The sequence below is a fragment of the Lampris incognitus genome, chromosome 11 (assembly GCF_029633865.1).
Source record: "Lampris incognitus isolate fLamInc1 chromosome 11, fLamInc1.hap2, whole genome shotgun sequence".
NCBI classification, from domain to species: domain Eukaryota; kingdom Metazoa; phylum Chordata; class Actinopteri; order Lampriformes; family Lampridae; genus Lampris; species Lampris incognitus.
Genome location: NC_079221.1, coordinates 31,463,586 through 31,607,764, shown reverse-complemented (window position 1 = coordinate 31,607,764; position 144,179 = coordinate 31,463,586). Strand labels below are relative to the sequence as shown.

Here is a 144,179-nt window from a genome sequence, read left to right as displayed (position 1 = left end):
GCGGGTCAGTTTCTGTCTCTATGAATTTACCAAGCACTGTTCTGCTGACGAGATTATAGCGTATAGATGATGGGTGCCCAAACTTTTTCCCTCGGAGGGCCCAAGCTGAAACTTAATAGTGGGCCATGGGCCAAAAGCAAACACCTATTGGATTGTACCATTAACATGCATGCTAAGATCCAAGTTCCCTTAATTTAATATTCTTTTAGCTTTTACATAAATTAGATTACAAAAATTATTTTTGTAAGGTGCTTTCATTATATCACAGTTAATTTTTTAATTACATTTTAATTTAATTCAAGTGCAGGTAACTCAATTTCAACAATCAGAACCAGAAGTAAACATAACATAATTTGGTGCTTAACTTCAGTCATCCAGTGCATGACCAATTGCAATATCAGAGAGCACATGAGATACATACAGCTGATCCTTGCCTTTTACAAGTCAGTCAATGTTAGGCTGTAGCTGACTCACTGACAGGGTGAGGACAGTCTGCAAGTGAGTGTCTGTAAGTGAACTTCTGAGCCTAGTCTTGTTCAGGTTCATGAGACTGAAAGTGTTGACAGATTAGGTGCTACCAAAAAGGGAGAGCATCACCTGGGCATGATTCCTTATCTTTGGATACCTGTCTGCTGGGACACATTTGTAGAAGTCCTGCAGATGGAGAGACTTGAACTTCTTTTTTAGCTCTGAATCACACTGAAACTCAATCAGTTCCATCTGAAGTTCATCACTGACTGAGTCCACAATGATGCTGAAGAGCTGGGAAAACAACTCCAAGTCAGCTGCACTGCCCCTGAAGTCCTCAAAGCGTCTGTCAGACTCCTGGGCTAGGTTGCTGAGAAGTTTAGCATACTCAGACAGACTCTCTTCCACCATGTCAACGTCTCTGAGGCTGGGAAAGTGTGCCAAATTCCCTGAGAGAGAAAGAGAGAGAAAGAGAGAGAGAGAGAGAGAGAGAGAGAGAGAGGGAGAGAGAGAGAGAGAGAGAGAGAGAGAGAGAGAGAGAGAGAGAGAGAGAGAGAGAGAGAGAGAGAGAGAGAGAGAGAGAGATGTAGGTAGGTAGAGAGATAGATGTAGGTAGGTAAACAGATAGGTAGGTAGGTAGGTAGGTAGGTAGGTAGGTAGGTAGGTAGGTAGGTAGGTAGGTAGGTAGATAGGTAAAAAGAGGGGTAGGTAGAGAGAGGTAGGTAGGTAAAGAAAGGTAGGTAGAGAGAATAGGTAGGTAAAGAGAGAGAGAGGTAGGTAGGTAAAGAGAGAGGTAAGTAGGTAAGTAGGTAGGTAGGTAGGTAGAGAGAGAGAGAGAGAGAGAGTAGTAGGTAGGTAAAGAGGGGGGCATAAAGAGGAAAGTTATGTTAAAAGGAGCGGACAATTTAATTAAATTAATGCATTGAAATAAGACATTTTCAAATAAATGTATCTCTGATGTATTGTGAATTAAAAATGGCCAGAACCAATATAACTGAATATAATAAAACAAATATATTATTAGGTGCATTATATTATTATAATCATGATATGTACGAGGTTAAACTGCAAGCATCGGGTCATTAGCGACTAAATCAGAACCCCCACCTCAACCCTTGGGTTGTTGTGAGGAGGGTGTGTGGACACCCAGAAGGACTAAAAACAAAACCTGTCGAAGGGCGGATGAGTTCCTCTGTGAACCAACGGCCATCCATACCTGGAGAGGAGATAGGGACCACCAGGTACTCCCCCTACTGAAACACAATGATGACCCGTTGGGGCATCAGCTGTGCTCCTACGACCTCCATAGGTTACGGAACTGATGATGAGGTACAAGCTATGTTTATTTACCTGCTGTCAGATGTCCACAGAGTAGCTGAAGTTTCAGCTTGAAGGCTTTGACGTGGTCAAACAGCTGTGTGATGACTTGCTCCCTTCCCTGAAGCTGAACATCCAGCACATTGAGCAGGTCTGTGATGTCCACCAGAAAAGCCAGGTCAGCGAGCCATTTCTCATCTCCGATTGCATGATGCAGATCAAAAAATCTCTTCAGGACTTTTCCGCGGCTCAGCCACCTAACCTCCTGGTGGTACAGCAAATCACCATACTGTGCATCCACCTCCTCTAACAGAGCCTTGAACTGGTGGTGTGAAAGGGCATTTGAGCATATGTGGTTGACTATTTTAACAACGTCGCGCATTACATCTCTCAACCCAATGGATTTGGCACACAACTGTTCTTGGTGTAGGATGCAGTGGTATTTTGCCACCTTACCTCCACATACACTGACCTTTTGGGATACAAGTGTGTTGAGGCCAAAATTTCTCCCAACCATGGCAGGGGCTCCATCCATTGTAATCCCAGCCATTCTTTCCCAGGCTAAACTCCTCTTCCCCAGCACTCTCTCAACAGCCACAAAGAAATCCTCCGGTTTCATGGTACTGCTCAGTGTCTCTAGGTTAGCCAGTTCTTGTGTTACGTGAGAAGTTTTCACTCACTCCCTGCAAAAACACCAAAAGCTGCGCTGAATCTGAAATATCAGTGCTCTCATCACACGCAAATGAAAAAGCAGCAAATTCAGCAGCTTTTGCCTTCATTTGCTCGCTGATGTCATGAGACATGTCTTCAATGCGGCATGTTATTGTATTCTGTGACGAGCCGATTTGGGAGATCAACCTTGACTGAGAGGGACACATTCAGCAGCCGAAGACAGGCATTGTTTGACAAATTCCCCAGTGGCAAATGATCTTCCGCTTTTAGCAATCAGTGCTGCAATTTCATAGCTGGCCTATGTCGCGCTCTCCTCAACTGCGAAGGGCCGGATGAGAGCGCCTTGCTGTGAGCGAAGTTTAGCTAGCAGCTTGCTGGTCTTTAGCTTTTGTGCATCGCCGCCGTACTTTGAAAAAGCTGCTGCATGTTTAGTATCGTAGTGTTGGTGGACATTGTACTCTTTCAGTACAGCAACAGATTGCTTGCAATATAAGACAGACTGCCTTGGAATTCACGTCTGTAAAAAAGGTAGTCTTGCCAGCTTTGTTTGAAATGCCTTTTATCGGTGTGCCACAGTCTCTGTACCCCCATTTTTCTGTTACTCTCATCTCAACTGCGCCAAACTGACTTCCCGCACAAAGTGTCACTGCCCACTGTGCTCAGATTATGAAAAATAATTATTAATAATTAGGGATCCAACATATCAAACATATATTTACCTATTTACCTCACAAAAATAAAATGGCAAAAATTGTGATTTCTATTCTAATCTTTGACAAATTTATTTTTTTTAAATTTTTTTTACTAGAAACTTTGGCCTGCGGGCCTCACTTTGGGCAGCCCAGTTAAAGATTATTGACTATTACAAACTGTTCTCTTCTCTCACATGTATTTTCTCTCTCGCTGAATGATGTCTTCTCTTTTCTCTTCTTTGTATGTGAATGGTGTGATGTGAGTCTCCCCTGTGTGCACGTGTAGTCTGTCCTCCTCCCAGGTCTCCATGGTGATGGTGGTTGCCACCTGGACACTGTTTGGCATCCTTCTCATCATATTCTTCATATATCTTATAATTTCATTATAATTCTGTTAACATCTTACAATGTTGTATTTTTCTGTATTTTAAATTGTGTAAACACAACATCCATTGCACATCTGTCCATCTTGGGAGAGAGAGCCCTCCTCTGTTGCTCTCCCTGAGGTTTCTTCCTATTTTTTCTCCGTGTTAAAGGTTTTTTTTTTTTTTAGGGAGTTGTTCCTTAGTCGATGCAAGGGTCTAAGGACAGGAAGTTGTATTGCTGTAAAACCCCCTGAGGCAACTTTGTAATTTGTGATAATGGGCTATAGAAATAAAATTGACTTAACAGACACAACACGACACACAACAAAAACAAAACATGCACCAATAGTCATCTAAATTAAAAGATTTTTAAGGCAGGTGAATGGAGAATGCATTATTGAGAGTGCTACAGCACACTGGTAAATTTAATTGCGCATGCGCACACACGCACACACGCACGCACGCACACACACACACACACACACCATCAGTGGGTTATATAAGACAGCTTTGACGGCTTCATGCATCTACTGCCATGCCGGCATTACCTTCTGAAACATTCTACTAGATACAGCTCCAAACAGAATAGAATATACATTCATATAGTAACTTGTTGTGCAATCACCTGTACTTCAGCACATCTTTCTGCTCCTATTCAATCACACACAGGACTAGACAGTGGCTAAGACACTACTATAAATGAGTGTCAACTTTCACTCTGTGCAAGAGTGCGTTTAGATCTCTGTGTCTCTGACCAATGCTAAATCTTTGGCCTGCATACCACTACCAAGACGTCAAATGGTTCAAATCAAATGGAGCATAACACTGCACAAAATGGCGCTGTTGGCCAGTTACTTTATTATGTCCAGACCTCTTAAGAGATAATTTAGTCATATTATCCCACTGCACTGGGATATACATTACTACCACATTACTACATCGCTTTTGCCTTGTTCTCAGGGTCATTGTCATGGCCAAATATGAATCTCACAGGTTATGTTTGCATCAGGTTCTCCTCAGGATTTGATGGCATTTGGTTTAATCCAGTTTACCCTGCTGAAATGCAAATTCATAGCATGACGCCACCGCCATGATCATGCTTGATGGTGGGGATGGTGTTTGATTTGCACCAAACATAGTGCTTTGTGTTTAGGCCAAAGAACTCAACAGACCACAAAATCTTCTTCCACATCTCAGATTTGGACATATTACTTCCAGCAAACTCCGGGCATGATTTCCATCCATCCATCCATCCATCCATCCATCCATCCATCCATCATGTCTGTGAATGTTCTCATTCATCCAGGTCATGGTTATCCGAAGGAGTTGAATCACGTGCAACTGGACTTATACCAAGTCCAGTTGCACTTGATTCAACTCCTTTGGACATCCATCCATCCATTATCCAGACCGCTTATCCTACTCAGGGTCGCGGTGATACTGGCTCTATCCCAGCAGCCATTGGGTGGCAGGTGGGGAGACAACCTGGACAGGCCACCAGTCCATCACAGGGCCCCAGGCATGATTTAATGTAGGCCATTTTCAGAAGTGGCTCCCTTCAAGTCACCCTCTCAAAGAAACCAAATTTATGAAATGCTTAAAACAGCTTAGTCAATGAGCTCTGCTACTGTGTGAGTGTCATAAGTAGTTTAATGGTCACTTCTCTGACAAATGCTCCTTTTCCCTAGTTTTTCTGTTTGCTTCTAGGAAGGATCAAAGATTTGCCAGTCTTTTTACAAACTTTTCCAGCTTCTTGTTTCCAAACAATTTCATCTTGAATTTTCCCTGGCAGTTCCTTGGTCTACATGAGAGCAGGACTGATCTGATCTGTTTTTCACATGCCTGAGTTGATGACATTTATTGTGCAATCATGCAGCTGAACACAAATGGATTCGAAATCAACATAAGTAGACCATGTTAGCATATTTATTAAGATCCATTAAGAGCACTGAAAACACCTGGCTCGAAACAAGTTTTTAACACAATGGAGGTGATTCCTTCAAAACATTTTCAGTTTTTTTTCCGGTTTCAGGATATAATTTGCAAGTGCTTATTTTTAATTTATTCAATTTAATTTATTTTTATTTTATTATATATATTTATTTAGGTGACATGGTGGCGCAGCGGTTAGCGCGGTCACCTCACAGCAAGAAGGTTCTGGGTTCAAGCCCTGGGGTAGTCCAACCGTGGGGGTCGTCCCGGGTCGTCCTCTGTGTGGTGTTTGCATGTTCTCAACATGTCTGCGTGGGTTTCCTCCGGGTGCTCCAGTTTCCTCCCACAGTCCAAAGAGATGGAGGTCAGGTGAATCAGCCATACTAACTTGTCCCTAGGTGTGAATGTGCGTGTGGCCCCTGTGATGGACTGGTGGCCTGTCCAGGGTGTCTCCCTGCCTGCCACCCAGTGACTGCTGGGATAGGCTACAGCATCCCCGTGGCACCTGAGAGCAGGCTAAGCTGTTTGGATAATGGATGGATGGATATATTTATTTTTAATTTATTTAATTTTAATTTAATTACAGAGACATCTGAATAGATGGTATATATTATATTTCATATAACAAAACAAGAAATATTTAACTGAGTTAAATACTTTGTAAAGCCACTATATGCAAGAGGGAAAAAATATCTCTTGAAATGGTCTATGGGCTGTGTATACGTAACTCACAGCTATGTATCAAAGCCTCCCCTAATCTGGCATGCTAACCTTTCAGCTTCTGTGTGTGTGTGTGTGTGTGTGTGTGTGTGTGTGTGTGTGTGTGTGTGTGTGTGTGTGTGTGTGTGTGTGTGTGTGTGTGTGTGTGTGAGTGTGTGTGTGAGTGTGTGTGTGTGTGTACCATACCACACCATGGAGCCATTCCCATGGCTCCTGTCCCTCCTGGTTCCCACACCTCTTTGAATGAACAGCTATGTCATGAACAGAAAAAAACCACAAATAAGGTCTAAACCTGATTAAAGTTAGTGTTTCATTTTGCCTTGCGACTCCTAAAGTCTGTTTACTACTCCAAAAAACTGTTCATTAAAAAGTGCATTAATGAACCGTTGCTATGTAATGTTTTCAGCACGTTGTAATGGTCTTTTTTTTAAGTGTGTTATGTCTGATTCATACTAAACTGGTCATTCTCCAGGTTGCTGGCATGTCGTAATCTCCTGTAATGATATCCTCCTCGTCCTCCTTTGCTCCAAAGGGGGAATCTGACTTCCCTTCCAGTTGTTTTTGCTGGTTTCCAGCCTTCCCACTCTGAATTATAGAGTTAAGCGGATTTGTAAACCCCTAATCGGATTTTATTTCCGAATTGATTCTGAAAGGTGACTAAAATGATTTTGTTTTCTTTTCTTTTTCTTTTTTTTGGAAGAAAAACAAATTCAAATCAAACAAGACTTTAATTATGATGCATCCTTGTGGCTTGTTCTGAAGTGGCGTGAGTCATTGTTTTGCCCTTCCTACTGCTGGATAAACAACTTAGCAGTCTCCCTAGAGAAAGAGAGGGTAGGGGCGTCCGGGTGGCATGGCGGCCTATTCCGTGACCTACCAACATGGGGATCGCCGGTTCGAATTCCCGTGTTACCTCCGGCTTGGTCAGGCGTCCCTAAAGACAATTGGCCGTGTCTGGGGGTAAGAAGGGCTTCGGATATGGGTATGTGTCCCGGTCGCTGCACTAGCGCCTCCTCTGGTCGGTCGGAGCACCTGTTCGTGGGGGAGGGGAACTGGGGGGTATAGCGTGATCCTCCCATGCGCTACGTCCCCCTGGCGAAACTCCTCACTGTCAGGTGAAAAGAAGCGGCTGGTGACCCCACATGTATCAGAGGAGGCATGTGGTAGTCTGGCGTCCTCCCAGATCGAAAAAAGGGGGAGAAAAAGAGGGTAACTGAGGCTGTTGTTTGTACAGTCAGTTTCATGTTTTTTTTTCTTACTTTGTTTTTTCAGATCCTATTTCTAGCGCTCTGTACACAAACATGCTCAGACATGAGGTGTTATTACTCTGTTGCTACTCCCTTATTTTCTAAAGGAGTGGGGGATGGCCCAGTGGTCGCTGAAGTTGGTAGCCCCGCTAGCCAAAATCTTATGAGATCAGCTCAGTTCGCTATGAGATATTAGTCTGGAAAGGGGCATTAGTCCAGAAAGGCTCTACTGAAAACCGATCGTGCCTGGCAACTGAAAGCAGGACCAATCAGAAATCTATATCGGGGGCGGTTTAGATTATGATAACGAAAAACGACAACACTGGCTGTGCTAGGAGAGGTTAGCATCGATGCTGCTGCAGAATCAGCTTTATCAAAGACACCTAAAGAGACGGCAAGGATCATGTGCAGACGTGATAACTAGCAACATAGACTGATATGCTAGCAATAGTGGTGTTTACTACCAGCAGACTAGCATGTTTGGAAATGTGGCCCTCTGGTTCGTCGTCATGAGGTTTGTACCTCTGACTGATTAAAGTAATGTTGGTCCCCGCCAAATGACATCTTTCACACAATTGAATGACTATTGAGCCTTGAGGTTTTGCAAGGCTACCTAACTCGAAGGTCTAGATTTGATTCGAGTACCATACCACAACAGCTTTCAAAGTAGTTTTGAGTAAGATAGGTAAAGCTGCAATTCTGAAGGTTGGTAAGTTTTGAGACACAGGTAATTTCAGGCACATTCCCCAGTGCAAGACAAAAAAAAAACTTGGTGGGACTTGAGTTTTAGCTATTGATGATGGAGTGTTCTTATTCTGTTATATATTTGTTGGCCACAACTTCACTTCTTCAAACTCAACATTACCTACCTTATTCTTGCACATTTGGCTTCCATAGTAAAGGCACAAAAAAAAACACTTTGTGGCATGTCATTTTGGCCAAGAAAGTCCTGCCCAACAGCAACCATGGGGAACTTTAAAAAAATTCAGGATTTGGACAATTCGGGATTAGCTAATGTCTTAAATAAAATATATACTAATTGTTTAAATGCATTCTATCCCTGCGATAGAAAACATTAAAATGGACGTTTGTTAGCATGCAAATCAGGACTGGCTTAAACCCTTCATACTGTACTTGTTGCCAGCCCAAAAGACGATCCCAGCCCTTAAAGGATTAATGAAGAATATCAAATTATTTAAAGATGTAAAGTTTACAAACAGGAAACTAAGCTAAGTCATGAGTCCATGACATCACGGTTTATTGGTTTGTCCATGTCTATGGGAGTAATCTCTTGAAGACACATTCTGGGTGGGTGAGTGGGGATTTGTTTGGAATCTGTCTGTCTCATTAGAGTGGTCGAGACTCTAAATGTTATTTCAAATAATAAAGTAGTAAATTCACAACTGCTGGGGAAAGTACGCTTGTGCTTTCATTATGTGCACGCACACACACACACACACACACACACACACACACACATACATACACACTCTCTCTCTCTCTCTCTCTCTCTCTCTCTCTCTCTCTGACACATGCATGCATGCACGCACACACGCGCGCGCGCTCTCTCGCTCATAAAGAAACAAAGTTGACTATTCCCTTCTATGGTAGGGTTTCTGTTTCTGATTTTCCAGAATTTGTGGTGAATGTGAAAGGGTGAATCATTGTTTTTTTGGAGGGGTTTTTTTTGGGGGGGGGGTTCTTTCTCCCTTATTCTCTCATATTTTAAACACCAGCCTGTTATTTTCAGTTCATCCACTTTATCTGAAGCAAAATGTGAAATACATTACAACCAGTATAACCAAATATAAAACTCAATACAGAGCAGTTTACAGAAAACAGAGAGAGAGCGAGAGAGAGAGAGAGAGAGAGAGACAGAGAGAGAGAGAGAGAGAGAGAGAGAGAGAGAGAGAGAGAGAGGAGAGAGAGAGAGAGAGAGAGAGAGAGAGAGAGAGAGAGAATTATTTTCTTCTGAACTCCTTCGTTCAATAACCTAACAACAAAAGACAAGCAAATTTAAAAGGATGGATACTGGGTACCCAGCATTTAACCAACATCTTTGATTCTCAAAAGCCATCTGCAGATACTAACACGGACCTTCAAACAACAAAAAAGACACTCGCTCGCTCGTTCGGGCTCCAGCGTATTTGAGTGCAGAAGTAAGCAGGGGTGTGTGTGTGTGTGTGTGTGTGTGTGTGTGTGTGTGTGTAAAGCGGAGTTGTTCACTTATTTTCAATCACTACTCTGCTGATATTTTCTACTCATATGCTTCACAAAAGCAAAAATATTACACCTTTCCCTTTCCAAGGAATGGAAAGAGAGCAGTCCACTATACAATGCCCATAAAGCCATTATCTAATCTTCTCTGCCCGCTGCTTTATCTCTCTTTCCATCCCCTCTTTCATGCAAAGGGAATGTCCTCATTGCAGTTAATACTCTGCTGCTTTATCTTTTTTCCTTTTTCTTTTTTGGGATGATGAGGTCGCAATTGAGGCCAGAGTGTAAGTGTGGTTGACCTGCTCACCATCCCCACAGGTAAAATGTGAGCATAGAAAGAAGCAGAAGGAAACAGGGAGCATATGAAAGAGAGAGAGGACAGAGCTCTGTCATCATCGTCATCATCAATCACAGCTATGCGTGTAATTAGTTGTGAGTCATCTTTAATACCATAGAGAGAACTTTACTCAGTAGAGAAACCTTGGCCTTGTCTTTACTTTGCGGTTGAAATGAAGACTGATTTTAGCATTCAGGTTAGAAGACTCATTACATTTCCTTTTTTTGTGTCCTGCAGTGCAGAGAGCATAGTCTTTGATAAGTCAAGCAGTAAAGAAACAGGTTTTGGAATCCTTGATACGGACCTAGATACTAACCATACCTGGAGACACTGATGAATGGTTTTTAGGTTATTCAAAAACAACTAAGTTAATTAGACATATACAAATTGTTTAAGATGATGGCTTTTAAATGGTAGGGTCATTTCTTTTGAACCCAGATCTCATTAAAACATTGTCAAGCCTCATTTACTTTCGTATGGGAAAAAACTTCACTGATGACTTCAGTATTGAGAGACTACTTGGCTGAATCGTCCCACTAACCATATTTCCCTTGTTTTCTTTTAGTAATCATGTGTTCATCTGAATATGAAGTAAACTTTAAGTAAAACTTTGAAAAGCTGAAATTCTGCAAAGCATGTGCTATCACCTGGTTTTAAGTGAAACAAATATCGAGATGCTTTGCTACAACCAAAAAGTGCAGGAACGACTTCAGATATGGTGTTACATGTTACACATCTTGATGGTATTCCTTGGTGGCAGGGTGGTTACAGAGTTCGCATTGCTTGGAACCCTTCTGCATCTTCTGCAGATCTCTCGGGGTCAACAGTGTTTCACCCCTTAGCCTGTACACCTTGCCTGAGTGGAGCAGCGAAGACCAAATTAGCCTTCACCTGCAGAAGGGTTCAAACTGTTGGCTCTCGTCAACCACAACCATCTTGAGCTGGTCTTAGCTGCCATGGCTATCTCCCCTGTGGCTTTCTTCAGTTGTTTGGGTTCCAAACCCACCTTCTGTAGGAAATAGCACACTGATTTTGCTGAGAAACTGCAGCAGCTGACTTCAATGTGAAATAAGGTTGCATGCTGTCCTTTGACAAGAGCCTCATCGATCAAATCTTGGTACTTGGCTTTATTCTGTTGGTGAGAGATTGGTAGCCTGTCCTGTCAGGACACTGTGAGTTTGGCTACTAAGATAGTTTTTGTGCTCCTGGATAGAAGAACCATGTCTGGTCCGAGTGAGTTTACTGCCACCTCTTCTGGAAAGACAAGTCTCTTCTTCAGGTCCATTTGCATCTCCCAGTCGGAAGCTCAATGCAAAATGAAGGGCGGGTTCTTGGCAGCTGTTCATGCTCAAGAAGCTTTATGTTCTTCCTTTTGGAAAATTATGACTTTGGATGTTAATGCGTGGTGTTTATTGGGTTTGACCCTCTGTGGGTCTGTCCATTTAGCAATTTCTGAAAGGACCTTGTTGTGCCTCCACATGTATCGTCCTTCTCACAATGCTTTGGGACATCCAGTCAAGATGTGATTCAGGGTGCAAAGGGTTGCTCCACATTTCTTGCAGGATGGGTCGTCTTCTTTGCCCCAGATCTTTAGATTGTTTGGAGTTGGCAAGAGGTCAGCCACAGCATGCAGGAGGAAGGCCAACTTGCCTTGGTTAGTACCCCAGCGTTCCTTCTAGGACAACAATTGCTCAAGTGCCTGGTCCTACTTCATCCACTGTCCCTGGCAGGTGATCCCTACCACTTTTATGTGGTGGTCTTCTTCTGTTACCTCTTGGACCCTCTGCACCATGAGTCCTCTCTTGCCTTTGGCATTTGCTTTGCTCCATCTCTTGGCATTGTAGTTTCCAATCCTAGCCATCCTTGACAGACCACCCCAACCTGATGTTTCCAATGCACTTCTACTTCCCTCACTGCTTCCTGAGGGTTCCACTTCCTGCCACACTTGATGGTGTTGTTAACATGTCTGACATTCTCACCCTCAGACAGTAGCAGTGTACTGACTGCTCTTGCCTTGGTGATTTTGACTTCTTCCATGACTGATGAGACTGGTAAGTGGAGCTTGGAGGTCTTGCTGTACAGGCTGACCAAGCTGAAAGTTGGGGGAACACTCAGCCCTCTTTTCAAGAATTTGCTGCACAGTCTCTCTATTGCTTCCACTTGAGTCATGGGGAAGTCATTTAGCAGGAATGGCCATTGCATTTTGGGTATGATGCCATACTGGAAACACCACACCTTAAACCTTCCAAACAGCTGGTTTTTGTCAATTACCTTGAGCCAGATGTTTAGTTGAGCCATGGTGTCTTTACGGTTGCCGCTGTCCTTAAGGGTACTGTCATAATTCTTTCCAAGGCATCGGATTCTGTGTTCTTGAATCAGAATCAATCTTTGGAATCTCAGCCCCTTGAATATTGAAGATACTTTTTGTCAGCTTTCCTTTTAGGATACTTAGGCTCCTAGATTTTCCTGGGTTGAATTGCATTCAGGACCATGGAGCCATCTTCTCCAGTGAGCTTAGGATCCACCATGTTCCTTGGATCAATGGAGTCATCAAATGAAACAGCCTCCCTGCATGAAGGATGACAGTATGTCATCAAAAAAACATTCAAGAGAAAAATGGAGGGTTGGCAAGAATTACTTGCTATTGGAGAAATTCAAAGTCTGTTTCAGTTGCTCTTCAACACAGTCTTTTAATGGACAGTCAACTTATCCACCTCAAGCATGTGCAAGAACTCTTTTAGATTTCCTATCTCAAATTACACATAAAGATAGTCTGATGGAAATATAACTGGTGTCATGTTCAATCTTTTCCTCTCTAAATCGGTCTTATTTCTAAATACCTAGATCTACATTTTACCCTTTGTTTTTCTACAACCCTATTTGCTAGGTCTAATGTTGTCACAGTGGCTCTTAACTACTACTATTTATCAATGAGGCATATTCACAATCAAATCATCTATCCTGAAGCGTGCCCCTGCCCCATTCTCCTGTCTCTCCTCTCCATATTCTGTCATGAACATTCATGAAGGGGTTTAGGAGGGTCAGCAGCTTACAATACTTAAGACAGTGGTCCTTATGTTCTGATCCAAGAGCAGATATAAAGGGGCAGGTCACTGCACAACATCAAAAAAGCTGACCTGATTTACCTAGTACCGGTTCACTGGGCAGGTAGCAAAGAACCAGAGACTCTAATAAAGTAGCCCTGGTAAAAACATGAAAGGACCTAATACAGCCGCTTGATCTATTGTAGTCACACACACACACACACACACACAGATTTACACACAGACATGCTCTAAGTGAGGCTGTGTGTTATGCAAAAATGTGCATTACGTACAAATGAGTATGTGGACACATATTTCAGAGCAGACACACATACATACATATTTCTTCAGGTTTGGTGATGTAACGCAGCTGGTGCACTGAGTTCAAATCACGTTCATTATCAAAACCTAAGCACCCATTTGGGAATTCACATGACTGGTATGTTTATATAAAAACAATCTGCTTTATGCTTTAAAACAGATTAAAAGGGAGGCAAGTTGTTGGGTACCTTCCTTTTTCCTAGAATTTATTTGTCCATTTTTAAATTCTATAATCAGCGCAATGTTTTCTTACCCTCCCTCTGTCCTCCATCTTTCCTCTCTCCTTACCTTATCTTTGTCCCTCCCTCATTTCATCCTCCTTTCATCACTTCCCTCTCTCTGCTCTTCCCCTTTTCTCAGCTCTTCCCCTTTTCTTTGCCTTCATTCCTTCCTACAAATATATTTAACGTAATGAAATAACCATTTATGGCATATCCAGATGTGTGCTAAGTGCATTATAATACTGAAGACTGGACAGCAATGTGGAGGGTAAGTCTGATGACCTGTCTGTGTATGCACACAAACTCCAAGCTAATAGAAAGTCAAGTCATTTTTATTTGTATAGCCCAATATCACAAATTACAAATTTGCCTCAGTGGGCTTTACAGCAACACAACATCCTGTCCTTAGACTCTTGCATCGGATAAGGAACAACTCCCTAAAAAATAAAAATAAAAAATGAACAGGGAGAAAAAACAAGAAGAAACCCCAGGGAGAGCGACAGAGGAGACATCTCTCTCCCAAGATCTACAATGTGCAATGGATGTTGTGTTTACATATATGAAGAATATGATGAGAAGGATGCCAAGCAGTGTTCAGATGCCACCGGAACAGCCAAGGACCCAAGCCACGCGACCACCATCGCCATGTAAAAAAAAACAAAAAAATTAGTCACACATCTTAGTGAGAGAAGGATATAACATTAAAATAAGGACAACAAAATTATATGGCTTTATAAGATATAAATATGGATTTATAAGATATATATATATATATATATATATATATATATATATATATATATATATATAAACGTGATGAGGGAGATGCCAAGCATTGTCCAGGTGGTGACCACCATCACCATGGAGACCTGGGAGGACAGACTGCAGATGCACACAAGGGAAACTCACATCACACCATTCATACACACAAAAAGAGAAAGGAGAAAACACCATTCAGAGAGAGAGAAAAGACATATGAGAGGAGAATAGTTTATTATCTATACGCTATAATCTCGTCGGCAGAACAGTGCTTGGTAAATACATTGACAGAAACTGACCCGCCATGCAGTACATGTTGTGGAGCACTCAACTTAAAGGCAAGTAATTGTAGGCTAAGGCAAAAAGATTAGTTTTAAGTCTGGAATTAAAGGACTCAAAACAGACTGATTGTCTGATGGCAGCAGGCAGGTTATTCCACAAGAAAGGGGCCTGATAGGAAAAGGCCCTGCCACCAGCTGACTTCTTTTTAACTTTGGGTACACACAGGAGCCCTGTATTTTGAGAGTGAGGAGCTCGAGATGGAATGTATGGTTTAAAGAAATCAGGCACGTAAGATGGGGTAAGCCCATTTAGGATTTTATAAGTCAGCAGAAGCACCTTGTATTCTGATCTAACATGGATAGGAAGCCAATGAAGGGAGGCAAGAATTGGTGTAATATGGTCAGATTGTCTAGTTTTAGTTAGGATTCTAGCTGCAGCATTCTGAACCATCTGCAGACTTTTAGTACTCACATGTGGCAGACCTGAAAACAGAACATTACAGTAATCAAGTCTGGATAAAACAAATGTCTGTATTAGAGTTTGCATCCGCCATGGACAGGAAAGACAGATTTTTAGCTATGTTACATAAGTGACAAAAGGCAGTCTTGGTGATGTCTTTAATATGCTTATCAAAGGAAAGGCTTGGGATCAAACGTAACACCAAGATTTTTGGCTGCCACACTTTATGAAATCACAGAATTGTCGATTGTTATCATTACTTGATAAAATTGGTGTCTGTGTCTAGCAGAGCCAATGACCAGCATCTCGGTTTTTTCTGAATTTAAAAGCAGAAAGTTAAGTGACATTCAATTTTTCACAGCAGCCAAGCAGGCCTCTAAATTAGTCATTTGAGTAGGATCATCAGCCCTTATAGGCACATACAGCTGAGTATCATCTGCATAGCAATGGAAATTTATTCCATAACTGCGTACAATTTGGCCAAGGGGTGAAATATAAAGAGAGAAAAGTAGAGGGCCAAGAACTGAGCCCTGAGGTATACCATATTTAACGTCAGAGAATTTTGATTTAATATTAATATTACAGACACAATTTGTTCTTCCGGATAAGTATGACTTAAGCAAAGAGATAGCTAAGCCAGAGACACCACTATTACAATTTAATCTGTCTAATAGTATACAGTGATCATTGGAGTCAAAGGCTGCACTGAGGTCCAGTAGCAGAAGCACAGAAGTGGAATCAGAGTCCATAGCTAGTAAAAGATCATTCACCGCTCTGGTCAGAGCAGTTTCAGTGGAGTGACAGACCCTGAAAGCCAACTGAAAACGTTTATGTAGATGTTTTTTTTCTATATGGGTCGAAAGTTGTTGATACACAACTCTCTCTAGTATTTTAGAAAAGAATGGAAGATTAGAGACTGGTTGATAGTTATTAAGAGACCCTGGATGGAGGTGCGTTTTTTTAAGTAGAGGTTTGACCACAGCTGCCTTAAAACTGCTGGGAACAGTGCCAATAGTAAGTGGTAAATTAACAATGTCTAGCATTGTAGGTCCCAAGACAGGCCAGAGGTCTTTAAAACGTTTTGCTGGTAAGGGATCAAGTAGACAAGGAGTTGGTTTAGAAGCTGTCACAAGTTTAGTGAAAGTATCAAAAGAGATAGTCTCAAAAGCTGTAATAACAGGGACTATCAGTGACTCATATAGATAAGAATTTGGTAAGACAGGATCTGCAGGAGTAGCCGGCATTGAAGAACTAATTTTGTTTATGATCTCATCAACCTTATTGCAGAAAAAGTCTAGAAACTCATGGGCCGTGAATGGTGAGCAGCTAAGAGAATGGCTGCTTTTTAGTAAGTTTAGATACAGTGTCAAAGATAAATCTGGGTTATGTTTATTAATATTGATTAAGTGAGAGTGATACGCTGCTTTTGCAGCAGATAAAGCAAGCTTGTATTTCAATAAACACTCATGCCAAGATAGGTAAAAAACTTCCAATTTTTATTTTCGCCATTTACATTCCAGTCTCCTGCAAGCTCGCTTAAGAGCATGGGTCTCATCATTAAACCAGGGTGTAGGCCTCTTTAGTCGCCTAGCTCTGGTAGTGAGAGGTGCAGCTGAACCGAGGAGACTAGTAAGGGCCACATTTCAGTCACTAGTGAAATTTTCAACAGAGTCAGTCACTACAGTGAAAGAAGCCAAGCCTTCAGGCAGCTGCTGGCCAAATGCAGCTACAGTGGAGGGACCAATCTGGCGAGTGGCAATTACTTCTGTGCCGACATTAACTGGACAGGCCAATAATGCTTCAAATTTGATGAGAAAATGATCTGACACAGCTGATATGGTTGGTAAGACATTGACATCAGAAACAGCTATCTAAAACCAAATCAACATTGATACCACTGCAATAAGTCAACTCTCGGACAAACTGAGCAAACCCAAAAGTATCAACAAGCACCAGAAAGGCTTTACTTAGAGGATCAGCAGCCTTATTCAGATGAATATTGAAATCACCAAGAATTAGAATCTCATCAGAGTGAGTAACAAGACCTGAGACAAATTCTCCAAATTATTCAAGAAATAACTAGTAACAGCCAGGAGGTCGATAGAGTATCACAATTTGGACTGAGCCGAGTCTACTCATGGCTGAGGGAGATGGACCAAGAACAAGAGACTCAAAGGACTGGAATTTAGATTCAAGTCTAGAAGTCAGACTGAAAACAGATTTCGATATTAAGGCAACACCCTCACCTTGTTTATTTGCCCGAACTACACGGGCATAAGTATAGTGGGGTGGGGAAGCTTCATTTAAGGGAAGGAAAACATGTGGTTTCAGCCATGTTTCACATAACCCAGTCATATTGAAACTATGTTCAAGAATCAGATTAACTATTAGTAAGGCTTTGGTAGACAGTGATCTGATATTTATGAAACCAAATTTAAGCATCTTGTGGAAGTGATCAGTAGTAGGCAGAACTTTAGAGCTACCAATAGGTAAAATATTAAGTGGAATTAGACACCTTGTTGACAATTTTGATGACCAATGCTTTGGATGATATGTGGTCACACTTTTGATGACATTAGATGTTTGGTTCTGGGTGCCTGTGTAGCGTAGCGGTCTATATTGTTGCTTCCCAACATGGGGATCGCCGGTTCGACTCCCTGTGTTACCGCCCGCTTGGTCGGGCATGCCTACAGACACAATTGGCTATGTCTGCGGGTGGGAAGCTGAATGTGGGTATGTGTCCCGGTCGCTGCACTAGCGCCTCCTCTGGTCAGCCGGGGCGCCTGTTCTGGGGGTGACTGGGGGAACTGGGGGGAATAGTGTGCATATTTCACTACCACCAGTGGTACAAATGATTATTAGTCTATTGCGAGTCACACATTTAGGAGAGGAGAGCTTGGGGGCAATACAGCAGGGTAGCAAGATGGTCTCAATGTTATAGACCAAGCTGTCAGTGTGATAATCTACGTTATGAGAAATTTCCTGACTAAACATATCAATTAAACTAGTAGACTCCACATCCGCACCAGATTTAAACCTAGCAGGCTCTCTAATCACCTGCAACCTGCTGAATGAGTCCCTAGTGTCAAACTAAACGTATACAGCTATCTATATTGCTAGACAAAAGAGTGGCATCGTCCCCAGTAGGGTGAATGCCATCCACTTCCAGCAGGTAAGGGCGACCCCAGAAAGAAGGCCAGTTATCAACAAAGCTGGATCCCTGCTCATTACAGTAATGAACCAGCCAGCGGTTCATTGAGGTGAGCCTACTGTACACTCATCATTACCCCTCACAGGTAAGGGACCAGAGACAATTAATCGATGCCAACACATCTTTCTGGCAAACTCAAGCGTTCTGACTAGGTTGGCTTTTGTGATCTCTGATTGCTTCATCCTAGCATTATTGGTGCCGACATGAATAACAATGTCGTTGAAAGTAGTGGTGCTGTATGCCTGGGTTCCCCGATTCTCTCTCCGTGATGCCAGCACCCTAAGATCATCTCTTATGTCAGAGACTCTGGCCCCGGGTAAACAGTGAACCAAGTGCTGGCGAAACTAATCTAATATTGCAGGTAATGGAGTCTCCTATCAGGTGCAGAAACACACAGAAATAGACACATGTCGAACGTACATATGGACACCTGCACATTCACAAACTCAAAAATACATGCAGTACATGCTATGTATTTAGACACCAGCCAAGTCCCACCCAGCCACACACAAACACACACCTTCACACTCTACTTCTCTGTGTCTGTGTCTGTCTCTTTATAGCTCCTTGGTGCCCCTGTCATAACAGCCAAGCTGATGCCTTTCCAAGGCTACTGGAATGGCGGGTGCTGAGCTGCAAACCCATCTGGACATGTGTGTGTGTGTATGTGTATGTGTGCGTGTGAACGTGTATGTGTGTGTGTGTGTGTGTGTGTGTGTGTGTGTGTGTGTGTGTGTGTGTGTGTGTGTGTGTGTGTGTGTGTGTGTGTCTGTGTGTCTGTGTGTATGTGTCTGTGTGCACATATGTGTGTGCCTCCCAGTCTGTTTCCACTTATTGGTTTCCACTCAACCCAGACTGACTCACTCAGTCTATGATGTAACACAGGAATAGGGAGAGAGCGAGAGAGAGAGGGAGGCGTAGAGAGGGAAGGATGAATACTTTAATGGCTACCTGCAGTGGACACTATTCATGTTATTCTGAACTAACACTGGACGTAACTTTAGAGATTAGCTGAGGCCAATGGCATTATCTAAAGCATGGCATGGGTTCAGTGTTGATAGTGTGGCGAAAGTTTAAACTGACTGTTAAAGTCCTTAAGATTCGAATGTAGGCCCCATTGTTGTGTCTTGATTCAGTTTGAATCTTACTAGAGATTAGCGATCAGTTGGGCCATCCAGTAGGGTAAGATTAAAAAGTCATTCAATCAGATTTTGCCTCTTAATTTTTTTGGCAGTTAATCTAATCATCCTGTGACCCTTTCTCTTGAGGTCATAATTGCATTATCAGGAGATGAAGGACTCACTGATATGAAGGGGTGCTCCAGGGCCACGCAACATTTATCACACAAACCAAACTCTTTATCCAATAGTTCTGCAGTCAGCATTTGCTACTTCCAGGAGCAGTCCAGTCCTTGAACGATCACCTCGCAGCATCTGGACAACAACAGATCAGCTCTTTCTGCCGTCTCACTAACATCGGTCCAGTGCCAATATGGGAAGTCCAGTCTCTTGAGGCTTCCCAACCTGTTTGCTTAGACACACACATACATACCTGTATATAAATATGTAGGGAGAAGTTAATTGCAAACCAGTGTCCCCCATTGCTCAGAAGAGATGTTCCTGATTCTCCAGCAATCAAAACCATGGCTGAACTGCAGGAAATCACAAATGTTTTATTTCAGATAGATGGATCTAAATCCATCACTTCATAAAGTAAAGCTATTATGTTCTGATAGTTCTGTTCACCGTTACTCTCATATGACTGAGACTTTTACATCATGGCAAGTGCTATGCTGTGATATCTGTCTGTAACCACTCTCTGATGCTGAATACATCAAAAATGAAAGCAATACCCTCTCTACGCATGCTAATGATATGATCAAGTACCAATAAAGGCATTATTCAGACTTTGGGAAAAGTCATGTAAATGCCTTTATCGGATTATCTTTATGGAGTTGAGGTCAAAGTCAAAAGTAAATCAAAACAAATAAGGGAACTAGATTTCAACTGTTAAAGGTCTTACTCAGGTTTATTTTGGCTTTTTAAAACTGGGCATGTGAAAGGTCACCAAGCACAGCAAACCGGATGTTTATCATCTCCGCCAGGCGGACAGCCTGGAGGGGATTATGTGTTTGGTCACACACACAGTGTGTGGGGGGGGGGGCATGTGTATGTGCGTATAATCTTGCATACTACTGGGCCTGTCAGCCTAGACGTTTTTGTGCAGTTATGACTGTATGATCAAGAACCTCTCATGGTTGTGGTGATTCAAAACCTTTGAAAAACCTTTGTTCTCGCTATCTTCACTCCCTCTCTTCACTCACTGTCTACCTTGCTCGACCAATGCTGCTGTCTGTTGCTGCCCGATCTAAGTCAACCACGCAAATGCGCGACTCACATCAACGGTTGACTCAGATCAGGCAGCAACATGATTGAAAGTAAGAATTTTGATCATCCAAAAATTGGGAAAGTTATAAAGGAACAACTTCCTCTAGGTTGCAGTCAAAACAGGAAGTGTTATATATTCTTGTCTCTGCTCGAGCTGAGTCAACCACTGATGTGAGCCGCGGCACATGTGCCGTAATCGGTTTACCCAGTTTTATTATATTATAAAAATAAAGGCAGGGTTAGGGTTAGACCAAAATGGTCACATAGCAGACCTTTTCTTTTAGTAAAGTGCAAGTTCATATCAGACTTGGTTGCAATCATGCGAGGGTCCACTAGGAGGCTGCACAAACCGATGGGCAAAACAATTTTATTAGGTGTATTTTTTTTTGGTGTAAGCACTCCCTATTCTTCCATATTGCCAGTTCAGTCGACTTAGGTGCTGCGCAAGTCTTATAATAACATAATAATAGGAAAAACACGGATTTTTCTGTGTGTGTGTGTGTGTGTGTGTGTGTGTGTGTGTTTGTATGTATGTATATATATATATATATATATATATATATATATATATATATATATATGTCCGCTGCTAATCTCGCATACTACTGGGCCTGTCAGCCCAAAAACTTTTGTGCACAGTTATGACTGTATGATCAAGGTCCTCACGGGGTTGCGGTGATTCAAAACCTTTGCAAAACCTGTTTTAAACTGCAATTGAGAGCGAACTCCTCAGCTGGTTTTTCAACTAAGTCCAAGCACCAGAGAAAGGGCAATACGCAGGCAGTCCCTCCGTATTTCCCCTTCGTCCGGAGAAGGGGAGATACGCCTGGTGGAGATCTGCACTCTACTGGGCAGCATGGTGGCCCAGTGGTTAGGCACTGTTGCCTCACAGCAAGAAGGTCCTGGGTTTGAACCCCAGGCGGTCTCAGGTCCTTTCTGTGTGGAGTTTGCATGTTCCCCCTGTGTCTGCGTGGGTTTCCTCTGGGTGCCCCAGTTTCCTCCCACCATCAAAAAGATATGCATGTTAGGGTTGATACTCCTGTCTGTGCCCCTGAGCAAGGCAATGGAAAGAAAAACTGGAGTTGGTCCCCGGGTGCTGCAGCTGCTCCTATACAATAGGATGGGTTAAATGCAGAGAACAAATTCATTGTAAGCATACAAATCGTCATAAGAATACACTTACAATATATAGTGGCTTTCTTTCTTTCTCTTACTGAGTGCACTCTTCTAGTTGCACAATATAAAGACGTTACACCACAGTGTAGCACACACAAACAATGAAGAACAATCCAACAAGAAGATGTTTCACTCCCATGTGGATTATGACCAGTTAAGTTATGTCATTGCGAGGCTGCTTTGGTGACTGTTTTAGCTCTGGTTTCCCTTGCGGCCGAGAGATGGAAAATCCTTGTGTGAGAAAGGAAGATATTCCTCAACTTCTGGTCCCAGACCACAGAGCAGTGCAGTCATACAGCTTAGCTATACCAAGAGTATTAAAACATCAACAACACACAACCATGAAAAAAAGACACTCTCGCTTCCTTATACTCTATACAACATCAATCACTGTCTTTTTAAAAAAAATTTAAATTGTTTACATTTCAAAGAATGTTAAAGGGATAGGCTGGATGTTTTGAAGCGGGGTTGCATGAAGTGCTTATTCATGGTCAGCGTATGACCTACAGTGGATGGCAGTCAGTGCGCCTGCAGTTTGGAGAAGCAGGCGGGAGTATAGGTAGGGCTAGCAAGCAATGTACTGCTGTGGAAAGGGTATATATATATAAAAAAAAATTAAAATAAATATATATATACATTTCATAAATAAAATGCTTCACATAATAATATTATGTAAAGCATTTTACGTATGAATTAACCTTTATGTTGTGTTCGGGTCTGCCGTGACCCATTTCAAGTTAATAAAGTATGTGTTACTTATTTTATATTGTATTTTAAGCTTGTGCAGCACTTTGGTTCAACTGTGGTTGTTTTAAATGTGCTATATAAATAAACTTGACTTGACTTGATAAAATGATAAAAGAGCCAATAGTAGAATGGAAGTAAGAAAAAGATTAATACTTGTTGACGCACAGTTTAGTTGGGAAAAGGAATAAAAGGGCACAAGACAATAAAATAGATTTGTAAGAAAGCTGGTCAAATCTTTAGAAAGGTGATAGACGATTGGTTATAGCACATTTTTTTGCACAAACTCCATGTAAAGTGCTTTATGTGAGAGCAGTTTGAAAGCATTTATCTATCCATTGTGTGTGTGTGTGTGTGTGTGTGTGTGTGTGTGTGTGTGTGTGTGTGTGTGTGTGTGTGTGTGTCAGATATGAGCCCAAATTAGGGTAGGGAAGAGGGAGATGGATTTGGGAAACCTGGTTGCACCCCAATCCCCCATCACACTCACACACACACACACACACACACACACACACACACACACACACGTACTGCAGCTGTAGTTATATACCTCTCATTAGAACCTGGCTCTGACTCAAAGCTTTGAGGGAGACAACCGGCTACTTATGTTTTCCATGCATGCACGGTCCGTGCTTGGTAACTGCTTGTCTATGATGTCACAGTGACTCCACACAACTGCCCACAGGTCTGTGGTTGATGATGAGGATTATGATGACAATGACATTCCCCCATTCATACTCACTCTCGCTTCCCTGTCCGTCCCTTCTCGCCCTCTTCCTCATCCTCCCAGTCCGTTTCCTCCTTGCGCTCTCTCCTCTGTCTTCGTGCAAATCTCTGCTCCGCGATCCAGTTAGAACTTTGGAATTCCTGACACGTGTTGTGGAGTAACCATGGCAATCACAACCCCTCCCCCCCAACACCCACCAACCCACCCCTGCCCCACTCCTGGAGGAATCAGGTTGTGATTGCTGACCCCTGCACAGACCCTCCTTTTGAAAAGCCACGTTTACGTCGTTATTATGAAATGAAATGATCTGAAAAATGAAATGATCTGGACGGGCTTCCCGCCTTCTAGACTGCATGAAGGACTCACACATACACAGTTCATACACAGTTCATACACAGTACACCCTCCGCTTAGTCCCAGAGGCCTTGACAGAAAACAAAGTGGAAACATGTCTGCAGGAGGTGTTTACAGCGGAGACACAGCGGATGGTAAAACAGAGAGGGCATGGCATGTGGCACACTGTGAGCCCACACGTGAACCTGCACCATCGTCAGTGGCCGCCTGCTGATGTTTTGAGTCAGCGCTCCCACTTTAAGGCATCCATCCAGTTCGTTTTAAAAGAGGAAGGTGGGTTACTTCATTACCCCCTTGAAAGGAAAATTCATTACTTTTGACATATTTTGTGGCCTTAGACACACACAAAAGCTCCCACCCATACAGACGGTTCCTGTTTTTATCATTTAGCCATTGCCGTGGTTATAAGAAGAAAAAAATCACCACCAGGTTTTGTTAAGGATCAGTTAGTGTTTTTTCGGGATTAGCCTGGATCGAACCATCAAATTTAAATGATGCTGGGGAAGAACATCCATTTATTTTCTTCCTGGGATTTTTTTTGTTTGCCTGCAAAGTCCCAGACATGTTTGTTATCACGGAAGGCTCCCAATTTATCCAGCCAATGTAAATGGAAACAAGGAGATAAGAAGGATTATGGCTGCTCAGTTTGGTCATCTGTGTAAAAATAGTTTTGTTTTCTTTTTAACAATTTTTTTTCATGTATGTAAATAAGCAAGAATAAAACACATTTCTACTTGCAAAATGATCCTTGCAGCGTTCATTGGTGTCATGGTTCATTGGTAGCAGCATCACCGGCATCCCTGTGACCTTTACGCAAATGAGGGTGAGAAACGTTTTCAGGTCACGGGACAGCGAGGACACATGGGTCATTGTCGGGATTCATGTCCTTTTTGAGTGAGGACAGCAAACTCGACCTCTCGAACCCTCGACCACCAGTGAAAAGTGACATTCATCAATCCGCTATTGATTGCAAGGTTCGTTTCTTCTTTCCCCACGTCGGAATGGGGGCGAGTAAAGTATGTCGTATGGTCCAGGAAAATGTGTATCTTAAAGTTCGCCATTTATTCTTTTGATTCCTGTTTTATTATTGATTTAATTGCATCCGAGGTGGCAAATGGCACATTACAGTCAGCTCAATGGAAAGGCATTTTAAAGTATCAAGTTGTTGACAAGGTCAACAATTAACCACTTGTTTTGTAGTCCTTCATATTGCACTTGTTAGATTCAGCATTACACTTTGTCTGCTTTTATACAGCAGGGCCTGGTGAGGTTAGCTTGACTGTTGCATCCCCTCTGCTGCTGTAGGTTAGGATGGTGTTGTTCCACAGTCTGCGTCTGCTCGCTCTGAAAGTTTTAAAATGAGACCCTGGGGGCGTCCGGGTAGCGTAGCGGTCTATTCCGTTCCCCACCAACACGGGGATCACCGGTTCGAATCCCCGTGTTACCTACCTCCGGCTTGGTCGGGCGTCCCTACAGACACGAGTAGGAGGCCGGATGTGGGGATGTGTCCTGGTTGCTGCACTAACGCCTCCTCTGGTCAGTTGGGGCGCCTGTTCGGGGGGGAGTTGGGGGGGAATAGCGTGATCCTCCCATGCGCCACATTCCCCTGGCGACACTCCTCACTGTCAGGTGAACAGAAGCGGCTGGTGACTCCACATGTATCGCAGGAGGCATGTGGTAGGCTGCAGCCCCCCCGGATCTACAGAGGCGGTGGAGCAGCGAGAAAAAGGGGGAACCCTACCCCCCCCCAAAAAAAAAGAAATTCGTGGCAGAAAGTTTAAAATGAGACCTTAAAGATTTTCAAAAGGAAATACACACAACAAGTAGACACAAATTCTGATGGTGTTTTTTGTGTGTCCCTGCAACACAAATTAAAATGTTTAACTTAGAAACCAAACCACGTTTTGATTTAAAACAGAAAATGCAACTTGATTGATAGAGAAGAAAACGCATTAACCTAGCATAGGCCAACCAAATAAATGCAAACAGTTCACATTTTAACAGTACAAAGAAGGTCTTATAGTAGAATAATGAGAAATAGTACTAATGGAAATGGTCCTGCGCTGGTAACAGTTCTAGACGTATAATTCCATATGGCGCAATCTTCCCCATACTTCAGTACATAACCAGAATTATTTATACAGTATATCTGATCATGAATTCTGCAAACTCAAGATGCTGCAGATTAAGAAATTGCACCCCAAGCGACAATATCGCCAAAATCTGTAGCCATATGTCCCTGTTTCAACATGAGCAATTTTATGAAGTACTTTGGCATCACTCCTAGCAGCATGCTTTTATCCACTCACTTCTGGTCCTCTGGGGAGGTAGGGGTATTACGTTTATACACCTTGTTAAACTGGTGTTGCAGTAAAGCTGCTCTCGTGCTCGCCTCCTTCTGTGTAATGATCGTAGGAGAACTGTGCTGTGCTGACATTGCTGCCCGACACACAAAAAACAGCAGAAACGCAAATATTGAACATGACACGCAACATTTGTTTTGGAGATAGGCTTCCTTATATCAGACATGTGTATTTTGTACTCTCACATGTGAAGATATTTTGCGCACGTCAAAAAAAAAAAGAAGAAAAAAAGTGAGTTCTTGTCACACGTTTGAGGCATGTAAATGCACACCTTCACCGGATGACTTTATTCAACTTCAGTGTAAACGGTTCATGTGGAAACTTCAGTCAGAATACGTGTATTCAGAATCTTGAAGTGCTGAGCATCTAAATGTGGCTACTGAGTCTGATAGATGAGTATTATCTTCCATCCTGTACAATGGTCACAGTTAACTGTCAGCGTCTACGGAAACATGCAGGAGGTCTGCTGAGAAATCCCTTGGGCTGAGCTCCAATGCATTCTCAGTTCCTTTAACCGGACACTCAGTCCCACAACCCAACAGCCTGTGATACATCTGTGGGATCTTTTGTTTATAGCACACACACACACACACACACACACACACACACACACACACACACACACACACACACACACACACACACACACACACACACACACACACACACACACACACACAGCACCGCCGCCACAATGCTCTCAAATTCTCCGCCTCCCCGTTTGGGTTCCCTGTGGGGTCGACAGCCCAGTGCATTATGGTCTGTCACCAGGAGATAAACCAAATGCTGTGGCGTTGACATCATCCGTCTGTTTATTTACTGAAGAGTGAGGGGAAGATAGAGGGATGGGATGAAAGACAGGACAGGAATGGAGAGGAGAAGGACGGTGGTGGTTGTGGGGGCTGTGGATTGTGAAGAAATGGTGGTCTGACAAGGAAAAAAGAGAGACAGAGAGACAGAGAGAGAGAGGCCGACCGGGGGGTAATACATGGAGAGACCTGATGTGTACGAGACACAGCAAAGAGGCAAAAGAAGTTAATTAAAGGAGTGAAGCCATTTATAAAGTTCTGAAAGAAGTTAGCGGATGGAGAAGATGAATCTCAAGATGTAGTGAAATAGTGTGGATTGGAAGAGGACCCTTTTGTATACTCTGGATGAACAATGGATGCCCTCTGTCCTCTGAACGTAGTCTTGTTTAGCCACCGTATATGCTCATGAGATGTCTGCTTTTTTAGCCAGGCTGCTCATTTAATTACAATAAGAATAACTTCTATCTCTGTCTTTATTATTTTCCCTCAACAAACATTTCAACGATGGCCATTGTATTTGTCACTTGCTGTTGGTGTTTAGCATAACTTTTTGTCTCCAAAAAGTGTTTCGGGGACTAGAAAAGACAGATTTGTCCCTGAGAGTTTCTGACATTTTACAAATTTGGCCATTAACGATTTGACTCCGGTTAAAGGTCAACAGTAATTTTCTGCATGTCAAAGTTAATGACGACATGCCTTCAAATTTGGAAGATAGATATTTAAGACACTCTAAGGTAGGCAAAATAAATCTGAGCTATTCATAGAGCATTATGTAGTCGTATCATTAAGAAAATAAATGGCATCTGGGTAGCGTAGTGGTCTATTCCATTGCCTACCAACACGGGGATCGTTGGTTCGAATCCCCATATTACCTCCAGCTTGGTCAGGTGTCCCTACAGACACAATTGGCTGTGTCTGTGAGTGGGAAGCCGGATGTGGGTATGTGTCCTGGTTGCTGCACTAGCGCCTCCTCTGGTCGGTGGGGGTGCCTGGTCGGGGGGGAGAGGGAACTGGGGGGGGGAATAGCGTGATCCTCCCACGCGCTATGTCCCCTTGACGAAACTCCTCACTGTCAGGTGAAAAGAAGCGGCTGGTGACTTCACATGTATCAGAGGTGGCATGTGGTAGTCTGCAGCCCTCCCCGGATCAGCAGAGGGGGTGAAGCAGTGACTGGGATGGCTCGGAAGAGTAGGGCAATTGACTGGGTACAATTGGGTGAAAAAGGGGGGAAACCCCCCCCTAAAAAAAGGGAGAAAAACTAAAGTAACAATTTCTATTACGGGCATGGTATGAGCTGCTTCTACATGTCAGTTAGTATTATTTTTAAACTTAACAGCCACGGTGTTCACTGGGAAAGTTATGCATAGAGAATACAAATATGTTGGTAAATGCCCATGTGGTTTATAAAGAAATAGCTGCAGTACAGTCTGCAGGGTTTGCGCATGTCCTCAGTTGTCTTTCTCAGAACTCGATGTTCATTGGTCCTATCAAACATGACACAGAAAGACAAGAAAGAAGACAATTTACCAAACAATGTAAGCAATGCAAGACGTAGACACTGGCTAAACTCTGTTTCGGTTTGATAAATAATGAAAATGTTCCCATTGTAAAGGCAACGCATGTTTCTGAGAGCCGTGCTCTTGGGCTTCATTGTACGAAGCAGAGGAGGGTTGTTTGAAAGTGTTTGACCAAGATAAATTAACGAACAATCACTATTACGATACAAGGAACAAAAATGTGGGAGGAAAATGCTGTTGGTCATTTTTTCTCAATAAAATGTCATCATTATAGGGGCGGCACAGTGGCTTACTGGTTAGCACTGTTGCCTCACAGCAAGAAGGTCCTGGGGTTCGAAGCCCAGGCGGTCTCAGGTCCTTTCTGTGTGGAGTTTGCATGTTCTCCCCGTGTCTGCGTGGGTTTCCTCTGGATGCTCTGGTTTCCTCCCACCATCAAAAAGACATGCATGTCAGGGTTAATACTCCTGTCTGTGCCCCTGAGCAAGGCAATGGAAAGAAGAACTGGAGTTGGTCCCCGGCCACTGCAGCGGCCCACTGCTCCTATACAATAGGATGGGTTAAATGCAGAGAACACATGCATTATAACCTACAATTTCATTGTAACCTAAAATGACAAAATAAAGTGGCTTTCTTTGATAAAGTGGATTTCTATTGTCCATGTATCATGGCTGACAAGTTGGAGGATGTAATGGCGAAAGTCTTTTTAAGGCTTACTCTTAGTACATGTGTGTTGTTATGAAATAACCCTCTCCACTTTTTTTCTATTTGTACAGAAAAGAATGGACTTTTTTTCTTTCTTTTTCTTCCCCTCAGTAAATCTCTCTGGAGACATTCAGCAGAGGGAAGGGTTCCCGGGCCAGGACTCTCAATGATGTTACGAAATACAGTTACAATCTCTAGGATGCCGGGGGATGGGGTGGGGGGGTGGCAAAGAGAGGGGCATTATAAAGACTATGCAGAGAGGGAAATGGGGGGGAGGCCGGGGGGGAAGGGGGAGACGGAGAGAGGTGTGGAAATCCCTTCTGCAGTTTTCAGCCTGATGTGGAAAAGATGGAGGTAAAGTTACAGAGTGCAGGCTGAGTAATCACAAGAGAGATGGAGGTAGGGGAGAGAGGGAGAGAGAGAGAGAGAGAGAAAAGACAGAGTGGGAGAGAGAAACCTTCCAGAACAATTCCAGTTGTATTGTGATGCTTTGGCAACAATACATGTTAGCAAAACAGGCTGAAAGAGAGAGAGGAAGAGGGCCTGGACGAATAAGAGAAACTGAGAGCGAGCAGCAATTTGGAAAGAGCGGGCGAGGTTCTACGCTGACGTGTGGAAGCGATACAGTTTAAGGGGGCAGGAGTTCACATTACACAATACAGTGAGAATAATTATCACGAGAGAGAGGAAGAAAAAAAAAAGGAGAAGTAAAGAGGTCACAGCTGCAAGTCTCCATACAGCTGCTGTAAGTTCTCAGCAAGCTCCCTCTCTCTCCCTCTACCTCTCTCAGTCTTTAGCCCTCTTTTTAACCCAAATCCCATCATTATTTCAACTTAAAGTGCAGGTTTAGTGACAGCGAAGTCGGTTTGCACATACTAGGTGTCCGTCTTGGTGGCGTGCTTAACATCAAGACACAAATATGAACTCAGCATCTGAAAGTGGACAACGACAAACATCGGTGCCATATGTGGACAGGTATCCGCATGATTAGGATGAGTGAAGTATCTAAACGCATTATTTGCAAAGAAGTAAGGCTCTAGGGAGTGATAGGTAGCTTTCTGTGCACACTCCTCAGCACAAGTGTCCTCTGGTTTTCTGTTCTGAGATCATGGAAGAGTCTTTGCTGGTTAACTAAAACATGGCCACTCCTCACGTATAAATCTCCCCCGGGGTGGTCGCTCCTGGCCTGCTTCTCTCCTCTCTCTTTGTCCAGGGTCCCTTCAACCAGCTGTCAGTGTTTCCGTTTCTGAAATCTCTCATTCCTCCCTCTCCCCCTCTCTCCCTCTCTCTCTCTCTCTCTCTCTCTCTCTCTCTCTCTCTCTCTCTCTCTCTCTCTCTCTCTCTCTCTCTCTCTCTCTCTCTCTCTCTCTCTCTCACTGTTCTTCTGTGTCAAAATCACTCTATGCTTTATCATCCTCCTCGTGTTCCTTTCCTTCCTTACACCCCCATTCTCTGCTTTTTGCCCCTCTAACTCCCATCGTACTTTAGCTCGTAAAAAAAAATCCATGGTCAAAAAACTGAAGCTGGGATTTCCCTGCTGACATTAATAGCTCCAAAATTTGATGATGTAGGTTTGAAGCTAAACCATGGCTGCGAGACTTGGGCAAAATGTGGCGGATTTATTGTGACAAAACACAAATGAACAAAAGTGGAAGATGCAAGGTTTCTCCAAGACGCTGATATTATTCCTTTTTACCCCTGCTCTGCCTTTTCTCTTTTCCTCCCCCAAAGCTTGCCTCTTTTTTCTTTTTTGTCCTCCTACTTCCATCATTTTCTCTTCCCTGGGGAGATGAGGTCATGGTCTGAGGAAAGATGGAATGATTAGGAGTTTAGACGCCATACTTTTCCAGGGGAGGGATAAGCTTGGCTGTCATTGAAAAAGTACCAGTACTGATCTTGGTATTTAGTTAAAAATTGGTGTTTACCTGCATCATGATCTGTTTAAATTGCTAAGTAGGTTTCCACACACAGAATTTAACTTGATGGCTGCTTACTGGGACACTGAGACACAACACAACATTTTAGACTTAATGTTGAAAATTAACTGAATGTTTTTAAGTCACATTACTTATTATTACACATCATTGCGTGTAATCATACAAGACAACAAACACTACAAAATCACTGACTGTGGATAGGGGTGGGAATCTTTCGGAATCTCACGATTCGATTCAAAATCGATTTTCAGTTCAAAAGGTTTCCCGATTCAAAATCGATTCTAGATTTGGTATATCCATCCATCCATTATCCAAACCACTTTACCTGCTCTCAGGGTCGGGGGGACGCTGGAGCCTATCCCAGCAGTCATTGGACGGCAGGCGGGGAGACACCCTGGACAGGCCGCCAGGCCATCACAGGGCGCGCGCGCGCGCACACACACACACACACATATATATATATATACACACACTACCGTTCAAAAGTTTGGGATCACATTGAAATGTCCATATTTTTGAAGGAAAAGCACTGTACTGTTCAATGAAGATAACTTTAAACTAGTCTTAACTTTAAAGAAATACACTCTATACATTGCTAATGTGGTAAATGACTATTCTAGCTGCAAATGTCTGGTTTTTGGTGCAATATCTACATAGGTGTATAGAGGCCCATTTCAAGCAACTATCACTCCAGTGTTCTAATGGTACAATGTGTTTGCTCATTGGCTCAGAAGGCTAATTGATGATTAGAAAACCCTTGTGCAATCATGTTCACACATCTGAAAACAGTTTAGCTCGTTACAGAAGCTACAAAACTGACCTTCCTTTGAGCAGATTGAGTTTCTGGAGCATCACATTTGTGGGGTCAATTAAACGCTCAAAATGGCCAGAAAAAGAGAACTTTCATCTGAAACTCGACAGTCTATTCTTGTTCTTAGAAATGAAGGCTATTCCATGCGAGAAATTGCTAAGAAATTGAAGATTTCCTACACCGGTGTGTACTACTCCCTTCAGAGGACAGCACAAACAGGCTCTAACCAGAGTAGAAAAAGAAGTGGGAGGCCGCGTTGCACAACTGAGCAAGAAGATAAGTACATTAGAGTCTCTAGTTTGAGAAACGGACGCCTCACAGGTCCCCAACTGGCATCTTCATTAAATAGTACCCGCAAAACACCAGTGTCAACATCTACAGTGAAGAGGCGGCTGCGGGATTCTGGGCTTCAGGGCAGAGTGGCAAAGAAAAAGCCATATCTGAGACTGACCAATAAAAGAAAAAGATTAAGATGGGCAAAAGAACACAGACATTGGACAGAGGAAGACAGGAAAAAAGTGTTGTGGACGGATGAATCCAAGTTTGAGGTGTTTGGATCACAAAGAAGAACGTTTGTGAGACGCAGAACAAATGAAAAGATGCTGGAAGAATGCCTGACGCCATCTGTTAAGCATGGTGGAGGTAATGTGATGGTCTGGGGTTACTTTGGTGCTGGTAAGGTGGGAGATTTGTACAGGGTAAAAGGGATTCTGAATAAGGAAGGCTATCACTCCATTTTGCAACGCCATGCCATACCCAGTGGACAGCGCTTGATTGGAGCCAATTTCATCCTACAACAGGACAATGACCCTAAACACACCTCCAAATTGTGCAAGAACTATTTAGAGCAGAAGCAGGCAGCTGGTATTCTATCGGTAATGGAGTGGCCAGCGCAGTCACCAGATCTGAACCCCATTGAGCTGTTGTGGGAGCAGCTTGACCGTATGGTACGCAAGAAGTGCCCATCCAACCAATCCAACTTGTGGGAGCTGCTTCTGGAAGCGTGGGGTGCAATTTCTCCAGATTACCTCAACAAATTAACAGCTAGAATGCCAAAGGTCTGCAATGCTGTAATTGCTGCAAATGGAGGATTCTTTGACGAAAGCAAAGTTTGATGTAAAAAAAATCTTATTTCAAATACAAATCATTATTTCTAACCTTGTCAATGTCTTGACTCTATTTTCTATTCATTTCACAACATATGGTGGTGAATAAGTGTGACTTTTCATGGAAAACACAAAATTGTTTGGGTGATCCCAAACTTTTGAACGGTAGTGTATATATATATATATATATACTACTTTCGGCTGCTCCCGTTAGGGGTTGCCACAGCGGATCATCCCATATATATATATATATATATATATATATATATATATATATATATATATATATATATACACTACCGTTCAAAAGTTTGGGATCACCCAAACAATTTCGTGTTTTCCATGAAAAGTCACACTTATTCACCACCATATGTTGTGAAATGAATAGAAAATAGAGTCAAGACATTGACAAGGTTAGAAATAATGATTTGTATTTGAAATAAGATTTTTTTTACATCAAACTTTGCTTTCGTCAGAGAATCCTCCATTTGCAGCAATTACAGCATTGCAGACCTTTGGCATTCTAGCTGTTAATTTGTTGAGGTAATCTGGAGAAATTGCACCCCACGCTTCCAGAAGCAGCTCCCACAAGTTGGATTGGTTGGATGGGCACTTCTTTGAGCAGATTGAGTTTCTGGAGCATCACATTTGTGGGGTCAATTAAACGCTCAAAATGGCCAGAAAAAGAGAACTTTCATCTGAAACTCGACAGTCTATTCTTGTTCTTAGAAATGAAGGCTATTCCATGCGAGAAATTGCTAAGGAATTGAAGATTTCCTACACCGGTGTGTACTACTCCCTTCAGAGGACAGCACAAACAGGCTTTAACAGGTACTATTTAATGAAGATGCCAGTTGGGGACCTGTGAGGCGTCTGTTTCTCAAACTAGAGACTCTAATGTACTTATCTTCTTGCTCAGTTGTGCAACGCGGCCTCCCACTTCTTTTTCTACTCTGGTTAGAGCCTGTTTGTGCTGTCCTCTGAAGGGAGTAGTACACACCGGTGTAGGAAATCTTCAATTTCTTAGCAATTTCTCGCATGGAATAGCCTTCATTTCTAAGAACAAGAATAGACTGTCGAGTTTCAGATGAAAGTTCTCTTTTTCTGGCCATTTTGAGCGTTTAATTGACCCCACAAATGTGATGCTCCAGAAACTCAATCTGCTCAAAGAAGTGCCCATCCAACCAATCCAACTTGTGGGAGCTGCTTCTGGAAGCGTGGGGTGCAATTTCTCCAGATTACCTCAACAAATTAACAGCTAGAATGCCAAAGGTCTGCAATGCTGTAATTGCTGCAAATGGAGGATTCTTTGACGAAAGCAAAGTTTGATGTAAAAAAAATCTTATTTCAAATACAAATCATTATTTCTAACCTTGTCAATGTCTTGACTCTATTTTCTATTCATTTCACAACATATGGTGGTGAATAAGTGTGACTTTTCATGGAAAACACAAAATTGTTTGGGTGATCCCAAACTTTTGAACGGTAGTGTATATATACAGTGGTGTGAAAAAGTGTTTGCCCCCTTCCTGATTTCTTATTTTTTTTGCATGTTTGTCACACTTAAATGTTTCAGATCATCAAACAAATTTAAATATTAGACAAAGATAACACAAGTAAACACAAAATGCAGTTTTTAAATGAAGGTTTTTATTATTAAGGGAAAAAAAATCCAAAGCTACATGGCCCTGTGTGAAAAAGTGATTGCCCCCTAAACCCAATAACTGGTTGGGCCACCCTTAGCAGCAACAACTGCAATCAAGCGTTTGCGATAACTGGCAATGAGTCTTTTACAGCGCTGTGGAGGAATTTTGGCCCACTCATCTTTGCAGAATTGTTGTAATTCAGCCACATTGGAGGGTTTTCGAGCATGAACCATCTTTTTAAGTTCATGCCACAGCATCTCAATCGGATTCAGGTCAGGACTTTGACTAGGCCACTCCAAAGTCTCCATTTTGTTTCTCTTAAGCCATTCAGAGGTGGACTTGCTGGTGTGTTTTGGATCATTGTCCTGCTGCAGAACCCAAGTGCGCTTCAGCTTGAGGTCACGAACAGATGGCCAGACATTCTCCTTCAGGATTTTTTGGTAGACAGCAGAATTCATGGTTCCATTTACCACAGCAAGTCTTCCAGGTCCTGAAGCAGCAAAACAGCCCCAGACCATCACACTACCACCACCATATTTTACTGTTGGTATGATGTTCCTTTTCTGAAATGTTGTGTTACTTTTACGCCAGATGTAATGGGACACACACCTTCCAAAAAGTTCAACTTTTGTCTCGTCAGTCCAGAGAGTATTTTCCCAAAAGTCTTGGGGATCATCAAGATGTTTTCTGGCAAAACTGAAATGAGCCTTTATGTTCTTTTTGCTCAGCAGTGGTTTTCGTCTTGGAACTCTGCCATGCAGGCCATTTTTGCCCAGTCTCTTTCTTATGGTGGAGTCATGAACACTGACCTTAACTAAGGCAAGTGAGGCCTGCAGGTCTTTGGATGTTGTTGTGGGGTCTTTTGTGACCTCTTGGATGAGTTGTCACTGCGCTCTTGGGGTAATTTTGGTCGGCCGGCCACTCCTGGGAAGGTTCACCACTGTTCCATGTTTTCGCCATTTGTGGATAATGGCTCTCACTATGGTTCGCTGGAGTCCCAAAGCTTTAGAAATAGGTTTATAACATTTTCCAGACTGATAGATTTCAATTACTTGTTTCTCATTTGTTCCTGAATTTCTTTGGATCGCAGCATGATATCTAGCTTTGGAGGATCTTTTGGTCTACTTCACTTTGTCAGGCAGGTCTTATTTAAGTGATTTCTTGATTGAGAAGAGGTGTGGCAGTAATCAGGCCTGGGTATGGCTAGAGAAATTCAACTCAGCTTTCCAAAGATGTGATAAACCACACTTAATTTATGTTTTAACAGGGGGGGGGCAATCACTTTTTCACACAGGGCCATATAGGTTTGGATTTTTCTTTTCCCTTAATAATAAAAACCTTCATTAAAAAACTGCATTTTGTGATTACTTGTGTTATCTTTGTCTAATATTTAAATTTGTTTGATGATCTGAAACATTTAAGTGTGACAAACATGCAAAAAAATAAGAAATCAGGAAGGGGGCAAACACTTTTTCACACCACTGTATATATATATATATATATATACGATGGTCCTCCGGGGGGGAAACAAAGCAATCAGACCCAAAACAAACCCCACCAGCAAGCACACGACCATGGGCCAATCGCAACCCTCGGGTCCTCAAATGCGGACCAGTACACGGCTGTGTACAAAGTCTCCGCGAAACGGGCACTCAAACGGGACCGCAGAGAGAGATAAAAAAATGGGACCTCTCTCCTTGGAGTCCTGCTGAATCTGGAAGCTCCTTCCTTTTCGCGAGGAGATCGACCGTTGCGACCTCGCGGTTTCGCGGGCAGAACACTCCTCATCCTATCATTGGCCGATAACAAAAATTCAAAGACAAATACATCCCATTGGTCCACATGTTTGGAAACCACACCCACACAGGAAATGTTTTAAGACACAAGCATGCTGGTAAATGAAGTACCAAAGATTTTTAGATTTTAAAAGGTCCTTACATATATATAACTTTGTTAAAAGAAACACTCAACGGTAGGGAAAGTGCTCAACAAATAAAGAACAAAATAATCCAGTGAGTCAAGTAAATTCTTTATGAGACAGTACAAGCCTGTTTCATACCATAAGCAATCATCAGCTGTCAATAAAGCTGCTAATAACGCGGTGTGGCAAATTATGGCATGAAAGTAGACTAAAGTGTGTATACGATCATGTAGTTTTTATATTTGAAAAAAGTTATATCAATTGATTGCAATAATGTGAACACACAACTTAACTTAACCTTTCTCAGTAAAAAAAACAACATGATGGCAAGTCGTACTTTGGCTTAGTTGTCTGGATCATAAATCTAAAGCCTTCGTTGTCGACTACGCTGTAGGGGCACTGGTCTTTTGAAATGAAACAGGCGATGGCTCCAGTTATTTATTTATTGCTTTGGTTGTTTGTTAATGTTGCAGGGTAATCAAATTGACAGATTTGCTTCAAAATACTTTATAAATGTGGGAGATGTATTGCTGTTGACATGTCAAAATGTGTTGAATCGTGTATAGAACTGATTTGCGGCGTTAGACCGTTTTGCTTTCTTGATTTTTTGGCCGGCTTCCTTGGTGACGTCGCCGTCTTCCTTTCGGTGCCACGCCCCCAGAGTCTGAAACCAGTGGACGCTGCAGATTTTTACGTTTTTGAAGCTTTGTTTTATATACTTCCCAACATTTTTAATCATACAGAATTGGCTGGGTGGTTACTGATATGTTTTCCTGGGGTATATCCCAAAACACAGATTTGAGCTCAGTTACCCGCCACTTTAATGTTGCAGTTGGTCGTAGTTCCACTTCTTTCAACTCTGGGTGATGGCGTATGATGTGAGACCTAATATTTGTAGTGTTCCCGAAATACTTAACTTTCGTTTTGCAGATCTTGCATATTGAATGAGTCAAGTCAAGCTCCCTTTTCACCAGGAGATTGTAAAATCCCGAAATGCGCCCAAACGCTTGCCTTCAACGATGATGGGACAGGCCGCTCCGTTTTTAGAAAGGCTACCAAAAGCTAACGTTAGCAGCGACTGACTAGCCACTGTTGTTTTCCGGAAGCTGGAAATAGTGCGCGGCAAGTCAACATTGCCAGCAGGGACACACACACACACACCTTCGCCAGAAACGAGTAAAACACAATTTAATACAAAGATAGTATAATCTATGATTCACTATCCATATTCAAATGTGAGCGCACCCTAGATGACGAAACTATTTGGTGCTCTGTAGTGTCCCCTTGGCAAGATTTTCTGTTGTTCGCTGGCACAGTAGCTGAGACGGCCGCAGAAGAATCCCGTTGCTTTTTGCCAGAATTGCTGCCGAGTTGACAAACAGAGCTGCCGGTTGCCGGAACCGCTGCCGAGTTGACTAAACGGAGCCGCCATGGTTTACCCTTTCCGGGTACTGACAGCTGGGTAGACTGTGCCCGGGGATTTGGATTGAGTTACCTTCTCGTAGCCTTTGCCTAAAGAGGCATCAACCCACAAGGCAGCAGGTGGATTTGAAATTAGAGTTCCCTTCTCCTATCCCAACGTGTTGGCTGGACTGGGCACCATGGGGAGTACCATACAGGCATGCAGGAGGACTGGATCTATCAGTAGGGACGTCGTCAGCCAAAGGGCCCTTGCTGAGGTAAGGTGCTACCCCTCTACAGCCTGCGGTTGCAGTTTAGCGTCTTACCCAGGACTGTGAACAAGGCCGTTGGTTGACTAATAGAATCAGGTATTAGCATCCTACCTATGACTGAAAAAACGTTTTTAAAAATCGATTTTTGAAAATTTTCTATCTATTCAGAATCGTAGAAGATAAGCATCGCGATTCTTACTTGAATTGATTCCCCCCACCCCTAGTGGATGATTCTCTGTCCATCTGACCATCCATCTGTCAAGAAATAACTTCCCTTGCAGCTAGACTCACACCAAGTTTCAAGAAACTTGATCTGTGTATGCATCTCTTGAAGATGAACACTTTGGGTACCCCCAAACAAACAGGTTGAGAACTTGGGGTAATGATGCATTTTGCCTTAGGAAAAAAAAATAACTGGAAAAATGGACAAATAACTTCTGCTTTAAATGTCACGGATTGAGCCAGAGAGAGTGGGGTGATTGGCCAGGTACAACTGGGGATAAAAAGGGGAGAAACATATTATTATTATTATTTGTAGGGGACAACATGTTAATTGCTGATTCATAACATCTTCTGATGACTATGCAGATTCTGCCAGGTACACTGATTTACACTAATGATGTAGTTTGGCTGTTTTGTTTGAATTGTTCAAGAGGACCCCTTAGGGGTGTTAAATGGTAACGCATTGGTAGTGGTTGAGGTGAGTTCCCCCCCCCCCTTCACCATGAAGTGCTTTGGGTATGAAGATAAAGTGCTATATAAATGTAATACATTATGGGTGCTTCCCTAAAATGTTGAAATGTTTTAAAATCCATCACCCGTTGTTGATTTCAATCATCGCTTTGTTCCGCTGAGACTCACAAGTTACTCTGAGAATGACACAAGCCCAAGAGAGCGTGAGAACAACATGGCCCCCGCATCCATCACAACACTGAATCACATACTGGGTAGAAAATGGTAAAATTACCAAGACGATGGATGCCACAGAACCTAATTTTATTATGTTGGAAATGAACACCGGCTTAAGTGCAAGCAGTAGAAGACACAGTATGTTTGAATATTGACCACAACTGCCACTGAATAGTTAAGAAAATGGTTTGGTCAAGTTACCTTAACTTGTCCCATCTGTCCTGGTCTTCTGTACTGTACATACAGTCTAAAGGAGTGGAATCTCTAAAGTAATGTTAGATAAAACTGTTTTGGATAAGGGGGACAATTTCTATATATTTTTTGTCCATGATCATGGCGCTTTGCCTGTTTTGAGGTTTTATTGTTCTACTAACATTACCATGAGCATTTCAACCAAGCTAGTACTGGAAATGACTGTGTTATTCTTCACAGTGACCACATGGCATGATGACTCACTTTTAATGGCAAAATGTCAATTAAAGTCAGTAGCCACAAAAATGACCCTCGGTGTTTTTGCACATCACAGTGGGAGGTTTGCTTTAGCAAATTACCACATAACAACTTAAAATTGGGATTTCCCACCAGTATTGTTGCAGAAGAAGGGATTTGGACACTACAAACACAGAAAAACATTCTGAGAGTGGGGGAAAGAGCCTCGATGTAAAGACAAATGTAATTTAATTACCGTCATCTAGTATGCTGGATTAATTTTGTAATTTGACAGGGGCGTCCGGGTAGCATAGCAGTCTCTTCCATTGTATACCAACACGGGGATCGCCGGTTCGAATCCCCACATTACCTCCTGCTTGGTCAGGCGTCCCTACAGACAGAATTAGCTGTGTCCGCGGATGGGAAGCCGGATGTGGGTATGCGTCTTAGTCACTGTACTAGCGACTTCTCTGGTCAGTCGGGGCACCTGTTCAGGGGGGAGGGGGAACTCGGGGGAATAGCGTGATCCTCCCACATGCTCCATCCCCCTAGTGAAACTCCTAACTGTCAGGTGAAAAGAAGCAGCTGGAGACTCCACATGTATCGAAGGAAGCATGTAGTAGTCTGCAGCCCTCCCCAGATAGGCGGGGGGGCAGCAGCCACAATTGGCCGGATACAATTGGGGACAAAAAGGCAGGAAAAAAAGTGTGTAATCTGACACACTCAGGATGTCCGATGCATGAAATCTGTCATTGGATGATGAGAACACAGGCAAGATCAGTGGAGTCACACAGCACCCAAAGACGCTGACACGGGGGTGTGAGGAGAGAAATGTATGACTAGTAGGCTCAATATTCTTGAAGAAATAATTCCCCTTTTGGTGTAACATCCATCCATCCATCCATTATCCAAACCGCTTATCCTGCTCTCAGGGTTGCTGGGATGCTGGAGCCTATCCCAGCAGTCATTGGGCAGCAGGCGGGGGAGACACCCTGGACAGGCCGCCAGGGCCTGACAGCCCAAGATGGATGCTGCTTTGATTACTTCATTGTTGCAGAATGATGAGATGACGTATGCTGGTTTTTGCCTCAGCTGCTCCATAGCTCAAAGTTTATTGTCGTTGTGTAACACAGTCTTTGGAATGCCTGTTGTCACAAACTATAAGTTCAAGCACACAAGCAGAAAGATATATGGACGAAAGAACCATGGGCAAACAAGGGCTGCATCTGCCATGTAAGATCAAAGTTGGCATACATCAGTTAACCTTTTGGTCTTTTCACCCTATTTGACATCACCATCTGAAAACATGCCCATATATAGGTAGGTGTGTTGGAGGGATATGGGTTGCCCTGAATATGAGTGTGGGTGTATGTGAGTGAGTGACTGAGTGAGTGAATGAGAGTGAGAGAAGGGTACATGGAAGGGGACCAATCAAGCCCAGGATCTTCTTGTTTTGAGGGAGGTAATGGTGATAACCACTGTACAGCCTCCATCTCACATAGGGTAAAACCTTTAAGGGTCCCAGGAAATCAGAATATATGTATTTTCTGCCTAAATTTTACCTGTAGTTGGGGAGGTAGCAGTGGGGGTAGTGAAACTTCAAGGCATGTTAATCATGCTTTTTCATGGCAAGTGATACATCCTGGTGAGTGAACTATGAGTAATAGTAGAGGAATAATTTTCCCAGTGGACTGTCTGGTTTCCTTTTCTTTGTGGGAGTGTGGTGGGTAGAGCTGGACAGGTCATCAGAACCAAATGCCTGCTCTTGGAACTCCGTGTGGAGATGTGGCCATGCAATAGTGTATGAGGGTTTCTACTCTGGTGACTGAAACTGGAAGCACGCAAAAGAATAATTAGTCAATTTGTCCCTCAATAAAAGAGTCCTGGGGATCAAAGAAATCCTGATCTGAACCTTAGACGGAACTGACAGCTGGCAGAGATTATCTGGTAGGTTGAGCGGTTGACAGATTCGGTGTTAACCTACCTGATCAACTTGCTGGCAAATCTGCAGTGCGAGTAATGTTTTTTCAAAATGAGTTAGGATTTTTAAAATGTTGCTGATGTGTACTCAGTGTATGGGTAACCTTCTATGTTCCTCTTATTGAGGAGTAGTAGACTAAAGGTGATGGAAAGGGTGGGGGTGGGGGGTGATTGTTAATTTTTCTCCAAACCTAACAACACCTCAACTCTCGTATCCACACATGCATTACTGATGGCTCAGCCTTTCAAACCCCATCTATTTAATCCCTTTTTTTTTATTGGTTTGCTATTGAAGTGATTTGGGTACCTTTTGTGAATTCAAAATCTCTGTCTGGTGTTTCACTTGGCATTTTGGGCGAGTTGGTGAGGCTCATTTCGGAGCTTCTGATCTAAGGCACTTACTATGATAGCAATGAATTTCTATTAAAAGTGGGGCCCTCACACTTATATAATGAATACATCTTGGTTTAGAACCAGCTGCAGAACAAAACAAGAGTGTTTCTGAGGGAAGATGGACTTGTTTGGAAAACAAGCTGAAAATGTCATCTCCCCTCTGTTCTCATTATCAGATTAAATCCAGATGATCTGTATTATGACACATCTTTAAACCAGCTAGAGGAGCCGCCACCAGTTTCCCCAGATCCACACATAAAAGATTAATATCTTAGCCCTGATACTTCTCCGGGAATTACTCCAAATATTCAAAATGACTTCCCCATTAAAGATAATTACGTATGAGAGTATAGAGAATGCAACAGTTATGTACTGCTGTTATATAGCTTTGAATCCTGCCCCAACAAACCCATCGACAACACGCATGCACAGGCATACATGGGTGCACTTGGCCATTACCCTTAAATGGTTTGTATCTGCATTTTAATGTACGAGATGTTTGAGTGATGGAATTATTTTTTTCCTTTTTTTTTTGCCCGACCCCCACTTTTTTTCCCTCCAATTGTATCCGGCCAATTACCCCACTCTTCCAAACTGTCCCGGTCTCTGCTCCACCCCCTCTACCGACCCGGGGAGGGCTGCAGACTATCTCACATGCTTCCTCTGATACATGTGGAGTCACCAGCCGCTTCTTTTCCCCTGACAGTGAGGAGTTTCACCAGGGGGACGTAGCACATGGGAGGATCATGCTATTCCCCCAGTCACCCCCCGAACAGGCGTCCCAGCCGACCAGAGGAGGCGCTAGTGCAGCGACCAGGACACACACCCACATCTGGCTTCCCACCCGCAGACACGGCCAATTGTGTCTGTAGGGACGCCCATCCAAGCCGGAAGTAACACAGGGATTCGAACCGGCGATCCCCATGTTGGCAGACAACAGAATAGACTGCTACGCTACCCAGATGCCCCCGAATTATTGATTAATTGATGGTATAAAGAGAGAATTCTTTGGTTAGCCCTTTAATGTTACTCACAATCAACCAATAACCCACAGATGGATACCCGGGCCAAGTAATGTTTGCAAGGGCCGACAAGACATTTTTCTGACATGTAAAATATATATATATACACTACCGTTCAAAAGTTTGGGATCACATTGAAATGTCCATATTTTTGAAGGAAAAGCACTGTACTGTTCAATGAAGATAACTTTAAACTAGTCTTAACTTTAAAGAAATACACTCTATACATTGCTAATGTGGTAAATGACTATTGTAGCTGCAAATGTCTGGTTTTTGGTGCAATATCTACATAGGTGTATAGAGGCCCATTTCAAGCAACTATCACTCCAGTGTACTAATGGTACAATGTGTTTGCTCATTGGCTCAGAAGGCTAATTGATGATTAGAAAACCCTTGTGCAATCATGTTCACACATCTGAAAACAGTTTAGCTCGTTACAGAAGCTACAAAACTGACCTTCCTTTGAGCAGATTGAGTTTCTGGAGCATCACATTTGTGGGGTCAATTAAACGCTCAAAATGGCCAGAAAAAGAGAACTTTCATCTGAAACTCGACAGTCTATTCTTGTTCTTAGAAATGAAGGCTATTCCATGCGAGAAATTGCTAAGAAATTGAAGATTTCCTACACCGGTGTGTACCAATAAAAGAAAAAGATTAAGATGGGCAAAAGAACACAGACATTGGACAGAGGAAGACTGGAAAAAAGTGTTGTGGACGGATGAATCCAAGTTTGAGGTGTTTGGATCACAAAGAAGAACGTTTGTGAGATGCAGAACAAATGAAAAGATGCTGGAAGAATGCCTGACGCCATCTGTTAAGCATGGTGGAGGTAATGTGATGGTCTGGGGTTGCTTTGGTGCTGGTAAGGTGGGAGATTTGTACAGGGTAAAAGGGATTCTGAATAAGGAAGGCTATCACTCCATTTTGCAACGCCATGCCATACCCAGTGGACAGCGCTTGATTGGAGCCAAGTTCATCCTACAACAGGACAATGACCCTAAACACACCTCCAAATTGTGCAAGAACTATTTAGAGCAGAAGCAGGCAGCTGGTATTCTATCGGTAATGGAGTGGCCAGCGCAGTCACCAGATCTGAACCCCATTGAGCTGTTGTGGGAGCAGCTTGACCGTATGGTACGCAAGAAGTGCCCATCCAACCAATCCAACTTGTGGGAGCTGCTTCTGGAAGCGTGGGGTGCAATTTCTCCAGATTACCTCAACAAATTAACAGCTAGAATGCCAAAGGTCTGCAATGCTGTAATTGCTGCAAATGGAGGATTCTTTGACGAAAGCAAAGTTTGATGTAAAAAAAATCTTATTTCAAATACAAATCATTATTTCTAACCTTGTCAATGTCTTGACTCTATTTTCTATTCATTTCACAACATATGGTGGTGAATAAGTGTGACTTTTCATGGAAAACACAAAATTGTTTGGGTGATCCCAAACTTTTGAACGGTAGTGTATGCTAACTCAACTTCTTGTCACCAAAAATATGACGCATATATCCTTGGACGCCATTGTGTGTTTTTACCACACAGCTCGATTAACTTGATTTATCCGCTGACTTACGAAATAATGTTTCACTGCTGGGACAGCTGGGCTCACGACAAAACAGAGGAAATAATGACACCATCATTATGCTATTTATCATTTTTGTCAGTTCTACATTGATGCATGCAATGAGCAAATTACTTGAGAATGTGAGCAACACATATAACTTACTTGTCAATCAAAGCCCACTTGCTCTTTTACCACCTAAAGGAATTTGTTGGCATGCTTGACGGTTTTGTTCGTCACTGCTTCTGAATGAACTTGAACGTTTGTTCGATACATGGTGTGTGCTATGTATGAAATGAATTCAAAGTGACGTTTGACCCTTTGCTGCCCATTAGCTGTACAAGCAAGACCAACCTTAGGAATTGATTACGTTGATCTTACATTGAACTTGGTCACACAAATCACTGGCCTGTAATGCAAGACAGTGGATAAACCTACGAGATTGGGCTCTCGAGGCTAGCTGGTCATAGCATTATGTTTAATTTAAAACTACCATATTAATATCAGGCGTCCGGGTAGCGTTGCGATCTATTCCGTTGCCTACCAACATGGGGATCGGCAGTTCGAATCCCCATGTTAACCTCCGGCTTGGTCGGGCGTCCCTACAGACACAGTTGACTCGTGTCTGCGGGTGGGAACCCGAATGTGGGTATGTGTCCTGGTCGCTGCACTAGCGCCTCCTCTGGTTGGTCGGGTTGCCTGGTCGGGGTGCCTGTTCGGGGGGGGAATAGCATGATCCTCTCACGTGCTACGTCCCCCCCTGAAACTCCTCACTGTCAGGTGAAAAGAAGCGGCTGGCGACTCCACATGTATCGGAGGAGGCATGTGGTAGTCTGCAGCCCTCCCCGGATCGGCAGAGGGGATGGAGCAGCGACTTGGACGGTTCGGAAGAGTGGGGCAATTCATCATCATCATCATCAGTTCCGTATCCTATGAAGGTCGTAGAAGCACAGCTGATGCCTCAAGTTGAGTCATTATTGTGTTTCAGTAGGCGGAGTATGTGGTGGTCCCTATCTCCTCTCCAGATAATTGGCCAAGCACAAAAAAAAAAAAAAACAATAACAACACATGAGTCAAAATTAGGCTGTGTACTCACTGGAGGAGAATGGGTCTGATTTCAAGATTCACGATCTTTTATTGTTACATCTGTAAGTAGAAGAGAGTAAAGTGTTTTTTGTGTTTGTGATTTGCGATGTATGATTTGCCCCTCATGCCAAATTCAGATTACATGACATTTTTTACTTTTCTTTTTTACCCCCCCCCCCCTTTTTCTCCCCAATTGTATCCGGCCAATTATCCCTCTCTTCCGAGCCGTCCCGGTCACTGCTCCACCCCTTCTGCTGATCGGGGGAGGGGGGGAGGGCTGCAGCCTACCACATGCCTCCTCCGATACATGTGGAATCGGCAGTCGCTTCTTTTCACCTGACAGTTAGGAGTTTCACCAGGGGGACGCAGTGCGTGGGAGGATCACGCTATTCCCCCCCAGTTCCCCCTCTTCCCTGAACAGGCGCCCTGACCGGCCAGAGCAGGCGCTAGTGCAGGGACCAAGACACATACTCATATCCGGCTTCCCACCCGCAGACACGGCCAATTGTGTCTGTAGGGATGCCCGTCCAAGCCGGAGGTAACACGGGGATTCGAATCGGCGATCCCCGTGTTGATAGGCAATGGAATAGACCGCCACGCCAACTGGATGTCCCTGCATTTTTTACTTTTCTGATGGCCATTATGTCAGATTACATGATCAGTCATCGAAGGGTTAAAAAATAATAAAGAAAAAAAGTTGTTGATGGCTATGGCGTTTTATTAAAGTGGCATCTTCAAGTACTACAACACAAAGTCCTGCAATTTAAAATGGTCTGCATCATTCATGGATACTCTTAATTCCCATGTTATCAAGATGGAATAAGTTTAAAAGTAAAAATCCTCATTTTTGTTTCATCTGAATTCAAAACTAGTGGTGAAATTAAAACTAAAGTATGCGTGTTTTATATAAACACAAATATTTACCGGATTGGTTACAAAACCTCATCTGATACCAACATGAACATCAGAGAGCTCACAATATAATTCATTTGCAAGTCCAGGCAAATGCAGCTTCTCGTGTCTCATGAGACAAACAAGGTGAACCCGCCGACAAGTGTGGTCCCTCCTATTCAGAGCAGATGTTACGGTTGTTGATGTATCTTTTCCTTAGGAGGCTTTCTGCAGTGCTGTGCTGACGCAGTTTTAGATTTTGACCCACTAATACATTGACTGCACAATAGAGAAATGGTTTCATCATCTACATTGGGGAAATCTTAGATGGCTGCCAAAAAAAAAAAAGAAAAGAAAAAGAAGGAGAGACCATTGGAACCTGCATTCTATCACAACAGAATTGTTGCAATCACAGCTTGAACTGATTAACACAATACACTTCAATATCAACTATGGAAAGGAGAGCTAAGAATCCACCATGCAGAGCTTGGCTTCTAATGTGAGGGAATCAGAATCGCGACAATATTATCCTTGGACATTAAACACTTTCCAGACATTGAAACATTAGCCTACTGGAGACTTTCCAGACGCTGACGCTATGTGACCCAATTCCTGCAGATCTCTGCAGTACTATGTAAACCTATAGGCCAATATCCTGCTCAGCATTGATGTTGGGCAGAAGTGCTCAATTTGAAAAGAAAAAAAGGAAAGAAAAAAAACTTCAATTTAAGCAAACTAATGGCATTGTCAGCTGTTGTCTAAATCAGAGTCTAACAAGTATTTCACCTACACAGACTATGATAGATACATCTGGCCACGTACAGTCCCCCATCTGATCAGATATTATCAGGAAAACTTAAAGGTTTGTTGTTGAATATGTGCTAACAGGGTCTCACAACACCAACTTAGGAATTACTATTTTAGGTACCCGTATGAAAGTAAGGGCACATGCACAACTAAGCCGGTTTGTTTAGAAAGGTCCATACACAAAACATACATATATACTCTCACCTCTACACTCTCACCCTTCCTTTTCGCCCGCTGCCTCTGGACATGCCTTCTCCCTCTCCTTCTCCTTTGACCAACAATAGCATAGTTTCCACCAGCACCCTGCTGGCCAACACTACCGGTGATGGTCGTTGGTAACCTGGGCCTTGACCGATCCAGTATGGAAATCTGATTTATGATCTGCATATTTGATTTTGCCCTGTGATGGCCTGGCAGCCTGTCCAGGATACCCCCCCGCCTGCCACCCAATGATTGCTGGGTTAAGCTCCAGCATCCATGCGACCCTGAGAGCAGGATAAACGGTTTGGATAATGGATGGATGGATGTCTAATGTTAAATATTGTAAACAACTGTTTCAACAGGCCCCTGATGATGGACTTTTCAACTCCTCATTTGGAAAGTTTTATAATTTTGTTCCACTGCCGTCCCCTTGCTTCCTCGTGCTTTTCTCCATTTTATGCATTGAATGGGTTCGAGGGAGAAAGTAACAAATTGCAAACCAGCCTCGATCTATTTATTACAATGCCCACAGCAAATAAGTATAATGGTAATTGAGTTAGCATTAGTTACAGGACGGTAGTCAGTCTACTGAAAGGGGTGGTTCTTTTTTTTCCCCCATAAAGTGGACCTTTTCATTCTGAGCACAGTATACCTTAAGCAAGCCAGCCTTTGGCCTACTGTGGCTATGTACACTACACTAAAACTTTTAATTTGGTGGAAGGATTGCCAAATAATGGAAATTTCAGGCTTAGAAATATAATATGGAAGTGAGTATGAGCTTATTTTGTTCCCAAGGCAACTGCTGCTTGGTTTCATTGCATCCATTTTAGATTAATTTATTAAACCTTCCAGGATTGTTTTTTTTTGTGTTTGTTTTATTGGGGGGTAGTGGGGGGTAGGGCAATAGACCCCCCCGCCCCAACTACCCCTGTGCTACGCCACTGCGTGTCTTCGTGAAAATTGCTGCAAATTGCATAGAAGCCGTTTCTTTCTGAAAAAAAAATCCACTTCTGTGACGTTGAACCACGGGGTCGTAGTGCGAGACTTACCTCTCTTTTTCGGTGGACCTCCCTCCTCCTCCTTCCCCTCCTCCCTCCTACTGCAAGCTAAGCCATGCCCAGATGAATCACTCCCACCACTACTAACCTGCCCGGAGACGCACGGCGGACACTCCGAGGTCGGCGGCGGAAGGCAGATAGGGGGAGCGGACCGGGGCAAGGTTTCATGCGGGGCGATAAATCATAACCGACCACTCTCAAAAATAAAATAAAACAATAATTAAAACCCAACAAACAAACTTACGTATTTTCGCAGCAAGGGAGCACCTGAAAACACCGTCCCTCCAGAGGTGAAAGATGTCCTGTCGCCCTGCGGCCGCGGTGCTGCTGGTGCTGTGCGTCGGCGGCGCGGTCAACTGTCTGCCCCGGGTGGCGAGGAGCCGGCGGCAGGCTCCGCAGCACCGCCCGTCATCTGTCTCCCAAGGTAAAGTTTACAGCCAGGTTAGCTCATTCTCCCGTCACACCTCCTCGTTCCGGCGGTGGTGATTTTGTTTGGCGCAGCTAAATCGTAATTATGACAGAAAACCCGCTACCGCTGGGTCATTTGGTATGAATGAACCTCATTTGACGACCTGCTTTTTTGTTTGTTTTTTTTTGGGGGGGGGGGGGGTTTATTCAGTGGTTCGGTCGATCAAAAATTAATCCGCCCTGCATGCGAACACAGACGCATATAACAATTCATTTTTTTTCCGCATCACTTTTTTAAATCGCTTTTTTTTTCAAATTCACAGTTGAAATACTTGTCAGATTCCCCAAATATTGATTTGGCACTACATAATCTGCTCGGGTTTAAAATGTGGAAACGTCGGTGATGAGTTGAAAAGAGTCATGACTCAGTCTTTTGAGTGCTTTCTGAAGTCAGTTGGCAGATGGAGCGTCGTTTTTTCCAGTTAAGCTGAAGTGTTTCCAACAGTTTTTCCCCTGATTGAGATCTCAATTGTATGTTGTTTTTTTAACATTAAGTGCCTTTTACTCATTAAACTGACCTGTTGCCTGCTTGTATTATTGTGATGCATTAGTCAAATTGTGGCTATAAAAAAGTGGTGGCAGACAACTAAATTGTTCATTTCGCAAATTTCCCCCAAATGTTCTGCATGTGTGTGTGTGTGTGTGTGTGTGTGTGTGTGTGTGTGTGTGTGTGTGTGAGAGTACTTGTACTTCTATTTTTGTGAGGACCAATTTGAGTTTTTAACCATCACAGTGAGGACGTCTTCGCAAAGTGGGGCCATTTTGGCAGGTCCTCGCTTCTTTCAGGGTCTGTGTTAGGGTGAGGACATGGGTTAGGGTTAGCATTAGGTTAGGGGCTAGGGAAAGAATGGAGTCAATGAGGGGTCCTCACAAAAACAGAAGTACCATCGTGTGCTCATGTGTGCTCATGTGTGCTCGTGTGTGTGTGTGTGTGTGTGTGTGTGTGTGTGTGTGTGTGTGTGTGTGTGTGTGTGTGTGTGTGTGTGTGTGTGTGTGCGTGCGTGTGTGCGCGTGTGTGTGTGTGTGTGTGCGCGCGTGCGCGTGCGCGTGTGTGTGTGTGTGTGTGTGTGTGTGTTTTGAGGCGGAGCTGTGTAATAATCCACTTGGGTGGGCGAGACACCCCTTCACAGTCTAAAATCTCATCTTGTCCCACTCTTTTTCCCCTGTCACTTTAACTGAGTCCTTAGTTTTACTGTGATAAATCACCTAGTTCATCACAGCCGAGACGATCATTTAATGTAGCCAAATAACACATTTTCCCAGATTACATTTGAAATTCAAGACGGCACGATGAATATATGGTTCATAGACGAATATGTGGTTCATAGACAGAGATGGCAAGATAGGTTTCACAAGGGGTTTGAGATTTAAAATTTGACCCCCACTTGAGAGTATTCCTCCATTCGCCTGATCAGAGCATTTACTTCACTTTAACCATGCCCATTTGCTCTTTTATTTAGACGGTTGTATAGAGAATGGCCAGTTCTATGGTGTTGATGACCAATGGGAGCGGACATATCTGGGAAGTACTCTAGTCTGTACCTGTCATGGAGTTGCTGGGATCAAATGTAAAAGCAAACCTGAAGGTTAGTTTGCATCTACAGATAAATCATTTTGTTTTGTCTGTGTGCAGCTGCCCCCTGTGTGTGTATGTGTTTGTTTGTGTGTTGTATGTGTATACACGTGTGTGTGTGTCCACGTCTTTTTTTTCTTCAATTTGTAGTGTGTATTTTGATATTCTTTACATGTTTATTCTTTGCAAAAATCCTCCCTGAATCAATCCTCAGTGAAGCTGTTCTTCCTTTCATTCCATTTCAGCCCTAACCCCTTTCTAAAGCACTCCTACCACCCCCAGTCTCTCTCTCCATTCTCCTTCCCCCTGGTCTCCCCCCTCTGTTGAGCTGCTTATTCAGCTTTTGTTAGAGCATCCTCCCTCTTATCTCCCCTCATGTTGTCACGTGTTGTCTCCCTGTAGCAGAGGAGACATGTTATGATAAGATCAACCAACGCTCCTACACCGTGGGGGAAACCTATGAGAGGCCCAAAGACGGCATGATCTGGGACTGCACTTGTATCGGCTCAGGGAGGGGCAAGATTAGCTGCACCATTGCCAGTAAGTCGTGTGTGTGTGTGTGTGTGTGTGTGTGTGTGTGTGTGTGTGTGTGTGTGTGTGTGTGTTTTAGTTCCTCTGCCAATTTTGCCTACTAGCCACAACATCCTCACTTCTTCTGTATGCAGTCTGCTGCCGGGCTTCTCCTACATTTACCTGCGCTGAAGACGTTAAACGCATTTCAGTGTCCTTTGTCATTTTTTTCCAGGAATGTCTTGCCCTACTGTAGCCAATAAGATGACTATAAAATATTCATGATTTGGATTTTTGTGGATCAGCTATTGTCTTATATACGTCAGGGATAGAACAAGTCAAGTTCCATGTAATTTCTATGTGATATGCACTGGTTGCAGAAAGGAAAATTCCTTTCTTTGGACAATAATTTCACCATGTTTATTTATGCATGTGTGAGTGTGCTTGTTGTTTTGTATTTGTGTGTGTGGCTCTGAGTGCATTCTTGTGTATATGTCTCATTGAGTGCTTGCATTCCACTGGTAGGGTTGCTCCATCGCAAGTAAGTAGTCACATAAACTGAACTAGCTTGATAAGACCAACTGAAAATGTGTATGTTTTGTATGTCGTTTGTGTCTCCATCTTGCTGTGTGTGTCAGAACGATGCCAGTTTGTGGGTTAGACCAGACTGGTTCAATCGAATGTTCTCCTTTGGTGTTATGCAGCTGGTTGGGTGGGGACTATAGATAATGGAAGAAATGTGTGTGTGTGTGTGTGTGTGTGTGTGTGTGTGTGTGTGTGTGTGTGTGTGTGAGAGTTGTGTGTTTTGCTTTGCCCTTCCTCTGTCTGCTCAAAATCACAACACATGCTCACATACAAACACATTTATTCTCCTCTTTCGCTCTGTCAAACACACCCTTCCTCCCCATGTTTTCCTACCCCACCTCATGTCTCCTGTTATTTCCACATTTACTCTCTCAATTTGTAATTTTTCTGCCTCTTCTCTGCCCCCAGATCGGTGTCATGAGGGAGGGGCCTCCTATAAGATAGGAGACACCTGGCAAAGACCCCATGAAACAGGGGGCTACATGCTGGAGTGTGTCTGTCTGGGAAATGGAAAAGGGGAGTGGACCTGCAAACCTATCGGTGAGCATAGGGTCACTCAGTCACTGACTGCCATATTTTTGGAGTAATAAATGAGTGTGTCCATTTTGTTCATCCCCTGTCTGGAAATTGCATTACATACTATCAGCAGTAAATGTTGTTTGCTGTCAAAGACAGTCAGAGTCAAAAAATGAAAAACAAATGCACTACTAAAATCAGCAAGGGGACAAAAAAAATATAAATAACATGCATACATAGTAAGGAATATGTATTATATATGATAGACAGTATTTTTAGGTAATACACAGGATCTGATGTTAAATCCCTTGTGCTGAAAATTAGGGGGATACACATGGAAGCCCAATTCATCCAAATGCCCTCACGGGCTTGTCCCTACATCTATGGGGAGGACATCAGGCACTTCCATCACGAATCTCTTTAAACGCGGTTCCAAGTGGCTGAAGCAGCTACCAAAAACTGAGTGCCTACTAGCATCCCTTGGCTGCCAGTTTGCAATAACCAATGAGAGCGACAACATGAGTATTTCATTGAGGTTATTGAGTGGGCACCTTCCATTCCAGATGTTTTGTTGAATTAGGCCAGGACACCTCCAGAAGGCTCAACAGTAAGTTCTGGCATCGAAGAACCACTCCTCTCCAAACCCACCCAACACCTGCTATCTACCATTTATCCTACAAGTTAATTTGAACAACCGCCACCAGCACCATATGGGTCTACCCAGTGACTTACCCCACCAGCACCTTTAATGTATGCACAGTGCCACCGGCTCAGTACGGCCTCCTAAACAGCTGCCATCCATTTCTAACTACCGCCCTAAACTTATAGGAGTGTAAAGTATCTCTATCACGGCGTGCCTTATGCGTTTTGTAGACTTGGGGCTGATTGGTCAATGAAACATTCATTGTATGAGTGTATTTAATTACATTTGACTACTGTAAAGAGGAAGTAGTTGATTAACAAATCTATGGTTACAGCTGAACGTTGCTATGACAACTCTGCGGGAACATCGTACGTTGTTGGGGAGACTTGGGAGAAACCCTACCAGGGGTGGATGGTGGTGGACTGTACCTGTCTGGGAGAGGGGAGTGGTCGCATCACCTGCACCTCCAGGAGTAAGACATTCTTCTTTGTTCCCCCTCCCTCTCTATTTCTTCCTCAGTCACCCCTCAGTCTCATCCTTTCTCCTGTTCTGCTTCTCCTTCCTGTTGTTTTTAACCTGTACTCAAGAGTTGCACTATCGCACTATCCACTGTCTCAAAGTAACAGTATGTTTTTTTTTCTTTTTGTAGTTTTTGGCAGTTCAGTTTTGTAGGCCTTTATTAGATAGGAAAGTGGAAATTGAAATATAGAAAAATGGTCGTGTAACAAAGATCCAGGGCCAGTGTCTAACCCAGTGTATTACACATGGGCCAGAGGTGGATATTTCACAAAGCAGGATTTACAAGTTAACTAGATAGCTATATAAGGTTATTTCAAATATTTTATCAAATGTTACTTATTAGCAATCGCCAACATGCATGACTGAATCATATTTCTAAACCTAATGTTCAAGTTTTGTTCCCTGGTTCAAACCAGTATAACCAGGCCGTAGCATAACTTTTTTTTTCAGTTTTCTGGCTAACTCTTAAATCCTCCTTTGTGAACCCCCTGAGCTATCATGCTATCGGTAACTTCCAATTTTTTTTTCTTTTCATTTGTCTCCCCCTGGATACCTTTTTTTTTAGACTTCCAATCATCTTGATATTTTACCATCACCCATCCTCCCATCTTTTTCACCTTTTACCTCTTTTGAGGTCCACACGTATTTCCATGTGGTTGGTATTTGGCTGTTATCGCTTCAGACTGTAAGGAAGACAGTTCTGAGAATCTGTCAGTGTCTTTTCTGTCTGATCTTTCATTCAGGTTTTTACTTTTTCAACATTTCTTGAATGTGTGGCTCATCACAAGGCTTTTTTCCGCGATCACTGCATGGTAGTTTGTGCTAGTTTGCAGCTACTTGTCCAAAGTACAGTAGGAGTACACTGAGAGAAGCAAAAGCAGAGAATTTGACATTTCTTGGCCACTGCGGTCTGTTGTGCCCATATGAGATATTTGTGTCTACACACTCACCACCTGGATCCCATTCTATAAACCCTCCAAAGACTGCCATGGTAGTCTTTGAGACACACACACACACACACACACACACACACACACACACACACACACACACACACACACACACACACACACACACACACACACACTCTTCAGCCCTCCTGGCAGGACTAAGGGAAAACTGTAGTGTGAGTTTTGTTGAAGGATTTTAACAGGCTGTGGTGGAAATATCTACCAGTTTACAGTTATAGTCATTACTTTCTTCCATAATGATACTGACTCATGTGAAAAAAGAGGATAAAAAAGTTATTCCTTTCTGAATTGATGTCACACAGAAGACTTCAGGGTGGCCCAAGCCCCTGGGAATTGCTCTGGGCTTCGGGGCACTTTGAATGTAAATATCCATGTATGCATCCAAACGTTGAAGGTTTTTATTAGCAAACATCTGAAAAGAAAAGAAGTAAGTGAGGTGCTTTTCCACCAGCTGTTTTTTTAGTGACCAAATGAAAAAAATAAGGGGTTGATGAGTATTTTTTGCCATTGGAGAAACTGAAAGATTCTGTTTCCATTGCTGTTCATTGCATAATACTCTATCTACATGTTTTAGTGTCATCAGTCCACTTTTCTCATTCTTTTTTGAAAATGTACAAAAAAATAGCTTTATGGAAATGCAGTTATTGGAAAACATCAGTTATCAGCACACATTTATTGATGGTCCGTGCACGTGCAAAAGAAATACATGTATCACATTTCTTCTTCTTCCTCCAGCTGGTCCCATTAGGGGGTCACCATAGCGCAACATCCGTTTCCATCTCTTCCTGTCCTCGGCACCTTCCACATGTATGACAATTAATCCTGCTGAAATCGGGGCTCATGTACATAAAACATTTAATATTCAGCCTTTCCTCTGAAATTGTCTTATCAGCCAGGATGACAACATCTCTCTCAAACTCGCTCATTCATTCTTTCTCTTTCCCTCGGTCTTACTCTCTTTCTCAAAAATTCGTCGCATTCTCCCTTTATAGATCATTTCCCCGACAACGATACTTTGTTACCCTATGCATTCTCTCTGTCACGCCCTGTCTCTTTTTAATAATCCGTCTTTTTATCTCCTCCCCTAGACCGTTGCAATGATCAGGAGACTTTGTCGTCCTACCGTATCGGAGACACCTGGACGAAGTCGGACGCCCGCGGTAACTTGCTTCAGTGTCTGTGTACAGGGAATGGACGAGGGGAGTGGAAGTGTGAGAGACACGCCTCTCTGCACACCACTGGTCTGGGTGAGAACGGTTTTATTTTGCCTTTTTCGGGACTATAATACATCATGTTTATCCAGTAAAATCAGGAATCAGGAACAATTTATTGTCATTTAAATCATGTACTTGCGAACACAAAAGAAATGAAATTTCATTTCTCCCAGTACACAGCAGTGCAACACAAAAGATAAAAAACACATATCCAAAATATCCCAAAACGACACCACCAAAAACATACAAAAACAGAGAGAACAAAGCAAAAAAAAAACCACAAACAGTTAACAACACAGTCCATTCAGTGCAACACAGTCCAAAAATTCCACTGTCCAGAGAACGAATGCCAGCCAGGATGACTGTCGGAACTTCCAGTCTGCATGAGCTAGCAGTTAGCTTAGCCTGCCCCGCTTCCACATGCTGTCAGACCGCCCTCAGTGTTTCCTCATCAGCGCAGCTCCAGGCAGGGTTGTGGTCCTTGGGCCCACTGGATGCGGCAGACCAGGTTCCCCTAGCCGATCCAATGCCAGCTCTACCAAGTCAGACACCTTCGGCACATCTCCCCCATACTCCACATGACAACACCAAAAATGCAGACACAGACAAAAACACTGCACAGTCGACGCTAGGCGAGGCCACTGCCCGACTCCCTCGGTGTTTCCTCTCGGGTGCAGCTCCGGGCAGGGCCGTGGTTCCATTACAGAAAGTGTCTGTAATGTAAATAACACATAATCCTTGCTAACCAGGTGAAGGCACCTTGTTGCATAAATCAAATGCAAGCATTCCTTTGTTGTGTTTGTTGTATAATTCCTCTTTTTGTGATTCATGATTGGCTCTTGACAAAGGTTTGTTGTTTCAGGCTGCACATAATAACATCTTAGGGCATTATGTTGGTTCGTGTTTCCCTGATACTGAATGTTGTTTGAGTTGCAGGCTTGAATCAGATATCTGTCTTTTATGTTATTGTATGCAGGTGTTACTGATTCTGCATTCTTCTTTTATTTGACTCGATGTCATAGTTTCCATCTGCGGCTAATTTGTATTAGATAGCCTCCATCTCTCTTCAGTTGAAAGTGATCCATTGTATTGTTTTAGCTATTGGAAAAATTAAAAAGTGTTATAGTGGAAAGTGACAAGGATGCAAGGAGTGGAGGTAATGAAGGCATATGAGTTTAAATACTTGGGGTCAACTGTCCAAAGTAACGGGGAGTGCAGGAGAGAGGTGAAGAAGAGAGTGCAGGCAGGGTGGAGTGGGTGGAAAAGAGTGTCAGGAGTGATTTGCGACAGAAGGGTACCAGCGAGAGTTAAAGGGAAGGTTTACAAGATGGTTGTGAGACCAGCTATGTTATATGGTTTGGAGACAGCGGCACTGACAAAAAGACAGGAGGTGGAGTTGGAGGTAGCAGAGCTGAAGATGCTAAGACTTTCACTGGGAGTGACGAAGAAGGACAGGATTAGGAATGATTATATTAGAGGGACCACTCAAGTTGGGCGGTTTGGAGACAAAGCAAGAGAGGCAAGATTGAGATGGCTTGGACATGTGTGGAGGAGAGATGCTGGGTATATTGGGAGAAGGATGCTGAATATGGAGCTGCCAGGGAAGAGGAAAAGAGGAAGGCCAAAGAGGTGGTTTATGGATGTGATGAGGGAAGACATGCAGGTGGCTGGTGTGACAGAGGAAGATGCAGAAAACAGGCAGGAATGGAAACAGATGATCCGCTGTGGCGATCCCTAATGGGAGCAGCCAAAAGTAGTAGTAGTAGTAGTAGCTTATAGTGGAAAGTGACAGACTTCATGAAAAGCAGTGCTTTACATCAAGCACAAGGTTTTGTGTGATTCCGCACATACAAGGGGTAAGTATGGTCGGGGTATTGCAGCGAGATGTGAAAAAAGTTTGGCGAGACAGTAATCCAGAAAGAACACTACAGATTGTGAGAGAAAATTAATATACTTATGAAGAATCTTCTTACCTTGTGTCTCCGAGACAGGCTTTCATCTGTTCAACATTTCTCGTTTCACCAACCTGTCATAGAAACTAGCTCATTCTGACATGGGTCTCATGTTACTTTTCAGGTACCGGCTCACGTGTAATCACTAATATCCAGCCAGCGGTGTATCAGCCGGTTGCTGGGTCTGAGCAGCCCCAGGAGGGGTCTTGCCGGACAGACACAGGAATGAGCTACTTCAATGGCCAGCGCTGGATCAGGACCCAGGGCACCAAGCAGATGCTCTGCACCTGTCTGGGCAATGGAATCAGCTGTGAAGAATGGGGTGAGAGGACATCAGTAATTAGATGAGAGAAACTGATATTTATCACTATAGAGAAACTACAGCAGACAAACTCTGCAAATAACAACCAAAATAGAAATGCAAAACAAAATACAAAAATGATAAAGTAAGTTGACTGTCTGTGAAAATTTGCAAATATATGTAAACAACAAATGCAGTGCTAAATAGTGTACTTTTATGTTCACTGTAGGGAAAAAAACTTTTCACTAGAACATCCTCAAGTGAGAGGGTAAAGTACAGGATAGCAACCTGGGAGTTGTTAGTGATTCAAGATATAACTGCTGACATAGGTTGCTTGAATCTTGGTCCACATACATTTACCCACCCTGCTTCCACCAAGTTCACACCAGGAAGCTGCTGACCAAAGCCAGTGGTCTTTTTTCTACCACTGTACACCTTGAACAACTGACTTTGTATGTTCTCTGAGTCTCTGTGAGTTTGCTCTTGGGACTCTGGTTTTCTCCCACAATCCAAACATGTGCATGTTAGGTGAATTGGAGACTAAAGTGTCCCATAGGTATGAACTGGCATGTGACTTACTGTGTTTGTGACAGCCCTGTAATGAACTGGTGATCCATAATTCAATGAAGCATGAGTGAAAGAAGACAATGTTAACGGAGGATAGGGCACTTGTGGTTCACTTTTCCTTTCCCATTTGCCATACAGGTTTAATGTAACAATGTTCTAGTCAAAAGATTATTAATATTTCTTTCCCTCTCTCTCCTGGTCCACTTCTCTTGGCCAGATGGACCACCACCGGTGTATGGTGGTAACTCTGGAGGGCAGCCCTGCGTGTTCCCCTTCGTGTATAAGGGGAAGACCTACCACTCCTGCATCTCAGATGGACGCAGTGACGGACAACTCTGGTGCTCTACCTCTTCTGACTTTGAGGCCGAACAGAAATATTCTTTCTGTACAGAGAAGAATGGTAAGTGTTGCTGGTGAAGATGATTATCTCAAAGTGAAGCGTATAGGAATTGTACAGTAGTATATCATTGATGATAGTCCTCCTCAAGAGAATTAGAAATCCTTCAGTATAGAGAAAAAAGGTAGGTAGTGATAATAATGCTTAGGATGATGCCAATGATAACTGTTGGAATGAATGCTGTAGAGATTTTGGCTTGGATTTGGTGGTTGATTGGTGATGAGGAAAGCAATGGTAAAGATGATAACCTGAATGAATTTGATTTACTCCCAAGGGCAAACTTGTTTTCAGTCTATATTGGCAGTACAGGGTCAGGTAGCTAGTGTGGGGTTCATTAGATCCAGTGATAGGGAGGATAATTACACAGAGAGCCAGATCAAACTCACTGTTTGACCACATTGATCTTTTGTGAGATTGTTTCTGACCTACCTGTCTTTGAGAGTACATTCAAAGTTGTCTTGGGGGTGGGGGGCTTGTCTAAAAAGAGAACGGTCCAATCACAGGTTTGTAGACTTGGTCAAGGGTGCGACATAGTTGAGACACAACACAGCAAATTGGTGAATAACAGTGACAGCAGTAGGGAATTATAGAGATAGTTTGTCTTGAAGGCCATATAATAAAAACGAGTCACATGACACAGACACAGTTTGCAACATGCAAGCATGTGTCCTGTTTTCATGGAAATCACACCAGTATGTAAAATCAATGACTTTGTGCCTCCATCATTGTGAAAAATACCCAGTCTAAGAATATTAAGGGTTGTGACGAGCAATTTTACAGCAGATATTTATAACTTTTTGCTTTCGATGGGCATTTCTCTTTCAGTGATGGTGACGACACGAGGTGGTAACTCTAATGGTGCACTGTGCCAGTTCCCCTTCCTCTACAACGGCAAGAACTACACTGACTGCACAGCTGATGGCAGGAGAGATGGCATGAAGTGGTGCAGCACCACGACCAACTATGATGCTGAGCAACACTTTGGGTTCTGCCCTATGGCTGGTAAGTGAGTGTGTGTGTGTTTGTCTAAAGGCCCCCCACACACTGCAATTTTGGCTATGTAAGGGCTGTCTCAGACAAGTTCTTCAAGTCGTTTTTCGCCTCGAATAAAAAATGCTGTCATTTATGTACTACATGTTATTTACACAAGTCCAGTTTGAATGTCCCTAGGCACAGTTGGCTGGCCATCAGCCAACATAAGTAACCTTGCTGTTCAGCCAATCGTGCAATTGACAAGGGGGGGGTATCAAGATTTTTCCTTTTTCCTGTTGTGCAGTGTGGCATATAATAAACATGCAAGACTTCCAAAATCATAGTGTGTGGGAGCCCTACAAAAATTTTGATTGGGGGGGTGGGGGTGGGTTTGAGACGGTGTTTGAAGCAGTTTTGTGTTAAGATCAATTACTAGTATATGTTTGTGTGCATTTGCGCTGGTGTGTGAGATATTGGGCTGAGATGGCGCGTAATTGGGGGTTGTTGCCTGAGTGTTTTATTTGGGTGTTTAATTTCTCCCGCCTTATCTCACCACACTGTCCTATTGATTAACGGCTGACACCACCCTGTTAGCTGCGGGGATGACTCAAATCATTTGCATAGCTAATTGCCTTGCTCCTCTTGGTTCTCACACCCCAAAGTAAAACCTTATCTCAACGCCATCTGAATCAAGGCATTCCCATGAACCATCGTACAAATTCATTATCTGTATAGGGATTGAAAGATTTAAAAGGGCTATCATGTGGAAGTCATGTAACACAAATAAGTCATTTTGTTAGCTCAAGTTTTGAAAGACAACGGAGGGTAATGACTGAGACAAACAATGTTTACCACGCCTAGACTATTGTTAATAGTGTAGCCACATTCACTTTTAATTTGCTGTAGGGCTGTGTGTTATTCTGTTGTTAAAGTGCCGTTGTGCTTGGGTGACAAAAGACGCCACGGACAGTAAAGCACTGGGGGGTCTTTGATGGAGGGACAGTAAAGTGTTAATTACACCAAACAGGTTAGAAAACACTAGGAGCCATAACTTTTCTTTTTTTTAACCTGAAGATATCAAAGATTTAATATAGTTCAATGCCTCTGAGTAAGATTTTTTTCTTTTTAACATTAGGAAGAAAGCAAATTAGAAAAAATATTTAGCTGCCAACTATGCATGTTGGGGTTTATTATAGGTGCTTAAGCTAGAACAGAACCACCCAAACAAACACAAACAACTGTGTGTGTGTGTGTGGGGGAGGGTCTTTGATATTGACATCAGTGTCTTCAAAGAGGAGTCTGAGCTAGCAGAGACCTTTAGATGGTAATGCAGTTAAGCTAGCATGATAGAGATGATTTTCAGTCATGACTAGTGAGAATGGATTTCACTGACCAGTTCACCTGATTTTGAATGACATGCTAAGAATATCAATGCAAAGGGGCATCCGGTAGCGTAGTGGTCTATTCCGTTGCCTACCAACATGGGGATCACCGGTTCGAATCTCTGTGTTACCTCCGGCTTGGTCGGGCGTCCCTACAGACACAATTGGCTCTGTGCATAACTGTAGTCCACTGACTTCTGGTTGCTACTGCAGTGGTCATAGCAGTTTCCTGTTTGTTGGCGTGTGCTATTGACAATGGCATATTTTTTGCGATGCCTGCAAGATTTGACATGGATAAATGTCAACAACATGCACAGAATTGTCGAAAAACTTTCACCTGCACCTACCAGCAAACGGGTGAAAAGTTTCAAGTTGTGCATATCAAGTTATGTCTATAATTCTGTCTGTCCGTCCATCTGTCCATCTGCTCAGCCTCATAATTGTGGATGTAACTTAATATGTACAACTTGAAACTTTTCACCTGTTTGCTGGTAGGCGCAGGTGAAAGTTTGTCAACAATTCTGTGCATGTCGTTGACATTTATCCATGTTAAATCTTGAAGGCATCGCGAGAAATATGCCATTGTCAATAGCACTCACCAACAAACAGGAAATTGGTATGACCGCTGCAGTACAAACCGGAAGTCAGTGGACTACAGTTATGCACAGAGCCAATTGGCCATGTTTGCAGGTGGGAAGCCGGATGTGGGTATGTGTCCTGGTCGCTGCACTAGCACCTCCTCTGGTTGGTCGGGACACCTGTCCGGGGGGGAGGGGGAACTGGGGGGAATAGCTTGATCCTCGCATGTGCTATATCTCCCTGGTGAAACGCCTCACTGTCAGGTGAAAAGAAGTAGCTGGTGACTCCACATGTATCGGAGGAGGCATGTGGTAGTTTGCAGCCCCACCCCCCCACCCCCCCCGGTTGGCAGACGGGGTGGAACAGAGACCGGGATGGCTCAGAAGAGTGGAGTAATTGGACGGGTACAATTGGGGAGAAAAAGGCGGAAAAATAAATAAATAAATAATATTAACGCAAAAAGCAGGTGTTTGCGATGTAAATGTTTCCTCTTCATGATCAAGTGCCAAAAATAACATGTTTGGGAAAGGTGTGTGCATGCGTGCACACACGCTTAAGGGCTTTGTACGTATTGAGTGAGGTGTCAGCAATATCCACAGCTTACCTGGAAGAAAAGGAAAAATATATATAGTCTGGATGACAGAAAAAAAAAAGGAAAATGAGCCATCAGGCTGAAAGATGTGAAAGAATGTGGAGATGTTTAGAGAAAGAGGGCGTGCCATGTCTTGATGGCACCCTGGACAAAAAAAGTAGCTCAATCCTGGAGGGAAAAAATTTTACAGGAGCCTATGATTTATTTTAACTCACAACTAATATGTCTAGTTGAGGAGGTATTTAAGCATCTGGCAAGATAAATCAACCACCCATAAGTTAAAATATGTGGGGGGAAAACCCAAGTCAGTCCTGGTCTCATGCAAAGACATCCTAATGTCTCTAGTCAGGAGTATTGAAGCAATAAAGACAGAAAAGCTGTAAAATGTTCTTTATTTCATTCTCTCCTAAGAATCGGAAGTATCAAACAAACCACTGGCATTACAAGACTTGTTTTACAACCCATAAGAAAAGTTTTCAGGACCAAACTTTTAACAGGCAATATTCTGTATTTATACGCTGCAGGAGATATGGGGGTTGCTTCTATGAAATAGGATAGTTATTTTTGAAATAATATTGATTTCAGTAAAACCTAAAGGCCTATTTCATTTTTTTAAATTTTTTTGTTTTTGTGACCAACTTTGGGCCCCCAGCTGGTCGTTGAAAGCTCCTACCGCAGAAACACAATCAAGATAAAAGAGCAGAAACAAAAGAAACATTCATGTGTTTTAACCGACAACAGAACATTTTGTTGGCCATGGCTGGATTCACCAACCACAGAATCCCCAGAGCAAGCAGTTAGTGGGCTCATCCCCAATCCACCCACCGAAAACCCCACCAATCGAGCGGCTAGCTTTAGCTAGATTGCAAGCTAGTAAACAGTTTGTTCAGTTTCTCTCCTTGAATGATGGGACAAGTTGTTCAGTAGAGCTTCTGGTTTTCTGTGTCTCACAATGAAGCTTGGGTCTCCCTCTGCATAGGCTGCAGCATGGCTGGTAGCCTGAGACCATCTGTTGATCATTACTGTAGCAGGAGCCCTTAGTAATAAATATTGTATGCGTTGGCCCCTGGATGAAATAAGACTATAAGTAGTGCGCCAGTAAAGTCTTTATTTTTAGCCAGTTCAACATGAACAGCAATAACTCCAGAGATTGTGAAGGTGAACTGTTATCAATAGGCTACCTAAGAGTCAAGTCTAGACCTTTTTGGTAACACTTTAGTATGGGGTACGTAGTCACCATTAATTAGGTGCTTATTAGCATGCAAATTAGCAACATATTGGCTCTTAATTGGTCATTATTACGTACTCATTAATGCCTTATTCTGCATGGCCTTATTATACAACCAGTAAGCCATTAACTATGAGTTTTCCCTCTATAACCTCAGAATTATTGCTTATTAGTAGTACCATCTCAATATGCTTTGCTTAGTATGGACTTTATAAGGTGGTAGTACCACAAGAAGAGTTATTCTCCCTTACTAACACTTAATGAATATGGTCTGTTCTTACATAACAAAACACAAAACTAAAAGTGTTAATAGTGTTAAATTACTGTAAATTAAGTTTTTGTTACTTAGAATATGTTCCCCATACTAAAGTGACATCTTGATCATTACTAATTCACTAGTAATGAAGTTTTTTTATGTTCCCCATACTAAAGTGTTACCACCTTTTTTACTTTTACTGGAATTTTATCTTTGCAAACATGGTAACCCCATCTATGTGAAGAGAAAATGACCATCCCTGAACCGAGGGGAGGCGGGGGGTGGGGCCTAAGTACAAATGTCACCATCTTACAATGCTGTGATTCAAAGAAGGTTGAATTAGTTCATCTGGATACAACATTTATTGACAGATACGTTTCATCACTCAACTAAGTGACGTCTTCATTAACTAGCGTTTCAATGGCCATGTGTACTATTCACAGAGTATTGGGGAACAGTTGCAGTCACAGCATGGTAAGATGGCAACAGATGTACTCTTACACTCCCTCCCTTGGTTCAGGGATGGTCGTTCCCTCTTAACGTAGTTGGCCTCTTTGAGTTCTCCAAATGATGGTTTGAATGGGGAGTCAAAGAGGCCATCTATGTTAAGAGGGAATGACCATCCCTTAACCGGGGGGGTGAAGAATACATCTGTCGCCATCTTACCATGCTGTGATTGCAACTATTCCCCAATCCTCTGTGAATAGTACACATGGCCATTGTTACTCTAGTTAATGGTCACGCCTATTTGCATATGAAGTTTATCGTTGTTTTCGGTCGTTATAACACTGTACTGTTAATAAGGGTGGGGATACCTGCAGTCAGTTTAGACTGACGAAATCACTTAGATGAGTGATGAAGCATTCAATCAATCAACGTTTCCCTCTGTAAATGCTGTGTCCAGATGAACTGATTCAACTTTCTGTGATGGTAACCCAGTTTTTCTGGCCCCATAGTGGCCCTGGGTCCCCATGTATTTGCCCCTTTTGCCTGGCCAGTAATCCAGACATGTTGTTGGTAGACTCCGTTTTGTGGTCCAAGACCACAGGGGCTCTTTGTTATTTACAGTGGTGACATCAGAAATTCACAACAAACACGGTTCTTGAAATGGTAATGTTACCGCTACCAATTGTGTTACTGTAGCCCTTACTACTCCACCTGTATGTGTTTTGTGTTTTTTCTTGTGTTGATATTAAAATTTGGCAAGGGAGTTGGCATGTGTTGGATCACAAAATTGTTTATTCTATTCAGCATATGGATCATTTGCATAGTTATTCATTTGTTGGTGAAATTTGTGGCTTTGGTTTGTGTTGCTCAATAAGTTGCCTCTCCAATATGTTGTTACACCAGCAGCAAAGTAAGTATTCACAAGAAAGAAGAGAAGGAAGGCTATAGCCAGAGTAGTAGAGCTAAGAGGTATTCACAGAATTGCAGACTAAATAAAATAGGATAATAAGATAAGACAAATTGTGTTAATCCCGGTAGAAAAAGTGAACTGACACAATGGGCTGAGTTACTTCTGTAAAGCTTTTACATTGACGATCCTGCTTTGAGCCCACTAACTTCCCCCTCTGTCTTATGTAACAAGTAGGATTCTGGGATTTCCTTACCCGTATCAACTAAGATCTTTAGTCCTTACTTGCCATTAGTAGCAATAAATGTGTTTGGCCTGGTGAGAGACGTTGCAGCTCCCACAGCAGACGATTACACTGACCAACCAGTCTGCTAGGAAAATCTGAGTAACTGCTTTTGCAGTCATTAAGTCAACAGATAGATTACCCTGTGAACGGAAGGAGATGATTGGCTATAAAAAGGGAAAATTGAATGTATAATGGGTTTCTCACAGTAGGAATGGGTTAGGGCTAAACACATGTGCATGTAGATCTGAGATAACCCTAGATGGCTGGATAAGGCTGGACCAAGTCAAATAATGCTTTTCATTTTAAGTTGACTGAAGCATTTTTAACGTCAAGCGGACACTCTAGGCATAAACAACTACCAACTTGACTGGAAGGAATGAAAGCAAAACCAGAATATACAGTGGCTTAAAGATCTACACAACACCAAAACAACTTATTTTCACTCAATACTGATGTACTTGGACACATTCAAGTCAGAGACATCGAGGGCATCCGGGTAGCGTGGGGGTCTATTCCGTTGCCTACCAATATGGGGATCGCTGGTTTGATCCCTGTGTTACCTCCAGCTTGGTCAGGCATCCCTACAGACACAATTGGCTGTGTCTACGGGTGGGAAGCCGGATGTGGGTATGTGTCCTGGTTGCTGCACTAGCGCCTCCTCTGGTTGGTCGGGGTGTCTGTTCTGGGGAGAGGGGGAACTGGGGGGAATAGCGTGCTCTTCGCATATGTTACGTCCCCCTGGCAAAACTCCTCACTGTCAGGTGAAAAGGTCAGAAACATCGACCGTGGTGCTTATCTGGACATTTTAGCACAATCTATACAATCTATATGGAAAGAGGGAATTTCAGCAGAGTGCTGCTTCTGTGGTTATAACTGTGTTATTATACCGATGGATCATCATAGACTTGGCGATGTGATGCAGTACGAGTCACAATGGCCCGATTATGCCCTTCCGCCTTCTGCTATAAATTAAAAAAATCAAATTCTTCAATTGAGGAGTATTTGAACAAGAGATGTATTGAGAGAGAGAGGGCAGATACATTTACGGAGGGACAGACCAACGTTTTTTTTTTACAGTTTTTGTTTGATTTTCTAAAATTTTTATGTATAGTTATATATATATATATATATATATATATATATATATATATATATATATATATTATAACTAGTTTATAGAATTAGTGCTCCATGGTTCCTGTTGAGTGGAGTGTCGTCCAGGGTAGACTGAGCTTTTCCCAAAGGTAAAAAACAAAAACAAAATAAATAAAATAAAATAAAATCTGAATACAAATAAATATATGTATATTTATTTATATACACTACCGTTCAAAAGTTTGGGATCACCCAAACAATTTCGTGTTTTCCATGAAAAGTCACACTTATTCACCACCATATGTTGTGAAATGAATAGAAAATAGAGTCAAGACATTGACAAGGTTAGAAATAATGATTTGTATTTGAAATAAGATTTTTTTTACATCAAACTTTGCTTTCGTCAAAGAATCCTCCATTTGCAGCAATTACAGCATTGCAGACCTTTGGCATTCTAGCTGTTAATTTGTTGAGGTAATCTGGAGAAATTGCACCCCACGCTTCCAGAAGCAGCTCCCACAAGTTGGATTGGTTGGATGGGCACTTCTTTGAGCAGATTGAGTTTCTGGAGCATCACATTTGTGGGGTCAATTAAACGCTCAAAATGGCCAGAAAAAGAGAACTTTCATCTGAAACTCGACAGTCTATTCTTGTTCTTAGAAATGAAGGCTATTCCATGCGAGAAATTGCTAAGAAATTGAAGATTTCCTACACCGGTGTGTACTACTCCCTTCAGAGGACAGCACAAACAGGCTCTAACAGGTACTATTTAATGAAGATGCCAGTTGGGGACCTGTGAGGCGTCTGTTTCTCAAACTAGAGACTCTAATGTACTTATCTTCTTGCTCAGTTGTGCAACGCGGCCTCCCACTTCTTTTTCTACTCTGGTTAGAGCCTGTTTGTCTGCAATGCTGTAATTGCTGCAAATGGAGGATTCTTTGACGAAAGCAAAGTTTGATGTAAAAAAAATCTTATTTCAAATACAAATCATTATTTCTAACCTTGTCAATGTCTTGACTCTATTTTCTATTCATTTCACAACATATGGTGGTGAATAAGTGTGACTTTTCATGGAAAACACAAAATTGTTTGGGTGATCCCAAACTTTTGAACGGTAGTGTATATTTAGATATAAATAAAATCTTAACAAAAGAACTAAAAAACTAGTCAACACACCCACCAATGACCAGCGGGGCTTCGCCATGAGGAGATACTATCTGCAGTGGAAAACGAAATCCGAAAAAGTAAAGCGAGTAGTCGAATAAGTAGAGTTGAGTTGAGCCGGTACCATGCAGTGAAAAAGGGACATTAGATGAGTGATGAAACGTTTCTCTCAATAAACGTTGAGTCCAGATGAACTGATTCAGCTTTCTTTCTATAATTGCAGTTGAACACCAAAGCTTCAGTCTCAAGTCTTGTGATTCAGCCTTGGCAGAATCAATATGCTTTACATGAGAACAAATTGATCATTAGGGAATGCAGTTACCTCTACATAACTGAAGAGGATGGGAATCCTGGTTAGGATTAAGGGCCAAGTGCATGTGTGAATTGGCTGCCGGGCAGTGTTGGGGCACGATAACATGATATGAACCCAGGTTAAGCAAGGGAAGGAGGGTTTGGGGTCGACTCAGGTTGAGTGCGAACCGTGGGTCAGGGAAGGTTGGAATAAAGTCTGAGTGGATTGTAACTGGGAATGTCATTGGTTAATGGTGGGGTTTGGGTAGAGAGCCAATGCATGTAAAGAGCGGGGGGGGGGGGGATTACTTGTTCTTGTTCCTTCCACAGCCATAGTCTTATCCTTAAGCTTGATGCCCCTGTCCCAGCAACCAAATAGGCTGGCTTTGGTCCAGATTCTCCCTGGCAGAGACAAGCCCTGGCTGGGCTCCAGGACAGCTGGCCCTGCTCTCTATCTACTCCTACATGCCCTTCTTATATCTGGAAAGTCCTACCCCGGGTTCATATATGGACAGGCATGCATGTTTGCACATACAGCAGACAAATCGCTTTTTTATGCTCCCCTACCTCCTTGATGGCAATATCTCTGTTCACACTGACAGACATAGATAGATGCATATGCATGGAAAAGACACTCTCTCTCTCTTTCTCTCTCTCTCTCTCTCTCTCTCTCCCTCCCTCATTGGGTAATAGTGTACATTCACATTAACATCCTTTTCAATGTGTGTTGTGTGTCTGTGTGTGAGAAATGTGCTCCCACTCACAGGGGATAAAATTCACCCTCACACTCACAGTAGATGCTTGTCTACAGAGGCTAGATACAAGCACATTCACACATATACACACAATTCTCTTTCACGCACATCTCCCTCTAATTAGCGGAGAGCATATGGAAGACATGCACTCACATGCACACACACACTCACACACAGAAACTGACATCTGTTTCTGGCATTTGTTGGAGGGAATTTCTCTCTCTTAATGGACACAGGTGTTCACTGGTGGTTTTGGTATCTTCTGAAAGACTGGAGAAATAATTGTAGGGTGGATTTGATGATTTCCTAGTGAGGAAATAGTTTGTTGTTTTGGGTTTTTTATCCCTTTTAATGAACTAATAGTGTGTGTGTGTGTGTGTGTGTGTGTGTGTGTGTGTGTGTGTGTGTGTGTGTGTGTGTGTGTGTGTGTGTGTGTGTGTGTGTGTGTGTGTTGAATAGATTGACATTGTGTTTGGTTGTGCAGTTGTTTGTTTTATGTACAAGTTATACAGTTATTTTGACTTGTTTGTATGTTGATGTCTTTGTGTACAGGCACTCTTTCACTGAGGCTGATTATTAGGACATCCGTTAGGGAAATGTTTGTGTGCAAATTGGACTGAAAAGTTTGTGGAGTGCCTGTGTGTGTGTGTGTGTGTGTGTGTGTGTGTGTGTGTGTGTGTGTGTGTGTGTGTGTGTGTGTGTGTGTGTGTGTGTGTGTGTGTGTGTGTGTGTGTGTATTCAGGACAGCAGCCTCTCTGGTTAGGCTGACACTGCCCAGTTGTTCGGTTGGGTGCACGTGCACAGGTAGTTTACTTCCCCTGTCTGTGTCTTAGCACATGAGGAGGTTTGCACAACCAGCGAGGGGTTGATGTACCGTGTTGGAGACCAGTGGGACAAACGCCATGATGTCTTGGGCCACATGATGCGATGTACCTGTGTTGGCAATGGACGAGGAGAGTGGAGCTGCATGGCATACTCTCAGCTTAAAGGTAAGCGTGAGTTTTTGTTGGTGTGGATGGATGGTCAGTTGATAGGTGTTTGTGTAAATGGGGCTTTGTGTTGTTTGGGGTAGAAAGGAATTTGGTGTTGTGTTTTAATGTACATACTTGAATGGATGAGTGCCTGTATATGTCCACCTCTGTAAATGAGAAAGGAGTTTTTGGGGAAAAAATGAGTTCGATGTGGTGTTTTTTTTGTATGTGTGTGTGCGTGCATATGGCCCTAATAATCAGAAAAAGTAATATCCTACTCTGTTAAGAGGTGAAAGGTCACACCTGCCGTGGTACCTCATCTTTAAGGTCAAAGGTTAGCTTGCACACCTGCCTTTTACGGGCTTTGATTTGCACCTGCTTTGGGTAAATGTGCAGCAAGACTGCACATCCTAATAAAGTAATGTATTTAGATTCCTGTACAGAATATTGTTTTGTATATGAACAGAGTATCATTGATATAGGACAAATTATTTGTGAAAAAGAATTCCCTCAATGAATCACCACAAAACAAGACAAAAGCAGAAAGGAAATTAATACATGAAGGAAGTATAAACACAAGATAAAACGTTAGTTTAACGGTTCTTCTGAGTGAAATCTGTCCCAAATTGGGTCACAAGGAGTAACTGGTTGAAGTTCGGATTTAATGAGTGTGTATTCCATTCTGTGTCCATTCCATACTCTGTGAGTATATTCCAACATATATATTCATTAGTTTTATCCATGACAACATTTATGGCATTTAGGGTGGCACAGTGGTTAGCGCGGTCACCTCACAGCAAGACGGTCCTGGGTTCGAGCCCCAGGGTAGTCCAACCTCGGGGGTTGTCCCGGGTTATCCTTTGTGGAGTTTGCATGTTCTCTTTGTGTCGGTGTAAATTTCCTATGGGTGCTCCGGTTTCCTCCCACAGTCCAAAGACGTGTAGGTCAGGTGAATTGGCCGTACTAAATTGTCCCTAGGTGTGTGTGTGTGTGTGTGTGTGTGTGTGTGTGGGATTGTGTGTGTGTGTGCACGCGCGTGTCTCCTCACCTGCCACCCAATGACTGCTGGGATAGGCTCCAGCAGGATAAGCGGTTTGGATAATGGATGAATGGATGGATTTGCACCTGCACAACCGTATTACCCTTCAGAGTAGCACACAGGAGACAAAGTACCAAAAGACTGTTAAGAGCTTGAAAATTACATGAAATCTAAGAAAGTGTTCTTCTGTTCGATGCAATACTTGGAAATGTGTTTTCTTTTTTGCCTTTTATATCAATATGTGTTACTGTGCATGTGTGTTTGTGTGTGCTTATATACACGTTCCTATGAATTGTTTCCCTTGTAGATCAGTGTATTGTGGATGGTCTGACCTACGAGGTGAACCAGACCTTCACCAAACAGCACGAGGAAGGCTACATGATGAACTGCACCTGCTTTGGGCAGGGCCGCGGCCGCTGGAAGTGTGACGCCATTGGTGGGTTGGAATGTCAATCTTTTTTTCTATTGTCCACTAATTTTCTTTCTTTCGATTTTAAGATAATACTGTTTGTATGACTGGTCTTTAGTTGTTTAAATTCTGAAATACTTGGGACACTACTTTTTTGGAAGTTTCATAAAAAGATAGGATAAGAATAAACCAACCTACAACCAATGTTTACCTTAGGATTGCAACAGATAACTGAGTATGACATGTTATTTCTTCACTACATTGGTGCATTAATCTTTTGCTTTCTCAGCATATAATATTTAGTTGAAGTAATTTAAACAATGTCAGAGCTTTATTTTGGATATTGCAAACAAAAGTGTGGCAAACTATCTGCAAGTGTACTGATAAGAATCAGAGACCTAGGTTCATGTGCTTGTTGTCACAACAGATGAGTTAAGTTGGAGTTTGTTTCTTGGGGGGACACTTTCTCAGGTGTCAAGTCAGTTTTATTTGTATAGCCCCTTATCACAAATTACGAAGGTGTGTGCCCCGTTCTGTTGATGGGTTAGGTCCATGCTTTAGTCCCTGTGTTGTATGGTCTTATGTGACACTGATCTCGTCTCTGTTTGTAGACCAGTGTCAGGAGCCAGAGACCAGAGCCTTTTACCAGATTGGAGAATCATGGGATAAAGTCATCCATGGGATCATGTACAAGTGCTACTGCTATGGCAATGGCATCGGAGAGCTCAGCTGTGAGCCTCAGCAGTCCTACCCTGGTAAGGCATCACTTGCATGTGTGTACACACACACACACACACACACACACACACACACACACACACACACACACACACACACACACACACACAACAATAAAACACTCAAGAACAAATGAACACATAGACCCAGACCCCCAAAAGACAGAATTAACCCTCTGAAACTCTTCCTTTAATGAAATATACATAACAAAACATACCTTGTACACACACCCAAACCCATTTCCCTCTTATTCCTACATTTATTGTGCCATTGTATCTGTATTGCCACTGATTTTGTTTTGCATCTGCTACGTGGGATATCGGCCATAATTTCCCCTCGGGGATGAATAAAATATTCAGATTCTGATTAGATTATGCTAATAGTGGTTTTAAAAGCAAAAGCACAAATCTTTGTAAATCTGCAGTGAAAAAGTTCATTTTTTTTCCCTCCAGTGAGGATGTTTGCTGTGTTTTTACTAGTTTTAAAATAGGCTAACATTACAAATTGCTTTCCAACAGTGAAATAGGTTTGTTTAAGCCACCTTGTAATGAGGCCCTTGACTTTGATGTGAAACGGAGAGCAAATGAGAGAGGGTGTGATTTCCTCTTTTACAAATATACCCCCTGCCCTGAGCCCTTTGTTCTTGCTAGCATGTGGTGTTAGCTAACCTTGTGTTATTGCCACAGCTGTACTATACACCCCAACAGACACACACACACAATCACTGACACATGCAAATGTGAACAGACAAACACAACTATATGCAGGCACAACAACTACAATACTTGGTGCTATCCAAATAGCGACAAAGTGTTCAGGAGTACTTGCAAAGCAGCATTGATTGTTGACTCGGGAGAGAGATCCGTCCAACAGCTCAATTTCTCATCAACCTGAGAAACAGGGAACGAGAGAGAGGTATAGAGAGGTAAAGAGAGAGAGGGAAAGCTAGAGACAGACAGGCCGAGAGATGGAGAGAGACAGAAACCAAAATACAGACAAACAGGGGTGTTTTTCCTTTTCTAGAGCTGTCCTCCTCCAGAGATTTTGCTGTTTACTCCTCTGTGTTGTGCGTTCCAAAACCTGCCATTTTGTTCAACCACTGTACAATTTGTTCAAATATGCACGTTTTTTTCTGAATTTTAAGACATATAAAGGCTGTTGATTCAAAAAAACAAAAAACAAAAAACATAATTTCTCTGTAGCATTCCTCCTTTCAGTTCCATTCTGACCCTGAACAAGAAAATGGCACTATTGGAAAGTTGATGTGTTGTAATGTTCTTCTGAAACAGGATATCCCCAGCCCCGCATCAGACAAGAATCAGATCGCCCCTCACAATACAATCGGAATACATTGAATGTATTTGCTGGAGTGTCTTTGGGATGACATTACTACCTTGTTAAGTAACTGAGAGAGGAAAAAGTAAGCCTTAGATGTAGCTCCCATGTAAAGGTTTGTAAGCTGCAATAATGGCTTTGCTGCAAACAAAGTATTTTGTTTGAGAGGTGTTGCATAAGGAGACTCTGAACTTGCTTTCTCTGTGTGTGAAGTTGAAAACAGGTTGACAGGAGATAGAGAATTTAGTTAAAAATGTAGGGCACCCTTCTGCTATAGCTGGCTGTAATGGCATCCAGCTGTGAACTCTCTCTCTCTCCCCCCCTCTCACTCTGTCTCCCTGTCTGGGCATATGCCACTAAGATTTAGGAGCAGTATGAGGCAATTCCAACCCCCCAGTTAGAAGGCTTACTGGGTAAAAGGCCATAAAAGGTTAAAAGAAAGAAGAAAAAAATCAAAACACAGATTTTGTTTAGAATAGATAAGCTCTGCTTAAAAACAGGAACTTGTTTACGCTTTCTCATTGCATGTCTGTGTATTCAAAGTCTCCTCATCAGAAGTTGTTTCATCTTTTCGTGTTTTTTTTTCTTAGTGTTTGTGCATTTGTGTTTTCTTTGCCAGTGTGTACAAAGCGAATTTGGATGTGTGCTTGGGTGCAGATTTTTCTGCACGAATGTATGCACACTCACAAGCCTATGCACATGCTTATGCATAATCTTGCACACTTGCATTCGTGTACAATTGAATGTGTATGCATGAATGTACTTGTATTCACAAGAAGGTATCCAAAATATGCGTTGTGCACACATGAAATATGTGCACAACACATCTGAGCCTGTGTAGCCTTTACCCTCGTCAGTGGTCTGTGGGTCTGTAATAGCGAGTAATTGGTCCCAGATTGTTTTTGAGGCTTGTGTATCTGCAAGCAACCTCTGGTTAACCAAGCCACTTGCTCAGAAACTTTGATTATGGCCCTGCTTTTTGGAAAAGCGGTCAGAAAACCTCAGTTCTTTATAGAAGCTACCAGTTACTATCAGCTTGGCTTCTGTCAGGAGTCTGGTTGCCATATGGCTCATGCTTATTTAAAAAGAAATGTGGCTTATTCAGTTAAAGAAACATAGATGGTCCAGGTCAGAGGATTATATTGTTATGCGTTTAGCTGTTGAAGTTTTGAGTATAATTTTTTTCCGCACTACACAAAAGATATGACTTGACAACAAAGTCTGTGAATTGAAAAGTTAAGGGTTACATGTTTAAGAATTGCATTGTCTCTAAAATTATCTTGTATGACCTGACTGTTGGGCTTGTTGAAGTTACCCTCATCATTATTTGATTACTGGACATGTATAATCCTGTTACAAACATCTAAAGATTGGTGTTGCAAAAGCAGCTTTGCTTACTGCTCTTGCAACACTAACAGAGTTTGGAAAAAAGAAGGTGCAAAGGAGGTTGCAAGCGGAGGTGGGAGAGAGGGAGAGACTGAGTCTGTTCCCCTCCTAATGTTGAAACCTAGACTGGAATCTCACAGAGATATGTTATTTTACTATTTTTTACTTCTCTCTCTCTTTCTCTCTCTCTCTCTCTCTCTCTCTCTCTCTCTCTCTCTCTCTCTCATAGAAAATAATACTGATTGACACTCATAATGGACATGGTTGTTGCTCACCAAAGCTCTCTCAGAGAAAACTTGAGTTTGAATATTCTGACAAAGTACAATCCTGGAGGCTTTAGAAAGCATTAGTGCCACCAGGGACGATCTGGTGACTTGTTGTTGTTACCGGCCGGCCCCAGAAATATTACACCATCTGAGCAGAACTTTTCAGAGATTTTTTTTTCTCCCTCTGGTTTCCTGGTTTAAAAAAAACCCACTGATAATTACCGACTGTATTTTCAGTAAACTTCACAACTGAGGGTAATGAATGATTTTTCGGAACAACATCTGGAGACTCATGCAGCAAATGACGTGCAAGTGGCTTCTTGGTCATAAAGGTCATATAATTGATGGTGGAATAGAGTAACAAGCGACTCCATTTTGAATGTATGTTTGTTTTCTTATGTTAATTGCATGCTTCTAAAGTTTCAAAGAGTGACTACCAGTGATGCTTGAGCAAAACTGAATACCTTATCAACCAACAGTGCTAATATTGCCACATGGAGAGAGCTTAAATTGTCAAAACTTAATGCTAAAATCCTTGATTTGTCTCCTTTGATATATTATTTTATCCCTCTGGACGATGGAGTCAGATTACATAATACTAACTGGTATTTTTACCATGGAGACACTCTCCAGTCTCCATATACTGCTGTTGAAGTTTTCTGATCAGGTCGCACACATTTACAGCAGGAAACATGTACATGTTGGAAACAACTCCAGCAAGAAAACAGACTGAAAGTGGTGGTAGGTCTGCTGGACAGAAGTTGAGGAAGATTTACCTTGTCCAGGCAGCCGGTTGCAGCCATGAATATCACTATAGAACAGTGTTGCGATATAGTTTGATGTAGTTTTTAATAGATTAGACTGTCAGCGTTTATTTTGTTCCACAAATCCTATTTTTACAAGGGTGGAAACAGTAATCTGCTGAGCTGAGGACACACGAGTAACAACGGCTGCTACACCTTGTTTGTAGTCTGAGAAAATCAGTTTCAACAGGTCTATTTCTCACTGCCTCCTACATTTAGCTATATCAAAACACTTTTCTACTGTAATATTGACTGCCTTTCCAACAGAATCGCCACATCATCATGTTTCAAATGGATAAAATAACTTCATGTACAGCTTTCAGGGGTTTGTCTTTAACAAGTGCCTCTCAGGGTGGGTTTTGTAAGCAAGGTATCAAGTGTCACTTGTCCTGTTACCAGGTGGCAACCGACCTGTTCAGGTGATCATAACTGAGTCTGGAAACCAACCCAACTCCCACCCCATCCAATGGAATGCCCCGCCCTCTGCCCATGTCGCCCAGTACGTCCTCAAGTGGAGACAGGTGAGTCTCTGTGGGCCCGGGCTAAAACAGATTCCCCTCTTGCTCATTGTGTTTGCGGTTACTGTTTGGTGTCCTTGCATGTCTACAACAAAAATATTACTCTCACTCTACCTGTTTTAATTAAATTAAATTTAATCCCATTTCTGTTTTTCACCTGGATACCCTGTGAGGAAGATGTCCATCCTTGGTCATCTTTTTTCTTGCACCATGTCCTGTCACGGTTCTAAATACTCTTAACAGCACATACCCTCACAACTTTTTCTGTCCTTATCTGGCTTTTCAGAAGGACACCCATACTCCATGGAGAGAGGTGTCAATCCCTGGCCATCTCAACTCCTATACCATCTCTGGTTTGAGGCCAGGTGTTACCTACGAGGGCCAGCTAATTAGTGTGCTGCAGTTTGGGCGCAGGGAGATCACACGGTTTGACTTTACCACCACCTATGGATCGTGTGAGTGAAAAGAACCTGCTTATCACAAGCACAGCATTTCACACCATGCGACTTAATAAGAAAATATAGGGTCAGATGCAAATAAGTCGAACCTATGAAACATCTGTGCTATATGTTATGGTTATGTGGGGATAAAATGTACTCGTGTCCTTAGATTTTGTCATCCTGCTTCAGAATATATCAGTGATTCCTGAAACGCTAGGATATGTCCAACCTTTTAATTTACTGAAATGTGTCAACATGCACTATGTTCCAGCTGATAAAGCTGATTGTACTTTTTTTTTTCAAAAATCTTTTTATTAACAAAAGGAATTATCAGGGTTGGGCAGATGTGTTCCACATTGTTATAAAGTATACATTAAAAAAAAGAAAAAAAAAGATTGTACACTTTGAAATTATCTGAATCCGAGATCCACAGTCCAAAGACGTGTATGTGTGTGTGTGCGTGCGTGCGTGCGTGCGTGCGTGCATGCGTGCGTGCGTGCGTGCGTGCGTGCGTGCGTGCGTGTGTGTGTGTTGGCCCTGTGATGGCCTGGCGGCCTATCCAGGGTGTCTCCCTGCCTGCCGTCCAATGACTGCTGGGATAGGCTCCAGCATCCCTGTGACCCTGAGAGCAGGATGGGCGGTTTGGATAATGGATGGATGGATGAATCCTAGACAAGTTGTCTCCGACTCCTCAATAGTTTAGACACTAATCTGAATATACTGTACTGTTCATAGACAGAAGACATGCCTAAACTATTATATAACCTTGCTCAAAATGATGGGTTTTTCCTTTTTTCCTGGAACTGACCCATGTTCATGTAGTTGGCTCAAATTAATCAAATCCGAGAAACTTGTGCTATTCAAAGCATCCCCCCTCCCCCCGTCTATAACTGAATTCATTAGATAACAAATGCTTTGTGCAAAATCATGTCAAGTAGTGGTCCTGAAAAAGGTTTGTAGCCACGGCACAGCCTCTGGGTGGCGCTATGATTTTTTTATCATCTCTTTCTCTTGATATATCTTTCTATCTTTTTCTCTCGCTTTCTCTGCCTCTCTGTTCCTCTCATAGTGGCTACATCAGCAGGGGAGACCACCCCACCCCCACCTGTGGTTGACACCTCCGAGTCAGTGACAGAGATCACATCCAGTAGCTTTGTCATCTCCTGGGTGTCTGCCTCCGACACCGTGTCTGGTTTCAGGGTGGAGTATGAACTCACAGAGAACGGACAGGCCACAGGAGAGCCCGTGGTGCTAGGTTAGTATGGAAACGGGCACATGCATAGACAAACAAACATCCATGCCCATTAGAGATGTCATGTTGGAGCTATTTTTCCACTGGCGCTGCTATCCTTTCATACTTTAAATATCTGGTATTACCACCTTTCCCCACTAGATATAGTTATAGGTTTTCCATATTGTGCATTACATTTGCATTCTTTCCAACTTACCGATGTACCTTTTGCGATATTACTACAGCAAATGAGGTTTGACCTTATATGATTGTAAATGATCCAGACAGGGTTAAGTTGTTTATCGAGACTAGCAAAAGATATTTGGCTGGATGGAGACACCAACACTTTTACCTTCTTGTGAACATCAGCATATAGGCATTCAAAATGACTGACCACTCATTTATCAGCCTTTGAAAATGGATTAACAAGGTCTCCAAACATTTTCTTCATCCATAGCCTAGTCAGCCAAAGCATATAATAGCAGCAGATACACAACTGAGAAGCCCAATGTTGCCCCTGACTAACTAAAACATGGTCTTGTTGTTTGAGCATACAATAACATTTCTGTGTCTAGTTAGTTAGCAAAATACACCCTAAAATAATCCAGATATGACTACAGTGTTAATATGTATAACAATTTTGTCTATTTTCATGTAAGCCCTAATATATTCATAGTTTTGTAATTCAAAATTAAAACAGATCTTTTCACGTTTGTTTCATGTCTGCACTGCTATCAGATTTTGATTTTACTAAAGAATGAATCAAAAATAAGAGAAAATTGGTCAGTGCATTTGGATCTCTTCAATAGTTCATACCTGCCGCTCAAAAACTGGTCTGTGAATGCATACAGTTCTTGCATGTGGCACCCTGACTTAACTGGTTTGTTGACTGGTAGAATAAACGGTATTTATCGCTTCATGTTTCAGATTTGCCTCGTACCACCACTTCAGTGAACATCAACGAGCTTCTCCCTGGAAGGAAGTACACTGTTAATGTCTATGAGGTTACCGACACTGGGGAAGACAACCTCATCCTCAGCACCTCACAGACCACTGGTGAGGGATCCCACAAATACACTCACTCATTCCCTCACCATCTTTCTCCTTCACTCTTGTCCTTTGTTAGTGTCTGTCCAAGATGAAACTGTTACCCAGAGTGAATTACTAAGAGTTACACAATACTTTTCATTCCTAGAACTGCAAGCAGGTGAGGGATGAAAAAAAAAAAAAAAACAATACTGATGATAATAGTAATAAAGTAAACCTAATAGTAAACCTATATTTGAAACCAATTTACAAAATGTGTCAAAGGAAAAATAAAACTATTGAAAAAGATCAATAAAACAGATAAAAGCATTAAGGTGAAATAAAAGTTCCAGCCATAGGGACTGAATGCTAGAATAAATAAATAACTGACTATAGAAAAGGAAATAAACTAAAGTTACTGAAAGGCCTAGAAATTAAAGTATGTTTTAAGAAGTTATTCAAGAAACACATTTTATATTAGTACAAGGAACAGGAAACCATTTCAAGAGACACAGAATGGTTTAGATTCTGTTTCTCTTCTCATATTGCTCTGTTTCTACCATAGCACCTGACGCCCCCGTCGAGCATGTGGTGGAAGAGGTAGGAGAGACATCCATCCTGATCAGATGGGAAAAACCACTGGCTCCTATCACTGGTACGTCGAGACTAATAGTAGAACTGGCAAGTTACCCGCCACAGTCAAACCTTGGCTAGTGGCTACTGGCTTACACTAATATCAAGCCCTACACGTGATTGATAGATTAGATAGATATATGTATTGCTTCGGCAATACATATACTAAAATTGGAATGATACAGATATATAGACAGATAGATAATAGTACTCAGGGAGCAAATTATTTTCCTTAGTCTTTGCATTTTGCACAAAGCAAATAGAAACAAAGCATGCGTAAACAAGGCACATTACTTACATACAGAACAGAAAAAACAGAATCACACAGATGAACCCAACCTGGCCAACCCAATAATGTTTTCAGAGGAACAGCACAGATTCCCTTAAGCAACCAACACAAATACATCTGCTTAATAAACTCTTCACACAAACATCAACATGACACTCAAGCATGATAGTCCAGGTTGATTTTTTTTTCCTGTTCCAGGATATCGTGTGGTCTACACACCATCAGTGGAAGGAGAGAGCACAGAGCTGACCCTTCCTGACACGGCGACCTCGGTGACCCTGAGCGACCTTCGACCTGGGAAGTTGTACAACGTCAGTATCTATGCTGTGGAGGACAGCCTGGAGAGTGAGCCTATCTTTGTACAGATCAACACAGCAGGAGAACCACTGCCAGGTACAAGAGTCAGACTCTGTGTGTGTGTGTGTGTGTGTGTGTGTGTGTGTGTGTGTGTGTGTGTGTGTGTGTGTGTTGTGGATCTGTTGGAGAGATCTCTGTAGCACCTGTCCTTTATGCTTCTGTCTTTGTATTATTTTACACCTCTTTGTCCCTCATGCAGACCTTCACCTCTAATCTCAGAGACGTCCATCTTTCTCTGAGCAGTGATGAATATTCTGTGTTTAAACTACAGACTGCACACAGAATGGATGTACAAACCTCAATTTCAGTGAAGTTGGGACGTTGTGTAAAACGTAAATAAAAACAGAATACAATGATTGGCAAATCCTTTTCGACCTATATTCAACTGAATACACTACAAAGACAAGATATTTAATGTTCAAACTGATAAACTTCATTGTTTTTTTGCAAATATTCACTCATTTTGAATTTGATGCCTGCACCACGTTCCAAAAAAGCTGGGACAGGGGCATGTTTACCACTGTGTTACATCACCTTTCCTTTTAACAACACTCAATAAGCATTTGGGAACTGAGGACACTAATTGTTGAAGCTTTGTAGGTGGAATTCTTTCCCATTCTTGCTTGATGTACGACTTCATTTGCTCAACAGTCCGGGGTCTCCGTTGTCATATTTTGCGCTTCATAATGCGCCACACATTTTCAATGGGAGACAGGTCTGGACTGCAGGCAGGCCAGTCTAGTACCCGCACTCTTTTACTACAAAGCCACGCTGTTGTAACACGTGCAGAATGTGGCTTAGCACTGTCTTGCTGAAATAAGCAGGGACGTCCCTGAAAAAGACGTCACTTGGATGGCAGCATATGTTGCTCCAAAACCTGTATGTACCTTTCAGCATTAATGGTGCCTTCACAGATGTGCAAGTTACCCATGTCATGGGCACTAACACACCCCCATACCATCACAGATGCTGGCTTTTGAACTTTGCGCAGATAACAATCTGGATGGTCCTTTTCCTCTTTAGCCCGGAGGACACGACGTCCAAGATTTCCAAAAGCAATTTGAAATGTGGACTCGTCAGACCACAGCACACTTTTCCACTTTGCGTCAGTCCATCTCAGATGAGCTCGGGCCCAGAGAAGCCGGTGGCGTTTCTGGGTGTTGTTGATATATGGCTTTCGCTTTGCATGGTAGAGTTTTAACTTGCACTTGTAGATGTAGCGACGAACTGTGTTAACTGACAATGGTTTTCCCAAGTGTTCCTGAGCCCACGTGGTAATATCCTTTACAGAATGATGTCGGTTTTTAATGCAGTGCCACCTGAGGGATCGAAGGTCACGGGCATTCAATGTTGGTTTTCGGCCTTGCCGCTTACGTGCAGAGATTTCTCCGGATTCTCTGAATCTTTCGATGATATTATAGACTGTAGATAATGAAATCCCTAAATTCCTTGCAGTTGTACGTTGAGAAACGTTGTTCTTAAACTGTTGGACTATTTGCTCGCGCAGTTGTTCACAAAGTTGTGAACCTCACCCCATCCTTGCTTGTGAATGACTGAGCCTTTCAGGGATGCTCATTTTATACCCAATCATGACACTCACCTGTTTCCAATTAACCTGTTCACCTGTGGAACGTTCCAAACAGGTGTTTTTTGAGCATTCCTCAACTTTCTCAGTCTTTTGTTGCCCCTGTCCCAGGTTCTTTGGAACGTGTTGCAGGCATCATATTCAAAATGAGTGAATATTTGCAAAAAAACAATAAAGTTTATCAGTTTGAACATTAAATATCTTGTCTTTGTAGTGTATTCAATTGAATATAGGTCGAAAAGTATTTGCAAATCATTGTATTCTGTTTTTATTCACATTTTACACACCGTTCCAACTTCATTGGAATTGGGGTTTGTACCTTGTACTTGTGTCAGCAGCTGAATAAGACTCATGGGTCTAAATCAAACATGACTCCTTGTCTCTCAGCAGACATTGTTTTCTGTTAACAATGACACCCAGCCAAAAGCAGTGCTTACACATGTGGCAGACTACAATCACTTACCAATGTCTTTTCATAGATGCTGGCCAATTTACTCAAGTAAACAGCTCAACTGTTCTCAGGTCTTTTTTCCCCCATCTGTTTCTGTCTTGATCCGCTCAGACCTCTTGCCTGTGTCCTCATGCAACCTCTACAGTACACCTACAACAACCAGACAGAGATACAGAGACATTATGGTCGGCAGCCAACTAACAAACACTAAAAACTGGCATAATTTTGGATTTGCTGGTATTTGTGAATAATGTCATTATTCACAAATTAAGAGATATTTGTGGCTTTTATCAGAAGTGTTAAATGTGACTTGTTGTAACCAAAAGATTAATATCAAACTTACTTTATCATTATGTGTTGATACATTTTCACTTGGTGATCCCAGAGATAGGGTCACATTAGGATTTTTTTTTTTCTTTACAGATAACGTTACATTTGCCAATACTGCTTTCAATAAAAGTGGTTGGGCCAAAAATCTAGGAGCCATCAAGGCCCATTACTTGGCCACTTATTGAATCATGTTACTTTAACTTGATATAATTGTTCTACTCATTTGAGAACCAATTTGTTTTGTGCCATAAGCCATAGTTTAAGAAACCAGGTTTGAAAAATGTTATGCAGTGAAATCGGTTCATCCTATGAGTATAGTGTTGAGGCGTATATAGCACTTTCTAGTCAACTTTACCAGTCGTAAGCCCTTCTCCATTATAAAGAAAAGGCATTGGGTTCATAGCTACAGTGCTCAAATTTTGTTGGACTGGGGTTTTGTAAAGTTATTTATTCTGCTTGGCCAGACAGAGTGTACGGAGGGCCAATGGAGCAGATGCTGGAAAATGTGTGTGTGTGTGTGTGTGTGTGTGTGTGTGTGTGTGTGTGTGAGTGTGTGTGTGTGTGTGTGTGTGTGTGTGTGTGTGTGTGTGTGTGTGTGTATGTGATGAAAGGGTGTATAAGGAATATAAAGCAGGTGCGCGTGGCTTTGCACGTGCATGTGTTTGTTCGTATAACCTCGGTGGCATAGCGATATATTTACCCATGTGTGTTGAGATCTTTGTAGAAATATCATTTCTCGCTGCCTGAAGACTGCTTTCATATGTGATTAACATTGACAAATGGACTCAAAGAGAATGGTTAGGAAAAGAAACAGATTCTCTTGTCTTTTTCTTTCTTTCTTAGTTATCCATTACAACTTTCTATGTGACACATCTAATCTCTATTTATGCCAAGTTGATGGGCTTAGGCATGATATTATGTTGGCCTTGCCTGTACCTCAAACCCCTGTCTGGCTCTACATATGTATCTGTCACTGACACTCACTAGTCTTCCCTCCTCACCCCCCCCCCATTCTCTCTTCCTATCTGTGTTAGCAAAGCATGAGGCAATGTTGTTTTGACCCTGTCCTGTCTCTCTCAAGACCTTGTCTGACTCAAACCTTGTCCATTTTATCTACCTTCATACCATTCCCCTTCTCCGTCACATTCCCTCTTGCTATCTTTATGGCTAATTGAGTGGCAGTATGGTATTTTGTGCAATTCATGCTGCCTTGTTTGTATCCTAAGGCTGTAACTGGTTCACCTCTCTCTGTGCCTAACTACATCTTGGTTTAAGTCGCACTCAGCATTCCACTTCTCTTTCTCTCATTTCTCTCCGTATCTCTCTGTGCACTTTCCTGGCATGATGTCATGTTATTTTGACCTCACTCTTCTATGTAGTGGTTGTATCTGTCTGGCTCATGGTATGGTTTGGAATGATGGGTCACAAGGTTTGTGCTATTGTTTAGACCGCTCCATTTGCTCAGGTGGCGTAAATGGACCTCTTCTCTTCTCTTCTCTTCTCTTCTCTTCTCTCCTCTTCTTACTTGCCTAATAGCTTCTTTTTTCTTTGATTTTGTTTGTTCAGCTGGAGCTTGACAGCTCTTGTCTTCTCTTACACCTTTCCTTGTCTCTTATCGTTTTTTGTCCCCTCTTGTCTTTGTCTTGTGTCAGCTCATCTTGATTTTCTTCTCTCCAGCCAAATGTCTTTTTCATCTCTCTTTTTCAATGTTATCTCTCTCCCTCTCTGTGTGTTTTGCAAGAGTTTATTGAATTTCGTGCAAAACAAAACTGACACTTTCAGATGATTTCAGACCATTATGCTTGACATGAAATTCTCTTTCCAATTGTTTCTCATTTGTAGCCTCATAAATAACTGTCCTGTAAAATATGAGTATGATACTGTATTTGACTTTAGCATTTCAGTATTAAGTGAGTGATAAGAGATGAGACAGCGTGAGTGATAAGAGATGAGACAGCAAATCCAAAATTACAATTTTACTGTTAAAATGGGAGGGATTACTTAAATGTAAATTTCTTTTAGTTTTGGCAAGGGCATCAAAAACTGAGGTCAAACTTTGTATGCTGTCTTAATTCAGACACGGTATTAGGAAATTGTTAATTCCACATTCTGATTTCCTGTCTGCAGAGGAAGTTGTCTCTCCGACAGAACTGCAATTCTTTGAGGTGTCGGACAAGAAGATTGTTCTGACTTGGTCCGGCCCGCCCAGCGATGTGTCAGGCTACAGGGTCACTGTCGCTCCTGTGGACGAAAATGGATCACCCCAGAGGGAAATGACGCTGCCTGTCAGTCAAAATGCCTACGTGGAAGTGACCCATCTGCAGCCGGGGATCGTGTACCGCTTCAGTATCTATACAATCCATAATGGAGAGGAGAGCCTGCCATTGGTGGGAGAACAAGCTACAAGTGAGTATGACAGATACACCCGGGAACACGGTGGTAACGTGTATGCACACACGTATGCGTACACAGGCAAACATATGGACATACCAATGCGGACATATAAAGGGTCAAAAATGAAATGTAGTATTGCACTTGAATCAAGATTTGAGAAATTATTTTGGCCTATCGTTTAACTACCTTTTTTATTCTGTTCATAACTAGGAGAAACAAGTCCCCCCCCCCCATTTTTCTCCCCTCTTGTAGCCGACCAATTACCCCACTCTTCCGAGCTGTCCCGATTGCTGCTTCACCCCCTCTGCCGTTCCGAGGAGGGCTGCAGACTACCACATGCCTCCTCCGATACATGTGGAGTCGCCAGCCACTTCTTTTCACCTGACAGTGAGGAATCTTGCCAGGCTGACATAGCGCATGGGAGGATCACACTATTGCCCCCAGTTCCCCCTCCTCCGCGAACAGGTGCCCCGACTGACCAGAGGAGGCGCTAGTGCAGTGACCAGGACACATACCTACATCTGGCTTCCCACCCGCAGACACGGCCAATTTTGTCTGTAGGGATGCCCGACCAAGCCAGAGGTAACACGGGGATTCGAACCGGCAATCCCCGTTTTGGTCGGCAACAGAATAGACCACTACGCTACCCGGATGCCCTCACAAGTCCATGTTTTGAGCAAAACAAACACAATCTCCTACTATGTTTGACAAAGGGTATTCTGATCATGATCATTTATTTCTCTTCTTTCATTAAGTCTGGATATTTTTCTTCTTAGAGCCATGGACTTCCAGTTGACATTCATTGGTTCAATTGATTTGATTGTTCAAACGACAGCCCAACCTCACTCGTAAGTGAAAAAATCACAAAACTGCAATTCTCTTTTTCCTCATCCAGAGCCTGATGCCCCCTCCAACATCCACTTCACCAATGTGACTGAGGACAGCGCCGTGATGCTGTGGTCAGCACCCCGGGCCACTATCACAGGTTACCGCCTGTTCCTCACCGTAGAGGGCTCCAACCCCAAGCAGCTTCGCTTACCAGCGCGCCTCTCTGAGTACACCCTGCTCAACCTGAGGCCGGACACAGAGTACACTGCCATGCTTCACGCAGAGCAAGACAACACGCTGAGCGAAGGAGAGATCGCCATGTTCACCACCAGTGAGTTTATGAAAATAGAGTTACTTGTGTTCATTTGTAAGTCACTTTTTAGAATAAATCATTTTGTTTGCCAGCAGAATAAAAGCCAAATAGACAATTGAAAACTAGTCACACCAAATAAAATGAGCACAATGTGTGATACATAAAACAAAATGGCTAAAATGAAGTAAACAACTGTCAAAACAGAATAAGTTACGAAGGTGTCGACCCAAGTTAGTAGTTTTTAGAATATCTTCTATCAAGTTTTTTTTTAATTAAATAGTTTGATTTGAATTGGGTGGCATGGTGGTGCAGTGGTTAGCATGATCACCTCACAGCAAGAAGGTCCTGGGTTCGAACCCTGGGGTAGTCCAACCTTGGGGGTTACCCCGGCTTGTCTTCTGTGTGGAGTTTGCATGTTGTCCCCGTGTCTGCGTGGGTTTCCTCCGGGTGCTCCAGTTTCCTCCCACAGTCCGAAGACATGTAGGTCAGGTGAATCGGTTATACTAAATTGTCCCTAGGTGTGAATGTGTTGGCCCTGTGATTGACTGGCGGCCTGTCCAGGGTGTCTCCCCACCTGCTGCCCAATGACTGCTGAGATAGGATCCAGCATCCTGTGACCCTAAGTAGGATAAGCGGCTTGGATGATGGATGGATTGATGGTTTGAATTGGACTTTGCAGAATGATGAGCGAGTGTGTAGATGGAGACCAATAGACGAATCAACACACAGGCGTAAATATTTAAATTGAGTTATATGTATGTGCTTGCCTAATATTACACCGAATAGAAAGTGACCTGTCTATCTGTCTCTTCTCTAGACTCTCCTATGGGTAACGCCCCTCAATTTAACACTGATGTGACAGACACTTCCATCGTCATTTCCTGGACCCCAGTACCCCGCATTGGATACAAGGTATACTCGCTATGAATGTTACTACTGCTCAAGTTAACAGCATCACCTTCCTCCTGTTTAGCTACTTGTTGTTATGCATAGACAATTTCCAGTGATTGCACTTTTTGTTGGACATTTAAATTGGTAAATGGTAAATGGATGTGTATATAGTATTCTAGCTGCAACAGCCACTCAAAGCACTTTACAATCAATGAATGCCTCACATTCACCCACGCACACACGCACACACACACTCATACACTGATGGACAGTGTCAGCCATGCAAGGAAACAACCTGCTCATCGGGAGCAGTTGGGGATTAGGTGTCTTGCTCAGGGACACCTTGACGTTTTTGCTAGGAGGAGCTGAGAATCGAACCAGCAACTCCCCCCCCAGTTACCAGACAACCTGCTCTACTTCTTGACCCACTGTCGCCCCAAACTATAAACATCCACTATTATATAAACATGGACCATAAACATATTATATCACTCTTTGCTTTTTATGTTACTTTGATTTTTATACTACTTTAATTTGTCATTGTGTGTAAATGTCAAAGTGAGCAAAGATTGAAGTCTATTTCCTGGTATGTGAAAACCAGTACAATAGAGATCCAGGTTCGCTGTATTCCTGCGAGAGGGCGAGACTTGGTGCAGTTTATTGCTTATTGAATATTCAGGCTGCCAGTCTTATGAATCTAACTCTTAACTTCGTAGAAGTTACACTACCGTTCAAAAGTTTGGGATCACATTGAAATGTCCATATTTTTGAAGGAAAAGCACTGTACTGTTCAATGAAGATAACTTTAAACTAGTCTTAACTTTAAAGAAATACACTCTATACATTGCTAATGTGGTAAATGACTATTGTAGCTGCAAATGTCTGGTTTTTGGTGCAATATCTACATAGGTGTATAGAGGCCCATTTCAAGCAACTATCACTCCAGTGTACTAATGGTACAATGTGTTTGCTCATTGGCTCAGAAGGCTAATTGATGATTAGAAAACCCTTGTGCAATCATGTTCACACATCTGAAAACAGTTTAGCTCGTTACAGAAGCTACAAAACTGACCTTCCTTTGAGCAGATTGAGTTTCTGGAGCATCACATTTGTGGGGTCAATTAAACGCTCAAAATGGCCAGAAAAAGAGAACTTTCATCTGAAACTCGACAGTCTATTCTTGTTCTTAGAAATGAAGGCTATTCCATGCGAGAAATTGCTAAGAAATTGAAGATTTCCTACACCGGTGTGTACTACTCCCTTCAGAGGACAGCACAAACAGGCTCTAACCAGAGTAGAAAAAGAAGTGGGAGGCCGCGTTGCACAACTGAGCAAGAAGATAAGTACATTAGAGTCTCTAGTTTGAGAAACGGACGCCTCACAGGTCCCCAACTGGCATCTTCATTAAATAGTACCCGCAAAACACCAGTGTCAACATCTACAGTGAAGAGGCGGCTGCGGGATTCTGGGCTTCAGGGCAGAGTGGCAAAGAAAAAGCCATATCTGAGACTGACCAATAAAAGAAAAAGATTAAGATGGGCAAAGGAACACAGACATTGGACAGAGGAAGACTGGAAAAAAGTGTTGTGGACGGATGAATCCAAGTTTGAGGTGTTTGGATCACAAAGAAGAACGTTTGTGAGACGCAGAACAAATGAAAAGATGCTGGAAGAATGCCTGACGCCATCTGTTAAGCATGGTGGAGGTAATGTGATGGTCTGGGGTTGCTTTGGTGCTGGTAAGGTGGGAGATTTGTACAGGGTAAAAGGGATTCTGAATAAGGAAGGCTATCACTCCATTTTGCAACGCCATGCCATACCCAGTGGACAGCGCTTGATTGGAGCCAATTTCATCCTACAACGGGACAATGACCCTAAACACACCTCCAAATTGTGCAAGAACTATTTAGAGCAGAAGCAGGCAGCTGGTATTCTATCGGTAATGGAGTGGCCAGCGCAGTCACCAGATCTGAACCCCATTGAGCTGTTGTGGGAGCAGCTTGACCGTATGGTACGCAAGAAGTGCCCATCCAACCAATCCAACTTGTGGGAGCTGCTTCTGGAAGCGTGGGGTGCAATTTCTCCAGATTACCTCAACAAATTAACAGCTAGAATGCCAAAGGTCTGCAATGCTGTAATTGCTGCAAATGGAGGATTCTTTGATGAAAGCAAAGTTTGATGTAAAAAAAATCTTATTTCAAATACAAATCATTATTTCTAACCTTGTCAATGTCTTGACTCTATTTTCTATTCATTTCACAACATATGGTGGTGAATAAGTGTGACTTTTCATGGAAAACACAAAATTGTTTGGGTGATCCCAAACTTTTGAACGGTAGTGTAAGTGAATTTATTAGTAAAGCCAAGTCTGTATATTGTCATTTCAGTTATACAGATATAAAAAAGATGGGCGTCTGAGTAGCATAGCAGTCTATTGCATTGCCTACCAACAAGGGGGTCGCTGGTTCGAATCCTCATGTTATCTCCGGCTTGGTCGGGTGTCCCTACAGACACAATTGGCCATGTTTGCAGGTGGCAAGCTGGATATGGGTATGTGTCCTGGTCGCTGCATTAGCACCTCCTCTGATCGGTCTGGGCGCCTGTTTGGGGAGATGGGCAACTGGGGGAATAGCATGATCCTCCCACGTGCTATGTCCCCCTTACCCCCCCTCACCTGGTGAAACCCCTTACTGTCAGGTGAAAAGAAGTGGCTAGCAACTCCACATGTATCAGAGGAGGCATGTGGTAGTCTGCAGCCCTCTCCAGATTGGCAGAGGGGGTGGAGCAGCGACCGGGACGTTTTGGAAGAGTGGAATAGTTGGCCGGATACAATTGGGGAGAAAAAGGGGGGGGGGTAATCTAAAGAAATAAGATGGTGTTACAGTTAATATTTAGTGGATTTAGAAGTACACCTCAACATCACAACAGTGGGGAAAACAGCAATGCAAATTATTTTAGGGCAGTTGACATAAGAAAACATAATATTAAGACATCAGCACAAGACAAGACAGTGCATTCAGGTGCTGAATTAAAAAGCAAAATCACAAACAACCAGCACACATGTGTATCATGCAATAAAAACTTTTATTAAAGGAGAAAAAAACCGGTTTAAAAAAACTAAAATAAGAACAGAAACACTTAAAATTATCATTAGATTAAAAAAAAGTGATTACAAGACTGATAAGCAGATCATAGACACCCTAAGGTTAAACAGTAAAAGCTAAAACTAAAGTTTTCAGGTGGGGCCTAAATTAATCCTTTGTGGGGGCAGTCAGATAGGAAGTGGAAGGCTGTTCTAAAGTTTTGCAAATTTGAACGGCAAAATAGCTGTTGCAGGGGAGCATTACTATGGGCTCGGGGGAAAGCTAGGACTCCAGTTGCTGGCCAGTAATAAAGAGGATGGAGGGGGTCTGACATGCAGTGAGGACACAAGCATTTTGAGGCTTTGAAATTAAACAGAACCTTTTGGGGTCTTTGACAGGTCTGGACATCTGGATTTTGTAGATTTTTTTTCTTTTGCATCAACTAATTTTCTTATTTACTCCCTCACAACTGCACAAAAGGGGTTTTAGTTAAGTTTGGTTAAAAGTTGGCCCCGCTAGAGTTGGATCACGCTGGAACTAGCTAACACAGAAATAAACTGATTGGTCAGAATTTGTCACACCAGAGACAAGAATGTTCTAAAGGCTCCAACATCCCTGGGAAAATATTGACCTCTCACCCCAGTGACCCCCCCCCCCCCACTGCGTGCGTGTATGTGAATAAGGGGGTGTTCACATCTCTCGCCTCTTTCTCTCCATCCCACCCTCTACGTCTTTCTTCTGGCTATGACTTCTCTTTGGTGCCCCCCCCCCCCCGCTTTATCATGCGTGCATTTGCGCGTGCGTGTGTGTCTGTGTGTGTGTGTGCATGCATGCACATCTGTATGCACACACCCGTCTCTATCACTAGTGCCATTGTTCTCTCATGTGCACTGACTGTGTGTGTGTGTGTATGTGTGTGTTTCCCCAGCTGACCATACGCCCCAGTCAGGGTGGGGAGGCCCCCAGAGATGTGACCTCTGACTCGGGAAGTATTTTCATTTCTGGCCTGACCCCCGGGGTGGAGTACACTTACAGCGTCCAGCCAGTCATCAATGGCCAAGAGCAGGGCACCCCCTTCACACGCCGCGTTGTGACCCGTAAGTCATTAACACGTGTAACAAATACCAGTATGTGGTATTGTGAATGCAACCATACTGGTTACAAATTGTCTCTTCTCTTTTGGTTGCCATTAAATTTATCTTGTCTCTCTTGCACATTGCTGTTTCACATGGTGTGTTGTTACATATGAGTGGGGAGCAATAAACACTTTAAATGGATTCTAGCAGAAGTCATTTGTGACAGGATTCCTTCACTTAAAAGCCTTGAACTAAGTCAGTTCAAATGTCCTTTTCAGAGGCTGTCTGGATTTAATAATCTATAATTGAGACCAATATCAACAGCTCTTACATCTATGCACACCAGTCCCAGTGTCATCTTTTTCTAGTGTCTGTTTGATACACACAAAAATCATCAAATCTTGATTATAGAAAGGCAGAGAGGTTAAGTACAACCAGGTGCTTGTAGGCCCAGATCAACTCAAAATGCTCTGAAGCGGCATCTGGGTAGCGTAGCGGTCTATTCCGTTGCCTACCAACACAGGGATCTTCAGTTCAAATCCCCGTGTTACCTCCGGCTTGGTCGGGCGTCTCTGCAGATATAATTGGCCGTGTTTGTGGGAGGAAAGCCAGATGTGGGTATGTGTCCTGGTTGCTGCACTAGTGCCTCCTCTGGTTGGTCAGTGCACCTGTTCAGGGGGGAGGGGGAACTGGGGGGAATAGATTGATTCTCCCACATGCTACGTCCCCCTGGTGAAACTCCTCAATGTCAGCTGAAAAGAAGCAGCTGGCGGCTCCACATGTTTCGGAGTAGACATGTGGTAGTTTGCAGCCCTCCCCGGATTGGCAGAGGGGGTGGAGCAGTGACCGGGACGGCTTTGAAAGAGTGGGGTACTTGGCCAGGTACAATTGGGGAGAAAAAATGTTCTGAACCAATGACAAACTATACTCCACCTACCACATCAATATGTGTTTTGTTAAGTTCAGGTCATTGATTCGGTAGGCAAAAGTTTGTTATGGAAATCATTGATTTCTTCCCGTTATGTTTCAGTCTTCTTTTCCTCCATGATTGTTCACTATGTCTCTCCCCTCTCCTTTTCTTATCTCCTGTGTCTCTTTTCTCCAACCTCCTCCTCTACAGCTCTCTCTCCCCCAACTGACCTCAATTTGGAGTCGCACCCAGACACAGGAGAACTCACTGTCCAGTGGAGTGGAACCAAGACACCAGGTACACCCCCCCCCCACACATACATACATACACACATGTGCATGCATGCATAACATTTGAACAACTACATGGCAAGACACACATTGAAAAAAAACCATATAAAATAATGAAATAGTCAGAATGTCTTGGTTGGCCTACCAACACAGGAATTGCCGGATCAAATCCCCGTGTTACCTCTGGCTTGGTCAGGCATCCCTACAGACACAATTGGCCGTGTCTGGGGGTGGGAAGTCGGATGTGGGTTTGTGTCCTGGTCGCTGCACTAGCACCTCCTCTGGTTGGTTTGGGTGCCTGTTCGGGGGGGGGGGGCGGCACTGGGGGGGAATAGCGTGATCCTCCCATGCTCTACGTCCTCCTGGCAGAACTCCTCACTGTCAGGTGAAAAGAAGCGACTGGCGACTCCACATGTATCAGAGGAGACATGTGGTTGTCTGCAGCCCTCCTTGTAATCGGCAGAGGGGGTGGAGCAGTGACTGGGACAGCTCGGGAAGAGTGGGGTAATTGGCTTGATACAATTGGGGAGAAAAAGGGAGGGAAGAAAAAAAAAGAATGGAATAGTTATGTTGACCACATTATTATGAATAGTACCATTTAAGAACTAAATGATGCAACTTTTTCATTTTATCTTTATTTCATCTGAGCTCTTCCCTACTTTTCCTATTTTATTTCATCTCTCCCAATTTCTGCCTCTCAACCACTCTACTCGTCATATTCCCTCTTACCTCTCTATCATCCCCTGTCCCATTCGCTCTCCAAGATATCACAGGCTACAGAGTAACATGTGCTCCCACCAATGGACAGCAAGGAAATAGCGTGGAGGAATTTGTGCAGGCGGGGGAGAACTCCTGTACCCTGGAAAACATCAATCCCGGCGTGGAGTACAACGTGAGTGTGGTGACCGTCAAAGACGACATGGAGAGCGTCCCCATTTCAACCACCATTACACCCGGTGAGTCAGAACGGCAAACTTTATTGAGTCAAAAGATTGTGCTGCCAAAACAGAAGTCCCTCGGGGCTATGCTGGTGTTTCATTTCCAATCAAATGTTCCTCGTGTGGTCATCCTGGTTGCTCAACCAGCTATGTAAGTATGCCTTGGATTCAACTCTGGTCTGGGACCTTTTGTTGTCTCTCTCTCTCTCTCTCTCTCTCTCTCTCTCTCTCTCTCTCTCTCTCTCTCTCTCTCTCTCTGTCTCTGTCTGTCTGTCTGTCTGTCTCTGTCTGTCTGTCTGTCTGTCTGTCTGTCTGTCTCTCTCTCTCTCTCTCTCTCTCTCTCTCTCTCTCTCTCTCTCTCTCTCTCTCTCTCTCTCTCTCTCTCTCTCTCTCTGTCTCATCCTTTTACTTCTCACTGACAATTAAGTTCTTCAGTGGGTTAGCCTGAATGGTGGTTTTATCCAACAGCGGAGGACTCATTTTAACTGTTAAGAGATTATCTTGTGATCTCAGCAAACAGTGTGGAGGTAGTTTTTTTAATGCGTGTTCTAGGTTGAAGTGTGAATCATCCTGTGGACACTTCATGTGCGCATCAAATGTGAAGAGGCTTGCCGAAGTTAAGAGGTCTCGAGCCACTTTTAACTAGAAAGCGTCACATACGGTTTCTGGTGTTAAGGGGTCACATTCAAAATAAGTTGTGAAGTGATGACATGATGCAGTACCCTGTGGGCTCACAGTGGGATGTTTTGATTGCTCTAATTGTCAAAAACTCATGATAATTATTCCTGCAGTCTCTCTGTAAAACTCTCTCCTGTCGCTCGCTAGAATGATAAAAGAAACTAAAACATCTCGTTGTGAAGTCAAGGTGTAATTTGCTCATCTTGTGTCAGACTTAAATCAGAAAGAGTGCTTAGTATTGGGCAACATGAGACAAACAGGGCCAATGCAATATACCAACAATAATGTGGAGTCTGGTTCAGACTATTTAAAGAGATATATGTGAAAACACCCTCTGTCTGGTCTTTCCTTGTCTGTATTTGTTAATAGTGAATGGTCAGTTTTGTTTAACAAATCTTTATTTAGACAGTTAACAAAACAATGCCTTCTCCAATGGAAATATTTTGATTAAAAATGGTATTAACTCTCAGCAAAAATTTAATCAATCAGTCAGTGATAATGTGATAATACATTTTATTATCACTGCCCTGACTTAAAGTTAACATCTTTCACACACGTATGGATTGTTAATAAACAAACCTAAAGCCTGGTTTCCTGAGAATATATTTACAATGAAGCGTAAAACACCAGTGGAGATCACTAGACTCGTTATGGTGGTACCATTTTTTAAACTAAAGGGGGGGGGGGAGGGTTTGGCATTCCTTATTGCACATTACAAACCCGTCGCATCAATTGCGTGGCGATTCTCAAAGTTTGAAAACGCCGTCCGGGTAGTGTGCAGTCTATTCCGTTGCCAACCAATATAGGGATCGCCGTTTCGAATCCACATGTTACCTCCAGCTTGATCGGGCATCTCTACAGACAAAATTGGCCGTGTCTGCGGGTGGGAAGCCGGATATGGGTATGTGTCTTGGTCACTGCACTACTGCCTCCTCTGGTCGGTCGGGGTGCCTAGTCAGGAGGGAGGGGGAACTGGGGGAAATAGCGTGACCCCCCCACACACACACATTACGTCCCCCCTGGTGAAACTTCTCACTGTCAGGTGAAAAGAAGCGGCTGTCGACTCCACATGTATCAGAGGAGACATTTGGTAGTCTGCAGCCCTCCCCGGCTCAGCAGAGGGGGTGGAGCAGCGACTGGGACAGCTTGGAAGAATGGGGTAATTGGTCAAGTACAACTGGGGAGAAAAAGGGGGGGGGGGAAAGACTTGACTGTGAATACCACAGGTTTTGCTCTAATTCCTAATGCCACAGGAAAAACCATCAAATGTGACAAGTCTGGAGATCACTGAGTGGAAACCATGAATTTCACTGCACAGTTTATAATATATTTCAGGGGAACCAGGTTCACTATTAATACATTGGCCCATCCATCAGTGTAATATGATGAATATCACACTGGCTTTTACTGGAATGGGCACCATTACCACTAACCCTGACCCTTGCTTCTTTGTCTCTTTTTGTCTCTGTGTGTTCTTTGTCTCTATATGTGTCCAATCTGTGTTTGTTCCATCTGACCCCCTCCACTCCCACCACTGTATTTTTGTTATCTCTGCCATTGTTTTTTCGTTTCCCTCCCACCCTCTCCACACCCTATGTGTCCGCTCTTCCAATTACCCAGAAGTCCCACAGCTGACAGACCTCAACTTTGTTGATGTTACCGACACCACCATCGGCCTGCGCTGGTCACCACTCAACACCACGACCATCACCGGGTACCGGATCACGGTGGTGGCAGCTGGTGAGAGCGTGCCCATCTTTGAGGACCTGGTGGAGCCAACGTCAGGTTATTATACAGTGTATGGCCTGGAGCCCGGTATTGACTACGACATCAGCGTGATCACCATAACGGAGAACGGCGAGAGCGAGCCCACCACAATCACCCAACAGACTGGTACAGAAATCATGTGGAAACGCATACATACACACATGGGCGCACACACACACACACACACACACACACACACACACACACACACACACCACACTACACATATACACACACATATAGCCATATAAATACATACACACATGCAAATACTGATGCACATACATTAGATGAGTGAAACATGATACATTTAGTTCATGTGCTGGCACTACTACTGACACACACACACACACACATACACACACACAGAACAATGACAGTTTACTATATTGCTAATTTTCAGTGAAACATTATTGACTATGACATTTCTCTCATAATTTCAAACTGGAAATATGCAGGCACACAACTATACACACACACACACAGGGACATGTGCATAAAGGGACATTAATCTCCTTTTATTGCTAATGGTCTGAAATTCATTCTGGATACATCTCTCTTCCTAATTTTCAAGCCATGGATCTTGAAGATTGTATTTGACGTTTCTGTGGCACAAATAAATGCTGTTTGTCTTATGCTTTTACATTAAATAAATACAGCTTTCAGCAAGATGGCCTTTGAAAGATCAGCTGTTAGGATCCTCATGTAACCTCATTGCTCACTGTGTTGCCATGTCAGAAGTAATCTTGTGTGTGTGTGTGTGTGTGTGTCTGTGTGTGTGTGTATACTCCATATGTTTTCAGTTTAGGGATTTTTTTCACGCTGGGGCTCATTTTGCCCCCTAATGCAAACATTGTTTGTTCTCTGGGCTTTAAGATGCTGTAAAACTGTAGACATAGAATTAGCATACACATAAAATACACACACAAAGCGAAAGGCGCGTGTTGTTCTGCTTTAAAGATGACCATAAGCTCACTTTCACTTCCAAGTTGTTTTTTTTTTGGGAGTTTTTTTTTCTTCCACTAAATATCCTTTTTTTGGGGGGGTGGGGGGTGTCCAGGTGGCATGGCAGTCCATTTCATTGCCTACCAAAACGGGAATCACTGGTTCAAATCCCCGTATTACCTCCGGCTTGGTCAGGCGTCCCTACAGACACAATTGGCCGTGTCTGTGGGTCAGAAGCCGGGTGTGGGCATGTGTCCTGGTCACTGCACTAGCGCCTCCTCTGGTCAGTCAGGGTGCCTGTTCGTGGGGAAGGGGAACTGGGGGGAATAGCGTGATCCTCCCATGCGCTACGTCCCCCTGTTGAAACTCCTTATTGTCAGGTGAAAAGAAACGGCTGACAACTCCACATGTATCGGAGGAGGCATGTGGTAGTCTGCAGCCCTCCCCGAATCAGCAGAGGGGGTGGAGTAGCGACCGGGACTGCTCAGAAGAGTGGGATAATTGGCCGGATACAATTGGGGAGAAAAGGGGGGGTCTTTTTTTTTCCCTTTCCTTTCCTCACACTTTCTCACATTTAAATCATGATTGGAATTGTAGGACACCTATACAAAATGTTACAGAAAATACTACCTGGATGGATGGGTAGATGAAATGATAGATAAATGAACTGACAAACAGATGATTTATCGTTCTGTTAGTAAATGTTCACCCTTAGCTAGTGCATGTTTTACCAAACACCGCAGATAGGAGCACGAAACACTGCACACTTCAACATCACGCAGTACTCACATACAGAACAAATAAACACAAATGCACATACACACCCTCACTATAAAACCCCTGCAACTTTTCCATAAGCAGGCAGCATAGATATACCCACCTAATGCTGCAGCATGTACACAGGCATTTAACATGGCACCGAGTCAATACATTTGTTACTCATGAGTGTACACGGGAGGTACCTCTGTAGCAATGGAAACAAAACCTCAGCTGGAACAGGCCTAATTTTGCACCCTAAAGGCTTCTGTATATGCAGCTGAAGGGGAGAAGTGTGAAGTTAGGGGCAAGCGGTCAATATGGGTTCTGGGCTATCATTTAAGTGCTTCATAGGGGCATAGCAGGAATGATTACATAACTCAAGTTGAGAGCAGGGAGACCATTTATCTTGATAATGCATGTGCTTTTTCAAAGGTCATTTTTGTTGGTGACACAATCCCTGCAATTGGTGAACTAGAAGTTGCCAGTCCATGTCAATAGGTTTTGGACCCCCGTTCACTTCTGTCTCTTTTCCATAGCGGTACCAGCTCCCACAGACCTGGGCTTTGGCCAGGTTGTGTCAGACAGTATGGAAGTAATCTGGGTCTCTCCTCATGTACCAAATCCTGCTGACATCAACAGCTTTCTCATCAGGTAGGAGTATACACCTAATGCAGTCTGAGGAGATGATGTGTGTGTGTGCGCGCACGCGTGTGCACATGCAGTCTGGTCCCATGGCCCCCTCCCCCACCTGTCAAACTATCCTTAAGACACGTAGATAATATCAAAGTAAAAGGTCACATACTCGTATGTGGACAGACATGGACAGTCCTTTGCCTTTCATAGTTCATGTCGGCATGTTCCCAAAACCTACATTTACCACAGTCTTTGCCAGCCTTATTTTGTGTGATCCTAGTACACTAGTAGGTAAAACACAATGATATCCCACTTTTATATTGTTTTGGTCTGCATGGACCATAGTGGTTATATCTGGGCTATGAAATGGCACTTAAGCCAGATACTTAACCATACCTGCTCCAGGGGTGCTACACCAGCTGTCTACCTGAAGGAGAATTTCACAGATTAAAAGTATAGAAAAGGAAATCGATGGGTGAATGTTTTTACTCCCACAAAGTTTTAATTTATATCTTAAATGCTTTTAATACCTGTCTTAATGAGCAGATTTTCAGATTTGTTTGAGTTTATTTTTGCTTATATACACACATCTTTTTTTTCAGGAACACGACCATACTCCCCTCCAATCGGCCACATGATACCACAAATATGACAATTTTACCTTCTCTTTCCTTTGTTTCCTGTCCTCCAATTAATAAGGTACCATCCCATTGATGATGACGACGACATCACTGAAACCAGTGTAGGAGGCAGGACCAACAATGTGGTCTTAAGGAGTAAGTAGTGGACTTAGTTAACACCTGCATGCACACACACTTACACAGACACACACGATCCTCATCCATTTGTCTTTTGTCCCATTTACAGACTTGCTGCCTAACACAGAGTATCTGGTGAGCGTGGTGTGTGTGTATGAACAGAGAGAAAGCTCACCTGTCATCGGCACCCAGAGAACAAGTGAGTACAGCTTAATTACATATGATATTAGTAATGCAAATATGCATTTTTATCAGTTGCATCACAACACTCATGTGAATGCTGGGATTGAGCAGGATCCTTTCAAACCAATGGAATAGCAGGAAAATGCTGTGCTGTAGCCAGGACCGATTTCCCAAATGTTAAGCCACAGATTCTTTCACGCCAAAGGCGATCCCAGTAAAACCCCAGAAATTTTTTATTTTTCCCTTTTTCTCCCCAATTGTATCTTGCCAATTACCCCACTCTTCAAGCTGTCCAAGTCACTGCTCCATCCCCTCTGCCGATCCGGGGAGGGCTGCAGACTACCACATGCCTGACTACCACATGTTCCTGATTCCTGACATTGTGAATCAACAAAACTGCCTGTTTGAACCCTTCCCGCTTTGCTTTATTTCTGTCATCCTCAGCCCTGGACTCACCGGCGGGCCTGCGCTTCTCTGAGGTCCTCACCAACTCTTTCACAGTCCACTGGGTGGCCCCCCAGAGTCAGATCACGGGGTACCGCATCCGCTACCTGATGGCAAGTGGCGGTAGAGCCAAGGACGAGAGGCTGCCCCCCTCCAGAAGCCACTTCACCCTGACGGGACTGACCCCCGAGACCGAGTACCTGGTGAACATTTACGCCGTGAGTGGCACACGAGAAAGCCTCCCACTCAGTGGCAAACAGAAGACGAGTAAGTATTCCTGTTTGTCTCCAGAAAGTTGCATCAGTTCAACTAGACAAAAGGTTTAGTTGTAGTGTGTCCAGATGAACTGATCACACTTTTTGAGATTGCCTTACCTGGATTATTGATCATGCATCAATAAATATTCCTGTTTGTTTTATATATTCTCCACTTTCTGTGTCAGTATTTGGTGATCTGTAACTGTAACGGTTATAAATGTGCCCATGTGGTCACTAGATATTGATTTGGTTGCTTCCAAATGTGTGCTTTCAATGGGATATGTTCACATAAGAAATTATGTGAAATGGGTTATGAGTTATCTCCACTGTCATTAGTGTCATCACCATGACTACTGCTTTATTGAGCCAATCAACCAATCATTCAAACTTTTGTCAAATGAAACAAGTATTTACCTGTATAAAGGATAAAGAAAAGAGTGTGTGTGTGTGTGTGTGTGTGTGTGTGTGTGTGTGTAAATGGGGTGGGAGGTTCTAGAGAGTGAATACAAGCCCTGGTTCAGAAAAGGGCTAAGTGGATGTGCATGTGCTCATGGGCGGTGTTGGGCAGCATATAGACCTCAGTTGGTAGTGATGCGTGGGTCGACCCACAACCCGTGGGTACTGCTTACTAGAAAATATTATTGGTTTGGGCGGACGGGTCAAAAAGTGACAAAGCAGCACTCCGAGTAAGTTACAGAAACCTTCTCTTCCTCCCTCCCTCTCTTCTCTTCCTCCCTCCCTCAAGCAGCTTTTTCATCAGATTGTGGTTTTGGTCAATGCATGTGTTTTGTAGTGTTGAGGCTTCACCTATGAGTTTTTTTGTCCCCTAAATGGTAACCGTAGCGTTTGTTTACACCGCCAAAAACTCTTTTTTTGGGGGGGGGGGGGGTCAGAAAAAGTGTGTGTGTGTGAGAGAGAGAGAGAGAGAGAGAGAGAGAGAGAGAGAGAGAGAGAGAGAGAGAGAGAGAGAGAGAGAGAGAGAGAGAGAGAGAGAGAGAGAGAGAGAGAGAGAGAGAGAGAGAGAGCAAGAGAGAAAAAGAGAGACAGAGTTCATGTCTTTAATGAAGGGTTATTTGTTTTGCTGCTATTCAACAATAATGAACATCGTTTGGAACAATTCGTCTGTTTATTTAGCAGCCTAGACCCAGACGCCATTAGGCTAATATACACAGGGTTGCCAACTCTCACACATATGGCATGAGTCTCATGCTTTCAGGCTCTGTCTCACGCTGTCACCACACCAAGGCGAATCTCATGCCAAAACACTGACAGCAGCACAGATGAACAGGCATAGGTAAAAGTCTTTCTGCTATAGTAATGGTTAAACCAAGTGAAAGACACTGACTCTGGAAGACAGCTGAGTATTCGAAAACTGGGTCTTTTATGTGGGTGTTTCCATGGTGATGCATCTGAAATTGCTCTCTGATAGGTGCGCGATGCATTTCTCCGTTAAGTTAGCCGTTGAACGTTAAGTGCACAGCAGAGAGAAGAAAGAAAGCACATGCACGTGGCACAAAATCTCACTCCGGCCAGGCTACCAAAGTTGGCAACTCTGATATACAATAGGCTATGCCTTGCAATCAGTGTATTATGCTGGGCAAACAGCCCAGAAACGAAATAGAGTAACACTGCCCAATTTGCTTTAGCCCAGGCTAAATTTGGAGGATTGCAGGTCAGATTCGGGTGGTTGATTAACGCATATTTTAGTGGATTGAGCGGGGCGGATTGGCTCTCGTGTAGTGGGTTGGGTGGGTGCGGGTATTAAAAAACCCTAACTCTCAGTCAGGGTAAGGGAGGGTTGTTTGTATATGAACCCTGGTCCACCTAGGGGACAGGTGTGTACAAGTATAATTTACATTAAATGTGTGTTCCTCTCCTTCCCCCATCTCTCTCCAGTCTCAGATGCCCCCACAGACCTTGAGGTGGTAGACTCCTCACCCACAAGCATCACAGTCCGCTGGGATGCTCCCTCTGTCACTGTGCGGTACTACAGGATCACACATGGAGAGACTGGTTAGTCAGCAACAATCAAATTATCTCTCGATGTGTTTCCATCAAACTATTTTAATGCAAAGGTTAAAGTTTTGGAAAAAGTGGAAAGCAACTGAGTATTTCAATTGTAAGCAAAATTGAAGTCTTATTATGGTCCTTGTTAAAATGAATTAGCGTTAAGAATGCACATTTTAAGTTTATATTTCTTTCCCGTTAGTAAAGTTTTACAGCTGAACAAATTACTCCCTTTCCTTTTACTCATACTCCTGTTTTCATAAACTCTGAACCTAAATTGGCGTTTCTCATTGTCAGTGTGTTTATCAATCTATCTAAACTCTCAGTTGATCTTTAATTTATTCTACACATTTGTAACCTTTAATCTGTTTAATTTGTTGTAAACTTGTTTTAACCTACCTTTTTATGTATTCATTTGTCATTTCTAATATGTCTTCAGGAGGACACAGTGGTTCCAAGGAGTTCACAGTGCCCGGCACACAGTCCACTGCAACCATTACCAACCTGAAGCCTGGGACTGACTACACCGTCACTGTTTACGCTGTGACCGGCAGAGGGGACAGCCCCGCGTCAAGTACCCCTATCTATGTCACACACAAGACAGGTAAAACACACACACACACACACACACACACACACACACACTCAGACACGCACAAACATACACACATGCACTCAGGTTGAAACAAGTCTATGATTTTTGCTCATGAATCTCCCCTTCCCTGCCCCCCCCCCACACACACACACACACTCCATCATCCTCCTCCTTCCAGACATTGAGTCTCCTTCACAGATGGAGGTGACTGACGTGAAGGACAGCAGTATTACTGTGCGTTGGAGCCCGGCCCAGGGCCCTATCCAGGGGTACAGGGTGACAGGGGCCCCCAGGAATGGACAGGGGCCCTCCTTCTCCGAGGTGGTCGCTCCAGGTATGTGTACACACGAGAGCATGCATACAAACAAACTGCTCCATTCATAGTTGTGGTTTGGTAAACACATAATAGTTTTTACTTTTTACATTACTTTTGACGCGGCACGGTGGCGCAGTGGTTAGCGCGGTCACCTCACAGCAAGAAGGCCCTGGGTTCGAGCCCCGGGGTATTCCAACCTTGGTGGTCATCCCAGGTCGTCCTTTGTGTGGAGTTTGCATGTTCTCCCTGTGTCTGCATGGGTTTCCTCCGGGGACATTAAACTTTCCCTAGGTATGAATGTTGGTGTGTGTGTGTGTGTGTGTGTGTGTGTGTGTGTGTGTGTGTGTGTGTGTGTGTGTGTGTGTGTGTATGTCAGCCCTGTGTGATGGCCTGGCAGCCTGTCCAGGGTGTCTCCCCGCTTGCTGCTCAGTGACTGCTGGGATAGGCTCCAGCATCCCCGCAACCCTGAAAGCAGGATAAGCGGTTCAGATAATGGGTGGAATGACATTTCTTTTGATATTTTTCACAGTTTGAAGTTATTTACTTTCCTATTTTTTTTTAACTTTGTATGTTACGGTGAGCATTGTATCAGTTTACTGTTATCAGTTTATTTAACTTATTTAGTCAATAAAACAGATTCTTATTTCTAATTCTGATTCTGAAGTTCTTACACACAGATATGTGCATGTGACTTATGAATGCACACAAACGTATACCGGAAACATTTTTCTTATTTCTCTGATTGGTAATCATCATAGGTATTATTTGATAAGACTAGACTAGGTTTTGCTATTATTCCTCTTTAATGTAAAGTTGATTTGGAGGCAGATTTTACAGAAAGTAAAGTATGGCTATTAAACTTTAAATCAGTGCTAACCCCTATTTATTAGTAGTGGTAGGCAAGGCAAGTATATTTGTATAGCACATCTCATACACAATGGCAGTTTAAAATGCTTTACATAAGGCATAAAAAGACAAAAGAAATGCAGAATAAGATTTTTAAAAAATCAAGAAAATAAAGTAAAAGGTAAAAACCTAGAAGAATAAAAACAACATCGTAGATAGAATAATGAGGGTGAAAGCACAGGGTCCACATGCAAAGTGAAAAATGGCCACAGTGCCACTGTCAGTAGGCTGAATATTCAGTAAAGGGAAATGCCAAATGTTAATAAGCTTTTAGCCTAATTGTAAAAGTGGTCAAAGCTTGGGCAAATCATATATCCTCTGGATGTTTGTGCCAGCTATGTGTAGCATAATTAAATGCTGCTGCGCCATGTTTTGTCTTAACTCTCGGAATAATTAGTGGATATTGAATAGTATTGATTCTGATAAATAAGCATTTCACAGTGAACATCTGGCCTATTAGCAGGAATCCATCAACGCCAGCCTCCCACTTATAAAGAGTCTTTGGGCAATCAACTGGCATTATCTCACATCTAACTTCTAGACACTCTCTCTTTTCCCTTTTTGCCCTCCCTGTTTGATAGGAGGAATACTCTGCTAGTATTGCTCTTATATCAAAATTTAATGTCTTGAGATGTTTTACGTCAATTCAGAAAACTGTGTAGTGCTAGTGTTGAGGCTTTTCAACTTAACTTATTGACCCTCCTTTTTTTTTCTTGTCTTCTTCTGCCATGTCTGTTTCTCCTCTGCTCCCCAGACCAGACAGAAATTACCTTCTCGGGTCTGATGCCAACAGTAGAGTACATCCTGAGTGTGTATGCACTGGGACAAGATGGAGAGAGTGCGCCATTGGTGGAGACTGCTCTAACAAGTAAGGGGGGGTGACTATTATTTTGGCCTGGACCATTTAAATCATTTGTCACACATTCATATATTTTCTTTTATTTCTCTCTCTCTCTCTCTCTCTCTTTTTATGTTTTGAGTTGGTGTTGAATGATTGTTTTTGGGAATTGTTAAAAGATGCATATTGAGTGTTTGTAATTTGACAAGTATTGTGTATATGTTTAGAAAGATTTCAAGTCTGTTTTTTATTAATTTTTTTCTGTTAAATAAAGACTTGTTTTAAAATTTAAAAAAAACTCTCTCTCTCTCTCTCTCTCTGTTTCTCTTTCTTTGTCTCTGCACCTTACTCTCATAATAGGTCAATAGATAAGCATTAAGATTAAACTTTTTAAACATTAGAAACCATAGAAACTAACAATACATTGCAAGTGAGGGGAAAAAAGGCAAACAATCACCATATTTTCCCCTCTCTTCTCTCTCCATCTCTTTCTGCTCCTGCTATGTATGCCCTCTCTCACTTTCATCCTTATATAATTCATGATATTATCTTCTTCTCTCCCTCTGTCTGTCTCACCATCCATTCTCTTGCTCCCTTCTCTCCCCTCTCCCCTTTTCACCCTGCCTCGCAGATGTCGACCATCCCAAGCACCTGACCTTCTCGGACATCGACTCCTCCTCCCTGCGGATCACTTGGGACAGTCCCGAGGGAGTCGTGACATCTTACCGCGTTTTATACTCCAGCCCAGAGGAGGGTGAGAGAGAGCTGCTCCCTGCACCCAGAGGGGACGCCGAGTCTGCAGTCATCTACGGCCTGCGACCCGGAAGTGAATACACGGTGAAGGTCATTGCCTTGCATGACGACACTGCCAGCACACCACTAGTCGGAACACAGGCCACAGGTATGGGAAAGACACAGACTAAATGACTTGTTTACCTGACAATCTTTTCACTTATTTACTTAACTGACTTATTATCCTACCATCAAACAAGGCTTATAGACTTTATAGTAATTGCAGTAACACACACCATCCTTAAAGAAACACACCAATAGTTCTCTTCATCTCACTTACTGCTAAATTTCTACCCCCACCAACCCCCTTCCGGGCCTACAGCCATCCCATCCCCAACGAACCTCCAGTTCTCCCAGGTTGGCCCAACCTCCTTCAGTATGACCTGGGCCGCCCCAGGACAAGCTAACCGGCTCACAGGCCTATCAGGGCTAACTGGCTACCGTGTGGTGGTAAACCCGAAAAACAAAAGTGGTCCCACCAAAGAGACCAACCTTGCCCCAGACACTACCCAGGCACACATACATGGACTCATGGTGAGTGTGTCTCAGTATATGAGTGTGTGCAACTATTTTTATTGTCCTCAGCTGGGTAAATCTACATATTTGGAAATGTATTATTGTATTCCTGTGAGTGTATATTCTGACATCAAATCATTTGAGGTTTTATTAATGCAACATGATTCTGACACACACATATATATATATATATAGAGATATATAGAGATATATATATATAGAGATATATAGAGATATATAGAGAGATATATAAACTCAACTTTGCACAGATGGAATAAACACACCGAAACATATCCATTTATGCATGTAGATGTGGACACCACAGACACATATTAACATAAGCACACATTCATACATATAAAATACATCTCCACAAACCACACAGAGTCTCAATTATGATTATGATCATATCTGCCATCTGCATTATTTGTGCGTGCGTGTGTGTTTTTGTGTTTGTGTATGTGCACATGTGCATGTTGTATGAGATGTCAATAAAGCAGCAGTGTCCTTGCCTAGGGAGGCCACAGGCCACAATCCTGCTACCCTGCCCTGTCATCTTCATGTGGTTTCCTCATCAAAGACACACATGTAGCATACAGCTCTATGGCGCTGACTAGACATAATAATCATCAAGGAAGGAGGTCCCTTCTCAACACAGATTTGTTTTGCTCTCTCTTTTTCTCCCTCCTCCCCTTCATAGGTTCCTTTTCCCCTCTCTGTTCTTGTCTCCTACACTTGTGTTCCACCCTTCACTTCTTTCTTCCCTGAATAATCCCTTTTTCTTTTTTTTTTACATTTTTTCCTCTTTTTCCAGGTTGCGACTACCTATGAGGTGAATGTTTATGCCCTGAAGAATTCTCTGACCAGCAGACCAGTCCAAGGAGTGGTTACCACACTGGATAGTGAGTCTTGTATTTCAGCACAGCATAAATAGAGATTTTGCATATGCGTAAAGCTTCTTGTATGTTTGACCATTCAAAAGCTTCACCCCTACAACAGTGCACTGTTGAAGCAGTCAGTGTACTCCACTTCCTACAATGTAGTGACATGAGAGTAATGAAACATTCTCTCCCTCTCTCTCTCTCAGACATCAGCCCCCCTCGTCGCGTGCGTATTTCTGATGTCAAGGACTCTTCCATCACTCTGACCTGGCGATCCAAGACAGAAACCATCTCTGGCTTCCTAGTTGAGGCCACACCTACTTCCTCTACTGGTCACAACCCCATTCAAAAAACCATCAGCCCAAGTTCCCGCTCGTACACAATCACAGGTGTGTAGATAGGAGTATGCAAAAGTATGTGCACACACAAGTATATACATTCACTCATTTTCATACTTCTACACTATTACTTGTATTATTTTTTTTTGAGGCTAGGTAAGTAGATACACACAAGGCCTACACATGCTGACAAAAATTTAATTATTTTATTAATGTCAATAGGAAATTGAAAACAGTTTCTCAATATAAATGTTTAAGGGTACAAAACAAGGATGCAGGGTCCTCTGTAGTCATACATACTTAGATCATTATTGAGACAAAAGTTTCTTATCAATTTCTTTGCCCTTTTCTTCGGCCTTCCTGTCAAAGCCCCTACCATTACTACATGGACATGGCCCAAGCCTCCAAATATAAATGGGCATCTGGGTAGCATTGTGGTCTATTATGTTGCCTACCAACACAGGGATCGCCAGTTCGAATCCCCGTTTTACCTCCGCCTTGGTCAGCCATCCCTACAGAAAACAATTGGCTGTGTCTGTGGGTGGGAAGCCAGACGTGGGGATGTGTCCTGGTTGCTGCACTAGCGCCTCCTCTGGTCGGTTGGGGTGCCTGTTCAGTGGGGAGGGGGAACTGGGGGGAAATAGCGTGATCCTCCCACATGCTACGTCCCCCTGGTGAAACTCTTCACTGTCAGGTGAAAAGAAGCAGCTGGCGACCCCACGTGTATCGGAGGAAGCATGTGGTAGTCTGCAGCCCTCGCCGGCTCAGCAGAGGGGGTGGAGCAGTGACCGGGACAGCTCGGAAAATAGGGTAATTGGCCAAGTACAATTGGGGAGAAAAATCTAAAAAGAAAAAAAAAGCCTCCAAATATATTCGCAGAGTCTGTGTTCATACCCAGCCTGTGAGATAACATTTATGAGGTTGTTATTTTGGGAACTAAAAGCACATGTGTGCACGTGTGTGCGTGCGCACCCACACACACACACACACACACACACACACACACACACACACACACACACACACACACACACACACACACACACACACACACACACACACACACACACACACACACACACACACACACACACACACACACACACACACACACACACACACACACAGCATCACTGCCTTTCACCAACTTCGCTTTACTTTTCAGGTCTACAGCCAGGCACCACCTATAAGATCAACCTCTTCACGCTGAATGGGAATGGACGTAGTGCCCCGTTTACACTCACTGCCACTACAAGTAAGTTATCCACCATCCATTACTGTGCAGGAGCTTCAGTCAACAGCAGTTGCTTGTGTGTCAAGTGTTATAGTTGAAGGTGTATGCAAACCACAGTTGTACTGACATGCTTTGTCTGATTCATTTGATTATTAGTATGCCATATTTGAAAACTGAAAAGGGAAATACTACACTCAACAACAATATATAGAGGATTGTTAATTATCTCGCTCTTTAACAGATAATGAGAATTTATTGTGTGCAACAAATAGTTGGTCTCGCACCAAAGAAATATTTCTAAAGGTGTCACAGCATGAAAAAGTTTGGAAACCCCTTCTTTAAACCAATGCAAACTAGTGTTCATGAGTGCTGATACAAAGAAGGAATTTTACAGCCAACATATTTTCCTTTAGCATATATTAATCAATGCACATCTCCCTGTTTTTAAAGCATATCAAGGACAATGTTGAGGAAAATACAACTGCTGATGGTCAATGGCTGGCATAATGTATCTCTGTCTCTTTCTGTCATTGTCTTCCAGCCAAGCCAGTTGTCATCCCCCCCACCAATATCCGCTTTACTTCCCTGACGCCCACTAGTATCTCTTTCACTTGGGAGTCGTCTCGCAGTCCCGGGATCACTGGGTATTACGTCACCTATGAGGAGGCAGGGGGCTTACCCCGAGAACTCACCCCAAGACCCTTGGGAAGTCAGAGCTATGCTATCATCAATGGTGAGTGTGGTGGAGTGTATGTATAAGTGCATGCACTTACACACACGTAGAATCAGTATAAGGATCTTCTTTTATCTGCTACGCAAGTGTTTACATTTTTGACGTATGCATATGTGCATATGTCAAGGGATAAGTGATAACACTTGCACTATGCAATGTTAACTGATGACATTTTGGCATTACTTTAATGTTTTGCCTATTTTTGTAATTATTTTGACTCCCCACAGTCAGATTACCCGTACTTTTTTCTTTTTTTTATTGAAAAGGTGTGTGGCCCTCAGGTCAAACAACAAAGTTTGTTTAATTTACTTAGTTTTTGTGTTTGTTTCTGTTTGTTCATAGGTCTGAAGCCAGGCACAGAGTATGTCATTAAGATTGTTGCTCTGCAGAATGCATTAAGAAGCACCCCTCTGGTTGGCAAGGCCAGAACCCGTAAGTGCAACCATCAGAACCCTGATAAAGTAGAGCCTACCGTTGATGACCTGTATAAACCCCTTAAGTTGATATTTATTAATACTAAATGTCTGATGACCAGAACCACCTTTTATAATACCTCCATGCTTCCACATGCTAACGTTAGAATGGCAACTTGAAACTTAATTAGATAAAGGAATCTCCTGTTTCTGCATCTATGGGTATAATTAATTCTCAATGTTTTGACCAGCTAAAACTGTATGTCGCTGAATTGTCTGGCTGATGTAAAAACTACTCAGGCAGCTGCTGTGTGTGAGCCTATTTTTCCATCTCTTCAAGTATCAAACCTAACTGCAATAATATTTTCTTTAAGACTTCTACTGTAACACTGACTGCATTTGCATGTTGGTTGATTTATGAATGCCAAAAACTGACCCATCTTTCAAGCATCCAATGCATCAATTGGTCTACCTAAAAGGTGAATTCGGCTCATTATGTGCCAAATTCATTTTGTGTGTAAATGTGGTCACAAGCAAACAAAAACTTTGCTGCATCCTGCTGGCTTCCCTGTGTAACTACTCTGCTGAAAGTAGAAAAGCATTGCTCCTTGGCACTGCTTGACACTGCTTGATGGTCAGATGGCACTTTTCCCCAACTGATGATGTTTGGATTTTGGAGAGGGAAATGAGTGTCAAGTTTGCACTCACGGGTGACTTTAGCCTCAAAGCTCGTTTGCTAATGAAATGAGCTAGAGCCAAAAAGGTTATCCAGAACAGTGTATCAGATGTTTCTGATTTGTGTATAAGAACCCCCTGTCCTGAAAGTGTTCTACTGACAATGAATCAGCTTTCTCAACTAAAATTGAAACTGCAGACACGAGGGTAAAAAGCTAAATTGACTGTAGATCGGTGTTTCAAAGCAGCTGCATCTTGAAGTACAGACCCGCCAGATGCTGTCTTTTTCACTTGAATCTTTCCACTGTTGTAAAACAGACAACAGGAAACAGTTGTTTCACAGCACAGAATTAAACCACAGCTGTGCATTATTCCCATGGCAAGGTCTAAAGTACACACGAAAGGTCTTCATGAGGTTCATGATCACGCACCAGGTTTTATCTTGCAAAATTAAGAGGCTGCTGGTAGATCTGTTCCATCACTCAGCTTTGCCCTGCCTTGCTTCTAAATAGCCCGCCTACTACTGTCTGTCCTCCAATCAGAACCAACTCCAGAGCCCCAGGTACTGATCCCTGAGCTGCCCCAGCTTCCTGTCTCCCACCGACCTAGACCTGACATTTTGGATGTCCCAGAGTCCTTTGATGACAAGAGGTAAGACCTTCAGATTGTTATGATTTATGAAAAGAAGGGGCTGTTTGTCTTTTTATTATTATTTTCTTTTTTTTTGTACCTACGTTCACTGTCCCTTTCTTGTTTCCTCCTATTAACTAAATGGAATAATCCAAAAAGATAGAGCTTTATAACTCATTAAATCTTAAGATTAAATTTAAAAAAACTTGATGTTTGAGAAAACCCAACAGTATTTTTTCCCATGTTCTCTATTGCCATGTTCTCTCTCCCTTTGTCTCACCCTCTTCCTCTTGCTCCCCTACTCAACTATCCCTGTCATTTACAGTTTTACCACCAATCATGTCCATTTGGCTGGTACCGGGGGTCAAAGCCGACCAGGTCAGCAGGGCCAGCACATCTACACAGAGTACCAGAACCTTGGGCCAAACAATGGGTTTAACGGACCTCACACTGGACCCAGAGAGGGCCAGAGACCCACTCTAAGAGAACCCCTGGTCTACATCCCTGTACCAGGCCCTGATGGAAATAGAGTGCCTTTGGTCAAAGTGAGTCAGACTTGGATTGTCACTAATGTTTGTATTCTTTTTTATGATATTATCTAAATGTCATATGATATTGTATTCTGTTATTATTCTATTTAAACCCTGTTATTATTCTTTAAAGCAAGTCTAAAATCCCTTTACTTTTCTTTATCAGCAAAGTTAAGAGTTAAAGAGGAAAAAATTCTGCATCTGTCAAACGTGTCATTTTTCTTATAAGCCTATGATGTTGTATTTCTTATTTCACTACTTCTTGTGTTTTGCTTTTTTCCTATGAAAGGAATTCTCATAATGTCTTGTAAAGTGTTTTGTAGCAATGGTTGTGAAAAGGCCTTTGTTAACCTCTTCTTCTTTCTCTCCTCCTCCTCTTCCTCAAATAGTTTTTATTGAGTGTAACATGTGTAACAGTCTATGCTACCCCAAAGCAATTATTTATCATCCCTATAGAATCTAAGATGGTCGAACTGTGGGACTGAGTTATCCTGTCTCTCTGGTCCTATAGGTGAGTGAGGGTCCTCTACCTGGCCTTCCGTTCGGTTTCCCTGACAATGAGACGGAGTTGCCTCAGGAAGCACAAACGATCACAACCATCTCTTGGCAACCCATCCCTCAGAGTTCTGAGTATGTGGTGTCTTGTAATCCTATCACAAACCTTGAGGAAAAGGACTTCCAGGTATACACACACATGCGCGTGCACACACACACACACTTGCACATCAGGGTTGTCACAGACAGCGGTATCAGTTTCAAACTAGTGTTGCTTGACTTTAATTTGTGTCTCCCCACCTGCCGCCCAATGGCTGCTGGGATAGGCTCCAGCATCCCTGCGACCCTGAGAGCAGGATAAGCAGTTCAGATAATGGATGGCTGGATGATAATAGTATCATCGCCTTTTGCCTGCAGGGGGAGCCATTGGCTTTCACTATTGGGCATTGCGTTCTCTTTTATCTACATCTGTGCTATTGGTGATACCTGTGTGGCATTTTCTGGTTCTCTCCATGTGTTTGTTATCAATATAGAAATTTCAGGAGGCAATTTGGCCTTCAAACATAATGTAAATGTGCACCATCATGCTGCACAACAACTTGGGAAACACCACTATTGATGCAAGACTGTAAATGACCCCAGGTTACACTGTAATTTGATACCAAACATATCACATGCTAGACAGTGACACAAACTCTTTTACTCGCTGTTTGAGTGAAACTAATGCAAGGCACATTATTGGGCACAATTCGTCATGTCAAATTTATTTTGTATAGCCCTAAATCACAGTTAAGAAGGCTTTACAATCAGTTTAAATTCTCCAAGAGATGTTAATATGATAAATGACAATTCTTACAGCCTCAGTTTGGGTAAGAAAAAAAATGCTTCACAAACAACAGCACTGGAGCACTGGAATAAAATGCACTTACATTTTGTAATTACAACATTGTACTGATGGTATACCACCGGTAGTCTTTTTATACTCGATGGTACCGGGAAAAGCGCTGACCATGTCAAGCCGGTAATACATATACCCAACTGGACCAAAGCACATTCTAACATTCAAACTCCCCCAATGCAGATGCGTCTTCCAGGCACCTCCACCAGTGCCACGTTGATTGGACTGACATCCGGCGCATCCTATAATGTTGTTGTAGAAGCCGTGAGAGGCGGTGCTAAGGAGAAGATTCTGGAAGAAGTTGTGACCGTGGGCAATGCTGGTAGAGTATTCCAAACTGACAAAGCAGGGTTTACCTAACAAAGTTAAATAGTATGTAGCTAGTGCTCAATGAAAGCATTGGATTAGATTAATACTTTTTTAATACTGTCTTTAATACTAATACTTTAAAATTGCATCTCCCATCTAGTTAGAGACATTAGCTTTGAATCACGCAACTTTGGCATTTTTTTCGTATAAAGCAAATATAAGTCACACTGTAATAAGTCAAGGTTGCTATGAATGTTTAATTTATGTTCAATTAATGTTTACAGTGTACAATTAATGTTTAATGGGTGGCGCAGTGGTTAGAGCGGTCACCTCACAGCAAGAAGGTCCTGGGTTCGTGCCCTGGGGTAGTTCAACCTTGTGGGTCGTCCTGGGTCATCCTCTGTGTGGAGTTTGCATGTTCTCCCTGTGTCTGTGTGGGTTTCCTCCGGGTGCTCCGGTTTCCTCCTATATTCCAAAGACATGTCGGTCAGGTGAATTGGCCGTACTAAATTGTCCCAAGGTGGGAATGTGTGTGTGTTGGCCCTGTGATGGACTAGCGGCCTGTCCAGGGTGTCTCCCCGCCTGCCGCCCAATGACTGCTGGGATAGGTTCCAGTAGCCCCATGACCCTGAGAGCAGGATAAATGGTTTGGGTAATGGATGGATGGATAATGTTTATAGTGACTGCTAACATGACCAAAGATGAACAAAAGCCAAATTTCTCACTGTGCTGTTTCTCCTTCAGTCATCCTAAGGTAAAAATGCTTAAAATGTTTAATTGCTAAACTTATTTTTCCTTTCACCCTGTAGTACCAGGTGACCTACCAATCTCCACCAGTCATGATGTGTGTTACGACACATTCACACAAACCTACCACGAGGTAGGCTCTGAGTGGGAGCGCATGTCTGAGACGGGCTTCAAGCTGTGGTGCCGCTGCCTGGGCCTGGGCAGTGGCCATTTTAGGTGTGATTCATCCAGTGAGTGGCTTAACACCCGCATCCCAGCATGCTTTGCAAGCACCCAAACAAACACCATAGAATGAGAAGTCTAAGAATTCTATGTGACACATTCAAGGAATTTATAACACTGAAATGAACATGGCACAGACTCGATAGAGGTAGACACATACCAGGTAGAGGTACTCACAGCCCCAAAAGTTGTACGATTTTGTAGGATTTAACTTAATTGGCCCTTAACAGGAAACGTAAACCTTATATGTTAGGATGGTAGCCTCACAATCTGCCACATTTGTCTGTTTGAAAGCATCACAACCCTAACGTCTGGCCTTTGGTCCAGATTGTATTAAATCACAAATCCATCATCTTAAAAGCTAGGATTTCTTACTTTCTTACACAAATCTTTTTTTACTGAACAACATGTTATAAATTCCTTGGTTTTACTGCAAACCCATAGAACTCACACTGTCAGATTCTATGTGCAACGAAACACACCGATACAATCCTAGCATGGGCAGGCCTGGCAAAGAAATTAAATCAATTGCTAATTTTCAGTCATTTTCCTCTGAATAGTTTCATTGCAAATTTGTGTTTTAGAATAATGTGCTTTTTTTTGTTAAAGGATCTTTAGCTACTATCTTATGCATTCATATTCAGATTATAAGCATCATGAGCTCAATTGCACACCCTGTCTATCTATCTATATCTATATATATATATCTATATATATATATATATATATATATATCTATATATATATATATATATATATTACTTCACATTTAATATCAATCAAATATCCTCTGGCTGTAGTCTGCCCATGTTGGCCTCTCCTTGCCATGGACATTAACTGTGAAATCATGGCAACAACAGCAAACTAAACTGAGCTAAGCTAATTTGTCAGCCTCTGTCTCTGTTGTTTGTATTGTTCTTTATACTTGACAATACCAAAAGCTGAGACCATCAATGGGATGCGAGCGTACTGGCCATGGGGTCAAAGTGATCACACAAACTGTTTGTGAGTGTAGTTGTGTGTGTGTGGGGGGGGGGGTAGGTGTGGGATGAATCTAGTATACTGGGAACAAATCACTGCTCTTCTTTTCACAGCACAAGTGATTCGGCGAATTAGTGTCCGTATAAGAAGAAATGGTATTTAAAAACGTGTTGTCAGAATGTTTTCTGAAGCAGAGGACAGGAAGAAACATATTTCCTTTGCAGTACTCTGAGGATGTGTTGCATGTCTAACAATCTCTGACTTTGTAAATCTTTCTCCTTAGAAGAAACAGGAAAAGTTGGTGATGTAGTCTATTATTAGGAAGCCCTCTAACTGATATATTTCCCTTTTTTACATCTGTGTCCGCTCCTCTCTCTATCATCTGACTGCTTTTCAACTCGCCCTCTTTCTCTATGATTCCCCACCTACCCCACTTTCCCTTTCCACTTTGCTCTTTTCATCTACTTTCTCTTTCCCTCCTCCTCCTCCTTCTTCTTCTTCTTTTTCTTTGTCTTTTCTTCTTCTTCTTCTTCTTCTTCTCTTCCTCCTCCCTCCTTCAGAGTGGTGCCATGACAATGGTAATAACTACCGTATTGGTGAGAAGTGGGATCGCCATGCTGAGAATGGCCACATGATGAGCTGCACCTGCCTGGGCAATGGCAAGGGAGAGTTCAAATGTGAACCGCGTAAGTAGTATAGGTTGCAAATATGAGACAAAGCCATTAACATCTATGAGACAGATGCTATACCTTTTGTATGTACTTAGGAGCTTGTATACCCAGTTTACAGAAAAACAAGGAATATTAAATATGTATCCGAAGAATATGACAAAAACATGCATGCAAACGTACTGGTAGTGCTATCTTGGACCACTGCACTGCACACCCGGTTACAAAGCACCATATGAATACCTCTCTCTCTCTCTCTCTCTCTCTCTCTCTCTCTCTCTCTCTCTCTCTCTCTCTCTCTCTCTCTCTCTCTCTCTCTCGCTCTTACTCTTGCTCTCGCTCTCTGTCACTAACTCACTAGCACCTGTACTGTACACACTCACCAAAACTGGCCTGATCCCCTGTATGTATTGTCATTCACCATCGTTCCCTTAAGCAATTAAGTTGTTGTGGGTTTAACCTGTTCTGAGTCAATTGGACTTGTTTGGAACACCCCACTCAGCCACAACCATGTTTAAAAACAAATAGAAGAGCCAGGTCAAAGATTGTTTAAACATGCGTACATAGTACATAGTAGACAAACTAAGTGACATACAAAAACCCTTGAACACATTCAAAGCCATCTACATGCACTTTTTAAATAAGTTTCACTGCAGAGTCATGCAGTGAAGCACCCTTGGAGCAGTTTTTCATGGTGTCAGTGCCTTGCTAAAGGGAACAACAAGGACAATAAAGCCTGTGGATGTAGATGCCATCTTCAAGTTGCAATCCTACTGATACAGAAATAGAAAACCTTTTATTCCAGTGGTTCTTTATTGTTAAGCTTTAATGTTTGGCTTTTTCGTGACTTTGTTTGTCATTTTTTATTTAGATGAGTCCACATGTTATGATGATGGGAAAATGTACCAGGTGGGTAACCAGTGGCAGAAGGAATACCTGGGAGCCATCTGTACCTGTACCTGCTATGGAGGACAACAGGTGAGAGTTTAGTTGTTTATATATATATATATCAACATGGATACAGGAAAAAAGATTTTAATGCATAGCAGTACAGGCCTGTTTCATGCGTCTCGCACTCATCACGAAATCAAGGATACAAAACAATGACGCACGAAACAGGCCTGTACTACTATGCATTAAAATCTTTTTTCCTGTATCCGTGTTGATATTCCGCTCCTCATTAGTTGAGCACTCACAAGACCATTGACGGTTTCAGAAAAAAACTATATATATATATATATATATATATATATATATATATATATTCCCCCCTAGGTAGGGAGTCTTGCTTAAAGATTATTTTTTAAATCTAGCCTGTATTAGACGGGACAGTAAAAGATATGCAAGAAACACAGAGTGAAGTGGGTAACAAAGGATCTGGAACCAGGCTCAAACCCATGTTGCTGCAATTATGACTGAACCCACATGGTAACTTCTTAACTGGCAATGCTACTAATACGCTGCTTAAAGATACGGACAGTGGTAGTGATAGTATGGAAGTTGAACCATGTATATCTGGCATCCAGTTGAAGGATGCCCTCATCAACCACTTTAACCATTATGCCACCCTTGACATTGTGTGGGTGTGTTTTTGGTTTTGCATGTATGTATACTAATATATAAGGGGTAGGTTAACAGGAAAGGACCCTAACTTGTCTGTGTGTGTTGTGTGTGTGTGTGTGTGTGTGTGTGTGCGCTAACCTACTGCTGTTTCATAGATGATGTTAGCAGTAATGTTTGTTTTATTTTGCACGTGTGTGTATTGTGAGTTTTTGCCCTTTCCCTCCCTCGTTGCGACCTCTGTCAGAATTGCATGTGGCCATATGGTCGAATCATGTCCCACTCTGTAGCTGTGAATATGTGTTAATGTTCCCTCGCCTGCCTTTGTGTATGCCAGCATGCCTGCATACATTGTGAGTACATAAACCCATCTCCCACTCCTCATCCTCCAGGGCTGGCGCTGTGAGAACTGTAAGAGACCGGGAGGAAAGACAGATGTGGATGTTGACCTTATGCAGCCCATTAGCTCCGACGCCTTCGACCGCTACAGAGAGAACGCTCTACGCAAACTGGTCAGTGACAAGAAACTGTTACACCATCCCCCGTCCCCATCCCCAACCCTTTAACTCGTGACTTGCAATTATTATCAAGTGCAGGGAAAATGGGCTGGTTCTTTTGACAAAAATAAGAAAAATTCAGTGTTTGACAAAATGGTCAGTTGTAATGAAGTGTATTTTCCTTGCTTGCTTTATTTTTATATGCCCACTCATGACTAATCATCTCCTGTCCTCTGTACACTTCTCTTCTCTCCCGGCAGAACATCCAATGCCCTATTGAATGCTTGAGACCAGAGCTGCTTGCTGATGCCTACAGCCCCTCGGAGTAGAGAGGAGAGGAGCAGACAAGGTTTATCAAACAAGAAGACTTCTCACAGTCTTTCCACCGACTCCTGAAGTAGAAGTCCCCCCCCCCCCTAACCCACCGTGCTTTAACAAAGACTTTTCAACCAGTTCTGTGCCTTAAACAAACAAACAAAAAAAGACTTTTCTTCAAATCGACTCCATGCCTTTTCTGGGAGCTGTCTGACTCGCCACATTTGGACCTTCGGCAGTCTTTTAACCTTAACTAGGGTTGTCAGCATCTCTTTCTCTGCAGTGTAAATCAGGATTTCTTGTTTTAGTTTGAAACTAATTATATGCTCAAGCTATTGAATCACAATTACTGCTGCTTTATCACCCACAGTCTTCCTTTGCTATCCACAGCTTGTAAAACACACGCATGCACACACACACTCTCACACAAAAACACACACAGATACAAAACACACTAAATGCTGTGAGTACCAGGGTTGTACATTTTTACTTTCACTTTTTTTTCAGAATCAACACATTCCATGAAAATTTTCATTTTATTCCTTTTTTTATTTGACGGGGACCACCTTAAAATGTCAATATGATATAATTGCCTGATATCCATCAAGACTTAAAATCTCCCTCATTCATTACCCTTGATTCCATCCATGTGTGTTATATTGTCGGCAAGCAACTACAACTGGCTCAGGTGGTTTGATCCGTGTATATAATCCTGTGGCATTCCCGCTTGGGTTTCTATGTCTCACAGTGAATTCCGAGTGCCTTCCAACCACATCCCAAGACATGTCCATGTCTTCTGGTACATTTCCAGATTGTTTTCATATGGTGCTTTAAAGACATTCCAGTCATGAAAAGAGAGTTTCATCTCACAGAAAAGTCCACATTCCATGTAACTCTGAAATCAAAGCCAGAGCTAACCATGAATTTTAACCATTAATGATGTTTTCTGTGTGACACATTGACACCTTTTACAGTTACAGTCTGAACTACGACTGACCCTCTGAAAGATTTAACCATCACAACCAGCTATGGACTGTTATTGAACAAATCAGTTTTACATGAAAGAAATGTTCTCTGTGAACTCTAACATGATAATCATCCACAATGACTTCCTATTTCTCCAACATGGTCACTGTCCTGCTTTTATTGATGACCAGTGCACTCAGTTCAAACCAGTAGTTTTTCTGTTCAAGATAGGTACACAAGCCAAAAATGTAAAAAGAAAAAATAAGCGCTGCTTTAAGAGTTAGTATTAAAACTTAAAGCCTTGTCCGTAGAAGTACTGGTAGTCACTGTATAGATCTGATCTGTGCTATGTCTAATGAGTGCCAGTTAGGAATGATGGTTATGTAATTTGGGAATGGCATCTAAGGAATCTAAACTAATGGTAAAGTTGGATGACAAAAACTTCCACTTTAAATCTTATTACCTCTTTTCAAAAAATGTAAAGGAAAAACTGATAGTGTCCTGATGAGATGCATCCTAGTGTCAAAATGTGTATTTGTAATGATTTTAATGTTATATTCCTTTTTTTATTTATCCCTTTTTATCTGAGCATTTTGTCTGAATGCTGATTTAGGGTGTACACTTTGTTGGATTAACTTGTTTTTATCATGTTGGTGCCAAAGTCTGAACTACTGTGGACTGAATTCTTTTTAATAAATTTTGACAAAAACCCATACTATTTTATCTTATTTTATTTGTTTATTTGTTTATTTATTTATTTATTTGTTTATTTGTTTATTTTTTGGACTCCGATTCCCTTTCATCAACATCATACCCTCTTTTCCACGGTAGGGCCGAAAGGTTCTGAGCACGGAAACGAATGGTTCAAATGACATTTCCACCTGGACAGTTTGGCAAGGAACACTTGCAAACCCTGCCGGTACACTTTCTTGGCATGGTTCAGTAACCTTGCTCAGTGCAGAAGGTCCATTCAGGTGGGATGGCTTGATGACATAGGTATCCACTGATTGGTTTCACATTCACATCAACTTTGTGACCCCCCTCTGTCCTCTTCACATCCTCTTCCTTGTCAGCTAGGTCTGTAGAAAATGGAATATAAATGCCCAAGATAATGTCGTGGTCAGTGGAGGATGCGCTTACACTAAATGGCACGTGGTCTGACAAAAACATGCATGATCAGTTGGAAAAAGCAAAGAAAAATGGGAAAGTGTTCCAACTGACAGCGGAGTCGCTGACCCACTGCGGCACTTGCTGTCATCACTATAGTTTTTCTCTCAGGTACTTCCTAGTCCAGGTTCTATGTCGTATGTGCTCCGCCTTCTAACGGGCTTTGCTATTCGTTTACCCATCGAAGCTCCACCTCGGCACCTGAGACATATATTTTCACTCACTGCCCAATCAGGTGGTAGGAGCCACATCATGCCCCACCCCCTATAAAACACCTGCGTCTCCCCTGCTCGCCCCCCCCCCCCTTTTCACTCAGTCACCTTGAGTAACGGACCTGCGAGTTTATTTATTTTGCTACCCATCACCCTCCGGTGTCACACTACGTCTACTTCTCACAAGACCTGCTCCCCTCTGAGATGTTGTCTCTGGACAGCCACCAAGCCTGCTTCTTTTGCCTTGGTTGGCGTCATCAGGAGGAATCTGAGACCTCCCCTGCCTGCCTGTGGCAGAATTATCCCAACGCCTTCTGCCTCTCCCATTTGAAGCCTTGGGATGAGATGACAAAGAGGACAACCATCATGTCTTTGAGGAGGACCCTGCCTCCCTCTTCCTCGATATGGAGCCATCCATTGCTCACCATTACCCACATGACGACCTGCCCGGCCTGTTTTCGACTTCATTGTCGACCTTTGTGTACAGCCATGTTGTAGGCATCACCCTTGTGTGTTGTGTCCCAAGATGGTGCCCCTCTTCCACTACGCACAGTTTGAGTGCGCCTTCCCGTTTTTCGCTAAGACCCTGGCTGTGGCTTATGGTCCCTACTGCTCTGTGGAGGGCTGGGAGTGGGATTAATTTTATTTATGCTCATTCTATTTCAATACCAACCAACATATCCTAGCGTGCAATAATATGTGCTTACACTCACATAGCGGTTCATTTCATTTTGTATCTGGTGTACTGCTAGATACTTGTAATACCCTAGTCGTTGAGGCGGAAAAAGCTCCCTACTAAGTGCCCCTCTCATGTAGTCCATGAGTGTACGAGTAAGTGTGTGAGTGCAGTCTCGGACTGGCAACTCTGGCAAATGCCAGATGGGCTGACCAGCTATTGGGTTGCAAGGCCAGCAATTTGGGAAAAAATTGTGGGGAAAAAAGAAAAAAATCAACCTGCTGGCCTTGCCTCACTTGATGTTGGAACAGCCCATCTGATTGGGGTTTACCTGGTCCCAGTTGTCAATAGGCTACCTATAGTATAAGGGAGGTGTAGGATGTGCTACCCTTGTCCTCCCCCCACCCCTTCAAGTGGATGCGTCCATCCATGTGATGTCAGAGGTCAACTGGGAAATAATCAAATCAAGTGAGAATGGGTGGAAACTAAAAGTTCAAACCGAAAATAAAGCTAGCTGCGAGTGGATAAAGGTCTCAAAAAGCAAAAAGGTGGAGCAGAAAAGGTCAGAGAGAGAGAGAGAAAGAGAGAAAACAACTCGTGGCTGATGAAGCAAAATGTTTTAAGCTAACATATTGATTCAAAAATACTGATGACACTCATAAGACGTCATCGCCCAAGGTAGGACATGCTATCGTATTCTATTCGCTGCTTAAGGCCGCTGCGCTATGCTGTTTTTTAAATGATGCCACGTGTTATTATGGCTCAGCTGATTAGTCACTCTGGGTCCACTCCAATAGGGTCCAGGCATGCTGCTTGTCACAGCCTGACAATAGCAGTGAATGAACCCGTTTAAATAGTGTCCACGGCATGAAATTCTGACTGTTAAGCTTGATGTGTGAATTGCATCAGATCAGCTGCAAACTGATTTTGCAGCTGATCTGATGCAATTCACAGATCAGCTGCAAATTGAATGCTGTCCAATTTCAGACATATTCCCAGATCAACATTAGGCTAGGCCTACATTAAGGAGAGCTTTGGTCCAGTGCATAGGCGCCAGCTCTGTGGGTGCTTTGGAGATCGGTAACGGATTACATGTAATCAGGATTACATAATCAGATTACAAAAAGGTAACTTTCCGCTTCCGGTGTGGGAAGATGGCAGCACGAATTCACGTTTAAATCGGCCTCTCCCAGTATCGTCCATGCAGTGTCTTTGTCCACATCTGCATCTAAGTTTGTTTTATCTTCGTTTGATGGCTGGGAGAGCTTGGTCTGCTGCGTCCTGTGGGCCCAGGGACCACGGCCCTTATCGGAGCTGCGTCCGAAGAGGTAACACCAAGGGCGGTCTGACAGGATGCGGAAGCGGGGCACGCTTTTTGCTTTGTTCTCTCTATTTTTGTATGTTTTTGGTGGTGTTGTTTTTGGGAAATTTGAGATGTGTTTTTGTCTTCTGTGTCACACTGCTGGGCTGGGGGAAATGGAATTTAGTTTCTTCTGTGTACGCAAGTAGATGAAAGAAATTACAATAAATTGTTCCTGATTCCTGATTTAATTAGCCAATATTGGGCGTCCAGGTAGCACAGCGGTCTATTCTGTTGCCTACCAACACGGGATCGTCTGGTCGAATCCCCGTGTCACCTCCGGCTTGGTCGGGCGTCCCTACTGACACAATTGGCCGTGTCTGCGGGTGGGAAGTCGGATGTGGGTATTTGTCCTGGTTGCTGCACTAGCGCCTCCTCTGGTCGGTTGGGGCATTCCCCGGATCGGCAGAGAGGGGTTGGAGCAGTGACCGGGACGGCTCGGGGTAATTGGCCAGATACAATTGGGGAGAAAAAGGGGGAAAATTGAAAAAAAAATTAGCCAATATTACATTTGAAAAAATGTGTAATTAGGTCACAGTTATAGTGTCAAGAATTACTTACTAATTTGTATTCAGTGACTGACTACATTTGAAAGTAATCTGACCCAACCCTGCATGCATAGCCCTCTAACCTCAAGCCCAGCTGGGACCAGTCTTTGTTGCTGAGTTCAAAGGGAGATGAGCAGGTGTTTTATAGGGGGTGGGCACGGTGTGGCTGCTACCACCTGATTGGGCATTGAGGGAAAATATCTGTCTCAGGTGTCAAGGGGGAGCCTCCATGGGTAAACCAATAGCGAAGCCTGTTAGGGGGCTACGCATGTACTCACAGAACTGGAGTTACATCCAGGGTAACTACTATTTTAGCAGCCTGACAGATGGAAAAAGAAATGGTAACTGCTCCCACAAGTGTGGTGCAGTGCAGAACGGCATGATGCAACATGAGGCTATCATCTTCATAATTTGATCTAGTGTCCTCCTGCTGAAGCTTACTCAGATCAAAGAAACTTGTCGAGATAAATTTTGGAGCTGTACACCATCCTGAATCGCTTCATCTTTCACACTCTCCTTTAATTCAAACAGTTGACCCCAAGTATTTAAACTCATCCACCTTTGCCACCTCTACTCCCAACCTCACCATTCCACTGGCCTTCCTCTCATTCACACATAGTATATATTCAGTCTTGCTCCTACTGACTTTCATTCATCATCTCTCCAGTGCATGCCTCCACCTCTCCAGGCTCTCCTCAACCTGCTCCCTATTCTCACTACAGATCACGATGTCATCCGCGAACACCATAGTCCACCAAGACTCCTGCCTGATCTCGTCCATCAACCTGTCCATCACCACCGCAAACAAGAACGGGCTCAGAGCTGATCCTTGATGTAATCCCACCTCCACCTTGAACCCATCTGTCATTCCAACTGCACACCTCACCATTGTCACACTGCCCTCATATATATCCTGCACTACTCTTACATACTTCTTTGCCACTCCTGACTTCCTCTTACAAAACCACACCTCCTCTCTCGGCACCCTGTCATATGCTTTTTCTAAATCCTCAAAGACACAATGGAACTCCTTCTGGCCTTCTCTATACTTCTCAATCAACATTCTCAAAGCAAACATCACATCTGTTGTGCTCTTTCCTGGCATGAAACCATACTACTATGGCTCGCTAATCATTACCTGTTCTCTTAACTCAGCTTCCACTACTCTTTCCCATATCTTCATGCTGTGGTTAATCAACTTTATACCTCTGTAGTTACTAAAGCTCTGCACATCACCCTTATTCTTGAAAATCAGTACCAGTATGCTTCTCAGGAATCCTCACTTTTAAAGATTGTATCAAACAATGTAGTTAAAACCCCACTGCCATCTCTCCTAAATATCTCCATACCTCCACAGGCATGTCATCTGGACCAGCCACCTTTCCACCTTTCATGTGGCTAATCCACTGCACTTCCTGATTCACTATCCCCACACCATCCAACCTTCTCTCTCTCCCATTTTCTTCATTCATCAGCCTCAAAATACTCCTTCCATCTTCTCAACACACTGGTCGCTTGTCAGCACATTTCCATCTCTATGATCACCCCTTCCCAGCTCAGTCCCTCTGTCTAACCAGTCGGTAGAGGTCCTTTTCTCCTTCCTTGGTGTCCAACCTCTCATACAACAACTCACCATACACCTTTTCCTTTGCCTTCACCACCTCCCTCTTTGCTTTACACCACATTTCCTTGTACGTCGGTCTACTTTCTTCATCTCTCTGACCATCCCACTCTCTCTGACCATGGGTAAGTAGACACGTTAGCCCTTGGCTAACGGGTTGGACCCTTTAATCGAGCGGTTAGCGATGTCGCCGGCGGTGCGAGAAATATGCCGCAGCGTCCCGGCTGCGGCCCCCCCACGAATTCGATTCAATATAAAGACTTCTCTACCCAGAATGCGGCGTGCACAGAGCGCCTTTGCTTTGTCACTGAAAATGTAGCTAAGTTAGCTAGCTACCATAACGTTATTTCGAAAAGGTTAGCCTGGCTTAATAGTGCGAAATGAAAGCGGTTTTCGCCGGACAAGGAGCCGAAAGAAGCTCCAGTTAATTCTGGTTCAACTACAAATAGTTATACATGCCATTAAAACCTACTGATCCTGGCGCCCTATTAAATTTCACAGCTTGCCTCAACGACATTAAATCCTGGATGTCCAAAAATGTTCTTAAATTCAATAACGGTCAGTCTGGGGTCATTCTGTTCGGTCCCGAGTATTCAGAGTACTGTGTGGAGTTAGAAAACAACGAGACAGGAGACGTGAGAGTAGACGTAGTCGAGGTAGTTTACTAGCTCCAACTTTGCATGTCATACGTTCGACAACGACACTGAACTGACTGTGAACCGGAAGCGGAAGTGCATTATCTCTTAGGTGAATGTCTCTAGCTATATAGATGTGGTCACCACACAGGCCCCCCCAGAATTCACCTACACAAAACAATGCAAAACAGCAAAAGCGCAAGTCATGAACATAAAAATAGACTCTACAACAGAACAGTCAATGACATAGTGCAAAGTCACGGGGAAAACAAGTGACGAGTCGGGGGGCGGACCCTGCGGCCATAACGGCTGCGCTTCACCGGAGGGGAAACAGATGGGGCCGAAACCCGGGCCATAGGCGGGGCCAAAGCAGGAACAGAGGCAGGTGCCGGGGCCGACCTAGAAGGGCGCCCCCGCCGCGGGGGTAGGGCCAATTGCATTGGCTCCCCAATGTCCAAGTGAGCGGGCTTGAGACGGTCTATAGCGACCCGCTCCGGCCTGCCCCCCATGTCCACCACAAAGTTCTTATCCCCCGCCTCCAGGACGCGGAAGGGCCCGTCGTATGGGGGCTGCAGCGGGGACCGATGGCTGTCGTGCCTAATGAAGACGTACCTCGACGATGGCAGATCCTTGGGGACGTAGGACCGGGGGAGGCAGTGTTGAGACATCGGAACGGGAGCGAAGGCACCGGCAGCGCTCCGGGACGCACTGAGGTGAGAGGCGGCCGACCAGGGAGCCGTAGCATCCGGAAGAAACTCCCCCGGAACTCGCAGGGGCTGGCCATACAACAGCTCAGCGGAGGAGGTCTGGAGGTCTTCCTTCGGGGCCGAACGCAGGCCGAGCATGACCCATGGGAGCCGGTCCATCCAGTCGCAGCCAGTGAGGCTTGCCCGCAGAGCGGCTTTCATGTCCCGATGGAACCGCTCACAAAGTCCGTTGCTCTGCGGGTTGTACGCCGTAGTGCGGTGGATCTTCATCCCCAGATGCTCAGCGACCGCCGTCCAGAGCTCCGAGGTAAACTGGGAGCCCCGGTCGCTCGTGATGTCACCCGGCGTGCCGAAACGGGCCACCCAGCAGCCGATGAACGCCCGTGCTACCTCTGCTGCCGTCGTGGAGAACAAGGGAATAGCCTCTGGCCACCTGGTGGCCCTGTCCACAATAGTGAGGAGGAACGTATAACCACGGGAGGGGGGCAGAGGACCCACCAGGTCAACATTGACGTGGTCAAACCGCCTCTCTGGAACCACAAACGGCGCCAAAGGGGCCTTGGTATGGCGATGCACCTTGGCGCGTTGGCACGCCACACACGAGCCGGCCCAGTCTCCAACATCCTTACGGAGCCCAGGCCAAACAAACTTGACGCTCACCAGCTTGGTCGAGGCCTTCACTCCCGGGTGGGAAAGGCCGTGGACGGTGTCGAAAACTCGGCGCCGCCAGGAAGTAGGCACCAGGGGGCGCGGTTGACCGGTGGAGATGTCACAGAGGAGGGTGGTGTTGGCCGCGTCGAACGTCACGTCCTCCAGCCGTAGCGCCGTAGGGGTCGACCGGTAGTCTTGAACGGTCGCGTCCTTGGCTTGGTCCGCTGCCATAGCGGCGTAGTCGAGTCCCAAGTGAACGGCGTTAACAACCGCCCGTGAAAGGCAGTCGGCGACGGAGTTATCCTTGCCCGACAAGTGTTGTATGTCCGTGGTAAACTCGGAAACCGCCGCGAGAGGGCGCTGCTGACGCCCAGACCACGGTTCTGAGGTTTTGGCCATACAGAACGTCAGCGGTTTGTGGTCCACGAAAGCGGTGAACTGTCGGCCCTCCAATAGGAACCTAAAGTGTCTGGTTGCGAGGAAGAGACCCAGTAGTTCCCTATCAAAGGTGCTGTATTTGCGCTCGCTCTCACGGAGTTGTTTACTGAAGAACGCCAACGGCTGCCAGCCCCCCCCCCACCCACTGCTCACACACGGCCCCCACGGCGTAGTCGGAGGCATCCGTTGTAAGGGCTATGGGGGCGGCAGGCGACGGGTGAGCTAGCAGCGCAGCGTTGGCCAGCGCGGTCTTGGCGGCCACAAAAGCCTCGTCCATCCCCGAAGACCAGTCCAGCTCGTCCTTAGACTTCTTACCCCGCAGGGCCTCATACAGGGGACGCATGATGTGGGCGGCACGGGGCAGGAAACGGTTATAAAGGTTCACCATGCCCAGGAATTCCTGCAGCGACTGTACAGTGCGGGGGCGGGGGAACATGGTGACATTCTCAACCCTGGCAGGGAGGGGAACGGCCCCCTGTGGAGTGATGTGGTGCCCGAGGAAGGTGATGGACGACTACCCGAACTGACACTTAGCTGGGTTGATGATGAGGCCGTGTTCGCTGAGCCTGTCAAACAGCTGTCTGAGGTGCGTCATGTGTTCCTCCGCCGACGCGCTGGCCACGAGGATGTCGTCTAAGTACACAAACAAAAATGGCATGTCGCGGAGCACAGAATCCATAAGGCGCTGAAACGTCTGCGCCGCCCCTTTAAGGCCGAAAGGCATACGTAAAAACTCAAAGAGCCCAAAGGGTGTGATGACAGCCGTTTTTGGGACATCCAGTGGGTGGACCGGCACTTGGTGATACCCCCGCACTAAGTCGATTTTGGAATAGATGGCAGCACCCGCCAGGTGGGTAGAGAAATCTTGTATGTGCGGTATGGGGTACCGGTCGGGGGTCGTGGCATTGTTTAGGCGACGGTAGTCCCCGCACGGGCGCCAACCCCCGTTGGCCTTAGTAACCATGTGAAGAGGGGAAGCCCACGGGCTGTCAGAACGGCGGACAATGCCGAGGCGCTCCATAGTCGAAAACTCCTCCCTGGCTATTGCGAGCTTGGCCAAGTCGAGGCGTCGGGCCCGGGCGTAAACTGGGGGGCCCACTGTGGTGATGATGTTCCACGCCGTGCTTGGCCACCGCCGAGGAGAAGGTGGGTGTGGTGAGCTCGGGGAAATTTGCGAGGAGGCGTTGGTATGGATCCCCGGTGGAGAGTGTGTTAGCGAGGCACAGCGCTCCAGCGCCCCCAAGCGTGCAGGGGTATGACGCAAAAGAGACGGCATCAATCACGCGACAGTTTTTAACATCCACCAGCAGGTTGAAAGCACAGAGGAAATCCGCACCTAGGAGCGGGGTGGATACAGCAGCCATCACAAAGTCCCAGCCGAAACGTCGGCCGCCAAAACACACGTCCACATGTCTGATACCGTACGTCCGAATGGACGTGCCGTTGGCGGCGTCCATCTGGGGGCCGTGACTGTCGGTCATCGTGTCCACAGCTTGTGCTGGTAGTATGCTGCGTTGAGCGCCAGAGTCAACCAGCAGCCGCCGGCCCGACAAGGAGTCTCTGATGAACAACAGCTTGCAGTCACGGCCGGCACCCATAGCCGTTAACGAGCGCCGGCCTTGGCGTTTCCCTGAACCCTGTAACTGCAGGGTTTGCGACACCGTTTTGCTTTTGCCCCAAACCTGGCATGGTAATAACAGAGCCCGTCGTCAGGTGGGCGGCGGGCTGTCACCGCAGCCGCGGTGTCCATATAGTCGTACACAGGTGGTGGTGGGGTGGTCTGGTGGGGTAGCAGGGCATGCACAAACTGTTGCCGGTTGGCCAGGAAAACCCTGTCTGCTTCAGCAGCCAGAGAACGGTAGTCCTTGGAGGCGGCGAGAGGAGAACTGGCCAGTGCTGTGCGTACAGGTGCGGGGAGCTGCCTCAGAAAAATGTGTGTGAAAAGAAAGGCCGGATCAGCCGATCCCAGCACAGACAGCATTTTTTCCATTAAATCAGACGGTTTGCCGTCGCCGAGGCCATTCGGGGACAGTAAACGGTCTGCCTTCTCCAGCTCCGACAGTTCAAATAGTTTCAGGAGGAATGTCTTTATAGCATCGTACTTGCCAGCAGCTGGCGGAGCTTCCAACAGCGTCATTGCTCGCGCCGTTGTCGATGCGTCTAACGCCGCCACTACGTGGAAGTACTGCGTTGCATCCTGCGTTATCCCTCTCAGCTGGAACTGGGCTTCCACATGTTGAAACCACGGCCGTGGATTATGCTGCCAAAAGTCGGGTAGCTTCACAGTAGCGGTGTAAATGCTAGCGTTAGCAATAGCCATGTTGTTAGCACCGGCGTCGTCGTTGTCAGACATACTCGTATTAGTAGTTCGATCACGTCGGGGTCACCAATGTGGAGTTAGAAAACAACGAGACAGGAGACGTGAGAGTAGACGTAGTCGAGGTAGTTTACTAGCTCCAACTTTGCATGTCATACGTTCGACAACGACGCTGAACTGACTGTGAACCGGAAGCGTAAGTGCATTATCTCTTAGGCGAATGTCTCTAGCTATATAGATGTGGTCACCACAACTGGCACCTTTCTGATTCCAATTCAAGCACTGCGTAAAACTGAAAACATGAAAGAAATATTCTTAAAAATGTGAAACACATGTATAGGATAGTAATAACTTTCCTTTTCACCATATAAACATCTATAAAACAACCCGGAATGGGACCCAACATAATTTAAAATGTGCTTTTTGTGGGATTTTATGAATGCAGCTCCAGTAAAACATGACTTTCTGTTGGACAAAATCTAGACAGTCTGTATGACATCAACACCCATGTTCCTTTGCGTGCACAGTACGCGGAAGTAAGTGGTTGGGGGAAGAGCCACCTGACCCGACCCGTGTCAGCACTGGGACTGCATCGCCTGAGTTTGTTGTAGGGAAATGGAGAACGTCTGCCTTGACAACTTAATTTTAAAGCTTCACGATGTGAATGCGGTTAAGTTTGGGGAATACAAGCTGAAGAGTGGCATGATCACGCCGATTTATGTCGATTTGAGAGTCCTTGTTTCCCACCCGTCTCTCATGAACCAGGTAAACACGTGTCGAGCCCCACGTTGGCGCTACGGTATGGTGACGCTCATCCGAGAGCGTGGTCTTTCAGTTTAAGAGCATGCTTTGTTGATTTCACGTTCAGAATTTGCAGTGCTTTGGTGATTTCCCTTTCAATTCGAGAGCATGGCGTGATTTCACGTTCAGATTGTAACGCTTTCCCCGAAAACCCTGCCCTCGCATTCACATCTGCTCTGCTCAAACTGTGTGCTTGCAGGCACTCATATATTGTTGCTTGCAGAGATTTTCTGCCCGCGTTGGTGAAACGCTCGCTCTCAGATTTCTGCTCCGTTCCCGAACTTCTTTGAGCAATTATCCCTGTCAACATGCCAAAACCAATACGAATGCCAGGTGTAGTGTTGACCAACGAAATGGACCCTGTTCGTTCGATTTACACCTTAAAGCGTCCTGTGCGGGCGGTTACTCTTTAACCGGGTTCATCCATTCCCGCCCTGCAGGGCTTTATTCAAATATGTACTTCCTTTGCTTTCTTTACACCTTTTGGAATAAAAGTACGGGGGATATATATGTATACCAGTGCCCGTGCTTTTTACTATAATAGCTACATAAGATGGTTGTGTAGCACACCGGCTTCCTGTCAGTGTGCGAGAGGGGAAACGTGATTTTGACGTGAAAACTTGGTTAGTACTGATTAAACTGTAAAACACCTCAAAAGGGGTCAGTTTGATCAATGGAAAGAGATGTGGATACAGACGTACTACATCTGCATTTCCACACAATACAACAGTTGCACGTAATTTCACTCGGATCGAATGCGGTGAAAATGTAGGCCAGTGCTTATCCAACAACGTGAGAAGGGGAAACTGGCAGCACAACGAGCGTGAAAGCGCATGCGCTAAGATGACGCCCCCCCCCCCCCCCCCCCCACAGAAAATATTTAATTTTAACGGTGTGCAACACATTTCGTTGAAAATGTCCCCATTTCTCTGAAGTGCCAGAATTCAGTCCTCCACTGGTACAGCGAGGCATTATGAGTAGCACAACAGTTTTGCTTCCTGATGAAAAACTGGGTGCTTCTCACCCTTTCTGATGGCCTATATATGCTTTTCATTTGTCCGTCCGTAAAGATATTTTCATTTGCAGAGCTATTTCACCACAGACCCGAATACTGATGGAAACGACCTCAACAATTATTAGCAGGTCACCTTTCAGTTGCAGATTTTAAAGAATTTGTTGATAACCTTTAAAGCAGGGATAGTTTTTTGCTCCAGGTCTTAGTCCAACCTTTTATCCCCTTTAACCCCTCTCAGCCCTTGATGAGTCAAGGTACAAACTTAGTGCCCCTCACTGGGGTAATTATTAATTTATCACATTGGCAGGATGTGTGCTCTTCTGATAAAATGGGGTTGGCACTATCAGTGTTTTCTTTTAAATCACATCTGAAGACTTCAACTTCAACAGACACTTTTACTTAGGCTGCTTCTTTTCTCGGTTTTATTTTTAAAAAATGCTCCACTTTTGTGTGGCGTGATAGTTTAGAGGTTAGCACTTTTTCCCCATAGCAAGAGGGTCCTGGGTTCGATCACAGCCCCTCTGTATATTGGTAGCATGTTCTTTCTGTTTTCAAATTTTATATATATATATATGTATGTATATATACACGTTCTTTCTGTTTTCACATTGGTTTCCTTCTGAAACTTAATTTTCCTGTCACAGTCCAAAAACATGCATTGATTGGAGACTTTGGATTGCCCATTGATATGAATGGTGTATAATTGATTTTGTGTGTGTGTGTGTGTGTGTGTGTGTGTGTGTGTGTGTGTGTGTCTTGGATGGACTGGCGACCTATCCAGGGTGTCTCTCTTTCGCCAGCCCAATGCTTGCTGGGATAGGCAAGGCTCCAGCTCCTTCAACCCTGAATTAGCTATTGTGGGCAATGTGAATTAAGGTCCTACAGTCCCTGACAAAGCAGTCAAAATTCAGTTTAGTTTTGATTGGTACCTAACACACATTGACTCAAAGTATGTTTTGATATTTGTTATAATGCATTTTAATGAAAAGACCTCAGTTTTTAACATGTGCGTACACCAGGTTTCGCAAATGGGTTACAAGGTGTTCGATACAGGTACGCTGGATGTCATTGCATCCCGCCATGGTTTTGCTCTGCTTCCATTGCTAACACCCAGGCTTATCACGGTGCTGCCATATATGCCCTGTTATGTACTGCAAATTTTCCACTGCCATGATGCCTAATGACAAAGTTTGGAAACACCACTGCTTGCAACAAGAGTGTAACTAACTGACCTGAGAGGTTACACTGTAAATTGACAGCAGCATATAACATACGTAACTGACACCAGCTATAATACTGTGTTGATGATTTGTGATGAGCAAATTAGGCTCAGAGTTGCACAATGTTATTTTTCAAACGTAATCGCCAAACATTGAGTTTATACCACGGGTGTCTTGCTATACCTCCGGGAACTCTGCCCACTGAAGTTATTCCAGATATAAGAAATCATGAATGCTTTGTTCATTTTCTCATTTGTTCACAGGTGTCAAGTCTCATTTACCAACGTGCACAAGAAGAGGAGCTGAAGTTTGACTCTGTGTGCGGGGTTCCCTACACTGCTCTACCGCTGGCCACAATCATCTGCTCCAGACATGAACTGCCCATGCTCATCAGACGGAAGGAGGCTAAGGAGTACGGTGGGTGGATGTTCGTCAAGCCTCTGAACATAAGCTCTGATCTTGGATCTATCACTGTGCTAGACCAAACTGGTTTCAGTTGAGCATTCCTTTACCTTGACATTATTAAGTATGCTATCAAGATAGTAATTATGTTGATATCTTTGAGCCAATGAAATGTGACATTAAAGGTGATTAGTAAGTCATAGGCTGTTCCCTGTGTGATAAACAGTAGTAGAGCAACACAGTGTTTGTTATGCAGTGTTATCTGAACACTGTATTCTAAAATGAAAGGTTGTTTAATTTATCCCACACACACGCTTAATGTCAAATGAATGAATGTGTGCAACAATGTGCCTGCCTAATGTGTATAACGTGCCGATCGCATGGCAGTGACAGTGTCAGTATGTTGGTCTCGCTATCCAGCCATCACATTTCAAATGAACATAGTGCACTTATGGTCTCTACTGGGCAGAGGTCTTTCAGAGAGTCATAATGCAACATAATGCTTGCACAATGACTCTTTCATAGGATTTGCATTGTGCAATGACATAAACAACCCCTTTAGTGGATAAGGGTAGCAACCCAGGTGACGGTGAATGGGGTGTCCGGGTGGCGTTGCGGTCTATTCAGTTGCCTACCAACACAGATCGGCGGTTTGAATCCCTGTGTTACCTCCGGCTTGGTCAGGCGTCCCTACAGACACAATTGGCTGTGTCTGTGGGTGGGAAGCCGGATGTGGGTATGTGTCCTGGTCGCTGCACTAGCGCCTCCTCTGGTCAGTAGGGGTACCTGTTCAGGGGGAGGGAGAACTGGGGGGAATAGCATGATCCTCCCACGTGCTTACATCCCCCTGGCGAAACTCCTCACTGTCAGGTGAAAAGAAGCAGCTGGCGACTCCACATGTATCGGAGGAGGCATGTGGTAGTCTGCAGCCCTCCCCGGATCGGCAGAGGGGGTGGAGTAGCGACCGGGACGGCACGAAAGAGTGGGGTTATTGGCCCGATACAAGGGGGGGGGGGGGTAACGGACTGCATTTTATATAGTAGAGTTGGGTCGGTTTCTGGTTTACCGGTCCTGTTCACTGCATGCATTTAAACCGGTTTGATTATACGCAAACTGCTAGAACCGGTATTTGTCAGTGTGAGACGTTCTGGCAGATTAAAAAGTAGAGAAACCTGTGCCGACGGCGGTGCTAAATCCAATTTGTATTGCATTAGTAATGATAGAAAGCGATAAGACGACGTGATTAACATAACAGTATGTTTGTTTATAAATGGACTGACGGAGCCACTAGTGTCTGACAGGCCGTGCGCAATTTGTCGAGTCGAGTCGGTACCATGCGGTGGAAAATCTCCATTAGTGCCGAGCCGAGGCAACAAAAAGGTCAAATTTCAGTAGAGGTGGGTTGAGGGAAGATGCGCACCGTGTGTTTGTTTACTTTGTTTGGGGGCGACGAGACAGACAAGACATGTCAAAGATAGTGTCAGTGAAAAGGAAAACTGCGCCACTAGGTCAACATTTCGGATATGGAGCCAAAAAACAGACGAGATTTTGATATTTTTATTACTTGATATTTTCTCAAGTTGCGCTAAGCCGAAGTCTTATTTTATTTATTATTAGGATGTTTAGAAGAAGAAAAAATAGGTTGAATGGTTGTGTGAAGTAAAAACTGTAAAAAAAAAATTTTTTTTAATTGTTAATGAGTCACTACACTGACCCAGTCTACATTGTGTTCCACTCGGGAGCAATGTCATGCTCATGCAGTAGCGGAGGCTGCCGAGTCAAGTGCGACACCTAGTGGTAAAAGTCGGTATACCGGTTTGGTCCTGTGTTTGGTTTAACGTCAAACAAGTTAGAAAATGTTTAAACCGGTCCAACACTATTATATAGCGCTTTTCTAGCTGCAATAGCCGCTCAAAGCGCTTCACAATAAATGCCTCACGTTGTCACACACACACACACACACACACACACACACACACACACACACACACACACTTATGGAGGTGTCAACCATGCAAGGTAACAACCAAGTCATCGGGAACAGTTAGGGGGTCAGTGTTTCCCACAGGTTGACAATTTACTTGTGGTGCTGGGTGTGTGATGGGTGGGTTCAGTAATAAACTAGTCAAACAAAGGTTTATGAATAACTTTGTTGCAAATGAATAACTACTCAATATAAATAACTCTACATGTCAACATAAATAACTATTAAGAAATAAATAACTTTACATATTAAAATACATTTTCCATTCTCAAACTATATTAAAAAACAGAACAGACTTTAACTCTGCTTTTAGATGAACGTGTCAAAATAAATGTTTGAAAATGAATATTTGCATAGTAAATTACATTTCACATTTTCAAAATAAATTCAAGAGATGGAAACACTGTAACTCTGCTTTTGGCCCAGAGTAGTTTTCCTTAGCCTTGTGTCATGTGCCTGTTTGCACAGTTAGCATTCCCTTAATTTTCCTTGCTTTGGGGGAAAAAAAACAAACTATCTAATGCTTGTCTGTGTGGGTGTGCTTCAGGGGCAGCTCCATTTATTGAGCTTCTGAGGCATGCAGCCAGGTGCTCGCTCTCCTTTCAGCTTGTTTCTTAGGTCAGTTTTTACCTGAAATAGAAACAAACTTGCATAACCATTTTGAATACAACCATTTTGAAAGACAGCACAAGAGAAAATGTACACAGTGTGCTCTCTTGCGTGGTTGAAAATCACTTACCCTGCTCATTGCTGAGAAGTCTCGCTCAGTTTACACTGGAGACAGGGAGGACCAGGGCCGCTGCAGCCAGAAGACTCAAACCAGGGTAGATATCTGCCTACTTGTTGAATTCACTGGCCAAATGTTGGTAGTTGTACGCTCCTGTAAACTGGGTGTTCAGTTCAGTGTCGAGGCTACTAACATTATTAGCTAGCCAGTCCAGTTACCCTTGTAAGTTACGCTAAAATAAGACGTGTAACACTAACATTTTAGATATGACAAGGCATTCTTTTTTAGGCATCCAAAACACAACTGCTAAGTCTGGTGTTTTTTTTGGGGGGGGGGGGTTGTCCCCTTTTTCTTCCCAATTATACTCGGCCAATTGCCCCACTCTTCTGAGCCATCCCGGTCGCTGCTGCACCCCCTCTGCCGATCTGGGGAGGGCTGCAGACTACCACATGTCTCCTTCAATGCATTTGGAGTTGCCAGCCGCTTCTTTTCACCTGACAGTGAGGAGTTTCACCAGGGGGACATAGCGTGTGGAAGGATCATGCTGCCTCCCCCGCCGAATAGGCACCCCGACCGACCAGAGGAGGTGCTAGGCAGCATCCAGAACACACACCCACATCTGGCTTCCCACCTGCAGACACCGCCAATTGTGTCTGTAGGGACACACGAACATGCCGGAGGTAACGCGGGGATTTGAACCGGCGATTCCCATGTTGGTAGGCAATGAAATAGACCACCACGCTTCCCGGACGCCCCCAAAGTGTGGTGTTTTTATTATCGAGTTAGGAAAAAAATTAACTTACCACCAGAAAAACTTGATGCTGCCAGTCTCCCTTTGAAATTGACTTACCAAATGAATTGCCATGTCATGCACACCTGACATTGTCTTGAGAAGGAGGGGCTGAAGGTCTGCTGGTCTGTGTGCATTATGAAATGATAATTACACGTGTTTATCGGAAAAAAAAATTGGAATTCAGATTTGATCTATCTGATCAGGTCTTAGTCAACCTGGGCGGGCTGCCCAAGTAGAGCCTCCTGAGCCACTGCGCCACCCCCCCCCACCCCCAAGGAAAAAAAAAAGATGTTACCACTGGGACAAGTCTAGTCAATAACAATGGCTAAAAGTTTGGAATAGAATAAAGACTGATTTACACCTTTTGTTAACCTCCCCCTTCAGGAACCAAGCGCATGGTGGAAGGAGCGTTTTGTGAGGGGGAAACGTGTCTCATCATAGAGGACACGGTGACTACCGGTACCAGCATCCTGGAAACTGCAGAGGTGCTGTACAAAGAAGGACTGAAGGTGCACAATGACATTATTTTTGTTGTTTTTTATTTATTGTGTTTTTTTGTGTATCACATAGGTGCTGGTTTGATTATGCAATTTTTGGACAATAGTAGCCAATATAATGTATAATGATAAATAATACTGTTATATTAGTGATAATTAGATTTTTAAGTTTTATTGACAGTCAAGTTTGTATTAAAAGAGGTGCATACTCTGTCTTTGTGGGATGGTCCATATAAAGAAACGAGCACATAAACACAAAGTAGAAAAACTAAGGACATTTTTGTTCTATTAAAAAGGAGAGCAGCAAAAACAGATATTTCAGAATGACAAAACCAACAATCTGACAACCAGTTCTGGGGTTGACAACTCTATGAAATTCTCATATCCATTTGTAAAGGTGACAGATGCCATAGTACTGATGGACCGCGAGCAGGGCGGCGTTGAGATGTTGCGCTCTCAGGGAATCCGACTCCATCCAATCATCTCCATGTTCAAGCTGCTCAACGTGCTGCTGGCGGCCGAGCGCATCGATGCCCAAACCGCCCAGAGCGTCCGCAAGTTTATCCTGGCCAATAACACTTTCAGGTATGACCCTGGGGGTCATTGTGAAAGAGAAATTTGACAAGTTGCACTCAGCAAAGAAATTGTTGTTACAAGGAAATCCCATGCACAAGTCACTTCAATGCATAAGTCACATTTATATGGTGGTACAATAGTGATGTGGGGGTCAGTCTTTTTAATACCTGCACCCACCCAACCCGTTATGAGAGCCAATACCTGTTATGAGAGCCCAACCCACGAAAATATGCATTAATGAACCACCCAGACCCGACCCGCAAGCCTCCAAATTTAGCCCAGGCTACAGCAAAGTGAGCAGTGTTGCACTATTTCATTTTTGGGCTGTTTGCCCAGTATAATACACTGATTGTGATGCATAGCCTATTGTAGCTTAGCCTCATAGTCTCTGGGTCTAGGTTACAAAATAAACACATGAATTGTTCCAAACAGTGTTCTTTATTGTTGAATAGCAGCAAAACAAGTAACCCTTCATTAAAGACACAAACTCTCTCACGCACTCACACATACACACACACACAAGCCTCCTCTTTCTGGCCAAAAAAAAAAAGAGTTTTGGTGGTGTAAACAAAAGTTACAGATACCACTTTGGGGGGGGGGGGGACTTGTAGATGAAGCCTCAACAATGTAAAACACGATGCATTGACCCAAACCACGATCGCAAATTGATGATAAAGCTGCTTGTGTGTGTGTGTGTGTGTGTGTGTGTGTGTGTGTGTGTGTGTGTGTGTGTGTGTGTGTGTGTGTGTGTGTGTGTGTGTGTGTGTGTTGAGAGAAAGCGAGAGAGGAAAAGGTGGACTAGTAATGTACGCTCTGTACTCAGAGCGCTGCTTTGTCACATTTTGACCCGCCCGCCTGAACCCATGGTATGTTCTAACAAGCATGTCCGAACCCGCCCGTTGGGTTGTGGGTTGACGGTATTTTCAATCGAGTCACAAGATTAAACAGTGCCATCTAGTGGCTGTAGATGAAATGGAGTGTATAAGTCGCTTTGGAATTTGTTGCAGAACCAGCCAGAAGAGTAAAAAAAAAAACAGTAACTTAGCCCGGGAAATAAAACACCAGGGTGTTTGTAGTTACTTTTTTTTAAATTTATTTATTTTACTTTGTTCAGGGTTTTTAACAACTTCCAGTGTGGGCATAGGGAAATCTCATGCACCTATTTATACTGCCCAGAATGGGTAAACAGCATGGTTACCTGCAGATAAACTAATGCTTAAAATACTGACATATTTATTGTACTTTTTTTTTAATTCCGAACACTTGCGTTTTTAAAGATTGTGTTTTCGTACTTTTTGCTTCATCTGCGTCTTGCATAGCCGATGATGTGCTCTATGCGCCCGTCTTGTGCTGTGAATGGCAGACTGGCTTGATGGTCTAACATTAGGGGAAGAGCCAGCAGTGTGGATTTGTTTCACAGTTTCCAGTGAGGAGAAAATTTAAGCTTTTGGTAAAATCTTTTCCACTGAAATATGGAGAAGATGAAAGAAGACATAGCATACTGAATACTGCAGAGCATACTGAGTACTGCAGAGCAATATCACATCAGACTTCTAACTATCTAAGTAGGTGCAGACTTTGAGAATGTGAAGAAATGGCTTGTAAGTGGCACAAGGTTCAACTGAATAGATCCAAGTACAGAGAAGAAATGAGGCTTGAGGAAAGAGAGCGTAGGTTTGTTTTGTTTTTTGTTTTTTTGTTTTTTTTTTATGAGAAAACAGGGTAGTCCAAACATGAGAAAAGGAACAAAAGGTATAGGCAACTAAGACTGAGCAACATCTAAATGAAATGCATGGTTTATATACACATAATGAACAGGTGCATACAACAATTTCTATGAGACAGGGATAACCCAAAGTCATATGATCCCCTCTCTCTGTCATCTGGTGCATCCACTGGAGGTCCCACGTGTAATGCCATCTGGAAAAGACTGAATTTTCTATTGGGCTTATTGAAGTATTTGACCCTTGTAGTTTGTAATTGAATTTTCTCTGAAAACCAAACTCGAAATAGAATGTACTTAATGAATCCAATGGTATACATTCTGAAAAATTAAACATGTTTTGTATTGTTTACTATATCGGCCAGTTTCTTGTTGTGGTGGTTTGTATTGGTGTCGGCCAACAAATTTTTTTTGGGGGGGGGGATTCCCCCCTCCCCTTTTTTCTCCCCAATTGTATCCGGCCAATTACCCTACTCTTCTGAGCTATCACAGTCACTGCTCCACCCCCTCTGCCGATCCAGGGAGGGCTGCAGACTACCACATGTCTCCTCTGATACATGTGGAGTCGCCAGTCGCTTCTTTTCTCCTGACAGTGAGGAGTTCTGCCAGGAGGACGTAGAGCATGGGAGGATCACGCTATTCCCCCCAGTGCCCCCCCCGAACAGGCACCCCAACCAACCAGAGGAGGTGCTAGTGCAGCGACCAGGACACATACCCACATCCGACTTCCGCCAGCCGCTTCTTTTCACCTGACAGTGAGGAGTTTCATAGCGTAGCGGTCTATTCCGTTGCTTATCAACACATCATCATCATCATCATCAGTTCCGTAACCTATGAAGGTTGTAGGAGCACAGCTGATGCCTCAGTAAGTTTCGGTTAAGTCATCATTGTGTTTCAGTAGGGGGAGTACCTGGTGGTCCCTATCTCCTCTCCAGGTATGGATGGCCGTTGGTTCACAGAGGAACTCATCTGCCCTTTGACAGGTTTTGTTTTTAGTTCTGCTGGGTGTCCACACACCCTCCTCACTACAACCCAAGGGTTGAAGTGGGGGTGCCGGTTTAGTCGCCAACAACCCGATGGTTGCAGTTTAACGTCGTACCCAGGACAATTAATGTCGTACCCAGGGCAACGTTAATCATCACTAATCCTATCAACATGGGGATCCTGTTTCGAATCCCCATGTTACCTCCAGCTTGGTCAGGCGTCCTTACAGACATAATTGGCCGTGTTTGTGGATGGGAAGCCGGATGTGAGTATGTGTCCTGGTCACTGCACTAGCGCCTCCTGTGGTTGGTCGGGGCACCTGTTCAGGGGAGAGGGGGAACTCGGGGGGGGGGGGGCAAGCATGATCCTCCCACGCGCTACGTCTCCCTGGTGAAACTCCTCACTGTCAGGTGAAAAGAAGCAGCTGGCGACTCCACATGTATCAGAGGAGGCATGTGGTAGTCTGCAGCCCTCCCCGGATCGGGAGAAGGGGTGGAGCAGTGACCGGGAAGGCTCGGAAGCGTGGATTGACCAGATACAACTTGGGAGAAAAAGGGGAGAAAAAAAAAAGGAGTTTCGGCTGTGGGACGTCACGCTATTCCCCCCCCCCGCCCTCCCGAACAGGTGCCCTGACCGACCAGAGGAGGTGCTAGTGCAGTGTCCAAGACCCACACCCTCATCCGACTTCCCACCCGCAGACACGGCCAATTGTGTCTGTAGGGACGCCCAAACAAGCCGGAGGTAACACGTGGATTTGATCTGGCGATCCCCGTGTTGGTAGGCAATGAAATAGACCGCAGTGCTACCGGGACACCCCGTCAGCCAACCAATTTTATTTCAGTGCGCCCCAGTTGCATTTTGGTTTCTTCTAATACTAATACTGTATCTTCTGCTGTTTTTCAGGCATTCCACATTAGCAAAATGTTATCCTATGATTCATGTGCTGTAGAGATTTCCGCCTGCTCCAGTTTAAACAACTTAGTTTTTCCCATCTTTGTCTTGTCTTGGTCTCGTTTCAGCCCTAAAGAAGAGAATGGTCATTTTTCTCCAGTCTCCAAGAAGCCGTGTAAGGACCAAACCCAGGAGCTGAGCTATGGAGCCAGAGCCAAACTGCCCAGTAGGTCATCCTGTATTTGTGTTGATCTGTACGGCATGTGGAGTCTCAGAAGTGGAAAGAGGCATTTGGAAAAGAGACCACTGAAGATTACTTTGTTTTATACATGTTTGATGATTTTATTTTTGTTTGATTTTGGTTTATTAGCATAAGAGGGGGTATTCTAACTTTATTGCAAGTTATTTTGATAGTTGATTCATAATGTTGGATACCAATTGCCATTTTCTCATTACATTATTTTCTCTAATTACTTGCTTACATATGTTTTGTTTTTTGTAGTTTTTGTTGTTGTTAAAATGGTGGCTATATGGGATGAAACCCCTTGAATGCAGCCTCTCCCTCTTGCCTCCAGACACCCACCCACTTGCATCCAAGCTGCTGAGGATCATGGAGGAGAAGCAGTCAAACCTCTGTGTGTCGGCAGACATGGCGGGCCGCAAGGAACTCCTCCAGCTGGCAGACTCTCTGGGTTCAAAGATTTGCCTCCTGAAGACCCATGTGGACATCCTACAGGTGGGAAGAAAGACCACGCCATCTTCACCATTCTGCTACTTGTGGCTGTTCCAAGGTCCAGGCAAAAGCCAAAACAAGATGGAGGTTTTACCCCCCCCCCCCCAACTAGGGCAGGGCGATATGGCCAAAAATGTTATCACGATAAAAAATGTAATATCAGTCCATATCGATAATGATCACGATAAATGAAATAATAAATAAATAAATAACTTTTTTTAAGAGTGATACAAGTAAGGATTATTGTTCTCCTTCTCAGAAATAATAACTTATTGTCCCTATTACTAGTACTGCTGATAATAACCATCATCATCCTCCTCCTCCTCATCATACCCTGAACAAAGTGCCATATATCAAATCAAAGCGTGGACCAGAGGTATCATTTGCGTCACTTTCTAGGACTACGCGCCAGGTTTTAACCAGGCATTGACGGCCTTGGCTGAGAAACACAACTTCCTCATCTTCGAGGACCGCAAGTTCGCTGACATAGGCAACACGGTGAAGCACCAGTATGAAGGTGAGGAGATGAAGGGGAATGTTCTGGAGGAAATCTTTGGATTGGTTTGTTAGTGTCTCCATTAGTGGACTCACAACAGAAACCCTTGTGTCAATAGTCTTTAACCTTTTCTTTTCCTCATACCTTTTATTCTCATTTAACGAAAACATTATGTTCTTGGGGTGTTTTTACACCCCAAAAAAAAAACAACATTGTCTCGATGTATAGCTTATCATGGGTCCCTCAATCATTTTCACAGGGGGCCTGTACAAGATTTCCTCCTGGTCCCATATAGTGAATGCTCATGCTGTGCCGGGCCCAGGTGTGGTGAAGGGCCTGAGCGCCGTGGGCAAACCCCTGGGTCGAGGTTGTCTGCTCATCGCACAAATGAGCTCCGAGGGCTCTCTCGCGACTGGAGAATACACACAAGCGGCAGTAAGTATATTTCTACCCAGGCCTTTTCCCTCAATCGGTCCCCATCTCCAGTTACCTCAGCACCATGTTTCCGTCCAAATGTTAGACCGAAGTTAAAGCTCAAATCCACAACTTTACCCCTGTGATAAATCGGCATTTTATCCATGTTGCGTCCTTACCATGTTGGGAGTCATTCTCCTGTCTCTCAATATACAATGATTGAAATATTTTGACTGGGTAGGACAAACGCTGGTGCAGTGGCAAACACGTACAGGTTGGAAAAAACTCCACCTTGGAAAAAAAAAAAGATTTAATCTTGATGTAGATGTGGCCATGCTTCTGTTGGACAAACAATCAATATTACAGTAGAACAGTGTTAGAATATATTTTGATGACGTTTGTAGTACATTGAACTGCTTGCGTTAGCTTTGGCCTGAGGATGCCACTTTTACAAGAGTGGAACTACTTACTGGTGAGCTGACAGCACATAACCAGCAATGGCTGCTACACCTTGTTTTGTAGTCTGAGAAAATCAGTTTGTAACAGGTCTATTTCTCACTGCCTCTTACATCCAGCCATCTACTACTACTACTTTCGGCTGCTCCTGTTAGGGGTCGCCACAGCGGATCATCCATTTCCATCTCTTTCTGTCTTCTGCATCTTCCTCTGTCACACCAGCCACCTGCATGTCCTCCCTCACCACATACATAAACCTCCTCTTTGGCCTTCCTCTTTTCCTCTTCCCTGGCAGCTCCATACCTCTTACATCCAGCCGTAATGGAACATTATCCTACTCTAACATTGTCTGTCTAGCAGATTGGCCAATTCATTGTCACGTTTCAAACGGATAAAATGTTGAGAAAGGTTCATGGATTGCAGCTTTAAGAAAATCAATTGAAAATTGGAGGACAAAATTTGAATTGGGTACATTTCCTTCACCTCGTTTTATGTGGATAAAACAAATCATGCCGTACCATTAAACACAGTCATCAGAAACATTCAAGGGAGAAATAGGAGGGTTGGCAAAGGTTACTGTATGAGAAATTCAAAAATTCTGTGTTTAATTGCTCTCTATCACATAATCCCATTATCACCATGTTGACTTTTTCTACCTAAAATGAGTGTGACATTTTTTTTGTGATATTTATGAGTTTTGTTTTATTTTTTCAAAACTTGCCATTTCCATTCAGCTTTTCTCATTTACAACTTCAAAATCCTTATAAAAGCGTGTTGGAAACAGCCAGAGATTTCCATGTTTGGGTGCTGGTGAGTTCCAGGATGTATTTGTTTTGTACTTCTACATTTTTTCAGGTTTTTTTCACCGATGTGTGTTTTCTGTCTGACAGCTGAAGATGGCAAAGGAGCACTCGGACTTTGTGTTTGGGTTCATCTGTGGCTCTAACATCAGCAGGCAGCCCGAGTTCATCCACATGACCCCTGGAGTGAAGATGCAGGCTGGAGGTGAGCTGACTTCATTTTTTTTTGTTTTTGTTTTTTTTTGCTTTTTTTTTTTTTTGCTTTTTTGTTTTTTGCTTCCCCCCCTTTTTTTCTCCCCAATTGTACTTGGCCAGTTACTCCACTCTTCCAAGCCGTCCCAGTCGCTGCTCCACCCCCTCTGACAATCCAGGGAGGGCTGCAGACTGCTACATGTCTCCTACGAAACATGTGGAGTCACCAGCCACTTCTTTTCACCTGACAGCGAGGAGTTTCGCCAGGGGGCTATAGCACATGGGAGGATCACTCTATTCCCTCCAGTTCCCCATCCCCCTGAACAGGTGCCCCAACCAACCAGAGGAAGTGCTGGTGCAGCGACCAGGACACATACATAGCCACATCCGGCTTCCCACCCGCAGACATGGCCAACTGTGTCTGTAGGGAGCAAGCCGGAGGTAACACGGGGATTCGAACGAGCGATTCCCCCTGTTGGTAGGCA

General features: G+C 43.5%; 2 protein-coding genes and 1 long non-coding RNA gene across 6 annotated transcripts in view; 2 read left to right on the top strand and 1 right to left on the bottom strand.

Moving 5' to 3' along the window:
• Nucleotides 1-28,248: 28,248 nt before the first annotated feature.
• Nucleotides 28,249-48,838, bottom strand: LOC130120299 (uncharacterized). Its single transcript, XR_008810968.1, has 3 exons — nucleotides 48,718-48,838; nucleotides 28,635-28,881; nucleotides 28,249-28,308 (listed from the first exon to the last, which is right to left on the bottom strand). It is a non-coding gene; the product is annotated as an uncharacterized LOC130120299 (long non-coding RNA).
• LOC130120298 (fibronectin-like) lies at nucleotides 48,584-119,371 on the top strand. Of its 2 annotated transcripts, none has more exons than XM_056288840.1 (49): nucleotides 48,584-48,897; nucleotides 50,402-50,527; nucleotides 50,920-51,054; nucleotides 52,018-52,149; nucleotides 53,103-53,240; nucleotides 55,347-55,505; nucleotides 57,549-57,746; nucleotides 58,510-58,692; nucleotides 59,515-59,691; nucleotides 69,477-69,632; nucleotides 70,961-71,089; nucleotides 71,674-71,817; nucleotides 75,990-76,111; nucleotides 76,395-76,563; nucleotides 77,618-77,803; nucleotides 78,707-78,835; nucleotides 79,371-79,460; nucleotides 79,926-80,120; nucleotides 84,578-84,856; nucleotides 85,740-86,003; nucleotides 86,803-86,897; nucleotides 90,887-91,055; nucleotides 92,155-92,241; nucleotides 92,999-93,190; nucleotides 95,471-95,743; nucleotides 97,858-97,972; nucleotides 98,654-98,730; nucleotides 98,822-98,911; nucleotides 99,340-99,606; nucleotides 101,493-101,609; nucleotides 102,043-102,207; nucleotides 102,377-102,532; nucleotides 104,175-104,288; nucleotides 104,890-105,159; nucleotides 105,373-105,584; nucleotides 106,381-106,468; nucleotides 106,654-106,836; nucleotides 107,951-108,040; nucleotides 108,561-108,752; nucleotides 109,095-109,184; nucleotides 110,383-110,491; nucleotides 110,796-111,015; nucleotides 111,512-111,682; nucleotides 112,577-112,715; nucleotides 113,512-113,679; nucleotides 115,213-115,338; nucleotides 116,192-116,298; nucleotides 117,273-117,392; nucleotides 117,638-119,371. In XM_056288840.1, the coding sequence occupies exons 1-49, from the start codon at nucleotides 48,771-48,773 to the stop codon at nucleotides 117,704-117,706; spliced, it is 7,509 nt and encodes a 2,502-aa protein (XP_056144815.1). In that variant the 5' UTR covers nucleotides 48,584-48,770; the 3' UTR covers nucleotides 117,707-119,371. The 2 variants fall into 2 exon arrangements, with proteins under 2 accessions (XP_056144815.1, XP_056144813.1); XM_056288838.1 differs by having other exon boundaries at nucleotides 50,917-51,054.
• A 10,171-nt stretch (nucleotides 119,372-129,542) lies between these two features.
• Nucleotides 129,543-144,179, top strand: part of umps (uridine monophosphate synthetase) — a 17,795-nt gene continuing 3,158 nt past the window's right edge. For all 3 annotated transcript variants that reach the window (XR_008811013.1, XR_008811012.1, XM_056289607.1), the window contains exons 1-9: nucleotides 129,543-129,755; nucleotides 132,290-132,443; nucleotides 136,317-136,441; nucleotides 136,827-137,014; nucleotides 140,732-140,829; nucleotides 141,179-141,339; nucleotides 141,736-141,853; nucleotides 142,092-142,267; nucleotides 143,593-143,707. Coding sequence is in view for 1 of the 3 variants with exons in the window: in XM_056289607.1 (XP_056145582.1) it covers nucleotides 129,606-129,755; nucleotides 132,290-132,443; nucleotides 136,317-136,441; nucleotides 136,827-137,014; nucleotides 140,732-140,829; nucleotides 141,179-141,339; nucleotides 141,736-141,853; nucleotides 142,092-142,267; nucleotides 143,593-143,707 (1,285 nt within the window). In the remaining 2 variants the exon portion in view is untranslated. The remainder of the gene's footprint in view (nucleotides 129,756-132,289; nucleotides 132,444-136,316; nucleotides 136,442-136,826; nucleotides 137,015-140,731; nucleotides 140,830-141,178; nucleotides 141,340-141,735; nucleotides 141,854-142,091; nucleotides 142,268-143,592; nucleotides 143,708-144,179) is intronic.

Excerpts from the sequence above, each read along its gene's own strand:
- LOC130120298 (XM_056288838.1), top strand. The coding sequence starts at position 48,771 with ATGTCCTGTCGCCCTGCGGCCGCGGTGCTGCTGGTGCTGTGCGTCGGC. Across the intron at positions 93,191-95,470 it reads TTCAACCACCATTACACCCG|AAGTCCCACAGCTGACAGAC; the intron begins GTGAGTCAGAAC and ends CCAATTACCCAG. Across the intron at positions 106,837-107,950 it reads CCGCTCGTACACAATCACAG|GTCTACAGCCAGGCACCACC; the intron begins GTGTGTAGATAG and ends TTTACTTTTCAG.